A 144,179-nucleotide genomic window follows, 5' to 3' on the forward strand; every position below is an offset into this window, starting at 1 on the left:
AATGGCACACCATATATTACCTCCTTTAGTTCAGTCAAATACTTTGGCTATTGGCAACTTATATTAACTTCCCCAAGCATTTTAGTTTTTAGGACTTCATCAGCTTTTTCCTTGTTTTTACATTCACTAAAAGATCAGTATCTTGCAGCCTCCTGCCTCTTATAGTATTCCCTATGGGTTTATTAATCTACTCAACTACTTGAACAGGGTTAAGATTACCTAATCTTATTTCTTTAGCTAGGGATTTTACAATTACAACATTTTGGTTTATTTCCTTTCCTCAGCTTTGCTTTTTTGCTGATAACATCATTACCTGATTCTGTTTCTACTCTTTTCTTTTTTCCCTACTTTATATCCACTCTCCCTTTCTAATAGACTCTTCTTCAGTTTCTAGAGTGACTTCATTTGGGATAAAAAAAAATCCTCCATCTTGCACCAGCTTGGCCAGTCTCATTGCATGGTATGGAGTGTCTTTCTGCTCCAAACTTCCTCTGATTAAACTAATGGTTCAGCTCATTCCCAGCTGAGTTTCATCATTAATTAAGCCAGGCCTACCCTTCAGGAGCAGCCTTAATTGAGCTCTCCTGCTCCAGTTTACCCTTTTGTCACTGTTTGGGGAATACACCCAATCACAGGAACATAAATCCCACCAAAGAAGAACTGAAGGAGTGAAAAAACAGTTAAGAAGAGAACCAGGAGAAGACAGAGCCACAAAAGCCTAGGGGTGATAGGATTTCAAGAAGAGTATGTCTGACAGTGTCAAAAGCAGCCAATAGGCCAAGAAAGATGGATTTGGTTGCACTAGACCTTGGGTTAACCTAGAGTTTTGAAAAAGTAAAATTCAGTTAATCAGGACTGATTTGTATTCATTATACTTGAACTCAAGTAGTTTGTACTTACAAGCTCCAAGCTTCCATGGTTCTTAAATTCTGAATCAGTGCCTTTAATAACCCCCCATCCCCCCAAAACAGAATAAAACAAACCAGATTCAGATTCTCTAGCTGGAGCATTTATACTTGTATCCAGTGTTTAATTTGAAATGAAAGAGGTGCTAGGCTCAAACAATTTTTTTAATTTCATAACTGATGCAGCAGAGGTGCCAGGGCTATGAATTGCCAAGCCCAGAGGTGCCAGGGCTCAGTCCTGGCAAGCCCTGGCACAAATTAAGCACTGATTGTATCACAAACTTGTATTCAGTATAGAGGTATTGTCAACAGTTCACATTTGACTATAGTTCAACTCCTACAGGTGTAGTATCCCTACACTGGATATGATAGTCCTGTTGGGTGCTGGGAAGTGGAGCTGTATTCAGAAGACCATCAAAGGCTGTGTTTCTCAGAAGAAGGGATATTTAGAATTCACTGTGATGCTTTGTGGTCTTTAATTCCCCCAAAGGTTTCAAAGGTTAATGGATTGAATTTAGCAGATATTCAGGAGGCCATGTGCTCAGTTTTTCTGGATGGGGTTGTTTTGGTGAGGAATATCCAAGAGGATTAAAGTTGTTTGGAGTTTGTGTTTAGCTTGCTGCAGCAAGCTGGTTTGAATTTTAAATCATCCAAATGTAACTTGAAGTCCCAGGTGCAGTATTCAGACCATGTAATTTCTGCAGAGGGTGGGTCCACAAAGCCGAGATAGATGCCCCAACACAGATGGCCTAATCTCTGAAAATGGTAACAACAGGGAGAAACTTTTTGGTTTCTTGTCCCTTATCACAGGAGATTTATTTCTGGTTTTGCTTCAATAGCAGAGCCTATATGAGCCAGAAAGAAAAGGGAACATGGTATGAATTAATAGCAACTTGCCAGAAAGTTTTCAAATTATTTAAGACAAGGCTGTAATTTCACTTTTACTATCATAACCAGAGCTACAAAGTTTATGCAGAAATGTATTAGAAAAGAGATCCAAGGGTAGGTACAGAAGCACCTTTGGATGTTATGGGCCAGTTCACTGATAAACAGTTAGGTGTAATAGCCCAGGTATAGCTAACCTGCTATAAAGTTAATAAGAACATAATTATATAGTACCAAGTCTTAAGATCTGGAAGCTAGAAGGCAGAATTTGCCCCCTTCTCCAAGAGGAGTTAAAACCATAGCCTAATACAGATTCTATGGGGACGTAAGTTCAGGGAAAGCAGCCTGATCCAAGGTTCCCCCATGCAAATTAGTATCTGCTGCTTTACTGGGTGTAGATAATGTCCAACCACTGAGGAAAGTTAATCCTGTCCTTACACTCCCTCATTATTGCAGGCCATTGCTGTAGCCCTGTGACACAGTCACCTTACCCTTCTTAGCACCTGGTGTTCCATGCCTTATTTTCCTCTTGCTTGGTGCCAGCCCTTTCATCTGCTGCTCTCGGATGGGCAGATTCCTGTATGTTCAAATCATAAAGTCCAAACAAAACAAAAAGTTCCACAAAAATAAGTTTTTCCAGCAGCTTCAGGCTGGTCCTTGAGCCCAATTCCAAGATCAACAGTCCTCCTGCCTTTTGTGCTGGGGGTGTGTGTGGGTTTCATACCACCTTCCTCAGCACAGCAAGCTTGAAGGGGAACTCAGGCTCTCCATCTACTCCGGGTTCCAGTCTAGGGACCCTATCACAGCCTATTTCTCCAACAGTCCTTTCCTGACTGGTCTCCTTCCTGCTCCCTAAAGGTCTCTCTCTCCTCAGATTCAGCAGGCTACATCTTACAGTAAACCTGGCCCTCGAGCTTCTATCATGTAATTCTGGTACATGAGCCAACCACCACCCCAAACTCAAATCCATTGCCATGATAAGGCATTGGTGGGACTGAACCCAACTCCTTTAAAGAGTCATATAAAAAGCGCCTTTGTCTCCACTTTAGAAAATTGTATAGGAATGGAAAATTTGGGGATTGGAAAATCTAACTTGTTTGAAACAAAATAAAAATGATCAGTATTTTGCAGCTTGGCTGCTTTTTATCAGCCAGGCTGATTTGGATACCGAGACAGCTAAATCACCTAATAAAATGTTCCTTGTACCTTATTGTGAAAAATCAAATCTAACTTTGTTTTCCCTGGCTCTGCAACTTGCCTGTAACATTATTTCCATGGTTATATGATTGAAACAATACCTGGCTTATGTTCAGTGATTGTTTCTGTGCAGCTATACAATTTATTGCTTTACTTGTCTTTTTTTAAAGCTCTAAAATTTTTCTAAAGGATAATAATCTGACCTTTAGATTTCACTAAAATATACAGTATTCATTGCAAATTATGTGTAGGATCCAAAAGCTACAAGCCAAAATTCTGAGGCTAATTCGACCACCTGGAGAAACCTGTGCTGGTTCAAGGAGAGAATGTGAAAACGATTTTGGTTTCTCATTACCTTCTAAGGGAAGGAATTCACAACAGTAGATTGGTTTCAGAGTAGTAGCCGTGTTAGTCTATATCTGCAAAAAGAAAAGGAGTACTTGTGGCACCTTAGAGACTAACAAATTTATTATAGCATAAACTTTCGTGAGCTACAGCTCACTTCATCGGTATGCATCTGATGAAGTGAGCTGTAGCTCACGAAAGCTTATGCTATAATAAATTTGTTAGTCTCTAAGGTGCCACAAGTACTCCTTTTCTTTCAACAGTAGATTGTTTCCTATTCATGGAGAACAAGCATCACCCTCCTATCCTGTCAGTTCATGTTGTGAACTCAGCCTTTCCTCATATTTATACCTGCTACTTCTACTTCTCTTTGTTAGGGCTACCAGAATCCCAGGTCAGCCTCTCAAGATGCTGGATGATGAGCTGGAAATGAGATGGCTGATAAAGCAGCTAAACAGGCTCTAAGAAATGAGAAGGTGGATATTAAGATACTTGTAAGTATATAAGAATTTAAAAGTGTGGTCATGAAGGAGCTTGCAAGGTATGGCAAGAACTGTGTCCTAAGGAAACAAAAGGCAAAGGTTCTATGATGTATACCAGGGGTCGGCAACCTTTCAGAAGTGGTGTGCCGAGTCTTCATTTATTCACTCTAACTTAAGGTTTTGCGTGCCAGTAATACATTTTAATGTTTTTAAAAGGTCTCTTTCTAGAAGTCTATACTATATAACTAAACTATTGTTGTATGTAAAGTAAATAAGGTTTTTTAAATGTTTAAAATTAAATTAAAATGCAGATCTTATCAGTTTAGTGTGATCCTTGCCCTTGCTTTTCCTTGCTGAGTTTTCCAACGTCTGGCATGTATTTGGATATTTTAAGCTGCACACAAGCTTCTGAGTGATCAGTTGTTAACTGGCTCCAAGGGGGACAGAGGACAGATTTCATGTGTGAAAATACCTGTTCACACAGGTATGTGGATCTAAATGCTGAAAGCATTGCAAGCGCAATTTTCTTCAGACAGTTAAATTTCACTGGCAGGGACGTCCAGCAGGTCAGAATAGAGGCCCCATGATCTCTCTCGGTAGCTTCAAGTGCACTCCACAGATCTCCAAACTTTGATGCCCACAATTCTGAGCTTTTTAACTGAATGAGCTGTATTTCGAAATCTTCAACACCCATCCACTGAAATACAGACAAATTCAAGTCGGTTTCATTGAACTTTTCAGGTTTAATTAGAAAAGAAAGCATTGGGCCAAATCTCTGGAAATCTCGAAATCTGTCAGAAAATTCTGATTCCAGTTCTTGTATGTACAGTCTTTTCTCAACGTCAAATGCAGCGCGCTGTTCCACGTGGCGTGATAGTGATGTACGTAGCAAATCAGGACTTTAAAATATCCCAGTACAGTGGCGCTGGAACCATTTTTAAGGTGGGGGTGCTGAGCTGCACCCCCTCTTGCCCCTGTCTGCACCCCTCATTGCCCCAGGCAGGGGCCAGTGAGCCACAGCTTGGGGCAGCTGCAGAGCCCCGGGCCAGCAGCCAGGACCCCAGGCGAGGAGCAGAGCCCCCCCGACCAGTGGCCAGGACCTGGGCTGGCAGCGGGCTGAGTGGGGCTGGTGGACGGAACCCCAGCTGGCAGGGGGACGGTGGCCGGTACCCCAGACCAGCAGTGGAGCCCCTGGGACTGGTGGTCAGGACCCAGGCAGTGTGAGTATCACTGAAAATCCGCTTGCGTGCCGCCTTTGGCACGCGTGCCATCGGTTGCCTACCCCTGATGTATACTCACAGACTGAAGATAATACTGTATTATACTCCTTAGTCAGGATAGAAAAGTGAAGTAGTCATTGTTAGAGTGTTAACAGGTAATTGTGCCTTAAATTAAATTATTAAAAAGACATAAAGACAGGCTGTGTACAAAACCAGAGAAACCGCTGATCATGGTCAATGGCACTGTGGGCAATGTTCTATGGAAAGAAAGTTTCTTTGTGAAAAAACTGAGTCGACTTGGAATCAAAGATTTTTCCCTAAAGGGACTCATGAGAATGTCAAGAAAATGGAATAATGCAAAAAAAGCCTTGCTGTGTTTCCTAAAGGACAGTAGGCTGAGTGAAAGGATATATTTAAAAAAATGTAACTGAAAATGAATGAAGAAAGTGGCGGTCATAGCCTCATATGTTGAGGCTGCTGTGCCCAAAGACAAACGAGGGTAGTATATGCAGTCAGTGAAGGACTCTGTAGGCACTATCTGGCACTAGGGAGTGGAGACACCAGTAGGGTCAAGGAGGAAGCCCAGGGGAAGAGTTTGTCTTGGGATTCTCTTCTGAACAGAGAAGTCTGGGAGGAGGCCAAGAGAGAGGCAGCTACTGGAGTGGAGCAGGCTCTGGTGAGAATCTCTAACAAAAGGGCAGTAACTGAAACTCCAGGTAGAGACCCCTGAGCAGCATTCAATCAGGGAATAGAGTAGGGGAAAGTTGAGAGGGACGTAAAGTCAAGCCCAGGAAGGGTGGAAGTGGGTTTTTGTTTATATTTTATGGCTTGGGATACTGTCTGGAGACTCCACGGGAGCATCTGGAGAGTCCTGGCCCTGAAAGAAGGGTGAACCTAGAGAGGATGTTGGGGAGAAGGCCTGAGACAGGCTGGGTAGAAAGAAGTCCAGAGAGGTAGCAGCAAGGAGTCTGGTGTACAGAACCTTGACTGCCTGTCTTAGGGTACCTGAACTGCAACTCAGGGGAGTAGGATGGCCAAGGTTTCCCTATTAGTCACTGGTAAGGTGTATAAGGCCCTGAGAAGCCCCTTAACATAACAGGGATAATGGCAATTTAGAGCCTCGAGAGAGGCATGGGAAGACCCCTGGGCCCAAAGTTGGGGCTAAAGAGTTTTGTGAGGACATTAGACTGTTGGACTTTGTCTCTCTGGAAGGGGAGAGACTTTAAAGTGACCTGCCCTGGGGGGCTGAGTCATGAGAGGAGACAGACCACTGTCGGACTGGAGTGTTGTCATCAGGAGAGGAGAGAGAAGAGCCTGTTATATAACACCCAGCCATGAGAATACACTCTAGTGGTGAGTCCTCACCTCCCCTTCCCTCTTTCAGTGGGGGTCCCTCAAGGTGCCCTCTGGGGCAGAGGTGAGGGAACTCCTTTTCTGCCTCTACAGCCTGTCTCTGGGTGATGTCATCAGCATACATGGCTTTGACTACTATCTTAGCTGATATCTTGCAAATCTACTTCTCCTCCCAGGGCAGGTCCCATGCTGCCCATCACAAGCAGGAGCCGCCCCTCCCCACAGTCAAAATCAATGTAGCCATCACTTTATCCTCCTAGACCCACCCCAAAGTCTCACCTATCCAATGATTCATACAGGAAACCCCCACAACAGCTAGGCAGGTGGCAAGCTGAGATCAGTGCTACTAACTGGCTAAGAATTGTGCACAACTCACTATATCTTTGGCCCTGTCTCTTCATCCCACAGCCAGACCCACTTGTTTGTCTCATTCACCATGTCTTATCTTTTAGTCTGTTAGCTCTTTGGAGCAGGGACTTTGGATGTTGCAGTACAAATATTAAATAACTGTGTAATGTCTCCAACAGTGGCTCTGTAGTTCAGATTCAGGGAAAGTTGCTGGAAAGGAAGGGATCACAATGTGTATGTGGCTCAAGGGGTTAGAGCAGTGTCTGGTCACAGGTTGAAATCTCGTGTGTTCCGTGGTAGCTGTCTCAGATTCCGAATGTCCTCACTGGTGGCTGGTCTATCTTCCTCAGTGGCTCATCTCTCCTCAGTGTTAACCTACATCCTCCCTCTGCCAAGTAGACCTAGGCCCCACCTCCATAGCTCAGGGTGTTAGAGCAGTGGTGTATGGGTGGGGATAGACTGGGGCTCCTCCCACTTCTCGCCCTTATCTGCCCACAGGAAGAGAGCTGGTGAGTAATTGCTGCTTTCCTCATCACAGCCTGAATCACAAGCTGAGCAGGGGGAAATCCCCCTTACTCCCCTGTGTGGCTGAGAAAGAGCTGTGACAATCTAGTCCTTGGATAACATTGCCATGAATTAGTGCAAGTAGCACCTGGATGCTGGTTGGGTCTAGGGTAGGAACATAAAACAGAGTGATTGGAAGGTAATGGGTTCCGTCACATAGCTGCAGAAGTTCTTTCCCTAGCAGCAAAGACACATTTAAACAAGAAAACTAAAAACTTCAACATTTCTTGAAGAGTTTCAAGTCATAAGCTTTACAAAGTCACTACCTAAGGCCCTGAAACTTCCTTTGACTGCTGAAGGATATGATAGCTTTGCTGAGGCATATCACCTGCGTTTTTAAACTCAATGGCTGTTTCTGCTTTAGCTTATTTATCCCTAAAATATCCTACTGTTGCGAACACCAGTCCAGCAGTGGTAGCAGCCGTGGGAGTGTTAGGTCTAGATGACATAGTGGCTAGGGACATAGGAATTACCATACTGGATCAGACCAGTGGTCCATCTACTCTAGCATCTTTTATCTGACCACAGCCAACACCAGATGTTTCAGAGGAAAAGATTCTGCAATACGAAGGTTTCTATTGAAACCTCCCCCTGCCTCCTGGTGGTTAGAAGTTGGCTTATGACCCAAATCTTGGGGGTTTATATCTCTTCCAGAGTTCTTGGTTTTTTGTTTTATATTTACTATGATAAAGTGGATTTCCTTATCTATATAAATGTCCAATCCTTTCTGACTCCTGCTAAGCCCTTGTCAGTAGCTGCTGGCACTGCATCTGCACTGCTATGATAGCAACACTGCAAAATCTTAGGAAAATGAATCTAGTGTAGACAAGGCCAGAGAACTTGCTGCATTGCTCACTGCACCTCAGAGATCGGATTGGTCTAGTTTGTGGTGGCTCAGTGAGCCAGTTCTTTTGTGTGGTGACTCCAGAATCGGAACTGTCATTTAAAGAAAAAAAAAAGTTCTAGCTAGGACCAGATCCCTGGATCTGAATGAGCTGTGATCCATGCAGGGTAGGGAGAAAGGCGACTCTCAGATTAGGGACCTTTCTGGTAGCTGCAGATTGTTGGGACACTGAATTCCAGGTCTATCTCCTCCTGCCTTCAGTCCATTCAGAAATGTCAACTACACCTGGAGGGGGAAGCAGGACATGCCGAGGGCCTGTGTTAGCTTTATGCTACCTAAGATTTCCCTTTGTCAGAACAGCCCTCCAACCCTGAAAGTTTCTGTGATTAGAAATTTATTAGAATCGTAAAGTGAATGTCCTTTGGCTGCATTTGCATCATTTCTGCATTCACTTTCTGCACGAGTTCACTGCCAGCAATGTCACCCAAAATCAGCATGTCTGAAATGAATATAATTGAAGGATGTTTATGCAGAGTGAATTCTGAGCTCATAATCATGAGTGTTTATAGTGGAAGTTTGTTTCTATGAATTCTGTTAATCTACGCAGGGAACAGAAGCATACCACATGAGCTGTGTGTCCAAGCAAAACAGCTCGGATTTAGAATAAAGAACCCGGGCACCAAATTGCTTGCAAAAGATCTGATGGAAAGCCCAATGAAGTCAGAGAGTGTCTGTTTCAAAGACCACTGAGGTCAATGGAAAGATACAGGCAAGCTAAAAAGCAAAAACTACTCACAAACTATTTTTGCAAATAATTGTGATTAATGAATACATTTGAGGAAATTACAATAATCATTGTTTTATTATGGAGCCTAGAGACCCCAACATAGATTGGGTTCCCATTTTGCTAGGTGCTATACAAATACATGGCAAGAGACTCTCCCTGCCTTAACGATCTTAAAATCTAACTTTTCAGGACAAACAAAAGGTGGCAAGTGTTACGGAGTGTTAACTGCTCTTTGGAAGCACTAGACCTGAGAGCACTAAAAAATACATTTGCAGTACATGTTGGTGGGTGGACAACTTAATGAGCATTCACGTTTGGGCCTGGGAACTGGACATCTGCTTCTGACACCTTTATTTATGCCTATTCCCATCTATCTGGCTTCAATAAAAGCTGTTTGGCAGGTGTATATGTGAGTGTGGTGTGTGTGTGTGAGAGAGAGAGTGAACTTTTGACATGGATTATTTATTTATATAGCTCATCAAAGACTTAGTGCTTTTATTCAGAATGAGAGAGACTCATCATTAATCTTCTTTGAGACAGCCAGTGATTATCTTCTTCTTAACTTTTCCTTTTTTTTAATGGTCTTTTAGATAAAACTGAATGCTCAGATATTTCTAAAGTTTCCAATGAAAAGAAATTAAATGGAAAGCCCTAGTGCATTCTGGAAGGAATACCTACATTAGGATGCATAACTAAGATCCTTGTCAACTGTTTGCAACATTGCTATTCAACACTGAAATTCTTTGTTTGTCAAGTACTACAGTATTTTTTGCACTGCAAGGGCTTGGTCCTCCTCTTCAAGACCATTAACAGGCCAGGACACAGCTACATCAGTGAACCTATGTCCATCCTCCTTTGGAACAAGGTCTCACCAAGCTTTGGACCAGAGCTGGAAAATAAATGTTCCTCATTCCAGGGACTTGGCTGTGGAACAAAGGGAAATAAGAGTAATCCAGTCTGCCCACTTTCAGGGTGCAGGTAACCCTCCTTTTTAGCAGTCTTCATATAATAACCAGGTCAATGAAGTAGTATAAAAGGAAGGGGATTATATGTACAGACACACAAACAATTCATAGTCTTACCAGAGAAGGGAAGGAGCCTCAGGAAGTATACTAGGGACCTCACAATTCAGATCTAATTTACATGGGAAAATGCTTGCACAGCATGGTGACCGGATTTTCTATCACACCCAACATACCCAAGGGATTTTCAAAAGTAAAGCATACATTTGATTATTCACATTGGGCTGAAGCATGGGTCTGACCCAGTGCATCTTTTTCAGATAAGAGTGAGTTAATCACATATGCCAGTTCCATGTCTGCATCCAACCCTGTGTTCAACTGGTGGGAATGTTGGCTGCTTTGAGAATGTTTGTGCCTGCTCCTGGGTTGGTTGCTTCATTAGAGATGGTCCAGAAGGAGATGGCATATGGGAGCATATTGCCTTCCTCTTAAAGGCCCTTACAGCATGGTTTTACCAGATTTAAGTGCCAGCGGTCTTGGTCCCAGCCAAGCCTAGTTACTAGGGAGGCACACTATAGCAGGGATCAGCTGATTCCCTATAAAGAGCAGCAGGAAGAAGAAAAAGGGTACAAGAGGATACCTATTTGTTGGTCAGAATTCTTCCTCTATCCCAATGCTGAGTGCTCTTAGTGCCTCGTTAGTAGAACTGGTCGAGAATTGGAACTTCAATTCCATGGGAAATTCTGACATTTCCAATAAAAACCCCAAACAAAATAAAAATAAAAACCTAGTCCAAATCTGGAAAACCCCCCAAATTTTCCATGAAAAGAAAATTCTGTAAAATTTTGCTTTGGAACTGTTGAAATATTTTGTTTAGACTTTAATTCTTAATATTTAAATCAAATATGAAATATATACACAATTTAAAAATATAATATAAATGTTTAAATGAATCAACACAATAAAGTCAAAATGAAATGTTTCAACTTTTTCCCATAAGAAAGTTTTGCTGAAATTCACAAGCTTCCACAAAGTGTTTCTAGTTTGACAAAATTGCATTTTTTTGGACAGAAAACTGTTTTGTCAATTTTTTTTGACAAGCTCTACTCAGTCAGCAAGAGACAGCGCTCTAGCATGCTCTTCTGCAAATACACCAAACGAACTTGTAATGCTATCCACGCTGACACATTTCCATAGACTACAGAATGCAGTATTATCATTGAGATAAGATTATGTCCCCCCTGTAGGATGGAACAAAACATTTCACTCCATGTGCTTTGAACAAGAAGGTAACACTTGCAAATGGAATAAAGAGAGATTAATATCCTTAAACACACAATGGCTGATCCTCAGCTTGCAAAACTGTCAGAGCTCCAAAACAGTAATGAAAGATAAGATAGTTGTACGAATGCATACTATATATAGGCATTCATCTTTGAAAATCTTGGCATAAGTAAAATTCAGAAGTGACAACATGATAAAATACCACAGACATCACTTTTGAAATTTTCTTAGTCCTAGATTTTAAAAAATGAGTGCCTAAAGTGAGGTTCCTAAATAACTGACCTGGCATTCAATAGCACAGAGCATCCAAGTCCTCATTGACTTTTGAAAAAGAAAGAAAGAAATGGGGGTGGGGGGAAGAGACACACCTTTCAGTAGATTAGTAACATGAATTCTTTGAAAACCTTTTCTCGTCAGGGACACCTGTTGGGGTTGTTTGCTAATAAAGCTGGTTGCATTATTCTTTTTCCCTGTTCCTGAATTGCTCACAGATAATTTTTGATTTTTTTAAAAAAGTATTTATTTATAAATATTTGCTGAATGCTTTATGCAAACACATTTCAGGCTAGTTTTTTGTGTGTGAACTGTTCACTTCAACAATTCATTATTTGCTATTCATAATAGGTGATGACTGGTCACCTAAGTAACATGGTATTGTTTCTGTTTCCTGATTAGACGATTGAAATTTTTTAAATAGAAGAATAGTAATGATGATAGCAAAGAACTAAGAAGCCATTTTTATTGTGAATTTTCAGACAATAACTTCTGCTAAAAATCCAGATGCTCCTGCAGTTAATGAATACTTTCACGAGTAAACTGATGATCATTTGAATGCTTCTGAACAAGTAAATAGTAAGGCCCTATGATGAAGCAGAGAAACTGCCAGCCAGCACAGGAAGAGTTAAAGAGAGCCGTTGGACCCAGTTAACCCCATCTCTTTATATGTGCATCCAATGCCAGGCCTGGAGGGGGCAGACAAAGGAGGGAGCCTGGCTCCGGTCAGGGCTGAATGTTAGGGAGACAGCTAGCTCCTGTCTCTTCATCTGGTAGGAAGGGTCACTAGCCTGCCAGCTAAGGCAGCCACCAAGGAGTAAGTATTGTCTCCTCAGCCAAGAGAGACTAGGGAAGAGACTGGCAACAGGTAACTGGATGACTGAAGCACAGAGACATTGTGGGGTTCAGCCTCACCAAACTTACAGCTGTCCTGTCTGAAGGAGCCTGGGACTGTGGCAGGGTGCCACCCAAGTTCCAAGAGGGGGTGCTACTGGAGGCAAGCCATCCCAGTGAATTGGATTATGGGGCCATGTCCAAAACTGAAGAGAGAGTGGTAGGAAGTAGCACTGGGAAGTGGATTTAGATTCCCCGCTTGGAGGGCCCCCTGTTCAGGGGTTGACTCACACGGGTCCCTAGGCTGGGACTTAGTGGAGAGGGAAGCCCTGGGTTCCCATACTCCACCACCTAAAAGACTGAGGCACCTCAATCAGGGACGCAAAGGGCTGGAGATCGGGTGAGCCTACCACTGGCTGCCTGGCCCTACAAGCATTCTGTTAGACCATCTAAATAGTGGTGCAATTAATTTGCCACATTTGCAAACTATTAGTGGATCACTTTTGGAATTATTTGGGAAACTATTTGTCAATCTAACGCATTCCCTTTTGTGCTTGTATCTGTGCTAGAACAGAGCTCTGAAGCTGGACAATTGTGTTAAATGATTGCCATGTTCAAATGAGATTTTTCTCCCAAGGGAAATTAACTTCTGTTCATTTGCTTTCTATTCATAGCTTTTTCCAAATGTGAAATATAATTCAACTAAAATGTTGCTTTGATACACAGTGCTTCATTTTTATGCTGTTTGTTCAAAGGGAAATGAACAATAGGTGTCGATTGTTCTCCTTTTGTAATTAAAAAGAGTGCTGCTGATCACAAATTAGTGTACTGCATTGTAATTCAGCTTTCGTGACCTTGAATATCAATGACTCAGTTTTCCACAGACGCACACAAAAAAAAGTGTAAATCTTGTTTAGTCTTTTAGGGCTAGACATTCAAAAGGCAGTGCCACTTTTATGTAACTTTTGCCCCATATTTGCATACCTATATGTATTTGTAAGTTGTTGCACAAGGATGCTATTGAATGCTAATCAATTGCACAACATGGTCAAGATACTTCAAAACTGGACAGGGAGCTATAAATCTAAGCTTGCAAATAACATCTTTAAAGAGTGCATAGCTTCCTCTCAATCTTTCCATATGTACCCTACCTAACAGGTCTCTTTCTCTCTTCTGTCCTATCTGATTTTATGAGGAGAGTCAAAAAGAAGTCATGGAAAATCATATAAGTTATTTTTGCAGAAAGTGTGACTGACAGTTAAGTAGACCAGTAAAACAAATAAAATAAATAAATTCAATATTTAAAAGTGTGTATCAGTAAGACACAAGCACAAAAGTAACCATTTTATTACTCTTAAAAAAAAGTTTTTCAATTCCTATTTCGTGTGTCATCATGTCCTTTCTTTGTGCACACTGCACACCCAAACGCAATGGAAGCGAATTCGGGCCTGGAACATGCAGACCTTGCATGGCATAGATCCTAAAGATGTCAACATGATCTTTTCCCTGTGCAAGGACTAAAGTAATGAAATTTAAAGCTGGTGAATTCTTTTGGTGAAACCATTTTGCAGATTTGGTATCACCAGGGCTGGCTCTAGGATTTTTGCCCCCACTTTTTTTTGTGGCCCCCAACTCTGCTCCTTCCCAACCCCTTCCCCAAATCCCCGGCCCCACGTCCTCCCCAGGCATGCCGCATTTCCCCCCACATTGCTTTCTGCAACAGCTCACCTCCGCTCCGCCTGCTCCCCTGAACACACTGCTGCTTCGCTTCTCCCCCCTCCCTCTCAGGCGAGGGAGAGGCAGCGCGTTCAGGGGAGCAGGCGAAGGCGGAGCGGAGGCGAGCTGGGGCGGCGGGGGCACATTTCTAGAGGCACCATGGCCGGCGCCAGAATGCCACCCGTAGAAATGTGCTGCCCCGAGCACCTGCTTGTTTTGCTGGTGCCTAGAGCCGGCCCTGGGTATCACCAAAATGTTTCACAAATTTGTTTTGGTTTTGCCAGATTATTTGTGCGTGTGTGTTTTTGGGGGGAGGTCCAGAATCCAGAAAAGTCAATGTTTTGTTTTGATGTTTTCAGAATGAACCATTTTGATTTTTCAGTTTAAAATTACTTTTCAATTTGAAACGTCCTTAAATTTTATTTTTAAATATTCGTAAACATTAAGTGCTCCATCTAAACAAAACACTTTGTTCAACCCAAAACTACTCTTTTAAAATACATTTTGATACACAAAAAATTTGGAAAAAACCTGTTTTTGGTTCAACCCAAAACATTTTTTTAGAATTACCAGAGGAACAAAAAAGCTATTTGCACAACTCTAAAGGTGATGCATTGAGCAGTATAAGCAATCTTTCCCCAGATTTTTAAATCTTATTTCAAATTATTTTTTTTTTAAAATATGGGCATTGATTATTTCTCAACAAGCTTATCCTCTCTTCTGTTTGTTTATTATTCTATCAAATAATTGCACTTAATTAGAGTACTTTAGTTTTTGTTGTATGCCTATTAGCCCCTCAGAAAACAAGCGTAATAATAATATCTATAAATAGGACAAATGTTCTTCAGTTACATGTCATATATTTATCAGGCAGCTAAACTGCAGTCTATGGCTTTTAAGTAGAGGTGAAAGTAAGCCGGTCCAGTCCGGGCTGGCATACCGGCAAGAGCCAGGACTCCGTGCCAGACTGGACCGGCTTCCCTGGCTGTGATTTAAATGGCCCAGTGCTCCTGCCACTGCACGGAGCCCCAGGCCCTTTAAATCACCTCCGGAGCTCTGGCAGCGCATCTTGGGCAGTGCTTTAAAGGGCCCGGGGCTCCCCGCAGTGGCAGGACCCCCGGGCCTACTAAAGCACCACCGGAGCCCGGCTGCCGGAGCCGGGCTCAGGCTGGGATTTAAAGGTCCAGAGCCCCGGGGCCTTTAAATCGCCTCTTCTGGTTGAGGCCATGCTCCCACTCAAGACTCCGGCGTACCAGTAAATCCTTTAAGTTACTTTCACCCCTGCTTTTAAGCCGTGTAACACTTTAAGGAAAAAGTAAACCAATGAGGTTAAAGCTACTAATGGCTTAGCTGAGAGAGCAGCACTTTATCATCCATAGAATCCTTGAAGGGGGAAAAAAGCAGAAGTTAATCATCTTAAAAGTGTAAAATTATATCCATGGAAACTAATTACTTTTATTATCCCAGGAAGGGGAATTAATGATGAGGTGGAAATCAGATTTCTATAGCTTAAAGGGCAAAACAGAGACAAAAATGACCTTTATAGTTTTGAAAACTGAAGGTGAACAGTAATTTGCAGGTGAATGGTATTGCTGAGTCATACTGGGAACTTCTGCTCCAAATACTTGTTTGAATTTGAAATGCAATGGTGTCAGTGGGAGTTTTGCTTGAGTAAAGACTGAAGAAAGGTGGCAGGATTTTGCTGTAACTGAATGTGTGCCTTTACGATTATTTATATCTGATGCTAGAGAGCTTTTTAATCTAGCAGACAAAGGCATAACAAGATCCAATGGCTGGATGTTGAATTTAGGCTATGTCTACACTATAACCTTAAATTGACCTATGTTAGGTCGACTTACAGCCACCACATTAATTACTGTGGTGGCTGATGTCCACACTACCCTCCGTCTATTGGTGGTGCGGGTCCTCACCAGGAGCACTTCCACTGACTGAAGACGGGCAGTGTGGGGGACTGAGAGCCATAGCTCTCAGCTCTGCACACTCCTCACTGGGAGCCCAGCTGCTCCACAGGGCTTCTTGCCTTCATGCTCCCAGCTGAGACCAGGGGAGGGAAGCTGCCGCGGGCTTCTCGCCTCTGGCAGGGAGATCCATGCCCCGGAGTCCAATTGGCTGCTGTGCTCCCAGCAGGGAGCTGGGACCCCAGGCAGCAGCCCAAGCCAGGAGCCTGGGTGCCAGCCTGGCTTGGAGCAGAGACCTGGCAACAGCCTGGCTGGGGAGCCTGTAACTGGCTTTCTTGTTGGCAAGAATGACCACCAATAGCCAATGTAAGAAACACAGTGTCTACACAGACATAAGTCCTAGCACCTCTCATCGAGGTGGTTTTATTATGTCGGCGGGAGGAGCATTGCAGTGTGAATACCTCCACTGTTTTGTCAACAAAAGCTGCCTTTTGTTGACAAAACTGTGCAGTGTAGGCAAGGCCTTAGAAAAATTCAAAGTAGAAATAAGAGATGTATTTTCAAAAGTGACTATAGTTAACCATTAAACAGCATATGAAGAGATGTGCTAAATTCTCTGTGCCTTGGAGTTTTTAAAGCAAGATTGGGTATCTTTCTAAAAGATGTAGTCTAGTTCAAAGCAAGATATTGGGCTCAGTGTTGAAATCAGTTGGGTGAAATTCTATGGCCTGTGTTATACAGGAGGTCAGGCTAGATTATCAGCATGGTCCCTTTGGCTTTAAAGACCGATAAATGTATAAATATTACTGTGATGGGGTGTCTGCCCCACACTGGCCCATACAGAGAGTCAACAGTGTGCCCTTGTTGCCAAGAAGACCAATGGCATTTTGGGATGTATAAGTAGGGGCATTGCCAGCAGATCGAGGGACGTGATCGTTTCCCTCTATTCGACACTGGTGAGGCCTCATCTGGAGTACTGTGTCCAGTTTTGGGCCCCACACTACAAGAAGGATGTGGAAAAATTGGAAAACGTCCAGCGGAGGGCAACAAAAATGATGAGGGGACTGGAACACATGACTTATGAGGAGAGGCTGAGGGAACTGGGGATGTTTAGTCTTCAGAAGAGAAGAATGAGGGGGGATTTGATAGCTGCTTTCAACTACCTGAAAGGGGGTTCCAAAGAGGATGGCTCTAGACTGTTCTCAGTGGTAGCAGATGACAGAACGAGGAGTAATGGTCTCAAGTAAGTGGGGGAGATTTTGGTTGGATATTAGGAAAAACTTTTTCACTATGAGGGTGGTGAAACACTGGAATGCGTTACCTAGGGAGGTGGTGAAATGTCCTTCCCTAGAAGTTTTTAAGGTCAGGCTTGACAAAGCCCTGGCTGGGATGATTTAGTCGGGGATCGGCCCTGCTTTGAGCAGGGGGTTGGACTAGATGACCTCCTGAGGTCCCTTCCAACCCTGATATTCTGTGATTCTATACAGGGTAATAGAGCCCTACGGAGGTTGCACAGGAGGCAGCCAATTAGAGAGGGGCTGTCAGGAGCAGCCACTCAGGTCCGGGGAGACCCATATAAGAAGGACTGTAGGGCAGAGCAACTTCAGTTGCTCCCTGGAGCTTGAGGATGGAGGACTGGCTGCCTTGCAGGAGGAAGAAAGCTAGCACCTTGGACAGAGCAGTGCTGGGCAGGATCAGGGGAGTGAGGGTGTGCTCCTGGCTGGCTGCTAAGACCAGCATGCTGAGGCCCAGAGATAAGGGTGGAGAAGGAGCTGGTGCTGTGGGGAAGTGGCCGAGGGAAGTAGACTGAGAGGTTGGAGGGGATGAAGCATGTGGATGCCATTTGCAGGGTCCCTGGGCTGGGACCCGGAGTAGTGAGTGGGTCTGGGTTCCCTCCCTTCCCCCCACTCACTACTGAGGAAGTGGCTGGACCATCAGACCGCAGTACTGTGCTAGTGATGGCAGGTGAGACACCACCGGGAGTTGGTGTACTGACCTGTGGAGCTGATTCGCAAGAGGACCAGCAGGAGGTGCTAGCATGGTGAGTTGCACCCTGTCACAATTACAAATGCATATATTTTAAAAAACAAACTGAAGTTTCTTTTTTTACCTGCCAAAACCTGAGGTCAGAGTTCTTTTTTTCAGTCCTTGGACTCAGGCCCTGGCAGCTAAGAATGAAGAAACAAATCTCTAGTATTTAGTGTGCAAATGTATGTGTTGCGTCCTAGATCTTCAGCCATGGCTCTGTCCTCCCTCTCCCCTCCATTTGCTTATGGGTAGAGAGGGGAGCATCAGGCATAGAAGTCCTGTTCTCTCCAGCATGCTCAGAGGTGATGTCTGGAAGCCTGAATGCTGCCATTGATTGCGATGGGGCTGGCCCTTACTCCTTTCTACTCCATTTGGGCAAGGGACAAGCTATCCTAGTTACTTTATCAGAGGGATACTGGGACAGATTGTGACTATTAGGCACTGGCCTGTGCTGGGGTTGGTGCAGGGCAGCGCCTCCCCATGGTGTACCAAGGGATTACACCCACAGTTACACCCCTTAGGACTGAACATCATGCTACTTCCCTTGCATTCAGCCAATTATGTTGCCTGGTGCAGAGTGGGGAAAGGACATGGCCCCTACCTCCTTGCCCCATTTGGGGTGGCTAGTGCCTATGAGGATGTTGTCAGGGAGCAGTCTCTATCTTCAGTACCTGCAGCTGGATGCAACCCCTATGCCTAGAGGATGTGCAGGAGGAGGGATAATGATACTTCATTTCCCATGCACATTTGTGATGGCTGGTCTCTTGATTGACACACAAGGGACCTCCAGACATAAAATCACAAATTGTTACAGCTTAAGCTAAAGAGTCAAGGTGTGATGGGGCACCTGCCCCACTCTGTGCTCTAAAGGGTTATTAGAGCCCTAGGGAGGCTGCAGGAGGCAGCCAATCAGAGAATGGCTGAAGGGAGCAGCCAATCAGGGCCAAGCAGGCCCATATTAAAAAAGGAGCTGCAAGGCAGAAGAAGACAGTTTTCTGCTGGAAACCCAGGGAGGAAGGACTGTGTATCTGGAGGGCTGAGAGAACTGCCAGAACCCTGAGACGGAGCAGTGCTTCTAGCAGGGATGGGGGGAGCAATAGAAAGTTCCTGGCTGGCTGCTGGGGTTTGCAGGCTGAAGCCCTTAGGCAAGGGTAAAGAGGATGCTGGGGCCACGAGAAAGTGGCCAGACAATTTGCTGCAGTAACCACTAAAGGAAGTGACTGAACAGCGGATTGCAGGTCCCCCAGAAGGGAGGAGCACAGTGTGTGTCACGGCCAGTGGGCTGTGTCGCTGAAGAGGACGCCACGGTCCTTGGAGAGTTGTGGGTCCTAGAGCAGTAGTGACGGTGGCGAGGCACCACCCAAAGAGTGCACACTAACATGCAGAGCTAATTCCCATGACAACCGGCAGGAGGTGCCAGAGTGGTGAGTGAACCCCTTACACAAGGCTTTGTAGCTAGGGTCCGTAACAACTCATATCCTCTGTGGATCATCAGACATTCACCAGCGGGTTACACGTTCACTTGGGGCCTGGTCTGACCCAGAGTTAATAGATTTGAGCATTATTAGCAACTAATTAAGTCAGGGTAACTCCAAAAAGACACAGTGTAGGCAGATGCAACACAGCTCTGAGGGTGTGGCCTTAATCTTGACAATAGCACAAAGTGGAGTGGGAAAGTAGCCATCAAGGGATTACCTGTCAGCAGGTTACAATTTACTAAATATATCCTATAACAATTCAGTTTCTTGTTAGTGTAACCATCCCTTCATCTTAACAAGGAATTCTGGTTAGTTAGTTCTGAGTTAAAATGATTTTTTTCTTCTTAAAGCTGTTACTTCCTTTACTCCATTAATTAGCTTTTAATATGCAGAAACCCCAGCTTCTCACACTTGTTCAATTTATTACAGAGAAGATAGAGATCTTTATTAACTCAGGGTTGAGCATCAGTTAGGCTTATCTTCTTGTTATACTGGTTCCTTTGCCGTCAAAGACTGCCACCAGCATGGCTTGGGAAGCTGATGTTCAGGAAGTTTGGTTGTCCCAATGGATATGAAAGCTAAAGTCACCTTAACTACACTGAAATAATCTGTCCACAGAAAGATTGGTGCCTAAATTCAACTAAGGGTTTCAACAAAGACTCTTCACTAATGGTTAGGTTGAGCTTTTAGATTCAGCCCTGAATACAGGGCGATCTGTAGCTACACTACCCCAGTCGGAGCTCTGAGAAGGAAATATGCCCCTGAGAACCAGGATTCCTCCCCTCTTTCCTTTGTGCTGTAGGGGAAGGTAAGAGATTACACCACTTTTCATTATGTGGCTACTTTGTCTTCCAGTGCAGGCCAGCTCTGCCTTTCCCTGTCCCCTCTCCACCCACTCGGTTATGGGGGAAAGAGAGTATTTGGAACACAGGCTGAAAACAGAATCTGAGATGGTCCTACATGGCTGCACAAGTGGTGGGAGGCAGGGGCCTTATGTGTGTATTTGTACTGGGAAAAGCTGTGTATAAACGTCCAGGGAGAGGAGTTGGGTAACAGTTGGCATATAACTTAGTGGAGATGTTATTTCATTGTTGTCGAAAATATTTGTTCAAAAACTGCTAATGAAAACTCAGGCCAGTGCCAACCAGAGCTTTTGTTTTGCTACAAGTGTAGCTGTGTAATCTGTCACTTCCTCTGGAGTTTGACAGAGTCAAGGGACTTCATTTCAAAGCATGTGTCACACAACTATTATTGTGACATTTCACCTAATCAATGATTGCTTCTAGTTACTGCGTGGGCTGACTTACATCAACCCCCAAAAAATAGCCTTGAAAATGTGCTAAATTAAAGAAACATCATTTGTAACAGGAACCTCGGGGGGTGGGGAGACGGGGGAACCTTCAGGAATGATGCAACGCTCCTCCCTGACCCCCTCTTCTTAATATACCCTCTCACTATTCTGATTAAATTTAAGTACAGGTTACTTTCCATCAGATCATGTCCAAAAATACTTTACTACGTACTTTCCTTTGAGTTATTGGTTTTAACTCTCTTTCCTTGTAAAACATCATCTTAGAAGAAAGAGACACTTTACCGCATTACTAAAAAACCACTTGCTAGGATTTTAATGTTTCAGCCAGTCAGACAAGACAATCTATGGAGGTGATAGCTTTTTATGACTCCATTGAGACAATGAGGCAAATGCTTCAGCTGAATTACACCGGCGATTTTTGTCACACAGTGTTACACATATCAAGCAAGTCAACACAATCAGTTCCAGGTGCTGGTTCTCTCCTTCACTCTCTGAAGGGAGATGTAATGGGTAGGGTAAATGGCTCATTGTCCGGATCCTTGAGACGCGGGCCCCACCTTTGGTTCAGACTCAGTAGTGAGGCAGAGCATCAAGCAGATATTTGATCCCTGCCAGTTCTGTTTGAGGGTTGGCTGGGCGATAACATGCAGCCAAATCTTGAGTCCAGCACCCTTGCAAAGTAGCCAGGTCAAGTGCTAGGTATATGTGTACTGGGGACATAGAGAGGAATCCTCCATGTTATGTGACAATGGCAAAGCATCACAGATATTCTTGTTTGTTTGTTGAAAAAGGGGTCTTGTGAAAAATTTTCAAATACATTTAAAAAAAATATCAAAACCTTTTGAGGAGAAACACAGCAATGTTTGGTATTTTTGAAATTTTTAATTTTGAAATTGTGGCAAAATGCTCACCCCAGGGCCAGATTAAGACCTTCAGAGGCCCTAAGCACTGAAAAGATTATGGTGGTTCCCCCCCCCATATGTAATTCAAAATAAAAACAATACTATATTGTAAAATTTTTATTTTTTGAAATGACACAAAACTTACATGTATGCTGAAATTAAAATAGCTTCTTTCTAGATTTTCTGATTGCAAAATCTTATCGCAAAATTCGGGATAAGTTCATCGAAGGTGACTCGACGAAGCACGTCCGCTTCCATACACAATAGGGAATGTGAATCAAGTCTGTCCTGACACACTGTTGTTCTCTGAGGGTTTTTTATTCTTTTCAGCTGAGAAAAAGAGTGTTCTGCGGAGCAGTTAGTAATCATCAATGTTAGAAAAATACGTAGGGCCTTGTGAATATTGTTCGTCAGATAAGTCCATATCGTTTAGAAAAGAAAATCTACTTGATACTTCTTTGTACACTTCCTCTCCTTTTCATATGAGCTTCAAGTGTATAAATTATAGTGTAGTAAGTAGATACATGAAATTTGTCTCTAGGATTCAATGCTGTTTCTGTTGCACTGCTATCATTTGCTTGTTTTTTCCTGATTCGCTTGCAGGACTGGGCTGCTTTGTAGTTAGTATCAGGCAAGATATCTTTTGATATGTCTTCAGATCTTTCAAAATCATTCCTCAAAGTGTGTAAGTGGTCTGCCAATGACTGACATTGGTCTGCACATGTTTTCAAATCCAATCCTTTTTCTTGGAGAGCTTGACTTGTGTGGTAAAAGTGTTGTAAAATTTCGTTCCACATCGTCAACATGAATACAAACTCTAGTTCTTGCATCTTGTTTGCAGTGTTTCTGCCTCTTGTATAGTTTCTCCCTTTTCTGATTGGTCTTCAGCTATACTTTCTAATGCATCCACAATCTTTGAGTAGGACTCCAGAATTGCACTTGTTGCCACTGCATGTGCCTCCCAGTGAGTATTAGAAAGAGATTTCAACACATGATCATTGCCCAAATATGTTTTAAGAACTGCCCATCAGTGTGTTGAGGCAGAGAAAAAGGTATAAAGTAACTGGACTCTTGAGAAAAAAACTTACTGCCACCAGACAACAAACAGCACTGCGGCCAACAAGATTAAGAGTGTGCAGCACATGATATGAATATGGCATATTTGTTCTGTTCTAAAAGCTTCTTCTGAATTCCTTAATAATGCCCTGACATGATGGCAGCATTGTCATAAGATTGACCTCTGCACTTTGAGAAATCTATTTTGCAAACTTGGCACAGATAACACAGTACTTGATTTGCCATTTCTTCACTAATGTGGCTTTTCAAATTGAGGAATGTTATAAATTGCTCAACTGGTTTTCCATCTGTGGGAGACACATATCTTAGTACAATACTCAACTGATCAATATGTGAAAGATCAGGTTTAGAGTCGACAGATAAACTGAAGTCCCCAGCAGTATTTATTTCATCCACAATAGCTTAACGAACTTTGTCACTCTTTAGACCAATGAGTTCATCACATATTGTCTTGGATAAGTATGATGGGTTACCTTTGCCAGCATTCCCATATTTTGAGATATGGCCTGCTAAAAATGGGTCAAACTGAGCCACAAGCTCTAACAATCCCAAGAAATTTCCATTCTGCAATGATCCAAATGTGTCATTTGGTCCTTGGAAAGGCAGATCACATTCAGCTAATGTTTGAATAACAGCTATAACACACTGCAAGACATGTTGCCAGTATTCACGCTCCCCTTTAATTTGTTCTTCCAATTTTTGTGTCAATCCAAAGCCCTGTCTTTGATTTAAATATGTCAACATTGAATCTCTGTGAGTAGTGCTATTTTCATGTTGTTCAATTAAAACAGTATTCCACCAGTCATTAAATCCATCTGCAGCAAACTGGGAGGTTGAAGGTTTATATGCAAAAAGTTTGCAAACTAAACAGTACACAGACCCTGTTGATGGTGAATACAGTAGCCATTCTCGAGTGTATTTCTCACCATTCGCTTTCATGCCGAAAAATATTTTGTGGACAATATCTTGTTTGTTTTTTGTCATTGGTAAAAGTCTGACATGATTTCTCAAATGGCCCAGTGTGGTGTTGACCATCATTTGGTCCACGATCTATCCAGTAAGCTACATCATTGGTACTGAAATCAACCCACATACCAGGATCTTTTCTTCTATTATTTACAGCGTGAGCAGGTTCACTCTCTGACACATCCACACCTTCTAGAACAATGTCTGTTTTACTACCAGGAGTAGGATGATCAGTTACAGTCTCTGACACATCCACATGTTCTGGAATGGTGTTTGACCCTTCTTCTATTGGTGAAACAGTCTCTGAAACACCTACAGGTTTTGGAACTATGTCTGTGCTACTGAGAGAAGATGTTTCTGATGGATTCGCTTTGAAAAATTATGCCAGCTTTGGAAGATTTTGGAGAATTTCACTAGTTTTTTTGTTTCTTTTCTTCTGCCAGTTTACATTTCTGTGCTCCACTCAGTTGGTTACGTTTCATCCTGCCCCTTATCTCAGTTATCTGAACTTAAAAAAAAAAAAAAAATTACACAACGTATACTATTTTGTGTGTGTGTGTATATATATATGTCTGTGTGTGTGTGTGTGTGTGTATATATATATATATATATATATATATGAAAGGGGGAAAAAAACCGAATCAAGTATGTATAACTCAGAAGAATATATCAATAATAAAACAAATTTATTGCAATACATGACAGGATCTTATTTCCTTGCATTACTTCAATCTACGTTAGTAGGACGCCCCCCTGGTTTAGGTGGGGATAAGTAATAAAAAGAGAACAGAAAAACGGGGGAAGAGTGTGTCGTGGAGTGTAAGGAAGTCTAACAAAGTTCTGATTCATCCCATCCCTACTTTGATGCTTTTTTTTTTAAATATCAAATTTTTTCCAACCTCTCCCCCCCCTCTTTTTTTTTGTGTGCCCCCTGCTTTGCTGGTGCCCTAAGCAGGTGCTTAGTCTGCCTATTGGGTAATTCAGCCCTGCTCACCCCAGAAATGGATGGGAGCAACAATGTAGCAGCAGATCCTCCTACCACACCTGCATCCTGCTGCTGTGCAGGGTGTTCCCTATGGAACAGGGCATTGAATCCCCCCCCCTTAAATCCTGCTCTGCCCCCCATGCTTCTGTGTTTCTTTCTTCATTTCTTTCATGGTTCTTTCTCACTTGCTTCTTTCCCTGGACTCCCTTTTCCCCTTTTGATTTCTCCTTCTAGTCTCTCAGCCCCAGGCTCATTCTCCTTTACACTCATCCAAGATTACCTTGTTCTGTAGGATTTGGAATGCTCCTGTGCTCTTATTAATGCTACCTAGCTGGAGGGATCAGTCAGCAGCTCTTAGCACTTATACAGTGATGAATATTTTTCTATGAAAATTTTCATTTCCAAAAATGTAGTTTAGCCTCTCTTCCCTCCCCACCCCGCACTTTCTCTCACTTTTAATCCTTAATAATAACCCTCAATCTAGGGCTGGCAAGCCAGGGAGGAAGACATACCTTGGAAGCTCTCCGGGAGGACCAGAGCTAAACTTGCAGTGAGTTGGTGAGCCACAACACCAGTGGTTGGGACAAGGGCTTGAAGCCCAGAAGGTGACGTTCCCCAGAGATGCGCAGCGGCTGAACGGGATATGGACTGGAGTAGGAAGTGGCCCAGGGAAGCTGACTGGAGGCTGACACCATATGAAGACAGATGAACAGCCGAACCATCCTTACGAGGTCCTGAGTCAGAAGCTGGTGGAGTAGGGTGGGCCTAGGTTTCCCTACCCCAGCCAAACCGTAGCCACTGGGCAGGACAGGTGCCATATTGGACTGTGTCCACTAGACAGGAACCCCTGCACCGTCCTGATCACAAAGCTGTATTGTATGTTGGAGTTCTCAGAGGATGCAGGATGCATCCGCATATGAAATTTTCTGACTCTTGTAGTGTCACATCTACTGTGAATTCAGGATGGCTTGGCAAACCAACAGGGCAAGTTGTTCGTCTTGGATCAGGAGTGGTCTGTCAACACAACAATACTAAGGTCAATATTTCAATTAGGAGGAATCCCTTTTGTGGAATTATTTGCAACCTGTCAGAACAGGAAATGCTGCCTGCTCTGGGGCAGGCCACAGCCCCGAAAACATCTCACATGCATTTCTCTGTCCCAGGGACAAGGGCCTACTCTATGCTTCTCCTCTGGTTCTGCTGATTCCCAAGGTCATTTCCAAGCTGAAGCAAGAGCAAGGCAAAATGATATTCATTGTGTCAGCCTGAGCAAGGCAGCCAGACTTGCACAGATTGTCCATCAGGGAACTCTTACCTTGTCTTTAGGCAAGGGCTTGATATCCTAGAATCATGGGGCAGATGTTGCACCTGAATCTTCAGTTGTTACACCTCATGGTCTGGTTCTTCAGTGGCTAAACCTAGTGGAGGGACACTGTTTGTCCAGAAAGGCCTACTTAATAATAGGGAACTAATCCGCAAGGGCTACTTACCTTAGTGGAAGTATTTCTCTATCTGAGCAGCTAGCTATGGTATATTTCCTATGCAATCTATGATTCAAAAGATTTTGGACTATTACACTTAAGAGTCAGGTTTGGTGATCAGTTCTATCAAAGTGCACCTGGCTGCAATTTGTTTTGTTCTCATGTAATGGGTAGGATGGTATTCTCTAACCCTGTGTTCACCAGGTTTCTTAAAGGCCTAGAAAGACTGTTCACATCTATCAGAGGTCCTACTCCACAGTGGGATTTGAACTTCGTTTTGTCAGCCTTTATGGATCCCCCTTTCAAACCATTAGCCACCTGTTGGTTGCTTCACCTTTCAGGAAAGGTGGCCTTTCTAATAGCCATCTCTTCAGCAAGAGGAGTAGGGGAACTACATGCTCTAGTTACAGACCCTCCATACACTTTATATATATATAAAATTTTTTTTACAAGGACAAGGTGCAGCTTAGGCAGCATCCTAAGTTTCTCTTCAAAGTAGTATCTGACTTCCACCTCAGCCAATCTATCTGTATACTGGTCTTCTTTCCAAAATCACATGATCATAAAGATATCCAATAGCTCCATGCTTTGGATGTTCACTAAGCATTAGTTTTGTTTTTGTTTTTAATCTGGAAAGAACAAAGCCTTGTTGGATCTCTTCCCAGCTGTTGGTCTCCTGAATGGAACAAATGAGAGGACATTCTGTAACCACATACTTTCCAAGTAGATCACCAGCTGTATTGTCATGTACTACAAAATCACGGGTATTCAACAAGAGCACACTCAGCCTCTGTAGCATATGTGGGTCATGTCCCTATCATGGACATCCGAGGAGCAGCAACATGGTCTTCAGTCCACACCTATCATAGACATGAATGAGGATACTACAGTCTGTCCCTATATTAACTATTTACCTAACATTGTCTCCATTCATAGAATCACAAAAATGTAGGACTGGAAGGGACCTCAGTTGGTCATCTAGTCCAGTCCCCTGCACTGATGCAGGACTAAGTATTATCTAGACTAACCCTGACAGGTGTTTGTCTAATCTGCTCTTTAAAACCTCCAATGACAAAGATTCCATAACCTCCCTAGGTAATTTGTTCCAGTGTTTAACTACCCTGATAGTTAGGAAGTTTTCCTTAATGTCTAACCTCAAACTCCCTTGCTTCAATTTAAGCCTATTACTTCTTGTCCTGTCCTCAGGGGCTAGGGAGACAAATTTATTGCCCTACTCTTTATAACAAATGTTTATGTACTTAAAAGACTGTTATGTCCCCTCTCAGTGTTCTCTTCTCCAGACCAAAAAAAATGGGTTTGTTTACAACTTTTCCTGTAGGCCATGTTTTCTAGACCTATACTAATTTTTTGTTGCTCTCCTCTGGACTTTGTCCAATATGTCCACTTCTTTCCCAAAGTGTGGCGACCTGAACTGTACACAGTGCTCCAGTTGAGGCTTTATCAGTGCCGAGTAGAGTGGAAGAATTACTATTTGTATCTTGCTAATACATACCATAAAAGGAAAAATGCCAACATCATTTTGGGAACAGTTTTACATTGTTGACTCATTGAGTTTGTGATCCACTGTCACTCCCAAATTATTTTTCTGAAGTATTCCTTCCAAGGCAGTCATTTCCCATTTTGCACTTGTGCAACTGATTATTCCTTCCTAAGGGAGAACTTTGCATTTGTCCTTTATTGAATTTTATCCTGTTTATTTCAGACCATTTCTCTGGTTTGTCATGATCATTTTAAATTCTAATCCTGTCCTCCTAAGCACTTGCAACCCCTCCCAGCTTGGTATCACCCACAAAATTTATAAGTGTACACTCTATGCCATTATCCAACCCATTTATGAAAATATTGAATAGAACTAGACCCAGGACAGGTCCCTGTGGGACCCCACTTAATATGCTCTTCCAGCTTGATTGTGAACCATTGATAACTACTCGGAGTACGGTTTTCCAACTAGTTGTGCACCCCCCTTCTAGTTGGTTCATCTTGGCTATATTTCCCTAGTTTGTTTATGAGAAGATCATGTGAGACTGTATCAAAAACTTTACTAAAGTCAAGATATACCACATCTACTGCTTGTCCCAACCACAAGGCTTATTTACCACATTCTCTGTCTTCAGGATCATTTACATTGTTCTTGCTATCATCAGCATTTGAAAAGTGTATATAGAGTAGGAGGAAACCTGGCACATTTCTGACGTTGGATTGTCACAAGCCACTTCTAAAATTCTACATCCGTCTTTTTTAAGCTTAAAATAAGAGAGGGAAAAACAAAATAAGCTCACCCCAGTCACACAGTTTAAAGTATACAACATATATTCATATACTGATTTTTATTAATACAATGCCTATTTTTGTAAGAGCCACACTTTAAAAAAGACAGTTTATTCAACAACCATACATTTTCTATACATAACTTCCTTATAGACAGAAATTGTACATGAACAACGAGAAAGACTTTACAATACACACATATAATATACAAGCACAAAGTTACTATGCTCAGCTTTTTGTAGCCAGTCTGAACTCCCCCAGCTGAGTTGTGTTAGTATATCTTCATACTTGTGTGGATTTAGAACCTTAAATCAGGACATTTGAGGCAAAAAATGAAAATGGACATTTTGTGTGCATCACATTACATATACTGAACTAGGAGAAGGGTGGGGTTTTTTTTGTTTGTTTGTTTTTAAATTTTGCTGAAAAACAGGGCCTGTTCATAAATACAGGGACTTGGCATGTATGAGCAGTGACTTAAGGTCTGGTCCAGAAATCAGTGGGACTTTTTCCTTTGATGTCAATGGGCTTTGGATCCTGCCCTTGCTGAGAAGGGCATATGTGACACTGGAATTGCAAGTTACTATATTTTTATAATTTTCTAATATAAAAGAGTAATGGTTTCTTTAAATGACTTCTGCATTCACCTTTGGAGTGAAGTTCTTGAGGTTAATGCAAAAGATGTCTTAATAGGGGGTCACAATAATGCAAAATGTCTCCATCTTGTACACATTTCTGCCCCGCACACTACAGCTCTGAGTTGGCTTGTTTTGTGTGACCGAGTCAAGGCTCATTGTTGACTCATTTAGTTTGTGATCCACTATAACTCCCAAATTCTTTTTTCTGCAGTAGTCCTTCCAAGGCCATCATTTCCCATTTTGTATTCACGTTACCTAGTTTCTCGTCTGTCACAAAAGACTCTGGCTGGTGATGTGACAAAATGGGTCACAAATTCATGAAAGCAAACCTATATTGCAGTATGCACATTTTTATGCATCTTCAAATATGATTTCACTCAAACATTGTTGCCGCTCTGCCAAACAAAGCCATTTAAACATATTGAGATTTTTATAAAGTCAGCTCTCATATCCTAGACATTTTACAAAATTTTAATATTCATTGCACAAATTCTAACCATTGCCCTAAAATACCCCAAATCAATCTCCCATGTCCAGCTTTACCCACCCATAAGATCACCCTTTCCCCTAATGCCTGCAGAAAGAGAGAGGCATTGCAGTGTGCCTGGAAAGTTAATAAATGTCCAGAGCTGTGGCAATTCTAGGATTTGGTAAAAGATCTGTTTATAGAGCAACAGGAACTCTATCAGCAGGAATTGTTCATTTAAAGAGAGATTGTGAGAGAATTAGATGCATTTTAGAAATGAATTTTACTTTTTAAATCCTGAATTTCTAGTGTATATGAATACCTGGCAGAAGCTGAGCACATATCAAACATCTGTAGCATGTTTTGCTCCTAAAGAACCTCTGAGCCAGATTCTTATCTCAATTATTCCGGTTTAAATCCTGAATAACACCACTGCAATCAGTGTAGTTATCCTAGACCTCAGTGGAGTAACTGAGATCAGAATTTGGCCTTCTATTCTTAAGGGATAGTTTGGTGATGGGTTTTCTTCCGTTGCGGAAATTGTCACCTTTTTATCCTAGGAAAAATGGCACAAATATTTTTTTCATTGTTTTGTTTATCTGTTTTAGGTAACAGAAAACATTACAGCATGGCATAGTGACCTTTCTGCTTTGAATTTTTTCTTCTTTATTTGTGTATATTAGTTAAAAATCTCTAGGAGAAATCTTGACCCCACTGAAATCAATGCCAAAGCTTCCATTGACTTCCGTGGAGCCAGGACTTCTCCCTTAGCTAGCAGAACAGTGAGCTATAGTACATTCACCTAAGCTAATCCAAAAAATACACCTCAGAAAGATATTTGTTGTTACTGCCACATCTGAGATGACGATTCTGGTTAAACTCAGTAGCAATATTCTCATTTTAATGAAATATCATATAATGTATTCTATTAAGAAGCTGATGGTTCCATTATAATCTTTTTTAAAGACGTTTTCAGCTGTAGACTTTTCCTGACATTTACAATTTATCTTGTACAATTACACAATTGAAAACAAATAGTATTTTTTTAAAGTTACCAAACATACTTGTACAAATAAAAAATATATAAAGTACACCTATTCATGTTTATAAACAAACTCCAAAGTTTCCTGACGTGTAATATCCATTGTGTCCTTTCTCTGAATTATTGTATTCTGCTTCAGCATAAGATTTTATTTATTCTTAATCATACTTCTGTGTCACAAAACCCTTTAGTCTTTTATTAAAAAAACTTTTGGTCTTGCGTGATAGAAGTGCTGTATGATTAAAAATAGATACTATGTATATTATAGAAAAGATTCTGTATATTATAGAAAAGAACTGTATTTGTTCCAGTTCACCCCAGATGTGTATTAGGTGGATATGGATCTAAACTCTGTCACACACTAATACTTCTGGACTATACAACCATTCTTGTTAAAGAAAAATGGGAAAATTCTGATATTAAAACCATTAAGGGGTTATGTTGGTGGTTAAGTGTGTTGATAATGTGGCAGTTAGCCTGAACAGTGATAATACTGGATTCTCTAATGATTTCCTAACATGCTGTTGTCTCATTCACCTTGTCTAAGTATCAGAAGTTTTAGAAATTTCCCTTGCTGCCCAGTGACAATAGGAGTGCCACGTTAAAGATTCAGGATTGGCAAATTTATGGTCTGATCTCCAAGGTTCAGAGTGTCTCTTAAATGGTGCTGAGTGCCCTCAACCCCTGTTGGGCAAAATCCTGAAACTTTTACTCAGTTCTTATTCAAGCAATTAGACTTTGCAGTCTTCAGTGGCAGTTTGCCTGACTAAGGACAGGGTAAAAACTGGATACAGATTTCAAAATTTGGCCCAGTGACTTCAGTGGAAAATGAGGGTGAACAGAAGCTCTCAAGAGGTGCTCAGCTCCTTGGGCTTCTACCACAGTAGGTAATTATTAAAAAGAATACTTTTTAATCTAATATAAAATATAGGATGCTTAGATTTTTGTTTCATATTCACAAACAAGCTTCCAAAAATGTGATCACAAGATTTCTACATGCACCCATAAGAATGCACATTATTGAAGGAAATGTATATTTGGAAAACTATGGTCTATGAGGACAAATTTCAAAACACTGGGATCTTGTTTTTTGCCTCTACAATTTGCAGGTGCAAGTGGCTGGAGGCTCCCTGTACAAAATTTGTTAGTACAATCTAACTGGAGCTATCAGGTATTTAGACATTGAAATGATTTATTCTATTTTTTGGGTGCAGAAAGAGAGCCCCAATAAAGGCTGGATTCCAAAGTAAGCCCTTAGAGTTCAATGAACAGCACTGCAATTCTCTGAAGCACCATGGAGATCTTGATGATGGATATTTTTTTCATATGCCATAAACCTCACACACTCATCTCAAATGACTGTTGGAATCACGTTCCCAGTGTAAAGAGCCCTACCCAAATGGATTAGGATTAAGCTACCATTCATCCGTGACTCAGGCTTTAATCTGGAGTTCAAGTTTTGAGTTTGGAGTCAATTATGTCAAAATCCTGTGAACTGTTTTTAGGACAAAATGATGGAAAAAACTGGCAAGATGACATGATCTCAAAGGAGTTCTCTTTTATCTTGAATCAAAATATAATACGTTGGGTTAAAATCTTGCAAGAAAAAGCTGCTTGTGTGAGAGAATGGCCATATCTGAACCTGCACTGAAATACATCCTTTATAGTTTGGGATTCAACCCAAACCAAAACTGAGTTTGTATCTGGGGACAGAGCAAGCAAACTATTTATTACAATCACTGTTTTGCTTTTGCAGGAAAACAGATATCTGACCATAAGCTTCAGTTGTCTGAATTTAATTATGTATACTAGTTGGCCGACAGTCAAAATGAATACAAATGCAGTTATGTATTTTTATGTCTGTCTAGTAAGGCATTATTTTAGCAGTGCCTTACTGAGGAAGTGGCTCTTCCTACTTCAGCAGGTGAGCACTGATCCATGTTTAACAAAGATCTCTTGATACAGACTATGTTTTGTGACCTTCACTTTGAGGTTGCAGTCTGGTGTGGCTACTGAAAGACACTGCAACTGTGGGTCAAGTAAGTCCTACTTGCAGCACACAGGGTGGTTGGTATTCCTGCATGTGCAGGGGCCAGAACAAAGCCTATGAACCACTTAAGCCCTATTTGGGGTTTGAGTTAGTCTTAAGTGTATTTAAGTGGCGCACAGAGCTGAATCCCATCCACCTTGACTTCAATAGGATCACCCACATGAGTTTGTGTAACAGCAGACTGGATTTGGAACTTATCAGGACTTGATACAAAAGGAATTTTTAACCCAATCTTATGTAACTTTCCTCCTGTAGAATTCACAAATAATATAAAAATTCAGTACAGTTTGAACTATAGTTATTTTGAAGCTGCCTGGTTACATTTCAGTCAGTAAAACTTAAATATCAGCAAGTCAGCTATAGGTCTGCATTTGATCCTAATACAGGAGCAAGAGTTTTATGTTGTATTGTTTTAAATAATTCTTACAAACATTTCTATGTACAAGATGCCACTGTGTTTTTCCTACTCATGTAAACAGACGTCTTATAGTTCCTCTTTTTTTCCAAAGTACAAACGTAAGCAGGGCCAGTAAGTCGTATGGTATTTACAACCAGGTTCATCGACTGAATCTTGACTGCCATCCTGTAGCTTGGATATGGTTCTAAGATAGAATAGCATTGTCTCTTTCATGTACAATACTGCTCTTTTCACACTCATCACAAATTTACCCAGCGCCTTAAGAATACTCATCCACTGATGTATAGGGTGAGCTGATAAAACTCGAGGTTGTAGAGGTGGTTTTGGAATTCCTGCGTGAACAGCCATTAAAGCTTGTGTCCCGCGAAGCAGCTCTTTTCTTACGGGTGGACTTGGAATGATCTCCATCATTGGGGTCAAACACTACTGTTGTGCTAGACTCCATTCTGGATACCGTGTACAAGCTACTTTGTCTGGTGGGATGAAACCTGGCTGCCTTGAGCTCCAGCTCATCATAGCTGGACACCTCAATAAATGGGCACCAACGGAATGCTCTCTTGAAACCGGCTCGGAATCTGAAAGGAAAGATACTTCTTTGAAAGCATTCATAGGCAATGCGTAGGGGGTCATGCAGGGTGAAGTGCTCCTCCCCCACATATTTCTGCTCAGCCTTCCAGTGGAGAGGGAGAGGGGTTCTGTACTTCTACTGCACCTGCCCCCTGGCACCTGTTCCTGGCAGCCAGGTCTGGGCAGGGCGCAGAAGGGAAGGGACAGAGTCATGTCTCATGCTGGCTGAGTGTGGCCACTCCAGGTCACTGCCTCTGTGCAGCGCAGCAGCTGCCTGAGAGACAGCCTGGCTGGAAGGTGGCAGCTGCCTGCCTCCTCTGCTACCCACCCGGGTTTCTGGCTTGCTCAGCTCCTGTCCCTGGTAGCCTGACCTGGGCGGGAGTGGAGGGGGTAGGCTGCTGCCTCCCTAGCCAGGTTCTCTCTCAAGCTCTTGATGGCTTTAATTCAGTAATACTAATGGAATCACTGAAAAATTAGCAGGTATCAGCTGTGAAGAGGTGTAATGGCACATATTCTGAATAGTATTTATTTAGACCCTGATCCTGCAATCTGATCCAGGCAAGGTGACTCATGCCCATAAAGAGTCCCTTAAACAGTCGTGGCCTGATTTTTCAAAAGGGTAAGCACCCACAAATCCCAGGGAAGTCAACTGCAAATGCAGCCCCCTTGAAAATAATATCCTAGGAGTGTATGTGACTTTTTTCCCCCCAGTATCTCCAACTACATATGCTTCAGTACTGAGTAATAAGGCTATGAACATTCATTTTATCATCCGATTCAGACTGCAATGTATAATAAAAATATTGTGATGTGATCAATAATACTACAATAAAAGCTTTATTTTACATTGCATTCTGACCCCCACCTCGTAAAGTCATGCTATACATATCTTTGGAGTAATGATTAGTTAGTGGTGTATGCCGCAATCTATATGTTTGCTAACAGCAAAGCAACCTTAATTTACATTTGGTGTATTTTAAACAATTAGGGCCTGGTTCTGCAAGCCCTGACAAGTGCAACTTCCATTGATGTTCTTACGTGTTCTGCATGTGGAACGTGGCAGGCGGACTAAGCCCCCCCTCCACCTCAAGGCTAAATTTTGCTCTTACATTTGTCAATGCCACAAGTGTTTATTGGAAGAATAGTATTAGCATGGAACAGAAACCTGAAGGAGGCTTTTACCTCACATGAGATATATATATATTTTTTCTCTCATTGGGAATCTTTACTAATGAAGTGAAAATTACTCTGTCTCTTTCACATTCAAATCATTTATATTCTGGCTAAGCTCTCACACACCCAATAGTTTCATAATTCTCTCTTACCTCTTATTAAGGCAGCAGTAGATAATGGGATTGTACATTGTGGAGCTCATGGCTAGCCAAAAGCTGGCTAGGTAGATTTGCTGAATATATTTCCACCGATTTAAGTGTTGGTAGATCCCAGTAACTATGAAATAAATGTGGTAGGGCAACCAGCAGATTGCAAATGTCAGCACAACGACAATCATCATTTTTACCACCTGAAAGAAGGAAGCAATAAGGCCATTTTATAATATATGTTATCTTGCGTCGCACCTAGTACAAAGGTGTCCACATCACAAGCACCACTGTGGCTAGCACCAATTGGACCTCTTCTTGATCATCTCCCTATTAAAGTTAGTGAAGTTGTAGCAGGGATGAACATTTTTTAACACCATTTTTGTTTTTAATCTGAATTTCCTGTGTCTCCATTTTTCTCTGGAGAACAGCATCCTCCTCAATAATTGAACTTGGTACCAAAAATTGAAAAAAAATTAGTGACTGAAGCTTGGACTTGTTCAATATTATCATTTCCCTAGGTCATTAGCCATAGACTACGGTTATCCTATTTTCCATTTAGCTGCCCCTGCATGGCCTTTATTGCCCCAAAGTCCGTTGTAGAGAAGAGACTCCTCTCTAACTGCTAAACAACTATATCCCTAGGTCCTTGATGGGAGTTGAGTGATCAGTGACCCTCAGGGAATGCCCACCAGAAGCAATCTCCATTCTTAATTTAGTTTCAGATGGCGTACATCCAGAAGTATGACAGGCTGGTGATCTTCATCATCTTCCCTGGTTTTGTGTGGCATCACAGTCCCCAAATCACAATAAAAGACAAATGAAGAGAAGCTTTGGCCAGTGTGAAAGGCAAGGAGAGAAAGTCTTGCAAGACAGAGGAAGTAAGCATTAAACAAAAGTGTTTCTAGCTGCCATCTTGCCCGCTTCAGCTACAGATATTGCTAGACCAGTCATTCTCAACACACAATGTCAGAAATAAGCATGGTAGATTTTATTTTGTGTGTATAAAATGAAAACTAGCCTGATTAGACTTATACTGTACATCTGTTGGCCATGTATATGTATGCATGTTACAAGCAGAACTGGTATTACCACCTATATTTAGGGTTGCCTGTCACTTCCCATTATAAAAACCCTGTTTCCAGTTGCTTTCAACTTTTTGCCAAACTTTAAGCACAAGAGCTGAAATTTTCCATGTCAAGTATCTCTCTCATGCTGTTTTTTTTTTTTTTTTTTTTTTTAAAGCTTTAGCTAAACCTGTTCAACCTTAATCTGGCCCTGTGGTACATATGGATGATGGTACAGATTGTAATTACATGAATACATGCTCATGTTTTTCACACACAAATTACTTTTCATTAAATTTCTGCTACCAGATTCAGTGGGCTAATAGAAATACTGTGTTTGAAACAATCATAGTTCAGACTGGGTTATATTTCACTCTTTTTTTTTTTTGTGGACATACTTTCCAGCTGTTCATCGGTGATGAAACTACTCCTGCAACTATAAATTGTACTGCTAGAAGACTTGGTGCATACTTGCACCATATGTTAGCATTGAATCCCCTGATTTTCAGAAGGGCCTCCAGTTTTGCATCCACATTTTTGTGCAGGTTAGGAACTGTTATCATTTTGAACTTGCAGGCATATTTCATAGCACTTAAATGTTTAATTACTTGTAACCAAAATTAGTCAGCTGAAAACCGGATACAACAAATATTTTAATAAAATTACCCTGGAAAATACTTACCAGTGGAACAAAATAGGTGGAAAATAGGAGGCTGCTAATGAAAATCAGACCCCAATTCTTTATAGTCTAAAAAGTCAGTTTAGCATGTTATGCAAACAATCCATCTATACAGTGCTTGAGAAACTGAAGCAGCAGAGCCTTTCAGTAATGTATTTGGTTTAAACTGGCTGCACACTGATTCTCATACCCTGGAGCTGCAGGAATTGCTACAACAGTAACATTACAGGTTACCAATTCTGGCATCACTAAAATGTGTTAGCCCCACAATTTCCAGAGAAAGTAGCCTTTCTCTTTCTAACACCTAAGCTGTTACAAAAGCAGGTTAATGTGTAGACACTTAAAGGGCAAGTCAAGCCACTCTAGAGGAGTTGCTGATTTAAAAGATCGTCTGAAGGTCTCCCGAAGAAACACAAATAAGCCAGTGAATGCAGGGTCAGCTTAACCTGTTGCTGTCTCTGCCTTGAGTTTGGTATATGAAAATTTTGCACAAGCACTGTGGCAGGGGAGAAATTATTGAAGTGAATTGCTTAGATGGCTGTACTGGACTTGTACAAAATTGACTTGTTTAGATGGCTAACATTCTTTCTGTTTAGTCTGCTACAGTGAAGTTGCGCACCACAGGAAAGTCAGGCAATGAAGCACATCACAATGTGATTGTATGGAGCTTTCTTGGTGTAATGATTTCAGATGCACAAATTTGTTCTTAATGAAAAACAAAACTACTATGATAGAGGTCTATAAAATCATAACTGATGTGGAGAAAGTAAATAAGGAAGTGTTCTTTACTCCTTCTCATAACACAAGAACAAGGGGCCACCAAATGAAATTAATAGCAAGTTTAAAACAAACAAAAAAGGAAGTATTTTTTTTCGCACAGTCAACCTGTAGAACTCCTTGCCAGTGGATGTTGTGAAGGTCAAGACAATAACAGGATTAAAAAAAGAACTAGATAAATTCATGGAGGATAGGTCCATCAATAGCTATTAGCCAGGATGGGCAGGGATGGTGTTCTTAGCTTCTGTTTTCCAGAAGCTGGGAATGGGTGACAGGGGATGGATCACTTGATGATTACCTGTTCTGTTCATTCCCTCTGGGGCACCTGGCATTGGCCACTGTCAAAAGACAGGGTACTGGTCTAGATGGACCTTTGGTCTGACCCAGTAGGGCCATTCTTATGTTCTACTTGAATGTGATAAGGCATAGCTCAGTGGTTTGAAGCATTGGCCTGCTAAACCCAGGGTTTTGAGTTCAATCCTTGAGGGGGCCATTTAGGGATCTGGGGCAAAAATTGGGGATTGGTCCGGCTTTGGGCAAGGGGTGGGTTGGACTAGATGACCTTCTGAGGTCCCTTCCAACCCTGATATTCTATGATAAAAAAACAAATGTAATCCACTGTAACTCATTATGTGAATCCATTCAGTCCTCTTGCTCTATCCAAATACTATTAGATGTAAGTGTTTCTCTCCTTAACAGTAACTGGTAGCTAACAAATAGGATCTACATTCATTGTTTATAAATACAAAATTTTGTATCACTTTGACTCAGTTTAATGAAAAGTCCTGAAAAGAAGAAACTCTGGCACAAGCTCCAGCAAAGAGTTAAGCTACAGCACAAGAAGGAGATGAAACGGTACTTGTACCAAATTTCTCCCAATCTCCAGATTATACCTACACTAGAAATTTTAGCAAAAAAACCCCTTCTGGTGTTATTGCTCATTCAGCTCCGGAGAAGAAAGCATCTTAATAATTTTGTTATTTGAATTGTATAGAGTGCATCTAGCAATACAGAAATCAGTTTATTTTCTTTTTTTAATATGTATGTTTTGCTCTTTTTTCATATACTGCCATTTTCAGCTGCTTTTTTCCTTTGTTCCATGTTGTGTTACATTCATTAATGAACGATTGCCATTTGTGCAGATGGAAAAGATTTTTATGAAGCAAGCAAGCCAGGGAAGTACATGACTTTTCATTTCTACATAATCTCTTGACCAGACCCTCAACCCTATTCTAGCTGCTATGTGCTGTCCTGCCACCATAAATCACTAAGAAACCAGTGGGTCCAGCTACTGGTGGCTTCCACCACTGTAGACTCCTAGCTGTTGAAACAGTCCCTGGGCTGGAGGGCAGTCGGGTATGCTTTGAGCAATCATGAGGTTGTGAGTAGAGCTGGTAGGAAAATGTTTTTTGTTTTTTTTTTTCCTCATGAAAAATGTTGATTTTTTCCCCCCCATTTTTCTCAAAAATTTCTGCTGAAAAATTTCCACATTTTGGTGAAACATCAAAACCTGAAAACCTTTCAATTTTGGGGTGTTTGGTTGGTTTTTTTTTGGATGAAGTTTCCAATTTGTCTGCAGAAAGCAGACACTATCAGTGAAAAATTCTCTTTAGTTGAAAACCCAGTTTTACATTGAAAAACAGTTCAACCAGCCTTAGCTGCAAGCCATGTTTACTTTACCTCCCTCAGCTGCTCTGACTGTATCTCCACCACACCTGAGTATCTAACTCTTTAACTCTTGTGAGACATCTGCATAAAGACAATGTGAATAATGCAGGATTTCCTATAAAGAAATTTTCCACATTTGTTATATTATTTAGGGCTGATCTTGCAGATCCTCATGTAGGAACAGGATTTTATAATTGTACTATAAGAATAGAGGTACTACTGTATGTCTTGATTTCATTTTACCAGCCACCCCATTTGAATAGCAGAAAGGAATTACTCTCTGGGACATTGGTAGAAATGCATCTGACAGACTGCCAGTGTCTGTACTGATGTTAAGGCAGGGACAGACCAGAACAATCCTTATGACTGATTCTGGTCACCCTTTTGTTTTAGGATAAGTTATAATGTCTACTATGGTTTCCTATATGTATTATAAATTAAGCACTCTAATTAAATATACATTTCTTTGTTTTAAGGTTTAGTAAGTAAGAGACAGGATCTTGTATTGTGTCTATGTTAAGGAGATTCAAAATAAACTGACACTGTTTGTATTCTCAAAGGTCTCTGTAAAAGACTGTTTGTGTGAATGAGGAATATATGCATCAGGAAAAGATAAGGTGTGAAGGCCATTGTTATAGCCAGATGGTCAAGGAAGAAGGAGTGAAGAGACTTAAGGACACCAGAGAATCATCAACGCGCATCCATAATGAAGGAAGGGCAGATTGACAACCCTGAGGTGAAAGCTGGTACCCCTAAAGACAGGACAATTGATTAAATCAGAACCAGGACAGGATAACCCTCTTGGAGGTGTATTGGAATGCTTACGTCAAAAGATACACCAATTAAGAAGTAACTGGTCACAGACTGACACAGCAAAATCCATAGACTTCAACAGAGAAAAGACTATGAGAACAGGGTGCTTGGCTGTGGGACTTTGGGTTTGTCTTGCCACACTCCAGGAGTATCAGATCACAACCGACAGAGCCCTGCTCCCCTCTGCAACCAATCTGGCTGGCCACTAGATTGATCCAGACTCTGGACTGGTAACTATAAACATCAACTGGCAGGTGTGTGTGTGTGTGTGAGACTGAAAAGCATATGCTAACTGTTGTATTCTCAATAAATGCGGCGTGCTGCCTTCTCCTCTATAAAGATCCCGTGTGCTTCTTATAAGTATAACACTCAGTCAGGAGAGTAATCCTTACTCATGCAAGGAGTCCCGTTGGATTACTCTCATGAGTGCAGCCTTACAGGACCGTCCCTGTCTGATGAATCAAATAAAGATTTTATTTAAGGGCAATCCTCGACTATTTATACAGATTTCTCACTCAACATGGAGATTATATAAAAATGAGTTAGATTGTGTACTTTGCAGCCTTGCTTACTTCTTAAATCCTTTCCTCACACAAGTTGCAATTTCTCATTAATCAGCGGTGTGCAACACAGCAAAGGAAAGAGTCAGCTGAAATGTAGTATATCAAAAAGAACAAAATATGCTTATCTAGTGTGGGCAAGGGTACTTATGGGAGTGAGACTTTGCAGGATCCCCTGCCTTGTGAAATATTTGATGCTATTTTAAAAATGAATGGGAACTAAAGGATTCTGCTAAATTCACAAAGAACAGCAGCGATGTTTGGTTTGTTGTATTATTATTATTTATTATTTTTATTTTGCACACATGGGAAGGGTTAGCCCAGGATGGCTAGACAAATTAGTCTGGCTGATTCAGATGTAACATACGGCATGGCTACACTATAAACTTAAGTCGACCATATGTTAGGTCGACTTATAGCCAGTGCAGGAATTATGTGGTGGTTCATGTTCACACTGCCCTTCTGTCTGTGGTGCGCATCCTCACCAGGGAGAGCTTCCACCTATTTAAGAGAGACATTGTGAGGGGCTGAGAGCCAGGGCTGCTCTCAGTTCTTTTTTCAGCTCCCTGCTGGGAGCCCGGCTGGCCCCTGGCCTCCTCAGTTCTCCGTTGTGAATGGGGCAGCCACGTTTGGGCTTCTTGGTTCCCTGCTTCCCACCCAGAAAGGGACAGGTGCCTGGACACTGGGTGCGGATCTCCCTGCTGGGAACCCGGCTGCTACCCCAGGCTCTCGGCTCCCCATTCCCCACTGGGAGCTTGGCTACCACCCTGGGCTTCTCAGCTCTCTGCACTTTGCTGAGCTATTCAGTATACTTCGAACAAGATTCTTAGGCAGGTCAAAATCCTCCTCTCCAAACTGCACTGCATCATTTTATTGCCTTTTTGTTGCAAACCTGATCCTATTGTTTCTACGAGGTGAATGGGATGGGATTCTGATCTCATTTGCACCATACTGTGAAACTTCATCAGCTTCAGTGGAGTTACAAAGATGGAAGTAAGAATCAGGCCCAGTTATTAAAGACCATATCTCTGTAAGTATATCTTCATTTATCCATTCATGGATTGTTTAGCTAGAATAAAGTGATAAAATTGCAACATGCATCTTAAGGTTTGTAAGTAAGTGGATACTTTAAAGTAAAACTAAATCAAGTGTGGCTTTGCTTTTGATTTTTGCCTTGTTATAGCTATATATTAGAACCTTCTCATTGTTACTGATATTTTTCCCATGATGATTTTCTGAAAGATGAAACCTGTACCATTTAAGATATTAAGAGACTATAAATTTTGATGTCCTATCTCCCTATATAATAGACAGTTTTCGCTCTTGAAGTACTATAGTATACTTAGCAATCAACCTTTCTTTTGTTTCATCTTTACACTTAACAACCCAGAAGGAAAATTCTTTTGTAATCTGATAAAGTGTATTATTAATGAGATTTCTCATACCCAGAGAAGGTTAAAAAGAACCTCTGTTACAAAGTGATGAGACTTTTGTCTTTGGTTATGAAAACCAAAAGGTATGTGTCCTGCATGTTCCCTAAATCAAAGAATCATAGCACTTAGATGGAAAACACCTACTAGATCATCAAATCAATTCTCCTTGAAGGGAAGAAATTAATCCACTCTAGAAATGTTGCCACATTTTTAATTATGCTTGATTTTGCCATTTTAGTTTCTTTTACCATTGCAAACCCTACCCAAAGACAAATTGCTAACTGTACACAATAGCCTGCATTCTTTAATATTTCTCTCTCTCTCTCTCTCTCTCTCTCTCTCTCACACACACACACACACACACACACACACAGAGAGAGAGACAGGAGTACTTTTAGTGACAGCTGGTTGGTACCGATGACTATATTAAGTTCTTGGAGTATTATTAAGGCACCAGTAAGTATGTGTTTCTTCCCTTAACTATGTCTCGTTCCATCTTGCTGCCTATCTCTTTTTAGGGATAAGGAGAAGGGAAAATACAGCAGCAAATGCAGATTCTTTTCTCTGTCCTCCTACTGTTGTTCTCATTTCCTTTTTTCACTATCCCTTCCTCTCCTTCCACTTCCTTCCCCTGATTCCCAAGTCATTACCATCAGTGACTTACTCCCAGTGGTTGGTGCCTCTTCTCCCATTTCCCCATTGCTTGCTAACACTTGACTCTTCATACTCCGAACCCTTGGCTTGAACCTTCCATTCTCCTCACTAAGGCTAGATTGTGGCTTTGCCACAGCCCTCAGAAAGGGGCAGCAGTTAGTTGCATTGCTCCAGGGCAGACTGGAAGCCAGACGGTTACTCAGAGAGTCACAGTCTGGTTCCTGGTTCCTTCCTCCCTTCCCCCTCTTTAGGGGGAAATAATCTATCCGCCCTATACCAGGTTACTTCCACTCACATGCTGGCTGAGCTGCCTTGGCAGGCATGTTTGGGGAGTGAAGCCTAGGCTCTGCCCATTCCCCACCTGTGGCTACCATATGCTATGCTCTGGGTAGCAAGCCAAAGAAAAAAGGGGGTGTCATTACACCCCTTTCTGCCATGCACTTTGCAGGTAGGATGGACCACAATCTGACCCGTTTTAGATAATTAGCATTTGAGGCCATAATCATTACTGGTGTAACTCTACTGATGTCAATAGACTTATGCCACAGATGAGATGGTGCTTGAGAAGTCAAACACTGTTGGACATAATAAGGTTTACCATGACTTACTTTCAACACAATCATTCCTTTATTAGTCCACAGGCCACTTAGTGTCGGTTACATCCAAAATATCAATACAAGCCTATACATCCTTATATTCTGTACCCTAGCAACAATACAGTTATAAGTATTGGCTAAAATACCTACAACAGGTTCAGGCCTAGGTGACACCTTCCTATCATGGCGTACTCCAGAGTGGTAAGGAAAAGCTCTGCCGAAGAACCCCTAGAAAACTTTTCTTTTTATACTCTGTAACAAACAAGTGATAGCATTGCTGGTTATTGGGCCTACGCTAAAGTTAGCTGAAGCAGTTTAGGGCTGCATTCTGTTTTTCACCTTATTGAGCGTAGCCTATTTTTACCCAGCTACTGGACTAAGCATTTCTTTTCAAAACAAACTTATATACCTAATTATTTTACTGACCCTGGTACCTAATATACCATGTTTTCTGTATTTCTATTGCTCAGCGCAAACTTTAAATAACACTGGTATTTCCAGGACCACTACAAGTTTAACACAAACAATCCCTCTGTCTCATGATCGCATTCTTTTGGTCACATGGTTTGGGCTAATCAGTCATGCCAAAATCCAAACTCAGTTTAAAATGTATAATTCACTCAGTTAGTGTGGGCCTATATTCCTATAAACACTGAGACTTTTCACATAATTTTCACAAACCTAGTGATTTTGTTAACTTTTTAGTCTATATCAACAATGCTTTCAGGATAATAGTAATGTACTCAGGATGGGAACAGTAAAGAATCACAAGGTTTGAAAGCACAGATAGTCTTTCAATCAGATAAGACAGGTGCCAATTTCCGCACTTCATAAGTTGTTTTGTTCTTCTGATTTATAAGCCACTTTCTGCCAGTTTTTAAAATAGCTATCTCTACATTTTATTTGAATAACCCAAAAATAAAAGTTCGTGATCAATTTTTTTGTTATTTAAATAGGAAACTTAAAAAAGCTAGGATCTTCTTGTAGACTGGTTTCACCATCAGCTATGCAACACTTCTGTTACTTAGTTTCATAAATTTGCAATAATTCTTACAAACTGTGGTCTTTTTTACAAAATCAAAGCCATTTTGACATTTTTAGAAACAGATTTGGCTCCTGGCATTGTTATACTGCACTTCACTGATGTTGCTGGTCCTCTGGAATTAAAGCTGGTGATGTCTGAGTTTTGCCAAAAGAAAATTATCCAGTCTGACTCTTTATGAAATTCTGTTAAATAGAAAATGGACATAGAATTTCCTCCAGTCTTGATAATTTTCTGTTGGATTTAGCTTAAATGTCACAAACTTGGATTAATCCACAATATAAAGAGGGGGATGGGGGAACTCCAAATGGGCCTCCTGGAGTGGCATTGAGTAAGAAAAAAGCAGAAGGAATCATAGAATCATAGAATATCAGGGTTGGAAGGGACCTCAGGAGGTCATCTAGTTCACCCCCTGCTCAAAGCAGGACCAATCCCCAACTAAATCATCCCAGCCAGGGCTTTGTCAAGCAGGACCTTAAAAACTTCTAAGGAAGGAGATTCCACCACCTCCCTAGGTAACACATTCTAGTGTTTCACCACCCTCCTAGTGAAAGTTTTTCCTAATATCCAACCTAAATCTCCCCCACTGAAACTTGAGACCATTACTCCTTGTTCTGTCATCTGCTACCACTGAGAACAGTCTAGATCCATCCTCTTTCGAAGCCCCTTTCAGGTAGTTGAAAGCAGCTATCAAATCCCACCCCCAGCATTCTTCCCTTCCGCACACTAAACAATCCCAGTTCCCTCAGCCTCTCCTCATAAGTCATGTGTTCCAGTCCCCTAATCATTTTTGTTGCCCTCCGCTGGACGTTTTCCAATTTTTCCACATCCTTCTTATAGTGTGGGGCCCAAAACTGGATACAGTACTCCAGATGAGGCCTCACCAATGTCGAATAGAGGGGAATGATCACGTCCCTCGATCTGCTGGCAATGCCCCTACTTATACATCCCAAAATGCCATTGGCCTTCTTGGCAACAAGGGCACACTGTGGACTCATATCCAGCTTCTCATTCACTGTAACCCCTAAGTCCTTTTCTGCAGAACTGCTGCTGAGCCATTCGGTCCCTAGTCTGTAACGGTGCATGGGATTCTTCTGTCCTAAGTGCAGGACTCTGCACTTGTCCTTGTTGAACCTCATCAGAATTCTTTTGGCCCAATCCTCTAATTTGTCTAGGCCCCTCTGTATCCTAACCCTACCCTCCAGTGTATCTGCCTCTCCTCCCAGTTTAGTGTCATCTGCAAACTTGCTGAGGGTGCAATCCACACCATCCTCCAGATCATTTATGAAGATATTGAACAAAACCGGCCCAAGGACCGACCCTTGGGGCACTCCACTTGATACCGGCTGCCAATCAGATATGGAGCCATTGATCACTACCCATTGAGCCCAACAATCTAGCCAACTTTCTATGCACCTTATAGTCCATTCATCCAGCCCATACTTCTTTAACTTGCTGGCAAGAATACTGTGGGAGACCGTGTCAAAAGCTTTGCTAAAGTCAAGGAACAACATGTCCACTGCTTTCCCCTCATCCACAAAGCCAGTTATCTCATCATAGAAGGCAATTAGATTAGTCGGGCATGACTTGCCCTTGGTGAATCCATGCTGACTGTTCCTGATCACTTTCCCCTCCTCTAAGTGTTTCAGAATTGATTCCTTGAGGACCTGCTCCATGATTTTTGCAGGGACTGAGGTGAGGCTGACTGGCCTGTAGTTCCCAGGATCCTCCTCCTTCCCTTTTTTAAAGATGGGCACTACATTAGCCTTTTTCCAGTCGCCCAGGGCTTTCCCCGATCACCATGAGTTTTCAGAGATAATGGCCAATGGCTCTGCAATCACATCCACCAACTTCTTTAGCACTCTCGGATGCAGCGCATCTGGCCCCATGGACTTGTGCTCATCCAGCTTTTCTGAATAGTCCCGAACCACTTCTTTCTCCACAGAGGGCTGGTCACCTCCTCCCCATGCTATGCTGCTCAGTGCAGTAGTCTGGGAGCTGACCTTGTTCGTGAAGACAGAGGCAAAAAAAGCATTGAGTACATTAGCTTTTTCCACATTCTCTGTCACTAGGTTGCCTCCCTCATTCAGTAAGGGGCCCACTCTTTCCTTGACTTTCTTCTTGTTGCTAACATACCTGAAGAAACCCTTCTTGTTACTCTTAACATCTCTTGCTAGCTGCAACTCCAGGTGTGATTTGGCCTTCCTGATTTTACTCCTGCATGCCTAAGCAATATATTTATACTCTTCCCTGGTCATTTGTCCAATCTTCCACTTCTTGTAAGCTTGTAAGCTTCTTTTTTGTGTTTAAAATCAGCAAGGATTTCACTGTTAAGCCAAGCTGGTCGCCTGCCATATTTACTATTCTTTCTACACATCGGAATCAGAAGCTAGAGATGTGAAATATCTATTAGGAAATCTAGTCCATCCCCTGCCAATGCAGGATTGTAGTGTATTGAGGGCTTTTCCTGTTTTTAAATGACTTAAGTGGGAACTGTGCGATGCTCCGCTAAGGTGGCTGCTTCATGATTTAGATCCATTAGACTTGCCTGCCTTTTTACATTAAAAATTAAATAGTAATCTTCTACCACTAAACTTCATATTTAACCCCCGATTATGTGCCAAATGTGTGTCTCTGAGTCAATGAGGGTGCATGGTGTGAAAGTGAATGTAGGATTTGGCTTTGGATTATTATGTCCACCTTCAAGTACTTGAAATAGAAAGTTCAACAGATAAGTTAACTGGATGCAAGAGGCCAAAGCATTCTTCTGCATCACCAAAGAGGAAATCACTTTTACCCAGTTCACAGAATTTATACTTGCTATTTCACAGATGGCAAAAGGTTACTGTTCCTGAGGGGAAAAAGTTACACTTGAATAGGTGTTTCACTCCTTGGCTGAAATTAAATCAGAAATCATTAGAGCAGTGGAAGAAATGCAGAGGCTTTCAGTATAGCCATTTTGGAGGAAAGTGCAGGGTTCATGACCTGGAAGATGGACTTAATTCAACAAAATTGCTCAGATTAAGGAGACCAAGGAGCTCAAAGAGGAGGAATCAGCCTCCAGTTTTATGAGTTACCAGAGCAAATAGTGGGAGAAGACCTTATAGCATTTATCTAATCATACCTAAGTACTAAGTTTTGAATGGCTCAGCAGAGGTGTGCGGGGAGGGAAGAAGACACAAGTTAAGTCCATTTTTTCCCAGTGCACCCATCAAAGCATCATCCATAATTTTGCTACTAGGACAAGGGAGAACTGGAGGGTGAACTCTAGCATTGCTGATAGTGCTAATCAGGTCAGAGGGGTCATGTCTAAGAGTATGTCTACACTGCGATCACAGGCTGTGATCACAGTTTCTGTAGACATTCCCAAGCTAGATTTAATCTAGATCACTGAAGCTGTGACAGCACGGGCTTCAGCACAAGCTAGCCACTCAAGAGACTTGTACAGGCCACGCATAATTCTGTTCTGCCACAGCTTCACTACTTCAGTACCTGAGCCAGCTAGATTAAAGCTAGCTCGGGTGTGTCTAAGGTGTGTCTACACTACGAAATTAGGTCAATTTTATAGAAGTCGATTTTTAGAAACCAATTTTATACAGCTGATTGCGTATGTCCACACTAAGTGCATTAAGTTGGCGGAGTGCTTCCTCACAACCGTGGCTAGCCTCAACTTACAGAGTGGTGCACTGTGGGTAGCTATCCCACAGTTCCCACAGTCTCCACTGCCCATTGGAATTCTGGGTTAAGCTCCCAATGCCTGATGGGGCAAAAACATTGTCGCGGGTGGTTTTGAGTACATGTCATCAGGCCCGTTGCCTCCCACCCTCCGTGAAAGCAATGGCAGACAATGGTTTCATGCCTTCTTTCCCATGCAGACACCATACCACGGCAAGCATGGAGCCTGCTCAGCTCACCGTCACCGTACGTCTCCTGGGTGCTGCTGGGAGATACAGTACTGCATTGCTACACAGCAGCAGCTCCTTGCCTTCGCAGCAGACAGTGCAGTTTCTTGGGTGCTCCTGGCAGACCTCGGTGAGGTTGATCAGGGGCGCCTGGATAGACATGGCTATCCTCCTCTTAGAGCACCAAATGGGAGCCAGAGACTCCAGGTCATTCATAGAATATCAGGGTTGGAAGGGACCTCAGGAGGTCATCTAGTCCAACCCCCTGCTCAAAGCAGGACCAATCTCCAATTTTTCCCCCAGATCCCTAAATGGCCCTTCAGGGATTGAACTCACAACCCTGGGTTTAGCAGGCCAATGCTCAAACCACTGAGCTATCCCTCCCCCATTCTCTTCTTTAAGTTTTGTCTCATGGAGATTCAATCCTGCCTGGAATATCATGCGATCTGGAGGCTTCTGCCTCAGGCTGCTCTCCCAGCCAGCAGCACCATGCGGTCGCACCTACCTCAGCCTACCCCTAGCTCCCATGGCTCAAGAAGCCTGTACAGTAGTAAGGAGCAGTTCAACTATAGGCTGAGCAAATGCAGAATGGTGGTAGAATGTGCCTTTGGATGTTTAAAAGCTCGCTGGCGCTGTTTGCTGACTACATCAGACCTCAGCACAACCAACATTCTCATTGTTGCTGCTTGCTGTGTGCTCCATAATATCTGTGAGAGAAAGGGGGAGATGTTTATGGCAGGGTGGGAAGTTGAGGCAAATCACCTGGCATCCGATTTTGAGCAGCCAGATAGCAGGGTGATTAGAAGAGCACAGAAAGGCATGCTGCGCATCAGAGAGGCTTTGAAAACCAGTTTAATGACTGGCCTGGCTTCGGTGTGACTGTGTGTTTCTCCTTGATGCAAACCCACCCGCTTTGTTGATTTTAATTCCCTGTAAGCCAACCACCCTCCCCCCTTCGAAATAAAGTAACTATTGTTTTGAAACCATGCATTATTTCTTTATTAATTAAAAAAAAAGAGATAATGGACAAGGTAGCCCGGGTCGGGTGAGGGAGGAGGGAAGGACAAGGCCACATTGCTTATTATAGCCACACTAAAAATCAAACTCTTTGAATGACTGCCTTCTATTGCTTGGGCCATCCTCTGGAGTGGAGTGGCTGGGTGCCTGGAGCCTCCCACCCCCGCGTTCTCGGGCGTTTGGGTGAGAAGGCTATGGAATATGGGGAGGAGGGTAGGCAGTTATATAGTGGATGCAGCGGGGGTCTGTGCTCTTGTTGGTTATCCTGCAGCTCCAATAGATGCTTCATCATGTCCATTTGCTCCCCCATTAGCCTCGGCATCGTGTCCTGCCTCCGCTCTTCGTGCTCACTTTATTTTTTCCTGGCCTCTGCCACTGAATGCCTCCATGCATTAAGCTGTGCCCTATCAGTGCGGGAGGACTGCATGAGCTTGGAAAACATGTCATCATGAGAGTGTTTTTTTTCACCTTCTAATCTGCAATAACTTCAGGGACGGAGTTGATAGGGGGAGCATAGAAGCATTTTATGCTCTACGATTCTGGGGGGACTGCATGGTCACCTGTGCTGCTGAGTTCACCACGCTGTCCAAACAGGAAATGAAATTAAAAAGTTCCCAGGGCTTTTCCTGTGTACCTGGCTAGTGCATCGGAGTTCAAAGCGCTGTCCAGAGCGGTCACAGCGGAGCACTCTGGGATAGCTCCCGGAGGCCAATACCATTGATTTGCATCTGCACTAGCCCAAATTCGACCCAGCAAGGTCAATTTTAGCACTACTTCCCTCACCAGGGAGGAGTACAGAAGTCGATTTTAAGAGCCCTTTACATCAACGGAATGGGGTTGGTTGTGTGGACGCATTCATTTTAAAATTGACCTAATGCAGCTAAATTCGACCTAATCCTGTAATGGAGACCAGGGCTAAGTGACCTGCAATCCCATTGCCAAGCCCGGGCAAGAAAGCACAGCAAGAGGGGGAGAACAGCTTATTCACAGTTCAGTCAACTCCCAGTGTCCATTGTAGGCTCATAATAGCTCCTCCTATCATCCCGAGGGTGCATGAGGTGCTTTACTTCCTGCAATGATCCACCGCTATAAAAGCCATAATTTTGGTCTATACTGTTAAAATGACCTTGATCACACTGTTCTTTTCTTTTCTTTTTTTTACGTTTTTGATTTGTTGTTGTGATTCTAAATTTTGTACTCTACCTAGGTTGAAATTCATCCCTGTACAATGGGCTACCACAAGGCCTGTTCTCCACTTAAGCTCTCAGCATTGGACTTCAGTGGGACTTAAAAATGGTGCATGAGCCTTGGGCTGGCCCTTGGCACAGGCAGGCATTTTACCTCTAGAGAACTCTAATGGGCACAAATGGAAATTAAATATGAACGGATAGGTAAATCAATCAATCTAGGACATGCAGGTAAGCAGAAAGCACATTTCAGCTCTAGAAACAGGGCTCTCATCATGCGACCTCTAACAATGGGAAGTATTCCCTTAGAATGAAAAGTAGCCTGCATAGCTTGGTACTCCTGGAAACCTGCAGGCACCATGACTGGGGAGTGGTCATAAAGGCCTTCTTCATTTATTCACTAAATTGAATTAAGTGGCTGCTTTTATAAGAAAGCCCTTTTCCCAGTAAAGTTATACAGTAAGACACCACTTTAGATAATTACTGTGTTTCTTTATCATTTATTATATGAAAATGTCCAGGGGAAAAAAGTGCTAAACATTTAATAGAAGAGCTACTCTTTTTCTGTCCTGATGTGAACAAAACTGTGTTGCCTAGGATAAAGGCAGCACTTGTCTCTAACAGCACTTTTTCAGAATCCATGGCTTAATGCAGCTTGCAAAGTAGTTAGACCTCATCTTTTATTTCTCTCATAATTGTGCATTTGCAAAGGTAGTAACATCTTTTCTTCAAAAAGTTGAAGCAAAGGGGTTCATTACTGCAGAAACAAAACAAAAACACACCCATAAAGCATGTGTTCGGCGTTTCATTTAAATTGAGTTTGAAGTAAATTAATGTCAATGATGTTGGAGTTTTACTTATTGTATTTGAAGTGCTCGGCTTCTTATTCTGATTCAGTAAGGCAGTTGTCTTTTTGGCTCGCGCATCCCCAGGGTGAAGACCGGAAGACCTGCCGCAGGCGTGCTGCAGACAGAAGAAGACCGGAAGACTTACCACAGGTGGGCCCCCGGAGAGGAACACCAGCCGTGGATGTGCAGAGCTGCCGCCGAAGGAAAAAAATGGTGGAGTGCCATCTGACGGCACTCCTGGTGCCATGCACCGCCTGGGGTGTGCGCACCCCAGTTTGGAGACCAGCCAGGTGTCCCTATCTTAGTGGTAAGTAGAGTACTGCATCACACTGGTGCAAGAATCCCCAATGGAGTTGGCCCATCCACTAATGGCCAGATTTTGCCAACTTGCCAACATTAGTTTGAGTGATTAGTATTCCCATATGGTGACTTGTGGAGTATGGTACAACCCAACTTGAGGAAGGGTGGTAGGATCTAGCTCCAAGAGGGCCTGATCCAAAGCCTATAGAAGTCAGTGAGTCCTTTCATTGATTTCAGTGGGTATTGGATCTGTCCCAGAAAGCAAATACAACAGCATCTTGGATGGGTACAGAAAGTGCAACAAACTCAGTTGAGGGATCAGTCAAGGATTATGCCAGGACTGGAATTGTACTGGCTTCTGTGCCTGGCACATAGGAGAAAGTCTGCTTGTAATCTCTCCCTGCCTGTGCAGGGCCATGTTTGAGCACAATCTAGCTCAGAGATCGGCAACCTTTGGCATGCGGCATGCCAGGGTAAGCCCCCTGGTGGGCCAGGCTGGTTTGTTTACTGGCTGCGTCCGCAGGTTCAGCTGATCTCGGCTCCCACTGGCCGCGGTTCACTGCTCCAGGCCAATGGCGGCTGCAGGGAGCGGCGCGGGCTGAGGGATGTGCTGGCCGCAGCTTCCTGCAGCCCTGATTGGCCTGGAGCTGTGAACCGCGGTCAGTGGGAGCCGCGATCGACTGAACCTGTGGATGCAGCAGGTAAACAAACTGGCCCAGCCCGCCAGGGGGCTTACCCTGGTGGGCCACGTGCCAAAGGTTGTCGATCCCTGATCTAGCCCATACTGAGTTTCACTTCATATGGGATATGGGTTCCGTCTATAGCCCCACCACAGTTAGGGAATCCCATTGCAGCAAAGCCATCCACTATGACCTGCACATTTCCCAGGGTCACTACCCTTGATATCAGCAGATCTTTGATTGCGTGGGCTACTTGCATCACAGCAGCCCCCACAGTAGATTTGCCCACTCCAAATTGATTCCCAACTGACCGGTAGCTGTCTGGCGTTGCAAGCTTCCACAGGGCTATCGCCACTCACTTCTCAACTGTGAGGGCTGCTCTCATCTTGGTATTCATGCGCTTCAGGGCAGGGGAAAGCAAGTCACAAAGTTCCATGAAAGTGCCCTTACACATGCGAAAGTTTCGCAGCCACTGGGAATCGTCCCAGACCTGCAACACTATGCGGTCCCACCAGTCTGTGCTTGTTTCCCGAGCCCAGAATCGGCGTTCCACAGCATGAACCTGCCCCATTAGCACCATGATGCATGCATTGGCAGGGCCCATGCTTTCAGAGAAATCTGTGTCCATGTCCTGATCACTCACGGGACCGCGCTGATGTCGCCTCCTCGCCCGGTATCGCTTTGCCAGGTTCTGGTGCTGCATATACTGCTGGATAATGCGTGTGGTGGTTAATGTGCTCCTAATTGCCAAAATGAGCTCAGCGGCCTCCATGCTTGCCTTGGTATGGCGTCCGCACAGAAAAAAGGCGCGGAACGATTGTCTGCCGTTGCTCTGACGGAGGGAGGGGCGACTGACGACATGGCTTACAGGGTTGGCTTCAGGGAGCTAAAATCAACAAAGGGTGTGCCTGTACATCAAGGAGTATTTCAGGCAGGACTGCACGGAGGGTTCCAATAAGAAATGGTGCACCAAAGTTATCGTTGTTATTGGAACAAGGAGGTTAGCCTGGCCTCTGATTGATGCATGGCTAGATTTACCTCGCTGCACCTTCTCTGTGAGTGACTGCAGTGTGATCTAGACAGGGGAGGAGGCAAATGAGTACAAAACAAATCTGGTCTATTTCTTGTTCTGACCCACTCCATCTATCTTTTAGATATTTGGCTGGCAGCAGACGGTGCAGAAGGACTGCATGCCATCCACATCTCATGGCTGCTTGGCAGAAGATGGTACAGTACGACTGTTAGCCATCTTCATCTCTTGCCTGCCTGGCATAAGATGGTACAATACGACTGCTAGCAATCCTCATCTCTTGCCTGCCTGGCAGAAGATGGTACAGTACGACTGCTAGCAGTCCGTATCGCCTGCCCGCTCACCATAAGACGGTTCAATAGGACTGCAGGACTAAAGAGAATGACCTGGTCAAGTCACTCCAAATTTAGTCCCTGCGCCCATGTCTGCCCAGGCGCTCCCAGCCGACGTGGCCAGGAGCACCTCGGACACGACGAGGACGACTACCAATCGTATTGCACTGTCTGCTGCCAGAAGGCAATGGGTTGCTGTTACTGTGCAGCAAAGCCATACCGCGTCTGCCAGCACCCAGGAGACATAGGGTGACGGTTACCTGAGCTGGCTCCATGCTTGCTGTGGTATGGTGTCTGCACAGGTAACTCATGAAAAAAGGCGCGAAACGATTGTCTGCCCTTGCTTTCACGGAGGGAGGGAGGGAACGGGGGCCTGACGACACGTACCCAGAACCACCCGCGACAATGTTTTAGCCCCATCAGAGTGCTCCATTGTGAGTGCTCTGGACAGCACTCTCAGATGGCCGATTGTTTGCCATTGCTCTGACGCTGGGAGGGGCGCTTACAGGGTTGGCTTCAGGGAGCTAAAATCAACAAAGGGGGTGGCTTTACATCAAGGAGTATTTCAGGCAGGACTTCACGGAGGGTTGCAATAAGAAATGGTGCACCTAAGTTATTGTCCTTATTGGAACAAGGAGGTTAGCCTGGCCTCTGATTGATACATGGCTAGATTTACCTCGCTGCACCTTCTCTGTAAGTGACTGCAGTGTGATCTAGAAGAATGAGTCCCCTAGACAGGGGAGGGGGGGAAGCAAATGAGTACAAAACAAATCTGGTCTATTTCTTGTTTTGATCCACTCCATCTATCTTTTACATCTTTGGCTGGCAGCAGACGGTGCAGAAGGACTGCATGCCATCCACATCTCATGGCTGCTCGGCAGAAGATGGTACAGTACAACTGCTAGCAGTCTGTATCGCCTGCCCGCTCACCATAAGACGGTTCAATAGGACTGACTGCAGGACTAAAGAGAATGACCTGCTCAAGTCACTCCAAATTTAGTCCCTGCGCCCATGTCTGCCCAGGCGCTCCTGATCGACCTCACAGAGGCGACCAGGAGCACCTCAGACATGACGATGACGGCTACCAGTCGTACTGTACCGTCTGCTGCCACAAGGCAAGGGGTTGCTGCTACTGTGTAGCAATGCCGTACCGCGTCTGCCAGCACCCAGGAGACATAGGGTGACGGTTACCTGAGCGGGCTCCATGCTTGCCGTGGTATGGCGTCTGCACAGGTAACTCAGGAAAAAAGGCGCGAAATGATTGTCTGCCCTTGCTTTCACGGGGGGAGGGAGGGAACGGGGGCCTGACGATATGTACCCAGAACCACCCGCGACAATGTTTTAGCCCCATCAGGCATTGGGATCTCAACCCAGAATTCCAATGGGCAGCGGAGACTGCGGGAACTGTGGGATAGCTACCCACAGTGCAACGCTCCGGAAGTCGACGCTTGCCTCGGTACTGTGGAAGCGCTCTGCTGAGTTAATGCACTTAATGCACTTAGAGCATTTTCTGTGGGGACACACACACTCGAATATATAAAACCGATTTCTAAAAAACCGACTTCTATAAATTCGACCTAATTTTGTAGTGTAGACATACCCTTGGACTCTCTCTCTCTCTTTGTCCTACATCCAGGCTATGTTAAAATCTTACAGATTCTTTCTGTATTAACATATCTAAGATATCCTATCCATCCAAACAGTTAAACCTTGTCCAAGATCTCAGTTACTGCAGCATTCTTTTCTCTGGCCAGGTCACATGCAGTCTTGCCCTGCTTGTATCCATTCAGAATGCTGCTTGCAAATTTTCTTAGCCCATTGTTTTGATCATGTTGTCCCTCTCTTAGCATCCTCCTTCTTCTCTATTCATCAAACATAGGCTACTTGTCTTTACTTACAAGGCCCTTCAGGACCAGCACCATTCAATTTGTCATCTCTGATTCAGTAACAAGTGAGACTCCTGTCTCTAATAAGACCATGATGCCAGTCGCCATTGCTCACTTATTAAATCAAACAAGCACGTCTGTTTTTTCTCCCATGCTGCCCCTCAACATCTCCACAAGCTCCACCTAAACATCTACAAAACTAATACATTATCCTCCTTAAAACTCTCCAGTGCCATGATGTGTACAAAAAACTTGACAGTGGTTAGGCTGCTGCTGTGCTGAGACCCTTACTTGTCATGCTAATCAGTTTTGTTTCATAGGGTTTCCTTGTACTCCCCCATTTGTATGTGTCCATCTGTGTTGTCCCTCGTCTTGGACTGTAAGTGCTTTGGAGCAGGGACTACCACTTTGTTCTGTGTTTTTACAGCATCTAGCATGGTGGGATACTGGTCCATGGCAAGGGATCCTAAGTGCTACCATACTGGTGCTACTGCTAATTTAGCAGTCTCGACGGATAGGCTAAAGGCCCTGAAGAAAACCTGCAGCAGAGTTCTGTGCGGCTTGAAAGCATCTCTCTCTCTCACCAACAGAAATTGATCCAGTGAAAGAGATGACCTCACCCACCTTGTCTCTCTAATATCCTGAGGCCAGTATGGCTACAACAACACTGCACAGGCTAAAGGTGACAGTCACATCCTGCAGAGTTTGCTCAAAACTTCTGCAGCACAGGAGCACGTAGCTCCCCTCTTACTCATGGTGGTCCTTTCTGCTTAGGAAAACATAGAGGGCTATGTGGGGAAGCGTGTACTGCTGCTTACTATGCTGCACCTGTTCTGTGGATAAACAGCAGACTCCAGGTTTCCAGAAGTGTCAAGTGGTACATTTTAGGAGCAGAACATTCACACTGATATAGAAAGGATCAGCCAAGCCTGAGTTCATTTACTTCCTCTGCAGGAAGGCAATAGTTATGGATAAATTCTAAAATTCATTGCCAAAAAGGTCTGTCAGGTGCAAGGGACAGATATATTAGGAGAAGGCAAATGATGCCTGATAGCCTATGAAAACAAGAAAGGATTAATCCCATCCTTTGAAAAATCTAAACCTGTACAATCATCCTAAAATGTTTTGGTATGAGTATATTAATTTTGGTTTCTTTTAACAAATTCTAAGGAAATAATTTCCCATTCTCTCGTGTCTCATTTTTTTTCCTGGGCAATTACTGAGTACATGAAGAATGAAACAATAAAACCAACAGTATGATGCATAACAGTGAGCTGCCTTTACAGTGGGTATTAGGTCCATTTAAACTTTATATACAATATGATGGAAAGGATTTAATACGTTATTTTAAACACTTTAAAAGAACTTTCTCAGAGTAGGAACCATACAGCCTCATGTCATTTTAGGCTTGGGCCATTTTATCATTATGAGTAGTAAGGTTATTCATGGAACCTCAATAAAGTTCAAGTTAATGGTATTCAGGAACACCTGAATAGAGTTGTATATCTTGATACTGTATTTGTGTTTACAGTTCTCATGTTTTTAATGCCTTAAGGGAGCCAATTGTTGGGCAAAAATAACAGGATATCTGTTTTTATCATATCTTCACCATCTGGGAATTGTGCTCATGGTATTTTGGCCCTTAGTCATTAAAAAAGCTTGTGATGAACATAAAAAAAAATAAACACAAAGTTCCCTGGGCTGCAGTGTATACCACACACTGGTGCTGAAATGGTTAATTGGAGCTGGACCATTCAGTGAGGCCACCAGGTTGTACCTGGAGATTGGGCTCTGCTCAATGAAATATAAGTGCCAGCTGGTTGCTATAAAGAAAAGAAGCCCAGAGTAGAAGGAGGTGAAGTCAAGTGGGAGTTGCGGGGAGAGAGAGAGAGAGAGCACGGTGGAGGGAAAAAACTCTGAAGTCCCTCTCTTGGCAGTAGAGTCCTGCAGGGTTGAAAAGGAAGCCCAGGGGAAGAGTTAGCCTCGGGATCCTCTCCTGAGTGGAGATCTCTGGCAAGAGGCCAGGAGACAAACAGAGAAGGCATTGGGAGTCCCTGCCTTGAAAGGAGGGTAAACCCTGATTGGCTCTGGAGCATGAGGAGAATACAAGTACATAGTGGGCCTAGGATGGGGCTCTGTGAAAAGCCAATATACTGACTAAGGTAGGAAGAAGCCCAACGAAGAAGCAGGATTGGTCTGAATAGATGACATTGCTTGCTTATTATAGATTCCCTGGGCTGGAACCCAGTGGAGAGAGAGGGCCTGGGTTCTCCTACAGGCCCACTCAGAATGGTGGTGTGAAGACACCAGGGGCAAAAGGACTAGTAAGTTTGGAATTGGACTTGGTGTGAGGCTGTTGAACTCTATTACCTGGGGGAGTGACTATAAGTGACCTGGCTGGAAGGATGAGTCACAGAATCATAGAAATATAGGGCTGGAAGGGACCTCAAGAAGTCATTGAGACCAACCTTCTGTGCTGAGGCAGGACTAAGTAAACTTAGACCATCCCTGCCAGGTATTTGTCTAACCCATTCTTAAAGATCCTGCAATGATGGGGATTTCACAACCCCGCCTTTGGAAGCCTATTCCAGAACTTAAATACCCTTATAGTTTATGTATTAGGAAAAAGTTTCTAACTTAAATCTCCCTCTCTGTAGATGAAGCCCATTACTTCTGCTCCTTTCGATGGACATGGAAAACAATTGATCACCATCCTCTTTATAACAGCCATTACAATATTTGATGACTGATGAGGTCCCCCCTCAGTCATCTTTGCTCAAGATTAAACATGCCTCGTTGTTTAACCTTTCCTTATGCCAAGTTCTCTAAACTTTTTTTATAATTTTTGTTCTCTCTCTCCAACGTGTCCACATCTGTCCTAAAGTCTGGATCCTAAAATCGGATACAGTTCTCCAGCTGAGGCCTCACCAGTGGTGAGCAGAACAGGACAATTACCTCCCTGGTCCTACATATAACTGTCATTAATACATGCCAGACCTTTTTCACAAGGGCATTGTATTCACTCAAATTCAATTTGTCATCTGCTTTAAACCCCAACAGCTTTCCAGCAGTACTCCCACCTAGCCAGTTATTACCTATTTTGTAGTTGTGCATTTGACTTTTTCCTTCCTAAGTGAAATACTTTCACTTATCTTTGAATTTCATCTTGTAGAATTCAGACCAGTTCTCCAGATTGTAGAGGTTATTTTGAATTCTAAATCTGTCCTCCAAAGTGCTCACAAGCGCTCCCAGCGTGGTGTCACCTGCAAATTTTATAAGCATACTCTCCGTTCCATAATCCAAGTCACTAATGAAGATATTGAATAGTACTGGACCCATCACTGACCCCTGTGGAACCCCACTAGACATGCCCTCCCAGTTTGACAGTGAACCATTTACAATGCTCTTTGAGTATGGTCTTTCACTTAGTTATGCATCCACCTTACAGTAATTTCTTCTAGACCACATTTCTCTGGTTTGCTTATGAGACTGTCATGTGGGACTGTGTTAAAAGCCTTACCAAAATCCAGTTATATCACATCTATTTCTTCCCCCTTATCCACAGGCCAGTAACCCTTTGGCTCTGCACTAATTGTCTTCTTCTCTTTCAAAGTGTTTGTTGGCAGGGAGACCAAAATGCGGAGAGCCTGCTATGCCACAACGAGGCAAGCCAGCAGTGAGTATGCTCTTCAAAAATCCCTGTCCTGTAAACTTTTATTCATGTGAGCTTGCTAACCTGCATGAGAAATCCCATGGAAATTAATGGAGTGTTTGTAAGTCTGGACTGAACACTGGAAACACAGATGAGAAATACTTTATATTGGAAAGATTTTTTTGTTTTGTTTTAAATTTTGATAGAGTAGAACAGACTTACATGAAAGCCTGGGAAATAAGAGATTTGTGACAGGATTCCGAAGCATTCCCCTGTGCCTGAAAAATAAGGAGTTAAAAATTCCCCATGTGCTCCTGGGAGGGGCTGTAAAAGTAGCTGCTTTTCCAGACTCAACCCTCCTCACATCCCATTTGATACTTATAGATTCAGGATGTTTGTGGAAGCACTTTCATTGCTAGTCTAATCCCTATAAAGGATTTATGGATGTTGCACTGAACAGTAGAATTTTTATAGGCCTACAATAATCTAAAACATTTTTTCTACTTAAACTTCATGTGTTCATCCAAGTAACATTTTCTAATGTTAGACCAGAAATTGACAAAATGTTTGTAATTATTAATTATGGATCCAATAGAAGAAAATGTACAGTAGTTTGGCTGGGCTCTTTCATAGATCATGTACTGCAGTTAGTGAGGTGTAAATTATTTGAACCCATGGATTATAAAATTGCTTTAATCTAAAAAAGGCTGAAATTCATCCTTGGATGAAAAGAGTTTACTTACTAAATTGGTCCTGGAAGGAATATCCAGTTAGCATTGCCACTGCAGTGACATACCGAGACAGGGCAAAACTGAAACCAATCTGCACTTGAAAGAGCTTGGTTACTGTGAATATGTTATGTTATTGCCACCTACCATGGTGCTATCTCACCAATTTTATTACCTATGCCTCTCTAGTGTAGACAATGCTTTAAAAGGACAGTTCAAGAAGACTGAATTTGTTGACTTACTCCATGGCTTCTGTGTTCATCCATCCTTGGTACTAATTTCACATACCATAAGTCTGAAATTAATTTTCGTTAAGTCCAAAGTTCATTCATCTAGCTTCATTACCCAAGCCACCTGTTCTGCTTGTTCACATTTAGCAAACAAGGCATTGAAGTTTAATGGTCCAATTAATCCCATAATTAATTTTGATGGATGTAATAGGTGGCAGCATGAACTGCCATATAGCCTCAGGTTTTGAGGTATGGTCTCTGTCAACCCATCGGAACAAATTCTGTTGTCCACTTTATGCTATGTAGTAAAAATGTCCTTTTTGTAGTTTCTTGTCTTGTAGCTAGGTCTTCTGTTCTTACCAACTCTATTCTTAACAAGTTTTAATATATAGTCACTGACCCTGCTTTCCAGCATGTTGCCCATCTACCATTTAATACTCTTGCTTTATTTGACTGAGATGGTGAGAAGGTTTGAGAATAAGTCTGGCAAATCTTGATAAGGATAATAATACCATCTCATTAATTGCAGCTTTAACCCTTTGACTTTTTCCTTTTCACACCCTATAGGAAGCTGTTCACATAATGAATACTATTATCTTTCCCTGACACATTTTAATAGCAGGCACATCTATTTATCATCTTTTCTACAGATGGGAAGATTATCTTTTCATGTAAAGATTAGGTGTTACCTTACAGATGATGAAGCTTTTATTTAGAGAAAACATTTTTAATATATTTTTCAGAATAACAAAGGGCTTGTGTCAATGACATCTGTCTGAGATGCAGCATAGGAGGACAAAGCACCAAAAGTGATTTGACTTGAAGCATTGCTTTCCCAAGCAGTATGTTACTTTAGGATTAAAGAGATAGTGGAAAATGCGTAAGATCGTGGCATGTGTATGGCTTTGAAGCTTGTCTCTCTCACCAACAGGAGTTGGTCCAGTGAAAGATATAATCTCACCCACCTTCTGTCTCTAATATTCTGGGACCAACATGGCTACAACAACACTGCATACAACTTTTGAGGCTGAGAGTTCCGGAAATAACTTCTGGGTATGGTAGTAGCAGATAAAACAGGAATAGCACAGGTCAAGGCAGGTGACAATCACTTGGCTATAAAACTTTGTAATGATGTGCTAGAAATGCACAATTTAATGTACTTCCAAGAAGGAAATAATTTCTCTCCCCAGTCTACTTAGACAAACTTGAATGGCATATGGACTGGCTCTTAACTGGAGGCAGGATCTAAAGCTTTCAGAGGAAAAAAAATACTAAGAATGCCTGCCACCTAGTTTAAATAGTATGTAAATTATTCTGAAAACAGAAACAGTAGCTGAATGAAGGGAAAGGGTCCTCCTCTGATCAAAAATTGTGAGAGCATGAAAGAAAATGTTGTTTAAGGTTCCAGTGATGAGAATTCTAACCCTGAAGTAAAAAGTATGAGAATTCAAGCATGTGAAAACTCTTTAGACTGCTATCTAATGTCCGATAGTAGCACCCCTACTTCTCTTTACTATTTTGTGCAATTCATATAGGATAGAGTGAATGTGTATTACCAATGGATTCTCTGCAGTACTATACAATAGCATTGTATAATGTATATACACAAGCCTTGACACGGTGTCTGGACATGGCAACATGTCATTAGTCTGTGTGTGCTGATAACTTGGACAATCTGCTCTTCCTGTATGGGTTGTGTGGAATGCCAGAGAAAAGCCAAGAATATTTCCTGAGGATTCATTTGTTGAGCTACACTCATAAATACCTTCTCGTTTGTGAATTTGTTAAGGATCACTATCTTAATATTCTTGTTGTGATGGAGAGAGGGCTCAATTCTATACATAAGGTGAGGCTAACAGAATTCTGTCTGGTTACATGTGGAGAAGTGGCTATTTCTTGGTGTGCTTTATTGTCATTTTTAAAATTTATACTCAATATTGTTTTCAGCACATTACTGTAAAGTGTTTGCTTAGGGGTGTCTTAATCTGAGCTTCTAGAGGTTCACTTGAAAAAATATATATTTAAAATTTCTTGAACTTGTCACTCTTTTTTATTCTGGGTGAGTTTTCCAATTTTCACCTCAGTTATTTAACTCTGCCTCAGAAACAAGTAATTCTGTCTTCTTTTTATATTTGGCTTCCCCACAGCGTATGGCTTCTCAAATTCATGTCAAAGATAAGAATCTTGACTTTATTAAATCCAAACAATCAACAAACTATTTGGAGTATCTTTTTCTCTCTAGACAGCAATCTTAGATATCTATGTTCTTGTATTCTGGGCTTCCGTATCACACACACAGCATGTTAATTAATCAAATAGAGGGTTCTCATCTTAGTGGTTATGGCATCTTTCCTCTTGTAACCACTATTTCAATATCTACTTTCCAAATTTGTTCATGTAATTGACACTATTGCACCTGTGTGCTTACCGATTTACTTCCTGGGATACTATGACACAGTGGGAAATGTTATGTATACTTCCAGGCTCATAGGACCACAAACACTTAAACATTTTGGCACAGGCCAAGTCTGGCTTTTATTTATACTGCAACGAAGAAAGAAGTTGAGTTGAGGCTGCGTGTTGACAGCGTCAGGAGAAGAGAGAATGTGGACAGAGTCAAGTGTTGGGGTCATTAAAATTGTCAAAAAACACACGCACAGTGGCGTATCATTATCTTTACCTATTAATTTTATGCTAAAGTTAGAGAAAAGATGAAAAATGCAGAGGGTTGAAGAATAGAATTTCCTATTCTTGGTCTAATCATTGGCCCAAGACTCTTCATCTTATCAAAACAATTTTTGTCACAAAAATGTTGTACCAGAATTGTATTACTATCCTCTCTCACAGAATAGATAGAAGCAAGTTATTACTTTGACCTTTACAGTATATGTTGGCTATTCCCTTTTTATAGTCTCTGTAAAGTTAGAAGAGGAATTGGAATTGATGAACAAATAAAATAAAGAACACTGTAGTAGTTGAAAAGCTAGGGATGAATGTGCATTTTAATGCTCAGGTGATTTTGACACTAAACACTTAATAGTTCCCCATATTTATACACTTATTAAAAGTTTCTTATCTACAGATAATTGGGCCTGGAAATTATTTTCTCATGAAAATGATTATAGAATGAGAGCACAGCTGAGAAACATGAGTCATTCTCATGGCAAAGATTTTAATAAGAAGGAAAAATATCTCCCAAGTCTTGTTCTAAAGTTCAGATTGGGGTTGGGTAAACCTCAAAGGTTGGCCACTGAATTAGATTCAGGGAAGCATCCAAAAGTTCAAATGTGTATGTAGCGGTATCTTGTAGCCCTGTATGTGTTATTTAAAAAAAAACCATCTCACCCCATTTCCAGTAATTTCTGGTCTTGGCTTGGCCAGAAATAATGCGACAAAAGCCTCTGTTGAAATGTTTCTGTCCTTTCCTCCTAGCTCTGGCTGAAAGAGGAAGCTGAAAGATTCACAAATGGCGAGTGTGGGGAATCCAAGACAAAAGTCAATTCCTAATATCAGGGCAGGGCTTAGTTCAAGTTTTGAGCATAGACAGGACACGTGCTGCTGCAGCTGGTTGGGGGGGTGACGGTGGGGGCCAAGTCCACTGGTCTATAGGTTAATTTGGCCCTGGGATGGAGCATCATGTGGGTGGTGGGTCCTCTTCTGTCTCGGAAATGGATACTCTCTAAAATTCACCCATATTGTCCTGAACTTTTGAAATGCCGTAAAGCTGAGGCTCTCCAAAATACCAGGAATGGTTTTACTCATCTCTAGCTGTAAAGTGATCTTCCTTGATTTCCATGTAATTTGGAAGTTACTTTGAGAAGAATGTGGGTATGTGGTAGTGCTGCATAGAGTCAGACAATGGGAACATCTCCAAAGCTGTTGATAACACCTAAACAACGTATCAAGTTAACCATTTTCTTAGCAAACTTGTAATGACTTCTAAAGAAGTCTTGCAAGTGCTATTCATTAACTGCTAGCATTTTATATGCTTTGCCCACCATTCCCAATAATCAGTACCTCATTGCTTAATGTCAAACTCCCCTAGTGTTGTTGTAGATTTACTCTTCAAAATAAATTGCAATCAGCGCAAGCCCTCCATGTGTTTAGGTAACTAGCCAAGTTTCTCTTCATTTGAATAAAGGCAGAGCTGTAGCTTTTTTTTTAAATTGAGTTTTGCAGGAAGAACAAAAAAGAACCTACTTTGGAGCCTGATCTATTAATTTGCCTTTGAGTGACAATTACAAATTCATCTTTCCAAATACCAGTTGCCTCAGAAATCATACCTGACAACAGTGTAACTGAAGAGCTGTCTAAGGGCTCCACTGATAACACTGCCGATGCAGTTACTTTACGTCCCATACACTATTAATCCTCTCATTGTACATTTGCAAAGCATGAATTCCGGTACATGCCCATTGTAGGCAGAGAGATAATATGGAGAGGCATAATGAAAAGATGGGCTTGCCATCATGTTAAAAAGCCTTTAATTAATGAAAAAAGAAAAAGGAGTACTTGTGGCCCCTTAGAGACTAACAAATTTATTTAAGCATAAGCTTTTGTGAGCTACAGCTCACTTCATCGGATGCATTCAGTGGAAAATACAGTGGGGAGATTTATATACATAGAGAACATGAAACAATGGGTGTTACCATACACACTGTAACCAGAGTGATCACTTAAGGTGAGCTATTTCCAGCAGGAGAGTGGAAACCTTTTGTAGTGATAATCAAGGTGGGCCACATCCAGCAGTTGACAAGAACGTCTGAGGAACAGTGGGGGGTGGGGGGATAAACATGGGGAAATAGTTTTACTTTGTGTAATGACCCATCCACTCCCAGTCTCTATTCAAGACTAAGTTAATTGTATCCAGTTTGCAATTAATTCCAATTCAGCAGTCTCTCGTTGGAGTCTGTTTCTGAAGTTTTTTTGTTGAAGTATTGCCACTTTTAGGTCTGTAATCGAGTGACCAGAGAGATTGAAGTGTTCTCCAACTGGTTTTTGGATGTTATAATTCTTGACGTCTGATTTGTGTCCATTTATTCTTTCATGTAGAGACTGTCCAGTTTGACCAATGTACATGGCAGAGGGGCATTGCTGGCACATGATGGCATATATCACATTGGTAGATGTGCAGGTGAACGAGCCTCTGATGGTGTGGCTGATGTGATTAGGCCGTATGATGGTGTCCCCTGAATAGATATGTGGACACAGTTGGCCACGGGCTTTGTTGCAAGGATAGGTTCCTGGATTAGTGTTTTTGTTGTGTGGTGTGTGGCTGCTGGAGAGTATTTGCTTCAGGTTGGGGGGCTGTCTGTAAGCAAGGACTGGCCCATCTCCCAGGATCTGTGAGAGTGAGGGATCGTTCTTCAAGATAAGTTGTAGATCCTTGATCATGCACTGGAGAGGTTTTAGTTGGGTGAAGGTGATGGCTAGTGGCGTTCTGTTACTTTCTTTGTTGGGCCTGTCCTGTAGTACGTGACTTCTGGGAACTCTTCTGGCTCTGTCAATCTGTTTCTTCACTTCAGCAGGTGGGTATTGTAGTTGTAAGAATGCTTGATAGAGATCATGTAGGTGTTTGTCTCTGTCTGAGGGGTCGGAGCAAATGCGGTTGTATCATAGAGCTTGGCTGTAGACAATGGATCGTGTGGTGTGGTCAGGGTGAAAGCTGGAGGCATGTAGGTAGGAATAGCGGTCAGTAGGTTTCCGGTACAGGGTGGTGTTTGTGTGACCATTGCTTATTAGCACCGTAGTGTCCAGGAAGTGGATCTCTTGTGTGGACTGGTCCAGGCTGAGATTGATGGTGGGATGGAAATTGTTGAAATCATGGTGGAATTCCTCAAGGTCTTCTTTTCCATGGCTCCAGATGATGAAGATGTCATCAATATAGCCCACGTAGAGTAGGGGCATAAGGGGACGAGAGCTAGGAAGCGTTGTTCTAAGTCAGCCATAAAAATGTTGGCATACTGTGGGACCATGTGGGTACCCATAGCAGTGCCACTGATTTGAAGGTATACATTGTCCCCAAATGTGAAATAGTTATGAGTGAAGACAAAGTCACAAAGTTCAGCCACCAGGTTTGCCGTGACATTATTGGGGATACAGTTCCTGACTGCTTGTAATCCATCTTTGTGTAGAATGTTGGTGTAGAGGGCTTCTCCATCCATAGTGGCCAGGATGGTGTTTTTAGGAAGATCACCGATGGATTGTAGTTTCCTCAGAAAGTCAGTGGTGTCTCAAAGATAGCTGGGAGTGCTGGTAGCGTAGGGCCTGAGGAGGGAGTCTACATGCCAATGCCTCAGATGATGGGGCGTCCAGGATTACCAGGTTTATGGATCTTGGATAGCAGATAGAATACCTCAGGTCGGGGTTCCAGAGGTGTGTCTGTGTGGATTTGTTCTTGTGCTTTTTCAGGGAGTTTCTTGAGCAAATGCTGTAGTTTCTTTTGGTAACCCTCAGTGGGATCAGAGGGTAATGGCTTGTAGAAAGTGGTGTTGGAGAGCTGCCTAGCAGCCTCTTGTTCATATTCTGACCTATTCATGACGACGACAGCACCTCCTTTGTCAGCCTTTTAGATTATGATGTCCGAGTTGTTTCTGAGGCTGTGGATGGCATTGTGTTCTGCACGGCTGAGGTTGAGAGACCACACTACATGATCCATTGTCTACAAGTACTCCTTTTCTTTTTGCAAATACAGACTAGCACGGCTGCTACTCTGAAATCTTTAATTAATGAGGCATTTCATGTCTCTTGCATACTTTTAAAGTCCTAAATAGCCATAGTTTTAAAGGATCGAAGGGATGTAATTGGACTATTAGCAACACAAAGTAAATACCAGCTACTCTTTGTGATGAAAGCTAGAAGCTTTGAAAATTGTTCATTTCATTTAGCCACTACTATCAAATGTGCTGAATTTCTTTGATAAAGTGGGAAGGCTTGGCTCCCCGAGTTCAGGAGCTTGCCTTTAATATTTCCTTCCAAACTCCCTTTGGGAAACTCCATTTGTCACACACAGTCATCTCTCAGTTTATCTTCACTGTCAAACCCTTGGCACCGTTCATGGTTTCTTTTTATGACCTAATGAGGAGGTATAGGGAATAAGCCAGCTAATTGCCCAGTAGAGTTTCCACTGCTAGGGTTTTGTAATAAAGTTCATTTTGTAAACATACGAAACTTGTTTTTGGATGGGTGATATTGTGAATGGCAGATTCATTCCTGCTGCCATGGGAGATAAGGACCCTGTTAAAGATCTAAACAGAGCACTATGGAAATGCTTTTTATATTCCTTGAACTGAATCTAAAGCATTTAGCTTCAGGGGGATACAATTAAGTACATTTTCCAGATTTCCTTAATAATTATATTTCACTTGGTAATTTTAAACTATGCCCCCCCTACCCTCCTCCGTTCCCACAAGAATAGAGTTAAGGCAATAACTGGTAAGAGTCTGTTAAAAGATGGTTGCTTGAGCAGGGCCTAACAGTTGCTTCTTTAAGAGATGCTGGCACTTTGCCCTCCAAAAAGGAGCTGTTCAAAGTTCTTTTCAATATTTTCCACAGGGTGTTACTAGTTATTAAGGACATGGGTCCAACTTGCAGGTGGTAGCCTAAACTTCCTTAAGCATCCAGGACTTGGGTGAGTGAAACTGTTTGCAACATATACACAGAAGACATTGCATTCATCCCACTGTAGGGGGACCATATTTCCCAAAGGGAAAACAGGACACCACAGAGTTAGCCTGAGCCTTCCCCCATTCTCCCAGGTGGGACTAGCCCAAGCCACTTACCTGGGCCCTTCCCACTCCCAACCCTGAGTTGCATTGCTGCTTGTTCCCCCCTCACACCCCACTTTTTCACAAAAGTGGAAATTTGTTCTGTTTGCTCTTGCCAACTGATCAAGACTATATGATGTATTCTGGGCTCAGAAACACTCTTGGTAGCCCTGACATCTCCCTTTCTAGGCCCTCTATTCTAAGGGTGTGATCACTTGTACTGTCTGGGAGCACTTCCTTCTATGTTCCTTTGTATGTTTTTGAAAAAACTGAAGCACCCAAGAATCCATCCTATGGTTTAATGCATACTGCATCAGGACTTTGAGGGTCCCCCCCCATTATTGTGGAGTGGTAGCAAGCCAGAGTTTTATATGTAGATAGCCAGAAAGCCTGGATGGGTTTAATTAAGGCTAATAGTTATTTACATTAACATAATTTTTGTATTCCAAGGTCACAACTGTCTAAGACACAACACTAACACTAGTAGTGAGCAGAATTTGGTGGTGTCCTCCTATGTGAATTTTAATTGTGATGGAGAGCTTGTGGCAGAGTCGGAATAACTGATTCACGAGTATTTCACAAAGTGTTTTTTGTTCAGTTTGTTATGACTCATGGGATTATGTTCATTATTCACAAATGTTTGGATAACTTTGGGATGACCAGTCAGACTAATTGAGTATGTGCTCACCAAAGCAAGTTAGAGTTCCATCATTGGGCCCAATGTTTGCAAATCCATTTTAAAGAATTTTAGCACAAAAAATGAATAACAGAAGGGCTTATTTATTTGGTTACTATCCTACTTAGAATGTTCTGTCGTCCGCCTAAGAAGCGGAAACAATACAATCTGATCCATGTGACCAATTGCACAACTGAGTGAATTGTCAAAGTAAATGGTTCACTAACAACGTATAAACTGAAATATTGATTATACAAATAATTAAAACTAATGAAATACATTGAAAAAAATAATTGAAAGGATCAGTTGATTTTCACTGTAAAAGGTGCTAATTTCTAATGCATAGCATTCGTTACATGAATAGGTAAAGCAGCTCTTATCTGTGTACTGAAATAGGCCAGATCCAAAACCTATTAAGTCACAGAAAGATTCCCATTGACTTCTGCTGGATTTGGATCAGGTCAATAAACAGCTACTGTTCAGAGAATAAACAAAGCTGATCCCAAGAAGTTCCAGGATCATCACTTTAGTTCTGTTAATAAGGCAGGCCTTCTGTTTCTACATCTCAAGGACACAATTGTATGCTTGACTAAATGTTACTCAGAGCCTCCTAGAATTGGAGTAAAGAGTTAAAATCCAAACATTTACATCATTTGTTTGAACAGCCACCACATGGTGGTGGTGGTGGGGGGAACCCTGTCAAAATCAATTGCAATTTAAACAGAGTTCTTTTATAACAGTCTCAAATGCCATTCTGTTTGAAATAAAACACTTCCAATACTTTACAACGTAATTGCTAGTGATTTCAGCAGGAAAAAAAAAATCAATATAAATTTACTTAGCAAGGTTTAATGGAACAGTACCTTTCTCTTAGCTTTGAGCTGCTCGTGGTATTTGTCAGATGTGTCACCTGGAATCTCGCCTCCCCAAAGGGTAATTCCAACTATGGTATAAGTGATACCCATGACAAGCAGAGGAAAGCAATACACTAATACAATCACAATGACATGATACCTGCAATAAAAGAGCATTGAACTGATAAATGCTTTGAAAGGAACTATTCAGATAAAATTTTCTGAATGTTTGAGAAATAAGACATTTTCTCTACTACCTAAGGGGTCAGTCTCAGATGGAGTAAATGGTGACTGTTTACACCAGCTGGGGATTTGGCCCAGTATTTTGTTTTTTACTGTCCATCATGAAAGTCTTAAGTAAACTGCATTAAAAGCAGACGGAAAACTGTTTAAGATCTGAAGTCATTATTAAAACCTATAGTTCTGATTCTGAACGCATACTGGCTGCTATTTATCAGGAGTAACACAGTTACAACACTGTAAAATAGTGTCACTGAGACCAGTTTTCTGGGTAGACAAATATTGCACAATAAAGTACCCATAAACAACTTTTAAAATCCAAATATTTGAAAAACTGGCATCTTCAACTACTGAGATCAGTGTACAGACTTCCTCGTTTACCCTGCAATGCATGGGGTTGCCTCAAAAACCTATATAACATAAGTCCTAGTTTTGGTGGCAGTGTGGTGAACTGCTATTGAAGAGCAAACACAGAATTTTAACTTTGGTCCTGACAGGTAAATGAAAGAAGATCTCCTTCCATATAAATTTGTCACTCATAAGTAATGTACCATCCCAAACTCCTGCAGATTAAGGGCTAGATCCTTAGCTGGTGTAAATTGGTGTAGCTCCATTGTCTTCTGTAGAGCTACGTCAATTTACACCAGATGAGGATATGGCTGAAAATCTCTGTAACCCAGATTGTGAGCATGGGATAGGTATAGGGCTTGGTTTCTTGGCCTGCATGTTATTCTTGCGATTCCTCTGCAAAATTAAAATAAGCCTGCAGTTTAGATATAGCCATGCCCGAGTATAAAAGCCAAAAAGCTTACGTAAAGTGCTGTTTTGGACCACCTGGCCACGCTACATAGCAAAGAGTTCTTCCAGGCATCACTTTGGTTATGGAGTAGAGGCACTGGGGAAATGCAAGCAGGAAAGCCAAAATCCATATACTCCCAATGACCACCTTCGTTACAGTTGCAGACAGTCTGGGCTTCAGGGGATCGATAATGGCCATGTATCTGTACAAAAAACAAACAAAAATCCTTCATGTGAGAAATCGTCAGTGATTACTGTGTACCTATATCAAACCAGCCTGTCCAAAGGAGTGACAAGATGATAGTTATTTTCTTGTCTTGGGAAGGCCCAATGGTATTATATTCTTCAAATGATCAGTGAGGTGACCCAGCTCCCATTAAAATCAGTGGGAGGTGGGTTTTTTTTTTTCCTCTTTTCTTTTTTCATTTGCTTCAATGGAAGTTGATTCAGACTCTTACTGTACGTCTATACTGCAATTAAAAAATGCTGGCTGGTCTGTGCCAGCTGACTCAGGCTCACAGGGCTTGGGCTAAGGGGTTATTTAATTGCAGTGTAGACATTTGGGCTAGGGCTGGAGCCTGGGCTCTAGGACCCTGTGAGTTGGGAAGGTCCCAGATCTTGGGCTGTAGCCCAAGCCCCAAAGTCAACACAATTAAATAGCCCTGTAGCCCGAATCAGCAGGCATGGGCCAGTCATGTGTGTCTGATTGTGGTGTAGACATACTCTACAACACCACATGTTCTGTAACTAAGAATGAGGTTGGGGGAGAACCACAAACCTAAAACCATGGCAAAGAAGGTGTTTTTTTTTAATTTCCAGCTAAAGGGAATAAGGAATGTTTTTAAAATGAACATTTTATGTTCCAAGTACTTTAGCAGTTTCCCCTACTTTTCTGTGTCTAGTAAAAGGTTAAAAGGAGTTTTAACAGTGTGCCTGCCATGGTAATAAGGCTGAGGACTCTTGATGCCAAACCCTAAACCTTATTTTACACTGTTTAATGTTGGACAGTGATTGGGTTATGTTAAAACTTTGGCCTGTATATTCCATCTACGTTAATACAACAGTTGTCTCACAGAAATACCTGTAGTAATATAGCAAACCACATTTGGCTCGTGATCAAGATAGGATGCTTCAGTAATCTTTTGCTGCAGACAACAGATTTGTTGTTAAATTTAAAATTAACGACCAAATTCTAAAAGTCACAGTGGTGTCCAAGACAAGCATATGGCTAGAGTCTACTTTAAGAGCTGCGTTGTATCTAGAAAAACTGATACATACCCATGCATTTTATTAAGTAGGCATAAGTTTCCTTCAGTTTCACGCAATCAGCAATACAAACAAGGCCAGATTGTGACTGGCCCTGCAAGGTGGGAGGATGGTGAGAGAAACTTTATCTCCTTGTTGCACCCCTGCTGAAACACCACAAAAGATGAAGGCACGAGTAGAAATGTGGGTCTAAGATAGGGAAATTATTGCAACCTCTTGCAATTTTGTTAGTGATGTTTGAGACAGAATAGCATCTATCTGGCTCTCCTGTAACTGTGTTGGCTATACATTTAAGGTGGTACCTCATAGAAAACTATCAAATAGGAAAATACAGCCTTTCAGTCACTACAGTCTCTTCAGGAGGACACAGGATAAAGAACATTATGGAAGGAGCAGGGGGTCTGGGGAGAGGTGTACATTAAAAAGTGAAAATTAACGTAATCGTTCTGCCTTTTGATCTCTGAGTTGATGGAAAAAGCAAATCAGAACGAGACCACCAGTCCACACTTGTATATTTAATGTGCTTTTTACATATCTCTGCATAGCTCTGCTTTGATTTCTAAACTGAGTTCCAAATTAACACTTTCTCCACTAAATTCTCTGATCACCCTCCCCCCATTTCATTTACCAACACCTGATTAGAAGACTGATTCATGAAGGGTTGTCTTTCGTTACTAATTAGCATGTTGCAAGGCATGGGCCAACACCGTCTTTTAAAGAAGTATTTATTTTTTGTGAAAGGCAAAATAGCTCCCAGACTTACCGAGTACATTTATTTGATCTGATGCCCTAAAGTTTTCAAAGCCATGAAATGGGAAGCCTGGAACCATGGCGGCTCTCAGAGCTTCTGAACTCCCTGCCATGGAGCTGGGAGCCTGGAAGTCCTGGTGTGAGCATCGAGGTCTGTGGCTGTAGGGCAACCCTGCCCTGGTCCTGGAGACCCCAGGGCTATTAGGCTCCTGGGCCAGCTGGTTCCCTATGTTGTCTGACTCTTAAGCAGGCAGCCCTGGGATTTTGGAAGTCCTGGAGTCCCTGGCACAGGGCAGTCTGCATAGTAGGGCTGCCCCAGAGCTGGAGACCCTCAGAACCCCAGCAGCTGCTGCCTAAAATTGACATTCTTATCTATTTGAGTCAGCAGCTCCTATGATCCCAGGGAGCATATTTTGTTTTAGAAATACCATGTGTCAGTGTTCATGAAATGAAACTTTTTTGGGTTCATGGGAAATTTAAAATTTTTTTTGTTTCAGTCCAAATCAGAACAAAACCAAGTTTCCAAATTTCCCTGGAACTGAAAATCTGTAGTTTTGGCCAGCTCTGATCCCTAATTACTGATGATTTCTATTGGGTTTTGTAAACTATTGCTTTTTCCCCCACCAGCAACTGCAGTTGTTGTGTAAATTTCAAATCACAAGTAGACTAACAACATTAAAGGTGAAACTGTTACTCTCACTTCCACGTAGTATTGATCGGTTATGAAAATATTAACCATAGCCTCTAAAGGGGAAAAGAAAACCCAGGGGAATATGGCTCATTTATCATTAGCTGTTTTTGAACTCTTAAAAAGAAGATATGTCTTTTCAGGTTTCACTGGCTTATCAGTTGCAAAGTTAAATACTAAGTCAGCAGCAAATTTATGACTAGGGATTATTATGGTGTTCTCTTCTCTCTCCCCTCCAGTGAGCACACCTAGCATCTGCCAACTCATCAGTTTGTTCTTTCTTTCTCTTTCTACCCTCTGTATTATCCCAACCTAATTTTCAGATGTACTGATGTCAAGGTTCCTTCCCCACTCTGAACTCTAGAGTACAGATGTGGGGACCTGCATGAAAGACCCCCTAAGCTTATTCTTACCAGCTTAGGTTAAAACTTCCCCAAGGCACAAACTTTTACCTTTTGTCCTTGAACCTTTATGCTGCCCCCACCAAAGTGGGTAACAAAAATAACAGGGAAAGTGCCCACTTGAAAACATCTCCTCCCCAAAATATCCCCCCCAAGCACTACACCCCCTTTCCTGGGGAAGGCTTGATAAAAAGTCCTCACCAATTTGCATAGGTGAATACAGACCCAAACCCTTGGATCTTAAGAACAATGAAAAGCAATCAGGTTCTTAAAAGAAGAATTTTAATTAAAGAAAAAGTAAAATAATCACCTCCTGTAAAATCAGGATGGTAAATACCTTACAGGGTAATCTGATTCAAAACATAGAGAATCCCTCTAGGCAAAACCTTAAGTTACAAAAAAACAGGAATATACATTCCATTCAGCACAACTTATTTTGTCAGCCATTTAAACAAAACAGAATCTAATACATATCTAACTAGATTGCTTACTAACTCTTTATAGGAGTTCTGACCTGCATTCCTGCTCTGGTCCCGGCAAAAACATCACACAGACAGAGAGGATCCTTTGTCCCTCCCCTCCCCAGTTTTGAAAGTATCTTGTCTCCTCATTGGTCATTTTGGTCAGGTGCCAGCAAGGTTATCTTAGCTTCTTAACGCTTTACAGGTGAAAGGGTTTTTCCTCTGGCCAGGAGGGATTTAAAGGTGTTTACCCTTCCCTTTATATTATGACAACTGAGTACTAGCAAATCCCACTGAAGTCAGTGAGAGTAGCAGGTGCTCAGTACGTCTCAGAATGAGGTCACTAATAATTTTGCAGTAGTTTCTAGCACTACAAAATACATGAATTACACACCTGCAGAGCTGTAAAGAGCTCTGACATTTTGATTTAATGGAAAAGGTATGTTAGCTATCAGCAACAGAAGGATTCTTAGTGTATATCTAAGCTGCAGCCAGCCAACAGAGTGCATGTAGGCACGTAAGTAGTATAAGCCTTGATTCTTCAATTGGCTGTGCATGGATGGACTGCTGTGCCCATGCAGAGGTCAATTTACTTCAGCAGGGCTCCAAGCAACAGGCCTGTTGATATGCAGTGAATCGAGGATTAGAGCCAGAGAATGTCCAATCTTGCTCCTGCTAAAGTCAAGGGCAAAAAATTCTCACTGACGTCATTTGGTTCCAGATTGGACCTCAAAAGACTTTTGGCATCAGTGGGAACAAGCAGATATGCTGTGCTTCTGAAAAGTCATGCTGCAAATGACAAATTAAACAAAAATAAATGGGTGTGTGTGTGTGTGTTTGTGAATCAAAAATGCAAATCAACAGAAAAGATTTAGTGCAAAAAAATTAACTCGATGCTTGTTCATCATAACAGCCAGTTGAAAACTGTTGCTATCCCATCCAGCATAAACACCAAATCAACACTTGGAAAGTAATTACAAGATAAGATATACATATCTAGAAATGGATATATGTAAATACAGCTAAGAACTCATGACAAATAACCTAAAAAAAAAATTCAGTTAAGTCACCACCTGCAAGAATGACTTGTGAATTATTCATCCTCTGCAGTGAGTTCTGAATTTAGATTTCTGATTTTAAGAATCTTTCGGTGGCAGTTAATTCTTAACTTTCATCATTAAACTTTGCTATTTGGGTTGTTGTGACCATATTAGAGCAATCATATGCCTACTGAAAATTTTTCTAGGTATCAGTTTGGACTGACCGTACTCCTATTAAAGTTAATGGTAGTCTTTCCACTGATTTAATCAGAGTTGGAGCAGGCCCCAGAATACCAAAGCTGATGTGTAGTGGTTTTCAGAGACACTGGACTCCTCCTTCAGGACTGGTCTTATCTGCTGTGCTCAAAAGAGAGACAAATCTTGTTTCCTTCAGGTCCGCTCAGTTTGTCTGGCCAACCTCCAGGATTTACTGTATGGTACTTGCTTCTTAGTCTCCTAAATCAGGAAAATCTGTCTCACTCTCCAGGAATTATTAAAGGTCCAGTCCTCACTCAAATAACATTAATGAGAGGTTTTAGCCATTGAGTTCAGTGGGAGCAAAATCAGATATACTCTATATTTGTGAGAGAGTGTTGCACTCTGTTGGCTTGTTACTGCTCATCTATAACATAAAATCTTTCTATAGATGATCCATAATGTAAATTTTCTGTTGGTTCATGTGTTTAAAGGCCTGTATAGTATGTTTGAAACTATAGGACCAACAATTCAGTCCCAGCTCTGCAGGCATTATGTTCAGATAATAGGCTCTCACTAGCTCAGCCTTATTTAGATTTCATTTGGGTGAAAAGGAAAAACCAGTTTGCTTTCAAATGGTTAGTGCTAAGTCTCCTTAGCACATGTTTTTAAAATTGTGAAACTACTGAGTAAATACTTTTTTTCTCATATCCCACAACGTCAGGGAACCAGGAAATGTGTATGTCTAAAACAAGCTAAATGCCATCCCCCAATACAGAAGAAGCATCATTCAGTCCAGTGAAGAGTAATAGAACCTTCAGAGGATGGGGGGCAGGAAAAGGCAGCTAAGATGGATAGGGGACTGCAAACTGTGTGTTAGTAAATAGAGATCAATTTTCCTGCATTTAACGCATTATTTGGACAATTGCAGTAAAAATACATAGTCGTTTTAAAAACAATGCCAAGTTCCAAATTGAATTTTACAAACACCCATCTGCAGACACAGTTGGAATCCATTAAAAGTCCTAAATGATTTTTCTAGCTTATTTACAGTTTGCTTGTGAACTCATGCGGGAGCGAGGGGGAGAATTAACCTACTCGGCAGAAGTTGGAACAGGTGACTGGACGCTGATAGAGGAAAGCGATTAGAAGAAAATTATAAAGTTTGCATGAAAAGAGGTTCATCTGCAGCAGAGACCACTCCAGTTCTTCACAGTGCACAGACCCTTTCCCTCAAAGGTGTGATTGGTTACACAATATTGTCCCCTGCATTGGTATTTGGATTGACTGGTAATCAAGAAACTCAAGGATAGAGGGGCAAGAATCCTAACGGTGGATGGATCTAGTTAAAAACACTGCAGTAAAGAATCCTCCAGGAGATGCCTGGGAACAGCAATACAAGCTCGCAACCTGGAGGTATCTAAGACATTTTCTAAATGACCAAAATAACTCCTTAACCTTTGCATTGTTTTATGTCCACCTACAACAGACACATGCAACCCTCACCCTACAAACCCTTGCTCATGAGAATAATCCATACTCAAGCAATGTAGTGTGTTTGATTTCATGGGACTACTCTAGTGAGCAAGGGCTACCCACATGAGTAACAGTTTCCAGGACTGTGCCCTTGGATGTTGAACTAGTGTTGCTGCCTGGTTTTTATGGCCAAAATTATCAAAAGCATCTGATGATTTTGGGAGCCCAACTTGAAAGACTCTAAAATGGCTTCGAAATACACCTCAAAATCTTTCATCATATGAATGAGCTAGTATAAAAAGGGTCACACTTTATGTTAAGTGATCATTTATAAAGGGTTAATACATGATTAAAACATCATTGAATCATTTAACTGACAAATTACGTCAAGTCAATCAAAAGTATTTTATCTGGTTTTTAGCTATTTAGTGACTGGTTAGATTATAACTACTGAACAAACATCTATGAATTGCGATTAACCTTTCAAAATTATTTATAGATGTACCATTAGTATAAAGTGAGACCATAAAATGTAAACAAAAAACGAGCCTCCCTCCATGACAGTGGAATTCTCAGGATGATTCAAATTATTGTTAGTGTGTATAAGTGTACACATTTATGCAGTTGAGCTTGATGCCCTAGAGTAGGGTTAATGTATCAGACAAGTAACAAAGTACAAATTATAAGCAGCCTGGCTTTCAAAGATGATGAGCACCTGTAGTGGGAGGCCATAAACACAAAGAGTCAGCAACTAGAGGATGCCCTAGACTGGAATTTCTACATTTATTAAGCTCCCTGCCGCAACACATCCTGATCCTCTCTGGTAACTCTGGAGGACCAGAAACTTTATTAACACTCATGTCCCTTTATTTATAATAAATTCAAATATAATTATAAAGCCATGTATATACCCACAACAGTTCAAAATAAACTACAAATTCCTTAAAACTATTTCCACGATTATGTCCTCTTATCAATTGCATTTAAATAGTACTGAGCAGTATTCTAAAGATCAAGCCTTTGAGGAGGTTTGATCAGTCTTCCAGAGTGTGTTCTCACTTCTATTGAGTTTGTGCATGGTGTTCTCTGTGGAGGGGGCTCACTTCCTGACAAAATACTCACAAGACCCAGATCCTCTCTTTGTTGCATTGAAAAATGTTAAAGATGAACCTGATTTCACCAGAGAAGGCCTCTTTGGAGTCTCCACTAGGAAAGAATTATAACATTCAAAAACCAGTCAGAGAACACTTCAATCTCTTTGGTCACTCGATTACAGACCTAAAAGTGGCAATTCTTCAACAAAAAGACTTCAAAAACAGACTCCAATGAGAGACTGCTGAATTGGAATTAATTTGCAAACTGGATACAATTAACTTAGGCTTGAATAAAGACTGGGAGTGGATGTATCATTACACAAAGTAAAAAAAAAAAACTATTTCCCTGTGTTTATTTCCCCCCCTACTGTTCCTCAGACATTTTTGTCAACTGCTGGAAATAGCCCACCTTGATTATCCCCACAAAAAGTTTTTCCCCCTTCCCCCCCTGCTCTCCTGCTGGTAATAGCTCACCTTACCTGATCACTCTTGTTACAGTGTGTATGGTAACACCCATTGTTTCATGTTCTCTGTGTACATAAATCTCCCCACTGTATTTTCCACTGCATGCATCTGATGAAGCGAGCTGTAGCTCATGAAAGCTTATGTTCAAATAAATTTGTTAGTCTCTAAGGTGCCACAAGTCCTCCTTTTCTTTTTATTCAATATAATGTTACTAGCTGGTGACAGTTAGCAAGTGAGATTGCGCTCTGACACCAATTAGTTCTTCTGGAGAAGGCTGACTGGGGTAGTTGAAGTTAATTACCTAATTAATTGAGGAGGCTGGGTGAGTTAAAGAGCCAATTAGCCCATCAGCTCAAGACTGATAAAAAGGGCACGGAAGGAAGTGAGGGAGAAAAGACCTAGGCTTGCTGAGCCCAGTCTCACTGACATCTCGGGAAAGGGAGATCTCTGGTTCTCTCAGGCCCTGGGGCAAGGGCTGGAAACACAGGGGACGCTACACAGCATTACTGCACAGGACCATAAAGGTGTTAGTGGAGGAAACATAAATGAACAGCGTGGTGTGGGTACGCAGTCACCGGAGTTAGTCATTTATGTTGCTAGAAGACAAGAGCAGAGTGCACCTTACTACATAGCCCCACATAGAATCTTACTGGGCCTTTGCAGATATCCGTCCTGGAATCAATTATCTTTTTTGGAAATCCAGTTACTGCTGCCCCTGTATCAATTTTAAATTTACGGTTTCAACCATTTTTATTCATGCTTGTGCACCCAGGTGTTCTCTGTTCTATTAAGAATATAGTCCCTAGGAGTAAGCATTCACGGTTATCTGATAACACTCCCTCTTCTATCGTTTCCACTACTCTTGGTGATCTGCATGCTATTGCACAGTGTTCGATTTTGTGGCATCTCCTACCTTCTGCCTTGCTAGCTGGACGTAGTTGCAAGCTGTGTCTTGTCACATATTCTATAGCTTTTCTAAGCTTCCCTCCTATTAAGGTTCTTCGGTCTCCCACTCTCCAGTCGTGCATTGTTCTTATGGTGTACATTTGGGTCTTTCTCTCATTACTGTGTCAGTTTTGTCTGAAGCAGTTTCCCATATACTGTTAGTATGCAAGTCACAAAGCTGTTTCTTTACGGCTTCTTGGATTCTTACTTTTGCTAGTGTGAGATCTGAGTCTAACTGAAGCTGTACTGATCAACTGGTGTCTCTTATTAGTTCTGCTAGTTTATATTCGAATGTTCAGCAAGACTATGAACTGCAGTAATAAAAGTCTGAGACTTTTCCTTTGAGGCTGGCACCTCCTACTAAATTTGCCCTTTCATATGTAATATTCTGTCTGCCTATGAAATGGGTATCAAAAGCCTCTTTCACTTTGGAGTATTTTATCTTTTCCTCATAAAAAGATAACATCAGAATGGCCATACTGGGTCAGACCAATTGCCCATCTAGTCCAGAATCCTGTCTTCCGACAATGGCTGGTGCCAGATGCTTCTGAGGAAATGAACAGAACAGGGCAATTTATTGAGTGTCCAGTCCCAGTTTCTGGCAGTCAGAGGCTTAGGGACACCTAGAGCATGGGTTCATGAAGGATGGACCTATCCCCTGTCAACCCACTTATATTTTGACCTTTACAATGTGCCGTGGCAATGAGTTCCACAGGTTGATTGTGTATTGCCTGAAGAAATACTTTCTTATGTTTGTGTTAAAACCTGTTAATTTTATTGGATGACCAGTAGTTCTTGGGTTATGTGAATAGGGAAATAACACTTCCTATTTTATTTTCTCCAGGCCATTCATGATTTTATGGACATCTCTCATATCCCCCCCTTAGTTGTCTCTTTTCTAAGCTGAACAGTCCCAGTCTTTTTAAGCTCTCCTCAGATGGAAGTTGTTCCCTATTCCTAATGATTTTTGTTGCCCTTCTCTGTACCAGTTCCAACTCTAATATACCTTTTTTGAGATTGGGCAACCAGAACTGCATGCAGTTTTCTAGGTGTGGGCAAGCCATGGCTTTATATAGTGGCATTATGATCCTCCAATAGGGAGCAGCATGCACAGTATATCAGCAGCAGCATCACCCATGGCAAATATTACGGCATTACATGGAATTCTTGTGCTTTCTCTGTTAAAACAGAAGTCATCTAGAATTGCTCAAATCTATGGATCTCAGCTGTCTGAGTTGCCAAAATCAGACTTCTCTCACAGACCCATTTGTACTATGGGCTCCATTGCTGTGCTGAGACAAGGCTCTGCCTCCGTCCTGCTGTAGCTTTCACAAGTCTCTTCCCTGATTTTCCATTTTCACTGCTTTGGCAATGGAGTGTGTGGGGGGGTGTCTCATCTTTCCTTTACTCTGTCTTTAGAAAGAGGGATTCATTCACTTCTGACACCATGTAGTATAAGGACATAGACACAAAGATCCATGCTTTAAGCAGCACCTAGAGAACTCCCTAACCAGGAAGTTCCTATGTTTAAACTCCCTGATGCACCACATCTTGGTCCTCTCTGGTAACTGTGTAAGACCAGCAACTCTATTGCTACCCATAAATCCCACAGAGGTCCATGCCGGCTGTAGATGGTCAGCGCCTTTGAAATATAGGCTACTTCTCTTCTGGTGCTTAAATGTGGATTTAGGACCCACACTTTTGACACCAATTGGCTCAATCTCTGTCCAAAAGCAGAAGCGAGTTTAATACAAAACATCTACCATAAACTAGGAGATAAACACAGAGTGTTTGGCAGGTGAGTTACTTTACTTTTTCAGGAGGAGGACTGGAAACGTTCACATTTGAAATCATATTCTTTTCTTTAGGCAAAAATATTACACACATGTGCATTGTCAGTAGAAAATGGTATAGTGTCAGCTTCTAGCTGGCAGATCCTTGAGAAGCACATGGACCCCCCAAAATCATGAGCTTTTTTACAACAACAAAAATACATGTGATCTTTTGTGTTTTTTGCCTTTTGATATTTGGACTCACATTTGTTTTTCTCTGCAACTATTAGGGCTAGAAATTTTATTTTTAAATGAAACCTGAGATACTCATATAATCACAAGACGGGGCTATAAGAAAAGCACCAAATATCATGAGACTCATAATAAAATTGCTACACAGACAGGGAGAAGCTGTTTTTCATCTGAGCTCTCTGATCTAATTGGCAAATCAGGGAAAAAAGCCCACAAAGCCCCACAACATTTTATACCAGTGTCTGTCTCTGGCACGCAGTGACCTTGGCTAGCACAATATTATTAGTATTAATTCCATCAGTTAGTGCAAAGCAACAGTGTTTGTTTCATCAATGTAGAGATCAAGGCAATTATATATTTTTGTACAATTGTGTTACACTAGGGGCAAATAAAGTTAATTACCCATAAACTGCATCTTGAAAATAGCATGTTTTGGAAACAGCCGCTTCCCCCATCCATCTCTTTGGAATGTCACTTTAGAGGACTCTAAAAGAAAATGTCTTCTTGCAAAATCCCAGAAGAGATAAATCCACTATCATATTTCTTACAGTTTAACAACAAAATATCTCTGACTACAATGTCCCAGCCCCATAATGCCTCTACATACAACATATTTGAATAAAAGATATAATGGAAGTCACAGTACTGCTTCTATGTACTCATATATGAATGCAATTATGATGAAAGGTAACTAAAATTTGATTCCTAGCCCCTATCCACATTTATTGTTGCAAAAGATTTGTATATGGCTATTCTTTCTATACATAAACTTTGACTTCCCGTGGGCAGATGGGAGAAAGAGCATATGACATTTAGCTTAAAATAAACAAAAAGTGTGTTTTTACAATTTTTTGAACAGTGACAACATTTGCTACTTCCAAAACCTAGAGGGGACCTAGGCTCCCAATTTAATTTCTCTTCTCTGCTTTAGACATACATTTTGCATTGTTTAAAGCAGGGGTTCTCAAACTTCATTGCACTGTGCCCTCCTTCGGACAACAAAAATTACTACAGAAACCCAGGAGGAGGGACCGAAGCCTGAGCCCGCCCGAGCTCTGCCACCCCAGGCAGGCGGCGCAAAGCCTGAGCCCCACTGCTGCGGGTGGGAGGGCCAAAGCCCAAGGGCTTCAGGCCCAGGCTTCAGCCCCTTGGGCTTCAGCTTCAGCCCCGGGTGTTGGAGCGTGGGCTTGGGCCCCAGCAAGTCTAACGGCAGCCCTGGTGACTCCATTAAAACAGGGTCGCACTTTGGGGGTCCCAACTCACAGTATGAGAACTGCTGGTCTAAAGCAATAATAGGCAGTGCTATTTTGGCAGTGGGACGGGAACAGGTCCCAAGGATATATCTCTGTCCTCCTGAAAGAATGCTACAATAGGGTCAAATCCTATTTCCACATACCAAATCCAAATAAGTGGCACAGAGCACTAATGCCAGGGTGGACAGGAAAGAATCCTTCCTTCTCTTGTTGGTAGGCTGTGGAGCATCGGAACTGTTGCAACCTCCACGTTCACCCTACACAGGGATCTTGGCCAACAGATTTGTACAGTTGTAGACCTACTAGCCACATCTTGCTTTTTTCCCCTTGCTGCTCCTCAAACCTCCCTAGTTGCTATATAAAATGTTCTGTCTCTGATGCACACTGGTGCAAGTGGTGTGTTCTCTGTGCAATGGAACCATGATGGTTCTGCAACTTTGGAAGCCATCTGTGCTTGTGCAGAAAAAGCAACTCTGCCTCACATCTTTTATGGCCCTGACTTGCTACTCCACAGCCATCGCCTATTTCTTAAGCTCCCCCTACCAATGGCAGCAATGCTTAGACGATGTCATCATGTCCTGCACCAGCCTGACCCAATATCTTTCAGATCCAGCAGATGCAGTGGGTACATAGGTGACAAATACAAATGCATATCTTCACGGCACCTGCATACCACATCACTTCTGCAACCATGCAGGTGCCATGCAACCTTTGGCAACTCTACATGTCTGAGCATTTTTCGGTACATGCACATAGCTGTGATCCATAGACACTTCCATGGACCTCAGTTCACCGTATTGTGAAATAAAAGGACAAAGTGTCCATATGAAATAGGTGATGCTTTAGAATGTAGCTTCCAATTTCATGCAAAGTTATACTACTTGAAAGGTGCTGGAGGTGAGTTTGGCAGGAAGCAGCGATGGCTGGCAAGGGTTCATTGCACATACATGCCTCAAGTGGTTTGTCAGGAGTAGAATTCAAGCAGAGATAGATATCAACAGGGAGTCTATTAAAAATAAAAAGCTCTGTTCTATATGCAAAACTGCTTGTTTCAGAATTTCTAATGACTAATACCTTTTAAGGGGATTAAATGATAGTCTGTTATAACAACCGAAGTTTCAACACCATATGTTTAATAGCTTGATGGGTCGGATTTCAACCCATAAAATCAAGGTATAACTTAAGAGTTCAGGGACTGAGATTTAAAATGACAGCATCATAACTAGTACCACATGTCTGACATTTGCTTTGGTACTAAATCAACATGTAAGACGCGCCATATGTTCAGTACTTGGATGCAATGGGAGAAGTACAGGCTAATGTAAAACAGATCTTTAAGTGAAAATGGGTATTTGTGAGGTTTTGAAATGAGTGACTTTTTCTGTGAGCGGGACAAAGAAATCAGTAAGGGTGGGATTTTTGTGGATGGGATTTTCAAAAACACTTGCTAGGTTAGAGCTGGTCAAAATTTTTCAGTTGAAACTTTTTTTTTTGGAAAATGGCTTTTTGACAAAATCAGAAATTTGTGAATACATTTGTTTTGGTTTAAAAATTTGGGGTTTTGGGGTGGGAGGGTTTATCATAAACTAAAAACTGAATATTTTACACTTCTTGGCAACTGAAAAGTGAATATGTTCTGGATTATTTAATTTTATTTTATATAATTAGAAAAAATAGATTTTTTTTTCCTGGTGCAGGTAGGAAGAATCTTTTCCCAACCAGCTCTAAATTAAATCCCCAACTCCCATTGAAAGCCAGTGGGATTTGGGAATCCCTTTGATGCCTTTGAAAATCCCATCCTAAATGAACAATAACTTGTAAGTGAAGTGAAAACATTCCTAATTATATGGATGCAAACTTATAATTTGTCAGTTCGTATGGGCCATATGCCTTCTAGATTAGTGTGTGAATTCCCCTCTATGCACCGAACGCCTGGACACATGATAGGGATGTTTGTCACCTCTGTGAACAGCAAAGGAAGAGGCCAGAAGCTGGGCAGGACAGGGCCATCTTTCTTTATCACCAATGGTAAATTAGAAGAAAGGATAATGCTGTTTCAAACTGTGTGAACATTTCCATTGAGCCCCCACCACACTAGAGGCCACCCAATGCAAGAGAAGTTACAGTTGCAGCTTTGGGCAGACCCTGGTAACATGGATTCTGAATTTTCCAGCCCCAGGCCAAAGACTCTGGGCTGAATTCTCTGCGTATCTCCACTGACTTCAGTGGAGTTACACAAGGGATGAATTTTGTCCATGATTTCCCTTTTTAGAGAAACTCATCACTGGCTCCTTTAATTTCTCAATTGCATATTCTCTCCAGAAGTAGTTGGCTGGACAGTTCAATAACCAGTTACATTCACAAGGCAACCTGGTTCTTTGACTGTGAAAATGCGTGTCACAGTGTCAGTTTTTTATAGCAGCCCTTGTTTAGAGTTGTATTTGGGCACATGTGAGTGGCATTAATGAGCTCTCTAATACAAACATTTAATCTACTTAATATAACTCATAACTGTTACAAGGTATTTCATTGTAGGTCTGTAACATATGAAATTGATGTGTGAAAAACACTTTAAAGGAGAGTTTTTTCAATATTTCAGCTAAAAAGAGTGGGTCAGATCGTTAGCTGATGTACATGGGCACATGTCAACAGAGCTCTTCCATTTAAATCAGCTGAAAATCTGGCCCAATATTGTGAGGCTACTGCCCACTGGAGTCAACAGGAGTTCTTCCACTGCTTCAGTGGGATTTGGATCAGGCCCTTGGTCTCTTTGTCCAATTTAAAAATACAATCAAAAGTAAAGCCAGCAGCTACTCTCCATCCCCAAATCAAAAATAAACAAGCAAAATAAAAAGCCCAATAATATTCTCCTTCCTTACACACACACACCAGCCCCTATCATGTCTCTCCTTCCCCAAATGCCTGAGTAAATAGATGGGCCTGCCCTGAAGATCACTAAATCCTGGATATTCTGGACCAAGTGGGATAGCTAATGTTTAAGTTGAGGGCCCCTCATGGAACATTCTATTGGCAGCTCTTTCTTTTGTACTGAGGGGGCTCCCTCTGGAGTACCTCTGTGGGTTACAACAAATGTAATGCGGCATGGAGGGTAAGCCAGTTTCTAAAAGAGGCGGATCTTAAGCCTGGTTTAGACACATCACTTAATAAACAGGCTGCTGCAGTTCACCCCACCCACTCCTGGCTTCAGTTTCTGGGTTGTGTCTGTAAAGTTTCTAGAAATTTCCACAGTCCCCACCATGAAGGAAGGTTGGAATAATCAGACTATTCACTTCTTCAGACAAATCCATTGATCGAGACTTTGTGGATGTTACGGTGGAAGCAAAGAACTTATAAGGCCAGAAGAAATGAAGTAGGGAGGATGTCTAGTTCAAAGAATAACAAATGAGATAAGAGGAAGTTTCTAAAAGGAAGGCCTCTGCCTGAGAGGAAGAACTGCAGATGGTTTTAAATAAAACAAAGAGTATCTGTCTTAAAATGAGCCATCATAGCCCTTCCCAACACACACACGAGTGTTAAATCCTATGTGAATCCGGGTGCAATGGAAAAACTGTTGGCAATAAAAAGGAGGGGAAAAAAGGCCTTGGGAAGAAATGAGGTTTTAAATCTTGTCTGGATCAAGACTGGAAATAAGGGTGAACTATCTCAAGTTGGTTTTTAGTGAAAGTCAGTAATTGGCAATGACATCACTTGTTTATTAAAGAGTATAAAAAGGAAACTCTTAAAGGGTTCATTGCTAATACCTTTCTGATCACACCGGAGCGGACCAATATGGGTCTAAGCACTCCTGGGTTTAGCCTGTTGGTAAGTATCTTGGTCAAATGCTTATAAATGTTTTGTTACTGTATGGATGTAGTCAATTGCTTATTATTTAGGCTTTTTAGGCATGTTAGAGCAATTGTATAAGTACCATTTGGCCTTTGGATTTAATAAATAATTTTTTTAAATTAGTGTTTGGTTTCCATGTTAATATTAATAATTTTGAATATTATTAATAATTCCAAGGCAACCCAATTCCTGTTAAAGTTGATTGAATTTCCGTTGGCATCATTGGAAGTTGGACCAGAACCTTAAATATTGAATCCACATAAATCTTATTTAAATTATATAAAATTGTGAAAAATTTGATAGCTATAGGTGTTCATCAGCACCTCAGCCCTGCGGGGTCAAGGCTAGAACGTACAAAAATTATTTTGTGCGTATGTGAGAGAGACACAGAGCTAGAGTGTGTGTGTGTGTATGTATGTGTGAGAGACAGAGTGTGTGTGTGAAAGAGAGAGAGACAGACACAGAAACAGTGAGTGTGTGTGTTTGTGTGATACAGAGACAGTGTGTATGTGTGTGAGACAGAGACAGTGTGTGTGCGTGAGAAACTGTGTGTGTGTGTGTGAGAAAGAGACACAGAGACAGAATGTGTGTGTATGTGTGTGAGAGAGACAGTGTGTATGTGTGTTATGAGACAGAGTGGTGTGTGTATGTGTGAGAGAGAGTAACAGAGTGAGTGAGCGTGTGTGTGAGAGAGCTTGTGTGTGCTCTGGCTGCTATGTTGGCAGGAGAGCGTCTCCCGCTGACATAGTGCTGTCCACACTTCTGCTGGTGTCACCTATGTATTTTTTTCAAACCTCTTGTTGACAGAAGTTTTACCGACAAAAGTGCTAGTGTAGACATACTGTAAGACAACAATATGCCATGAAGTCAATTGGTGATGTAGAAGTACTGAAAATCAAACCCTGTGTGTCTCAGATTGGGCTCTCAAAAACTGACACAGTCAAAAGTAGAGGACATGTTTGAAAAAGAAGTCCTTGACTTCTCTATGCTTTACTGTCCCCATCTGGGAAATGGGGGAAAATGCTAATTGATCTCACTGGACGCTGGGAGGCCTAATCCATAAACTATTAATATTTGCAAAGTGGCTAGAGATATTCAGGTGGAATGGCACTATACAAGTAAATTTTTACAATGTGAATATTTTTGTTGCTGTGATAAAATCCGAGGAGGATAATATATTAAAATGATATTCAAAGCAAGAAACCTATCTTTGACCTAGCTGAAAGAATTAACTGTCTGGATACTCAGATATTCTCTGAATACAGACGTCAAAGTGCAGAGTATTTTAGCTCCTCAAAGGAATAAGTCCAACAGGCAGACATGACAGAAAGGGTAATTCACATGCACATGTAATGAGAGGAATGGGGCAAGGTATTGCTAACAGTCACAAAGAGAATTTGCATTCCAGATTTGTTAGCAGATCGCCTTCCTGAAAAAACCCCTCTGTACTGCAAATTTTGTTTTGGAGGATTGGTATGTTTCAGAATATATAACTATGTTGAGTAGATTCCATTTTGGGTCTGAACTTTTTGAAGCAGATGAAATGAAAAATAAAGATGGTTAGTAAAACATGGAAATATATGTGTGTGTAATATGCTATGATTAGACTTAAGATCAAACAAAGGTGAATCATGAACTGAATGCTTTGAAAATGCCAAAGTGGCAATGGGCTGGCCGTGTTACATATTGGGTCTATGGTATGAATCCAATGTTATCAATAAGGAAAAGGAAAATAAGGAATTGAGAGACCTTGAGAGACCCCCTTTACACATTACTGCTGTCTGTGCAGAGCGCACCTCACCACATACAAAACAGTCCTGATATGAAGAATTCCAATTTCAGTCGGGTAACTTGCTGAGGTAGGGATGTAGCTACCCCTTCATTTAAGTCTGGAGCCTGAGATGACTTTAGCATCTGCGGCTCCAGGATTAGGCGACTGATTTTTTTGATGCTGTTAGAGAGTCAATGACTCGGTTCAGCATGTGATGTGTTGGCCACGCTGGCCACGCTATGAGGATTATGATATCAGTATTTTTTAGCAAAAGAAATGAGGGTCCAAGTTATTGCACATAGGAAGAAGCATATTGAACCAAACTTCCATATAAAATCAATCATGTATTCACTTCCATCAAGACGATTAATCTTAAAGTATAAAAAACTATGAAATCAAGGATTTTTTGTGTGTGTTTTCCCCCAGAGCAACCAGTACTCTTGAATGCACTGTTTAGGAGGAAGATTTTTCAGCAACCAGGCCTGTTGGGATACCATCACACCACCAGGAAGAGCTCTGCATGGCTCGAAAACTAGTCTCTCTCAGCAACAGAAGCTGGTCCAATAGAAGTTATTACCTCACTCACCTTGTCTCTGTAACGAAGGCAATACTGGTTTTGCCTAAAAGAAGGCTGTGGGATGGGCCTGATTATGAAAGGAGTAGGGATTTATTGGAAAGAAACAAGCTTTCCAGTTTCCAAGAGAAACATCAAGCATAGACTATTTACATGGAGCAAACAAAGAGCTCGAACACTATGTAATTAGTTCACAAGCAAAGGCAGTGATGTATGGAACATTAATATGTTCAAATAGAGCGTTAGATAAATTTGCTCAGCAGGGGAAGGGTGACGCAATAGAGGAAAAAGAAAATATTGAGTAGAATACAAGAACACAAGACATGGGCACAGAGCTGCACTTTTAAGAGTTTCTTTTCTTAAAGTGAATGGAGTAGCTCACTGGTAGAACAAATTAGTCACTTTCTGTTTAAAACAGTAATTTTACATTGTAGAAAATGTATTGGATTAATTGTTTCCTCTTTGTTGAAGAAAGGAGTGGTAATTAGGGCAATGGGATCTTTACATATTTTGCTTTGCAAAGAGGTTCCTGGCATCTACTGAACCCTGCAGTTTGGTTCTTGTGGGTTGGAGACAAATCACTCTTGGAGGCTCATTTGAAGCTCTGACAAAATGCCCCTTCCTATTCTAGATTGAACCCTTGTGCCAAAAGGACCCCTTACTACTCCCCAACAAGCCCTATAATGCCTCATGAATGGCCTGAGCTAAACCTTTTGAAATCAGCCAAAAGATTCCCACTGTTTCTTTTTTTATTAAGCCCTAAGCCATCTAAAGGTCTAATGAAATACCTTATGGGAGTTGTAGGAGGGAGTGGTAGCTATGGAGCATAATTCAGGGAGGGAGGGTCACTGGCTTCTAACTTTTGTAGTTACAGGCTCTGGCTAGTTTGAGGATCAGTACAAGTATTTCACAGAGCTCAAGTCATAATTGCCTGCTTTCACATGAAATAGTATAGCCTTAGAGTGAGGGGATGTGCACCCCACACCAGCCCTGAGAGGCCAGTTAGGTTATCCTGCCTCACCTGAGAGGAGGGCCAGAGTTAACTGAGAATGAAGCCCAGCTGGAAAAAGGGGTGGACAATAGTATAAAAACAGGAAGCTGAAAAACAGAGGGGGCTGCAGTGGAGGGAGGCTCTAGTCACTTCCTGGGATGGGGGTGGCTCAGTGGCAAGAAGGAAGTCTAGAGGGAGTGTAAGGCCTGAGTGCCTATCCTCGAGTAAGCAGTCTGGTAAGAAGCTAGGAGGGGGTGAAATAGCCACTGGGAGCAGAGTAAGCTCCTGGGGCAAAATGAGGTAGGGAGGCTTGGCAGGAAGGAGCCTAGGGATGAGTACTGAGGACCTTGATTGCTAGTTATAGGTTCTCTAGGTTAGAACCCAGAGTAGTGGATGGGATGGGCTCCTTTGCTAGCTACTGATAGAGGCATTAACCCCTAAGCTAGGATTGAACACTATCCGGAGATGGCCAGACTCTTGTCCTATGGGATTTTGTAACTTGAAAAGGGGTGTATTAAATCATGTCTGGTCTGGAGGGCTGAATTTTGGGGAGAGAGACCACTGCGGTAATGGAACAACTGTCAGCAGGGGATGCCATATGGGGAGAGAGCTGCTATGCCACACCTGCCCATGAGGAAGTGCTCTTGTGGTGAGTGAACCTCTTCATATGTAGGCACGATGGTATGAGTTAAATACAAAATAGAAACCTGAATCTCCAGATGAGGAAATTCAGAATGTAAGTTAAGATACTTATGTCAAATTTTGTGCATTCATTTCTCTGGAGGTCTTGTTTTGCTTTATCAGAAATATGAATAAGGTAGGAAAAAAGTTTATATATATATATATATATATATATATACACACACACACACATACACCCTCTCTTTCCAATACCAGTGTCCTGCTTCTGATGCCAGTGTTGGCCCTCTGCTGAGTAGTAGCAAATTCTGGGACCTTGCATGTTGGTTTTCAAGTGAAGGAGAAATGAGTGATACAGAGTAAGTCTATATCCTAAATGTAACTTGCGGTGTGTGTGTATAGACACACACACACATATATATCCTGGAACAGAGGCATCACAAATAGCACACAAGCAAATCACTCTTCAGAAATCTTAGCCTATACTCCAGCACTTGGTTCCTGGAAAGCTACTCCAAATCCAGTGAGCACTCTCTATCTGCCACAGCTTCCTCCAAGGACTACTGCATATAAAAAGCTAATAACAATATGGCATTTCTTCAAAGAGCAAAAACTTCTTTGCAGACTAGGAAAAAGGACTTCTAATATGTGTAACATTGCTATCTGGTGACTCCTTACATACTAATGTGTTTATGAATCTTGGAAAAAGTGAGAGAATTATTATGGAAATGCTAACAGTATGTTAGTTGTGATTTTTTTTTTAGGGTGTGTTAATAGTATAAATACACACGAAAAGAAAGAAATTAAAACCGAGATGCTACCTTTCATTATGCACATAAAATACCCAAAGCTTTTTATCCTGGGAGTCTTCAACATCCATGCTGACAATGTCTGTGGTGCTATGTTCCAAAACCTACCCATTTTCACTAGTATTGTCACAGTTAATTTCAAGGCCTAAACACATAGTAGTTCATAGGGTAAGCCTGATTTTTCTAGACTGGAAATGAGTATAGGGAACACGCGTATTAAACTACCCAACCCTTCCAGCATGACCACACCACCATCTCCTCCTCTATGCTGAGATCAGTGTAGCTGGTGGAATGGGGCCATTGGTCATTAGACCCAAAGATTAGAATTATTATGATCATTCACTAGGCCTGGTACCAGAGCATCCCCTTACTGCTTTACTCTTGGAACCTCAGAGTTTTTCCTCCCCAACCGGAAAGAGGGCAAGTAGAAATGAAAACTGGTAGTAGGAAACAGCAAATAAAGTCAGATTTCAATACACAGCCTCCTTACAAGCCTACATGATGGCTGTGGGAGAAAACTAGATGTTTTACGTCTTCTCTGTTAGAGGCTGCTAAATTTACACTTTGGACTGTGAATAACTTCATTAACCCAAAATGTCTTCCTCCTCAACTTCTGAACTCGGCACCTCCTTGCTGCAATGAACTATCAGCTTCACTGAGGAGATCACCTTAGTCTGGGATGGCCTATGTGGGTTCCAGTGACTTCATACTGAACACAGTATTGATAAAGCACATCCATCCAAGAACTTGACTTAGTCACTCAACAGAGTCCTAGAAATACTGAAGGAAATCCACATCACTTGAGACTTTGATCAATGCCCTTCTTGGTAGTTAATGACACCTGGGACAGTGAAGAATATCCTGTGGATACTAATGCATACAATCAATAAAACTTAGTTACAGGTATGCATTTTTGAGTCTCAGAACCTTGATTTTAATAGCTTCTAGTCATATGGGACATATACACTTCTGCAAAAGAAGCTGTTGGTTTAATGTCAGTCCTTGGGTAGCATTTCCCCCCAGTGTTTTAAATTTGATGCATTGGCATATGGTTCTTAAATATTTTTTTAACATTGTTTTCTTGACATGCTAATTATATTGTATTTTATTTCAGTGCTGTTTCTTAAGTGCCCTGGCACACTACATGGAAGTGATTTATAAATAAAATAGCCATAAAGTAACATTTGCATTTCTATAGTGCCTTTCATGTGGCAAAATCAAGTATATAACATTCAGTAATGAACTAGCACAGCACCTCTGTGAGGTAGGCATGAGAAACAGATCACTTCACCCACTGCTGAAATGCATACGTGTCCAATGTGGAATGTGACACCTGTTTAACAGCACTTACACATCAATTTAAGACAGGAAGTGAAGAATATAACATATCCAATTGATGATGTTGGTGGTATTTAGATTGGCAGAATTTAATTGCTGGAGTTAAAACTTGACCAAGATACCAGAAGCAACATCCTGGCTCTGACAGTAAGTGTGAGATCTTTCATGAAAGCAAGCAGGAATCCAGCATTATATCTCTTCTCTAGGAAGTGACCTCTTTGAGAACAGTGTCCTGTGAAGGACATGCTACCTATCTGGGTTCTGTGAGGGGTTGGGTCTTGGATCCTCCTTGGGATTCCCAGCTAAACTGTTTCCTTATGAGTCTGCAGGGATGTGCTGTAGAAGCAGGTGGGGAAGGGTTAAAAGATATGAAGCATGTGCATTTGGGTGTCTGGCCCAGCTGTTTAGGTATAAAAGAAGGCAGCAGTGGCTGCGGCTCTCCTGCTTGAGCCTCAGAAGGAGGAGATTTTTGTCTTAAAAGACTTTTTTGATAAACCCTGCAGAGAGCTGAATATTTGTTTTTTACTGGGCAACAAAAGGACTCATTGAACAGTTGATTGCACGCCTCCTTCCACCAAGGGAAGACTGTGTGTTTTTTCTGGGTGCAGGTTCCTGTGGAGGAGGGAGATGTCTTCTGTTGACAGCCCCCATTCTGATCTCTGAGCCCAGTCACTTGTTCTCAGAAATAAGTTGGAGGAAAGAATGGCACCTAACGAATTTCTAACACTGTGTGCCTTTCAACCTGTTAAAACCAAGCCAAACATTTCAGATACGTTTTAGGTCCATCATGTATGCTTTAGGCAGTGTGGAGCAGGGAGCAGGACAGGTGTTTTTTTTCACTCATTCTAGAAATACACCTATCTCTCTTCCTTGGGGGCTTTGTAACACAGGACAACTTCATCTTTGATTCCAATCTCCTAGAATAATCAGCAATATTTGGTGTAATGCAATATCTCAATTTTTTTCTCACAAAAAATGCAGACAAGGCATCTGGATCAATATGAATAAAATCTTAGGGCCAGATCCTCAGTACCCACTAAAGACTCTTTGGAGTACTGAGGACATTAAATTAGCCCTAAATGGGCAGCTGGGGAATCCTCAGCCTTCATAAGGATGGCACACCTGGCTTTATTCCATCTGTTCTATGTCCCCTTCAGCAGAGGGGTGTGTGTTGGAGGTGAGGTAAAGTGAGTTGGTAGCAGGAGTGAAGTCAGAGCACAGTGTACTCTTACAATTTGGGGCTGGTAGAATGGCCCTCACTAGCCCCAGGAGCAGAGGAAGTGGAAAGGTGGCTTAGAATCACACTTCTGTCAGCCGTACCTAGCATGAGTTCTTGCAGCTGAGAATTCAGCCTTCAGACTTACAATTTAGTAGAACTCACAAAGAAGTATTATGATCTTCTGCTCTGTAGGAATGCTGCTGCTGTCTTTGCACTTGTTTTTAAAGCTTCATATGATTGAACCTTTTTAAAAATTCTCACCCCAAAGTTTCAGATTTTCTAGCAAGTTAAGTGAGCAAAACTACAGAACATGGTTTTAATAGCTTATGTACTCTCTTGCATTTAAAAAGTTATAAATGCACTGCAATAACAAACACGTAGTAAAGAGTCTTAGAAATAACTACACTACCTATTGCTGCAGATCTGCATCTTAAAGCTACCAATTTTTCTGAATGTAAACTAAATTGCTTAGGCTCATGAAGGAAGTGCTGAGTCTCCCTTTCAATATAGTGTATGTGAAAGTGATCAGGAAGAAGGGAGCACTTCCTAAGGGAGAGCCACAGACTGATCTTGCAAGAGTCAGGGAACAATCTAGTGAAACATTTTTGTGAGATTTGATGGTGTCGTCAATAGGAACCTCTGTATCATTCCTATCCCACTAGCATCAAGAACACCAGGATGAAGTTTTGTCCCTATTCTATTTTCTCTCATGATCACAGCCTTCCTTGCTCTGATTATTGAAAAGGAAATCATATACTTTATTAAAAACATAATACCTCCTGTAGCCACACGTACTGGCATACACAAATGACAATGTAAATATTTTCATTAGCTAAGATCAGGAGGGGCAAAGCTGAAAAAAGCTTCCTACTAGGGGAGTTACTGACAACAGTGTGAGGTTGCTGTCCCTCTGCTGAGGAAGTAAACTACAATTCATAGAATATCAGGGTTGGAAGGGACCTCAGAGGTAGATGCTTCTCTCGGATGTGTCCTCCTCAGTGGCTGCCAGCTGCAGAAATAAAGAGGGAAATTTGAAATGCTTCCTCTAATCACACCATTAGTATAGACTCTCCAGCAGCGGGGTGTAGCACAATGGCATGGACTGTATGGACGGAGCATCTTCCTTGGTCAAGAGCACACCCAGAGCAGGTGCTGGCATAGCACAATCATTATTGAAAGGATGGGAGCAAAGACAGCTGCTGAAGTCATCACACAGGAAAAGAATGTGAAAGAGACTAAGGGAGCAGAAATAAAAGATGACAAGGAGAGAGAGACTGAGAGGTAAATCAGACAGAGGGGAAAAAAAAGTTAAAATGAGCATTAGGGAAGGATCTTGAAAAGGCACAGTGGAGTGTCAGTGCTGATCTGTCTAACAGACACAAGGACTGCAGCAGGATTTCCACACAGAGCACTTTGGGTACAGTGTTCATCACTCAACCCCCTCACCTATTTGGCTTTCTCTCTCAGGGATTTTTCAGCAGAGAGATTCTGTCTCCACCCCATCATCTTCACCTGTCCCCACCCTTCTCTCACCTGTCCACGGCAATCGCCGTCATGGAGTAGATGCTGGCGAAGACCGCAGTGATGGGGAAGAAGTTGTGGAAGCGGCAGTAAGCCTCCCCAAAGTACCACTCGCTGTGCAGGGCATAGATAAAGTTGATGACGGTGTTGAAAGCAGCCATGGAGGCATCCGAGAAGGCCAGGTTCACCAGGAAATAGTTAGTCACTGTCCTCATACGCTTGTGAGCCAAGATGATCCAGATGACAATCAAGTTGCCAAAGACGGCCACGGCCACCACCCCACCATAAGCCAGAGACCACAGGGCAATGCGCCAGGAGGGCTGCACAAATTGATTGGAGAAGTTAGCTGTTGCAGGTGCTAACGGGGAGGAGATGTTACCAGCCTGAGCTCCCAGAGGCTGCCCCCAGTTGCCTCCTGATCCAGAGAAGCTTGTGTTCCAGCCGCTGCTCTCATTTGCACTCCAGCTGGATGCAGGTATAGAAGTCATCTTGAATGTCTCCCCTTGTCCCAGCAATATGAAAGTCTTCCCCCCACTTCCCCTCCCACCCCACCCAAAAATAAGACAGTTGATCAACAAAATGAGACTCACTCAGTGGAAGTGAGAGAGGGATCAGAGCAGGCTTGAGCAACACCACATGTGGTTATGCTGCTTGAACTATAGAAGGATGCTACACTCGCTGGACCAGGAGAGCTGCTGCTTGTGAGTAGTACACGCCGTCCCCTTCCCTCTCTGTGCAGCCAGCTCTCTCTCTCTGCTTTGCTGAAGGGGATCAGGAGCTGAGGCACCTTTTATAGGATTGTGTGTTCCCCGGCGTCCTAAAGGGAGTGGGGTGATGACACTTTTTTTTCTCTCTTCTCCCTCCTCCCCTCCCCAGCTTTCATTCACTCTGAGCAGCATCCACTTTCAGTAGCTGTGAAGGAAGGCACAAGGAGAATAAATCCTCTCTCTCCCCCGCCCCATTCCTTCCCTCTTCACTTCCCTCTTTACCTTTTCATGGTCATGCCTGGGTTTTTTTTTGTAATACTCCTTTCCCCAGCTTTGTAGGGATCTGTGTTATTGGAATCAGTTGAACATTCCAAGTCTCGGATGCTAATAAAAACCCACTGTATTGTCATTTCCATTCTGTGTTCTGTCAGAACATTCTCTGAGAAATGCTGGGCATTCTGCTAAGGGCAGCAGCTAGTCTGGCTGACAGTATTGGTGGACATCAGATACATCCCTGATTTGTATTAACACATTGTTTAGAACAATTTATTAGGATCCTCTTTTTATGCTCTTATCTCTTTCCCCTCCTCCCCCCTTCACCAAGTTTTCCTTTGATTGCATGCTACTTGTTCCTGCTGTTACAGATCTAAAGCAGGATTCAGAGTAGCAGCCGTGTTAGTCTGTATCCGCAAAAAGAAAAGGAGTACTTGTGGCCCCTTAGAGACTAACAAATTTATTTGAGCATAAGCTTTTGTGAGCTACAGCTCACTTCATTGGATGCATTCAGTGGAAAATACAGTGGAGAGATTTTATATACACAGAGAACATGAAACAATGGGTGTTACAAGAGTGATCAGGTAAGGTGACCTATTACCAGCGGGGGGGGGGACTTTTGTGGTGATTTTCAAGGTGGGCCATTTCCAGCAGTTGACAAGAACGTGTGAGGAACAGAGCGTGGGTGGGGGGGGGGTGGGAGGGGGAGGGGAAATAAACATGGGGAAATAGTTTTACTTTGTGTACTGACCCATCCACTCCCAGTCTTTATTCAAGCCTAATGTAATGCTGTCCAGTTTGTAAATTAATTCCAATTCAGCAGTCTCTCATTCAGACTCCAACTGCTGGAAATGGCCCATCTTGATTATCACTACAAAAGGTTTTTTTCTCTCCTGCTGGTAATAGCTCACCTTACCTGATCACTCTTGTTACAGTGTGTATGGTAATACCCATTGTTTCATGTTCTCTGTGTAGATAAAATCTCCCCACTATGTTTTCCATGGCATGCATCCGATGAAGTGAGCAGTAGCTCATGAAAGCTTATGCTCAAATAAATTGGTTAGTCTCTAAGGTGCCACAAGTACTCGTTTTCTTTTTGCAGATCTAAAGCAATGACATTTTTCATGAGATGAAATGAATGATAAATCTTGCTGCTTTCTACTGTCCTTTTTTACATGTAATAGCAATTCTGTCAGGAAACATTTATAAAGTTTAAACTAATAAATCTTTCCTCATAGAATAATCTTTGGATCTTATAAAGCTACCAGGTTATTCAGCAACTATTGACTTCAATTGATGACATGATATAGCCTTTTGTGTAGAATTGACAATCAGGTAAGATTTTCCTAAACATGGGGAAATCAGCAGGATTTATTTTCTTTGTACTGAAAAAAGATTCAGTAGTCCAAGTTTATTATTGTTTATATTGTAGAAACCCTACCTGCTCTGAATTCAGTGGGCAATTGTAAACATTTTTCATTTATCTGAACTTCTTGCACCTTTTATTATTTTGAGCAATCAGTATAGCTATCTTCATTGATTGACGTCAATTTCTAAACTGGATGAGGTGAAGCGGCTGGGTTTGTAACCTGGTGTAATGCCTAAACCCACGTATTTCTTAGCTCTTTAACTGCCGTTGGCATAGCGATTATGCTTCGTGCAGATGTTGATTAGAAGGCACTGTCAAATTGGTCAAACACCGACTATCTGAGGCATTGCACTCTGCAGGCAGTGAGTGCATTTCAGTGCCATTCTACTTAGGGTGACCAGATGTTCCAATTTTGTAGGGACAGAGCTGATATTTGGGACTTTATTTTATATAGGTGCCTATTACCCGCCACCCCCTGTCCCAAATTTTCACACTTGCTGTCTGGTCACTCTAATTCTACTCCATACTTCAACAATTTAGAACTAATACTTGGCATCAGAATATATTTTCTTTGGGATGTCAGAGATGAAGTATTACTTTGTGCTGTCTCTTGGCTGATGTATTTACTCAATGAATGAGGTATGTGTACTTGACTGTGGCCATGCCTTCACTGCAGAGTTAATCTGGGGGACTGGCATTTAGGTGCGAGCAGCCACACTTTAAAGCCATACTGGAGTTGTAGCATCCACACTGATACAGAACTCACTTGTGGGGTCATATCCAGTGGTTCTTAGCACTGCAGTTATTTGAGCAGTTCTGATTCATTGCCAGTGAATTAGGGGAGAACTTGTTTGATCTTCTGGGCACATGATGGGAATTGTGGGAAGGCATTGGAGGACAATCGACACTGGAGCAATTCAGCCTGAGTCCTCATTATAAGTGTGTGGGTTGCCTGTGTGTGACTATTAGTCAGGCTTAAGTCTCTACCCCAAGATGGATGGGCTACCTCAGGTTGCACTGATGGGTGAGAGTTATGTTTGTGGATGGGAGCCAGGCTAGTCCAAGTTAATGTTGCAGTGAAGACAAGCCCTATGAGAGTCTGAGTCTGTTGCAGGAGTGTTGAAATGCTGAGTTCAGTGAGTAAGGAGTGCAGGATTGGCCAGCCGTAACAATTATTGCAGTCTTCGCTGTATTGACAGATAATGGTGCAAATCCTTGGTAGAAAGACCTAATTCAAGTGCGCTGACTTTATTTTTTTAAGTCTGTTTTTGTGATTCTGTAGTATATCTGTAATTTGGACACCCTCATATTCTCTCCTTTTCAAGGCCTCTTGCACGCCACTTATTTATAACCGAATGATGTCACTCTTACACATGTTAATAATACTCTATAATGGACTCAGTGCTGGCTTTGCCACAAGCCCCAAATAAGGGGCAGCGGCACTGTTCCAGAAGCAAATCCAGAACCAGATTATGACTCAGAGCACCAATCTGGTTCCTGATTCCCTCTTTGCTCTCATAGGGAAGTAATCAACTCCATCCCTATACTGAGCAGATTACTTCCCCCCTCCACACTGGGTCAACTCTACAAGCTGGTGGTTGGGGAGGGGCGGAGCCAGACTCCATTAATTCCTGCCTGCTTGCTGCCTGGCCACCAGTGTGGAAGGGAGTGTAGTGGCCCTATGGATATTACTCTCCTCAACATGCTGCTACCCACAGACTTTCCTCTTACCCCACATCCCAGAACTGATATATTTGCTGTGTGTCAGCAGATGCCTGAAAGGGGAGATGAGTGTGAGAATGCCTGTCCAGTGAGGGAATTGGACCACTCTAAATCTGGACAACAGGGGTATGAGATTGGGGAGCCAGATCAAGTGTGCATGGATATGGGATTTAGGATCCCTTTGGGGATTTACTGAGAGAGTCTGGTTGAGATATTAGGGTACTATTTTGCATCTTTCTCTGCTTGGAGTTTCCCACACCCAGAGATTTAGAACCCTATGGGACTAGCAATGGAGTGGAGCAGAACCTAATGCTGTTACTTTCAATGGACTGAAGCAGACAGGTGAGTAAAGCTGTCTCCTAATAGCCACTTGGCCACCACGGGATCTAATCAGATTAATGAATAAGGACTGGGTTCTTGGCCCTTGACTAAGAGTTTGGGGTTAGCTGTATTCCTCATACACTCTTTATTTGTTACTTTTATTTTATGCAAACATTTGGTTATTGTGTCTTCCCCAAATTAAAAGCATTTGTGCTTTCATATTCCCAAGGATTCCTATGTATTTGTGAATGGTAAAGAAACACCAAGTGAATCAAGATTAAATTCTCTGCATATGCTGCTGGAACATCCTTCAGGGCTTCATTATAGCTGCCCTACACCCCTTGTAGCTACTTTTTAAAAGCTCCAGCCAGAAACCTTTCATAATGAGCATGCAGTGGAAACTTAAGTATTCATCCTGACTTCCATTTTGTGATAAAGTCTTATAAGTTATGCTGGTTCTTTGGGAGTTTGATTTCATCTTCCACAATTCCCTAGGCACCAAACGTCTTCAAATCTCTCACAAGTCACTGCTTCAGGGAGCTGCACCAGGAAAAGTGGGTTTATATACCTAGACTGCAACAGTATGGATGTATAGCGAAACTGCACCCAACACAGCATCGCTACATACTGTGGATAAACTGCACCATTGGTATTTACATTGGTGCTGTCCCACCTGATCAGTTGTCTGTGATTCCATTCTCTAATCTAGACACAGCCTTACAATCTCACTCCCTTCTTTCATCTAACTCCCTGGGTGGGGTGGAGTGGAGGGGGGTGGTGCTTCAAGGAATTAACCTTTCAGAAGATACTTTGATACTTCAAAAGTCTTCCTCAGTTGGGTTGCTTCTTGACTGTTTTGAAATTCACTGTCTTTCATTCAGATTTTTACAGTGGAAGAATTGCCATCACTCAGAAATGCTTAGCGCTGTCCTACTTGTCATGGCAGCTTGTTTGCACTACACTATTATCATGAGCCTGTCAGCCTACCTGGGTTATGAACAAATAGTTTTATTGCTTTTATTTATGGAGCTGTTCTTATCAAACAGCTGGAAATCTGTTGGGATGCCGATTCTTGGATGTTGTTCACGTATGTGAAAATCCTGTTCTCTGTGCCAAGCCTGAGTAAGTCCGCAGGATGCGGGGGGATCTCCACAAGGGAGTGTGTGGCAATGTGTACATGTGGGGATGCGGGGAGGGGAAGGTTCCAGGAATCATTCTGTCTAAGCCACAGAGCAACAGCGGAGCTTCTCTGCAGATGATACTTTACCTAATGGCTAGAATAGCCTCACCAGCCCCAGTACCCACGCTCCACAGTAGAGAGTGGACTAGGGGACTATGTAGTGACCAATCATCTGGTTCCTGCCCTGCCTTATCCCTAGCACCACTTCTTTGTCTCTCAGGGGTACAAGTTCCCTGTGTGCTCCCTCTCTCCCCCTCCCCTACTATTTCGCTCCTAGGTTATGCAGCAGCCCCCTAACTTCTCTGGAAGGGTTCCCACACACCGGTACAGGAGGAGGCAGGATTTGTGCCTCACTGCAGAATCAGAGAAACTACTGACTGTCAGACACCAGTTATGTTTGCTCAGTGCCCAGTAAGGAAGGGTATAGTGCTGTAAAGATGATTAGAAACCACACCCATTTCTGTTGGTTTTATAATATTTCTAAACAAATGAGATCAAAACTGTTAATTTTTGGATATGGCTAAAGTGGACAGTCTTAATATGATGCAGGAAATCCTAACATAGTGGGGTTTTCATATGAAAATATAAGATACTTTTGTATACTCTATAAATTTTTGTACTTGCCTTGTCTACAGCATTCTTCTGCCCTAACTCTTCATCATATATATATATATATATATATATTTAGACTGGTTCCAGATAAAGGAACAAATCCAACAAATAGTTTGAGAGAGCCGTTCCTTCTGTACGTCACAGTGCTATGTTTTGCTAAATCCACAGTGATAAAGGTGGACTTGAACAATGCTTTTGTTTTCTAGTTTAAGTATTTATTGAATGTAATACATTTCAAATGACTAGGATGTTCATTCAGAGTTCTCAAAAATAGATCAGCATGATGAGCTTAATCCAAAGCCAGTTGAAGTCTTTCCCTGTGGGAATCTTTCCCCTGACTTCAATGGACTTTGGATCAGGCCTTAAAAAAAGAGGGTATGTCTACACAGCAAATGGCAGCCCAGGGCTGTGAGTTTTGATGTTTCTAAACACTTTTTCCCCCCTATATTTTTTTGGCTGAAACTATTAACCAAATTTGACCTGAATTTGCAGAAAAAAATTATCCCAGTCTCCCCAGGAGCATTTGGCATTACAAGGAGTTTCTCAAAAGAAGCTTTCCCTGAAGACATTTCACTTCCCTTGCAAGGGTTTTGTCTGGAGAGAAACATTTACCAAAACCTTTCCTCTCTTTCCGTGTCTAGAGAGAGAGAGGTTTCCCCAGGCTTTGTTCCCTAGTACAGAGACTTATTTATGGGATAATATTTTTAATGGGTGACTTTTTTTTTGCATGAAATAATCTTCAGCACAGAATAGTCACAGCCTCGGGATTGTCTAATTTAACACGTGCCACAAGCTCATTGATTTCAATGTGATTTCCCAGAGTGTAATTGAGAGCAGCGATTGTCCCAGCATTTTTAATCTGCTCCAGTGTTTTTGATTTGACAAATAAAACCACAATAGCAAGAAGCTGCCACTGTCTGCTCCCCAAAACACAGAATATTAATACTTTTGATAAAAATAATGCAGAGAAATAAGACTTAATCTGGCAGTTGGCTGTATCTGCTTCAGAAGCTTAAGTTTTCTGCATGTCCTTATCAATGTAAAATATGTTATTTAATTCTGGGACCCTTGGTGTGGAGAGTTCAGGGGGATACCAGAAGAGGCTCTGTACAGAAAGATTCCTTTGTTCTTGGCACAATGAGGTCATTTTGGGGGCTTGATATCAGCTTTAATATATAATCTCATTTCAACAAATTCACCACTGTTCAATTTTCTGCTGCAGAGCTGTTTATTTTCAAAGCCTTTTCTCTATTTCAAAAGGTTCCCTTTTGGAAGCAGCATAAGGTGGAATGTATTTGAAGTGATTTCCTCACCACCATTTCCTTTGAGGGAGGTCTGGGTAAATGCCATTGTTGGAACTAGTTTCTTTAATATTGTGCAAAGAAATCATTTACCTACTGTTATGACCTTATCCTTCTTAATTGCTCTTTTAACTATATGGTCATCCAGCAGATCTCATGACTCTTTTGCAGGTTAAAGGGGCTCCACAAACTGATTGATCTCTGCTTCAAATCCTAGGATGTATAAGAACATGATTGTGATGGCTAAAAACCAAATAGCATGAAGTCTGCAAGCATTCACCTGGGATGTGCTTGTCCCAACACAGGTGGAGTTGTGCCCTAAGTTCATTCTTAAGGTGTGTGCATAAGCAGAGTTGCAACAGGTTGACAGAATTCAGAATCAACCTAGGTAGCTATTGTACGATTAAATAATTGTTGTTATCTGTATAGCATCAATCACAGCCACTGGCTGGTCAGCACTGATTTAGAATAACTCCATTCCTCCTTTAACATGTGTTTGCACCAGTGTGTGTAAGCTTCCTACAAGACAATTGGATTTACAAAACTGAAGAGTTGGCACAAATGCCAGATTTTAAAAAGGCATTTTGGCAGCTAAAGACACAGATGAGTGCTTAGTGAGGTGCCTGAAGCCAATGGGAGATACGCACATAGCTGCCTAGAGTGATTTTTAAAAAGCACCTATCTGCTTGTTGAGGTACATAAATACCTTTGAAAATCTTGCCTTAGGGCCTAATCCAATCCCTGCTGAAATCAGAAACCTTTTTAATTGACTTTCATTGGTCAACATATTCACTGACTACAGCTCTCATTGACTTCCTTATACCTGTTGCTGACTGCAGGATTGGTTATCTAATGCAAGAGTAATTACATGACTAAGACATGAGAGGAAGGAGGAATATGAACTCAGACACACTGTCCCAGAGAGGACATACTGTAAGGCTGAATATTTGCAATTAGAGCTGACCAGGAAATATCAAGTGCATTTTATGTCAATTTTTGGTCTTGTTCCAATGCAGAACAAAAACAACACTTTGAACACTTTTGTGAAAACCTAATGGTGTTTAAATCTGCACTAATGCATTTTAGTTCCTGCACACAGGACATAACTAAAGCAGCTTTCTTCCACTGTGCTAGTGGAATGCAGACCTAAAGCTGGTTTAAGCAGCTCCTTGAGGATTTCTCCTCCCTAGGTGGCCTTGGGGCTTTTCATGGAACTTTATACCATCCATACTGAGAAGCCCATCTGATGCAGATAATCTCAGTGAAGAAAGATACTAGTTCCTCACAGAGCATGATGCTGGACTCTGCTGCAGAGTGCAAGCATGTGGTGTAGTTAGTCATCCTAAATACCTCCTGGTGGGCATGATTTGGATTGTTCCTATGAAGGTGGAAAGGAATGATCCTTTGGCCTTTGTATAGGCCTATTGATATTTTTTGTGTGTTTCAGCCTTAGTTTCTGCCATCACCACTTGATTTTCTGTTCTGTTCTCTTCATCTGGTGTAGAGTTTCTAAGAACCAGTGGAATCTGTGTGAGAGATGAAGCAGAAGGGAATATTTTGGGTGCGGGTCAAAATGCTGATTGTCCAGTCTTGTGTATGATGATAATGCCTCACTAAGTCCAGAGCTTCTCATTCCGTTGGTGGGCCAGAGTTGTCCCTCATTGCTTGGAGTTGTGCTCTGTGTCAAAATATAGCCCTAAGACCTGGACTGAATAGCGGCTAGCTACATACATGGGTTGGTCCAGAAATTGCCTGCAAGAGTTCTAAAAAGGAGAGAAAGGAAATGAGGTTTTGTGGTTTTGTAGAACTTTTGTGAACATGGACGCTGACGTTCTCTTTGCCATTTCATAAAAGTGTTGATTACCCAGCAGCTTACTACCTTACCTTCTCTAATGTAAATACAGAGCCATGTGTATGTTTATGTGCACATATTGCAGAGAACCTGGTCCCAAATACTTAAATAATTTATGTATTGAAAATTAAAAGGGGATTTGCATGTTATGAAATATGGTATTATGTGCATATAGTAGTGATCTAATCCTGTCAGTTATAAGTCAATATAGTTTAGTAACCATTAAGAAAATAGTGCTTCCTCCTTAATGTTCCAGTACTTTTATGTTAAATAAAATACTGAGCCTGATTCTCTGCTACCTTGCACCTGGTGTAGTTATTTACATCTGGTTGTAGTGAGAGCAAAATGAGTGTAAATATGACCATTCTGTCTTGGGTAAAAAGAAGGCAGTGGAGAATCTGGCCTAATAGCTTTGAGTATTGCATTTTGTTTTGTTGCAAAATTGGTATAAATCATGGCCAAAAGGGACCATTGTGATCTGACTTTCTGTACAACACAGGCCATGGAACTTCTTCAAAAGTCTACCCGTAAAAGATGCTTGTCATTGTTTCTGCGTGCACTGATTGCTGTTACGATTCCTGCTAAGGAGCCTCATTTTACTGCCTCTTCATTTATATAACCGCTGATTCCTGTTGGAAGCCCCTGTGTGGAGCACTACAAACAGGTTCTTGGTAAAATTACTGGTCTTGCTCCAGCATTTTTAAGGACATTTCCCCACAAACAATGGTTTAAGTGAGGCCCCTCACTGTCCTTCTGTCTGTGGTGACAGCATTATCCACTGAATACATCCGATGAAGTGAGCTGTAGCTCACGAAAGCTTATGCTCAAATAAATTTGTTAGTCTCTAAGGTGCCACAAGTACTCCTTTTCCATTTGTAACTGATGTCCTTCCCTTCCCTTGTTTCTCATTTTGTGCTGTGTTTACATTTCTTGGTGCACTCTGCATTCATTTTTCTCTGATACAAAATAGTCTTCTGTTACTCAAGCTCAGATGTTTTCCTGCTCCCTCCAGAGCTCTCTTTACAGTCTAAAGAGGAGTCATCTGAAGCCATGTCTTTGTGGCTTATTTCCAGGCATCTTTTGCTTTTCCTTTTTCTCTGTTTGCATATCTATCTCCCTCTCTCTCCCCCCCCCCCATAATAAATAAGAGGAATTTTCTGTCCCATCCTCACCCCTTTTCTGTCAACTGCTTGTGCTAAGTCATCATTCTCGTAACATGCTTACAAAAATCCTGGAATTATAGAAGCCTAGAAATTAGAGATGAAAAAAAATAGGGCCTGGTCCTGCAGCACTGAAATCAATGGGAATTTTGCCACTGACTTAAGTAGGAGCATTCTTGCTCCCATAGGCCCTGATTCAAAGTCCAGTGAAGTCAATGGATAAGGCCCATAGTCAGTGCAGATTGTTTGCTGTGGAACTTTATCTTATTTTAAATCCCCTCTGATGGGGATTTCAATGGCAGTATATAATAAACAATGAGTCATCCAGTTGTATTGCACAATGGGATGAGAGAGTATTGTGGAGGTACCATGCCCTATCGAGGGAGATGGTTACATCACACACTGGTGATCTTATCCACTGGTCAGTGTACATAATACCATTGGCAGGATCTCGAGGGATTTGTCCAACATCTCCGATTCACCAGCGCTTGGTTGCCAGTGAGTGTTGTGAATCTGAACTTTGATCCTTGCTGTTAGAGTAATAGGTTCTAGGATGTTATTGTTATTTTTAAATGCCCATGGCACTTTGTTGTAGAACCTGATCCTGTAAATAATCTCAAACCCTTGCTATTTGCCTTAGAGCTATATACAATTCCATATTATATTTTGGGCCCCCTTTCTCTCCAGTGGGCTTGGTTGCCTGGAAAAATACATCTTCTATAATACAATTCTGATTCCCCCTAACCAAGTTCTTTGTGGTGCTTCATGGGAGATGTAGTTTGGCCTGGAAGCTCAGCACATATGAGAGAATGGGATATCAGGTTCCTGAACTAGAACTCCCATGAGGCAATATGCCACTGTAGGAAAAATTCAAAATTAACTGACTTGAAACAGGTCAGTTCCACAAACTGAAATGAAACATTTTGACTTAGGAGGGTTAAATGACTGACAGTAATTGAAAGTGTCAAAATGAAATGTGACATTTCCAGGAACAGCCAGCATGGATTCACCAAGGGAAGGTCATGCCTGACTAATCTAATCGCCTTTTATGATGAGATTACTGGTTCTGTGGATGAAGGGAAAGCAGTGGATGTATTGTTTCTTGACTTTAGCAAAGCTTTTGACACGGTCTCCCATAGTATTCTTGTCAGCAAGTTAAGGAAGTATGGGCTGGATGAATGCACTATAAGGTGGGTAGAAAGCTGGCTAAATTGTCGGGCTCAACGGGTAGTGATCAATGGCTCCATGTCTAGTTGGCAGCCGGTATCAAGTGGAGTGCCCCAAGGGTCGGTCCTGGGGCCGGTTTTATTCAATATCTTCATAAATGATCTGGAGGATGGTGTGGATTGCACTCTCAGCAAATTTGCGGACGATACTAAACTGGGAGAAGTGGTAGATACGCTGGAGGGGAGGGATAGGATACAGAAGGACCTAGACCAATTGGAAGATTGGGCCAAAAGGAATCTGATGAGGTTCAATAAGGATAAGTGCAGGGTCCTGCACTTAGGACGGAAGAACCCAATGCACAGCTACAGACTAGGGACCGAATGGCTAGGCAGCAGTTCTGCAGAAAAGGACCTAGGGGTGACAGTGGACGAGAAGCTGGATATGAGTCAGCAGTGTGCCCTTGTTGCCAAGAAGGCCAATGGCATTTTGGGATGTATAAGTAGGGGCATAGCGAGCAGATCGAGGGACGTGATCGTTCCCCTCTATTCGACATTGGTGAGGCCTCATCTGGAGTACTGTGTCCAGTTTTGGGCCCCACACTTCAAGAAGGATGTGGATAAATTGGAGAGAGTCCAGCGAAGGGCAACAAAAATGATTAGGGGACTGGAACACATGAGTTATGAGGAGAGGCTGAGGGAGCTGGGATTGTTTAGCCTGCAGAAGAGAAGAATGAGGGGGGATTTGATAGCTGCTTTCAACTACCTGAAAGGGGGTTCCAAAGAGGATGGCTCTAGACTGTTCTCAATGGTAGCAGATGACGGAACGAGGAGTAATGGTCTCAAGTTGCAGTGGGGGAGGTTTAGATTGGATATTAGGAAAAACTTTTTCACTAAGAGGGTGGTGAAACACTGGAATGCGTTACCTAGGGAGGTGGTAGAATCTCCTTCCTTAGAGGTTTTTAAGGTCAGGCTTGACAAAGCCCTGGCTGGGATGATTTAACTGGGAATTGGTCCTGCTTTGAGCAGGGGGTTGGACTAGATGACCTTCTGGGGTCCCTTCCAACCCTGATATTCTATGATTCTATGATTTTAAATGAGATTTTTTTCAGAATTTCCAATCTGATTATTTTATTTTAATTTCAGCTTCTTGCCCCGATTTGGAATGAAAACACTGAAATGTCAGAATTTATTATGGGATGGAAATTCTAAATTTCATTTGGCTCTGCTGTTTTCCTTCTAGGAGTATAGGAGCCAATGGTTCTTACCTCTGAGCATTCATCTCCAACTGCTACATGTGCTGATTTGCACAAAATCTGTATCGGAAAAGTGTTCTTTTATTAAGCCTTGAACACCAGTGAATAAAAATGGCAGCCAGCCACTTTCCTCATCCTGAATACAGCTGGCACTTCATTAAAATTGAATGTAGCACACTTTCAAGCAGTTGTAACATGCATCTTGGAGAAAGTGCATAAATGTTTTGACATTCTAAAAACTCCAAATCCATAGATTTTATTGAGAAGAAACTGGAATGGAATTCCCCAAGAATGAAAAGTGAATGGCAGAATATCAGATTGGAAAGTGCAGTGTCTGGGGTCTAATCCTAGAGATGAAAAGGAAAAATGAAATAAAATAGAGGCTTGTAGTTTTGACTCAGTATCGGAAGGTGCTCCAATATTATGGTTATGGAGCCATATAATTATTCAGATTGACAGAGAAACTCACTTGGAAAACATGCTACTAGAATAAGAAATTTAAGTATCATTAGTGAACCTGAGCAGTAGAGCTTGGTAAGCTGGCTAAATTATCCCTTAACTGGCTTTCAGATAACCTTCTTCTGATTAATTCTACCATAAGGATCCCTCTTATAAAGATACTTGTACCTTGAATCCCAGGACTGTCTTAGTCATGGGTAAACCAGGGACTGTGTTAAATGATAAAGAGAAACTGGAATTTAATAGACTGTGTATTGGCAGTTTTCCATAATACACTTCCAGCCCGACCACAAAAGACGTTTGTTCTGTTCAAAAAACAACTTGATGAACTTTATCTATCCGTCTCCCTTCAGGTCTTCTTTAAGGGCTAGGGCTAAGAATGGATACAAGTTACAGGTACATATTTTGAACACCTGAAGATGCAAAGGATTTTATTTTAGCAAAATAGGAGGAAGGGTCCTTCCAATAAGGAAGATTGTGGGGAAACCTGAAATGGAATGTAAGTGGCAGATGTTACTTTAATAGAGGCTTTCTAGCTATCTGTAGAGACCCTTGTGCTATGGGGCACTTGAGCTTGGCTCATTTGATTTGGTGGTTCTGAATACGTTTTATGAAAAAATAACTCACCAACGTTTTGTTGTGTAATAACAATATTAAGCATTGAATGAGTTTGTCTTGAATGAGTTTGTCTTGATTTAGGGGTTGTTTCTTGCTCTTAGCATTACAAAGCGTATAAGGAATAGCCAGATGATATCACATCTAGACGTAATGTTCCCATTATTGTCTTAATTCAACACTGGCAGCTGTTTCCTTTATTTAAAACATTTTCTATAATTTTTTTCTTCAGGTGGTTCCTGAAGTATCACGACAGATTAAATGTTTGCAGCAAAACAGGCATTTCATATAAAAAAGTATTTCTTAGAACATCCCATCTATAATCAAAATCATTTAGAGGCTAATACTCCTTATATTATGATACCTTGGCATTATAGCCATAGCCTGTCTTTGTCTACTTTATGTAAGAGTAAGTTTTCTGAAAAAACCACATTATTTTATATCCTGTTGTGAACTGAATTATTCCTGTATTCCTTATTATGCCTGCCTTCCTGACTTATGGGCATAATAAATCTGATACTATAATTAAACTTTTTTAAATATTTGGATGCTTACATAAAACTGATATAATTTGAAAATGAAAAAATGAAAGTTTGTTTTGGTACCAACTGTCTGACTGTAAGTGAGATTTCTACTCTACTCTCCTGGTTTCTGTCCATAGCATGAAGACGAAGCAATAGTACTAATTTTCCTACGAACTTCCAACAAACCCATAGTCCCTTTGATATAATTTAAAGTGGGGGATGAGCAAACTTTTCCTAGCGTGGACCTCTTCTTAATAGGAAACTTCCAACCTAGACTATGTGCCCTCCCATTCACACTTGCACAACATCATTGTATCAACTATAGTAGAGCAGACCAGAGGATGACTATTCAATTTCAGAACAACTTACAGAATTATTTATTTTCATTTCATTACAAAACCACATATTTCAGCTTTGAAACAGTATATTTTGTTGAAATTTCATATTGTCAAAAATGGTCCTACCACTTCTAAACTGTAGCAATTTCTTAGAGGTATGCTAAGAGATTTTATGTAGTTATTTTAACTATCTTCAGAATAATGTGACTTGTTAGTTTTGAAATAGACTGACAGATTAAACTAATCTACATATGTAGGTTCTTTTCTGCAAACAATTGGAAAACTGGGTTCTGTTTCCATGAATGTTGTTCATTTGATTTCCTATATTGATTGCCTAGACTGCATTTTAGGTACTTTCTCTCCAGAATGATGAGAATGTTAATATTGCTGCTCAGTTCAATGCCACTTTGGGGGAAGATTTCCCTATGTAATTGAGTGTGTAATTGCGCTACTTCCAGTTTGATATAACATCTGACACCATGTCATATTTGCCTTCAGAGGGCAAGTTGGTTGAAGAGAAGTTCAATGCTTGAAATGCATGAGCCCCCAGCTGTGACTGAGGCTGGGCCTTAACTAGAAATTTTCTTGTATTGCGGTGTCAGAGGTTACTTTTTTTTTTTTTTTTTTTGGCCACTATAAACTGTCTACTATAGGAAGCTTTTGGCAGTATAGGTATACTGACAAAACTTAAATGTAGACTAGGCCTGAGAATGCTTAGACTTCTGGAGACATAGTTTACATCAGGCATTCTCAGAGGCTTAGCAGAAGCTTCAGAATGCAAACAATACATGATCTAATTAGCATAATCACTTGGATTCTAGTAACGTTGCCTATTCTTACACTACTGTCTTTCTTTAATACAGAAGTATATAAAACAAAATGAAGCCAGGTATAAAGAGGCTATATCTATAACACACACACACACACACACACACACACACACACACACACACACACACACACACACACACACACACAACTCAGCAACTAGTATTAATTTTTCCAAACAGTATCATTTAAAGTTCAATCAGACACACTAAGGATCTACAAAGAGACCACGGGATACTTCCAAAATCAGATATCCCTGGGGAAAAACAGAAAATGAATCTCCTAGTGCCTCAAATCATCCTACCCCAGTGAGTCATGTCATAAAAAATGATGAAGCCAGAAATGGAAATATTACCAATATGGTGGACACCAAGCAATGGACAAATGAGGTAGAAGAACATTAATCAGTATTTGATTATCTTAACAATAACCTTTTTGAAAATGAGACTATAATTGTTGTTGTTGCTAATGAAAAGCTCGATACTATCATTAGTTGCAGCACATCTTGTTTTAGGTCTGTGGGTGAAGGAGGGGAAGAGCTGGCATAAGCCAAATAAGAGATCAAGAAGGCCGCAGATGTTCATAATGTGTTTTACATGAGTATTGTGTTTTGTGAAGGGAAATTTCAGTAAATAACTGAATTCATTTTTCCTTAAGGTAACTGCTCAGGATTTCTCAATGCGATGATAAATTTAACAAAATTGACAAAAGTGATACCATTATTGCTAATTCTTGCGCTATTAGTAGTTTGAAATACTATTTTCCTACAGTTTGTATTTGCTGGAGTTATGGTCCTGAGAAAAAGAGAATGAGAGAGGGATTTCAGTCAGGCATGCTGGGAGCTATAGAAGTAGGGAACAAAAAATATGTTGCCTTTATTTCCTTTGTGTAATGGCTGCCTGTTGTGGCCTAACAGTGCTTTCCCAGAGACAATGTATATTTTATTGGAAAATGCTGCAGTGGTACTCTCAGAAGAAATGCTTTCATGTGATCCAGAGTGATTTGAATTTGGGGTTCTTGGTGTGAAATTCTGGTCTCTTGATCACAGCCAAGTTTCCCCATAGGAAGCTGAAGAAGGAATAAAGTCAAACAGAATACATCCCATGGCATGGTGTAGGGCAACTGCACAGACTGGTGGAAGCTGCAAGTACCTTCCATACATCAGAGTAATGGCCATGATCCTTCTCCCCCAATACACACATTCACATAATTATGGCCAATGGTTCTGTCCATCATGCCCTATGGTAGGGAGAAGACCAGAAGCAAGTGGCAGAGTTGGGTAGGCTGGATTTAAATCACACAGGGATTCCCCTATGAAAAGGTATCCCCAGGTAACCAAAGCCTTTCAAAGATTAGGGGTGAGATTTTGGGCCACACTCCATCTGCTTTGTGCTGCTCTAGAGGCAGAAGGGTATGGAAAGCTGCCTTAAGAGGTCAGTTCCTGAAATTTTAATGTTACAAAAACCAGTTACAGTTCTGGGTACAATCTTGCCCTGGTATGCTAAGAAATTGATAAGTTTCTCAATTGTCTAAGGGCATAATTATGCAGATACTCTGTGGACCTGATCCAAAGACTGTGAAAAGATTCCCAGGGATCTGAATGGACATGAGATCAGGACCCACCTGTCTAACACTCACTGAACATGGAGTATTATGGAGTGTACTCTATTTGTGTAAACAATTAGGAAAATATCCATGCATTCTTCTTTTCTAAACTGTACTTGAATGAATAATTCCTCTGTCAATTCTGTTTGTATAAGAGATTACTTGGATTGGTTTAAAAAAATCCCTCTAAACTGTTTTTAATGAACAACTAGATTTTTGAGTAAATACAACTTTGTTTAAAAAAAAATCTGGAACATGTTGATTGACTGTCAAATCTCAAATCAAGAAGTTTCCAGTTTTTAAGCTAAAAATATTCTTGGCTTGTGGCTACCAACATTCAATTTTCAGTTTTTTCAATAAGAAATCAACTTTCCACAGAAGATATTAATGATTTTTTTCCCCTTGACTCTTTCCATGGTAAAACAAATTCTGATCAGTCTAACTGTTACTGCAAAAGTATTTTAAACAGGGTAAAACTACTGGAACTTGTTTGACCAAGTTATGCTCTCACCTATGCCACCGTCTTAAGTGAACATTTATCAGGCAAAATTTAGGAAAAAAGGGCCTTCTGTGTTGTAATTCATGATGGCCCCATCACTGTGCATGTTAGGGAGCTATTGGAGAATTTAATGGTGATTCAGTAAAATGATGATTACTGCTGTCCGTCTCAAATGAAAAGATGTTTCTCCATTCAGGAACACTTTAAAGGGGAAGCAATTTTATCACTAACTCGTGTCATGATTATTTTTTATCCATCGTTTTGAAGGTAGTAGAACATTAGTCGTCATATTCAAAAAACCTCTATTTCCTGTGTCGTCAAAGCAGTCTTTGTGAGCCTAAATTATTTTGAACTGAAATGCGATGAAGGAACATTTGTGGATTAATATTAAGAATAATTTTTTCCTACAGAACGCCTTCCATGTAGCTCCAAAATAATTTTCCAGATGTAGTTTCTTCTATATTAAGTGTCCTATATTTCTTTTCAAGCACAAGTACGGAAATATTCTTTCTTTGGCTCTGCTTTACTCTTTTCCCCCCACTTATTTGAAACAACAATCCACTGGCAAAATGGGTTGCCGGTGTTTCCTCTTGTCCCCACACTGCCTCTATATCAAGCTGAATTATTTGAGGGAAGTCAGATCACTAGCAGCAAATGCCTTTTCTGCCAAACAAGTCTCTCTGATATTTGGAAGGGGAGAAAAGAACATAGCTTTGCAATTAGGGATGCACATTCATAGAGAGAATGTGGTCTGAATTTTCAGTGTGTGTTACAAGGTGTGGCATAGATAGCATAGCTCATGCATGTATGTTACCTTATTGAAGCTGCTTAGATCCCACGATAATATCTCTCACAGGAAAATAACTTACAGAGGCGGAGAATATATCTGTGTCACTGTACCCCATATTCTTCTTAGTTGTATGACTATGATATAATTATGATGCATTTTGTACAAGATGTGGTACGTAAGATGTCATTGGAAAAGTTATGATTTGCTTGGGAATCATAGCTCCAGGGGCAGGGGCTGTTGCATTTCCTGTCCACATTGAGGGAGGGGTAAATTCTATGAGCTTACGCTGTACAGTTCCCTGTGCAGTGCAAGCTGGTATAATTTTGGGTTTATACTCAAGTGGTGGTGGGGGGTTCTGGGGGTTATCTGGCTGTGGGCTCTCTATTGTTGGTTCATACATGCAGGCTCTCTGACCAGCTGGGTGTGTCCCTGCCTGTGTGAATGCTGGAAGTGTAGGACCTGGAGTGGGTCCGAGGCTTGTCACTGTTGTACAGTGTGAGAGGGAGTCCAGGCTGGTGGTTCAGAGGACTCAGTGGTACTCCAGTTCCAGGTGGCACCCCGGGGGAACCTGTCACATATGTGATTGACCATTTTCTCTTTCTTGTCTGAGAAAAATGCTCTAATTTCTTAGAAAAGTTTCTCATGCAGCTGGAAACTTCTAGATTTTTGAGAAATCCCATGAACAAATATTTATTCTTGAGCGGAGAACATTTCAATATTTCCCATCTTTTGATCATATTGAAAATGTTTGCCCCAGTTAGTTTATTATCCAGATGAACAGCTAATATTGGGATCATCAGTGAAGACATTGGGTTGCAGCCTGTTGATTTCATAAAATAATCCAGTCTTGATTTACTTTTACACAATTATTTAATTCATTCAATAGTTAAGATACAAAATATCTGACAATCAGTAGCTGAAGTTTGTCGAAGGCAAATTGTGCTTCAAGGCTGAGATACCTCAGGCTCTCCTATTGGGGCAGATGTGTGCTAAGCAAACTGGAAGTCTGGCTAGTTCCCCTTGTTTGGGATGCTGAAACTACTAAGGGATGTCCCACAGCTGCTCCATTACTGTGAAGAGAGGGGACATGGGCGTAGGTAGGTAGAAGAGGTTGCAGGTGCCATTGGGTATTCATCTCTAGTGAGAAAGTGGGCTTAAAAGTTGGGCCAATAAAAGATACTACTTCACCCACCTTGTGTCTCTAGTATCCTGAGACCAACACAGCTACAACACTCCATACATTCCTCTCTACTAATAGATTGAACACCACAAACCTGGGTAATTTTCTTCAGCTGCTTTTATGCAGATTACTAGCCAATTCTTCCATGCTCAGAGTTTGCCCAATTCTTCCTTTGCTCCTTTCTGGGAAGGCATCTTAGGTCTTGGCTCCACTTACCAGGGGATTGACGTGCAGCAATCGATCCACCAGGGGTCAATTTAGTGCAGGGGTCCCCAATGCGGTGCCCAGGGGCACAATGGCGCCCGCTGGGGCAGTTGTGTGCGCCCGCAGGAATGCCACCACCGAGCACGGCTGCCGGAGAACCGCCCTCCAAAATGCCACCGAGTCATGTTGCCATTTCTCAGTGGCATTTCAGCGGTGGGGTGCCTGGCACCCACCAGTCTTCTGGGAATAGGAATATGCTATTTCCACAGAGAGGTTGGGGACCACTGATTTAGTGGGGTCTAGTGAAGACCTGCAAAATCGACTGCCGATCGCTCTCCCGTCAACTCCGGTACTCCACCTGAACAAGAAGCATACGGTAAGTCCACCCACCGTGATGTAGACACTGCAGTAGGTCGACCTACTATGTTATCATTTTCTAACATAGACACAAGGTACATTGACTCCAGCTACATTATTCATGTAGTTGGAGTTGCGTAACTTAGGTCGACTTAGCCCCATCATGTAGACCTGCCCTTAAATCACCACCGCTCCTTGGGATGCCTTCCTCTGGTTACCCACAGCTATACTGACTGCAAATCCCTTTGTCCTGCTTCTCTTGTCATTAATTAGTCTGGTGCCAAATATTTCCTCTGTGTGATCTTTTCCCAGGCACCCATTTTGTCTCTCTGCCTATCAGCAGTGCCCAGCTTAGAACCTCTTTTCTTCTCCTTCACACAGTACTGCAAGCTTCCCTTACTCTCACACCCATCCCCTCTCTACTCCAGCACCTCCTGTTATCTTTTCCTCCTAGTCCTCCTACCAAGCAGATACCTGCAGAACTCCCAGGCAGAAATGGTGCTGGGGTGGGGTGGTGGGGTAGGGGAAGCATGCAGAAAAACTTGCCATCACCTGTCTGTGGCTCTCCAAACTAGGTCAGCATGTGGAAACTGGGCTAAGAGCAGTTCTCTCTCTCAATCCTGGGTGTCTTAAAGAAGAAAGAGCCATGATGCCAACCTGCCCAGAGAGCAGCGCATGTCACAGGGTGATTGGGCCCTTTAAGAGGTAGTGAGTAGAGCCCCACCTGTGCTTCACTCAGCTTCCCTTCCTAGGTGGGGAAAGTTAGCACAATCCTATGACAGGTTGATCATCTGGCTAAAAGTCCCAAACATAGGGATAAAAGAGATGCTTCCAGAGATGCACAGGGAGAGAGACTGGTCAGCTAGAGAGGGACTGGCTCCAAGAAGCTGACCAAGGGGCACAGCCTTACTGAGTTGCTGACAGAGGCTCCAGAAGGAAGGTTGTGAGTCTCCCCGACACAAGGAGGGGAAAGTGATGCAAGTTACTGACAAAGGCCCCAAGAAGAAGGGTGGTGGGATTCCTGAACCAAGGAAGGGAGGACCTCTTCCTTATTCAGAGCACATCCCTCAAGAAAGGGGGTTATCAGACTCCTGGCTTAAAGGAGAACAAGGTCTGGAACTAAGGGGCTGCATTTTCATAGGACTTAATAAATAAGAACCCTCCCCCCCCCCAGGGAGGATCTTACTTAAGTGTTTTAATCTGTGAGCAAATCATTTCAAGAACCCTGCTGGAGCTGAGGGTGGGATACATGCAGAACCATGCCATGCTGCCAGGAGGTGTGATCTGGGATGGCTTCCAATCACAGGGGAATATGGGCCTTCAGTTAAAAAGTAGAAAGAACCAGAGGGGAGCACCTGCCCTACTTCTAGGATGTCAGGAGATGATCCTGTGGAAAGGGATCCCTTAGGGACTTTTATATACACTCCCATTTCCTATACTGTTACCATGCTGCTCTTCCAGTGGCTCCCTTTGTCTCCCTCATTCACCTTGTAACTTCATGTATTTCCTCATTCTTTACCTTGTGCTTGAAACAGCCAGTTAGATGCCAACCTCCCTTCTCTTCTTTCAGGAAAAAAATATCTGTAGATGCACCTCTAGCACAGAGCATTCCGGCTAGCAAGGCCATACACGACTTCATGCTTGTTTCCGATGACTTTGTCTTCATAGCAAAAAAGGGAGTTTTTACATCAAGTAACTATGCTGATGTAAAATCCTGCTGGAGTCATGTCACAGGCAATTTCTACCTCCATGTAGCTAGTCAAGGTACCCCCAGGTGAGGAAATGAGTGTAATTTAACCTCAGCTACTAATTGACATAAACCCTACTTGCGCCTTGTGTCCACTAGGATTTTACATTGAGCTAAGTTAGCTATCTGGAGGTAAAACTCACCTCTCCCTTCAGTAAGGACATATCCTAAATGCAATGTCTATGTTAGGCTTTTAGCCTCAAGTTAATTGATTGCCAGTTAACTTGAGACTATGTCTTGGTTTGCTTTTACACTGAGATAGATAACTTGACTATACTGGCAAAACTTTTCCGTGCAAACTAGGCCTTCGTACTTCAACAAGTATTTATATATGAATCCCATTCATCCTGTTCCTAATGGACACATAATTAAGAGACAGGAACCTGAATCTTTACTAATAAGAATAGTGTTTTTATTTTTCAGTAAAATATTCATCTCTTTACTTTTAAAAATCAGTACATGCATATAAAGCATAACAATAACACTATATCACTATGACCTATTACTGATAAGAATGCAAACTGTAATTACCAATATCCTTTCAATGGCCTTTTCTGTTCCAATCTGTTTTTTTTCTTTTTTACCTTGAACTTGTAACTGTTCCTGAATCCCAATCATGACACAATACAGCACTGTTTAAGGGAAGTTTCTAAAGGAAGAACTATGGTTATTATATCAATAGGCACAGTCTCGATCAGACTCTTTCTAGAGGGCAGAGGCCACTATATGTCATCATGCATTCCTATCTGAAAGCGTATCCCTCTCCCTGTCCCTTTATTTAGTTTTATCTAACAAGCTATTGCAAAACCTTTTCAGAAATAAATTCTACCAGGAGCCCAACTGTGGAGAAATGTATTTACCTTTGCAGCATTTCACTCGTTGACATACAAATTAGGAAATATATTTTATGCTTGCCCTTATTTTGCTATTATGACAGGCTTGTGGATTCAGTTAGATTTCCTGAAGCAGAAGTTAAATAATTTAAAAACAGCACAGGTAGAGCTAGGGTTGGGACCCAACAAATGATGCCCAAATGACCCACTGAAGTGGCTTGGCTTTGATGTGCTCCCCCATTTTTGGGAACGGGGGGGGGGGAGGACAGAAGCCTATTAACAGGCTCCTGACCCTGTGGTACCACCACTAGGGGTTGGAAAGCAGGAAGTCAGGACTGGGAGTTAGCACAACAATGTAGCTCTGGCCCAGTATGCTCCACTCTCACCCCAGGGTGAGCTACAGGGGTGAACACATTTAAAAGGAGCCCCACACCACTGATAGCCAGTAAAGGCAGGGCCAGCAACAGGATCAATCCCCAGTGAACGTATTAAAAGGAGTCTGCTGCTGGCAGCAACAGTAATTGGATCAGTACTGATGTGAGAGGAGAATGCTTATTTAAAATACGTTGGGTAACAATAAACTGGTTTCTCTCCAAATTGAATCTCTTCTTTTCCCGGCTGTTTGTTTTCTTTCCTCTGCAGAACACCCCCTTTCCCACAGGACGTTGCTCCCTTGCGGGGAGATGATAGCTATCATTCAAATCTAGACTCTTGTGGGAATAAAATCTTTTTTTCTAACATAGACACAAGCACTCCTGGCTCACTAGGGGATACCACACTAATGGTTATGTATGTCCAAAGTTGACTAAACACAAATGCCTTATCTCCACTCCCATTTTAGTCACTGGAGTAGCTGCACATGTGCAAATTATTCTCCACTAATGTGAACCGTCTACACTAGGCGTTTGCATTGTTAGCTAAGGCCTTTTCTATATGGGTTTGAAGTCTTTAAATCATGATTTGAGGACTTCAGTAACTCAGCCAGAGTTTAGGGGTCTACTGCAGGAGTGTCTGGGCTAGGTTCTGTGCCCTGCATTGTGCAGCAGGTCAGACTAGATGATCTGGATGTCTCTTCTGGCCTTAAAGTCTATGAGGATTGGGTCTCAGCCCTTTCTTTATGTAAGCAGGGGAATAGTCCCGCTATTGTGGGGAACTTTCCTGGCTTCTGCACTACCCCAGTGAAGTGGGCTAGCGAAAGGATCTGAGTCCTTGCTTCCACTTCCTTTAACCCAGTGGCCTCTCTGCCCTTGAGGACGCCCCTTCCACTCTCCTGTCTGGCAGAGTCCTCGTAACCCCACCAAGGCTGGGCCCAGGATTTCTGGGAGGCTCGACCCCCCAACCCTGCTGTGGTCACCTAGGACAGGGGCTAGAGTGTCCCCACTCTGGGGTACTCTCTCTGCACTGGGCACTTCTCTGACCCACTGATTATTACATACAATTTGAAGCAAATGCAAGTTATTTAATCAACAATTAATTTTAAAATGAATAAGGGGAAATGGGAAAGGTTAAAGGAAACACATCAACCCGCTCTGTGGCAGGGAACATCACAAACAGCGTCTCTGGAACATCAGGGCAGTTCACAGTCTGTTCCTTGTAAGTCCCAGGCCTCCTGCTCAGGCCCTGTTGCAGGGATGCTGTGGGTTGGACACTTGCTCTGGTGGTGGCCACAGGCTCTAGGTGGCAGGGCCCTTCTTCCCAGCGTTGCCCCCGCCCTGTTGGGGTTACCAATCCCCCTTTGAGTCTGGCCTGCAGAGCCTCCTGGCTGAGGCGTCCCCCTGTGCTGGGCCCACTGCCCAGGGTCCCCCCTCGCTCTCCCCAGCTGCTCATGACACCCAGCTCCGGACTGCTCCAGCCCCAGCTCCACTCTGCCTCAGCGCTGCTGCTGCTGCCCTGCCTCCAGCTCCCTGGGCTGCTTCTCCGGCCCCTCTGCCTCTGGGTGCTGCAGCTCTGCTCCCAGGACAGGTCTGCTCTGCAGGCTGCTTCTGTGACTCTGCTCCCAGCACTGACCTGCTTCCTGGGCTGCTTTTCTGGCCCCTCTGGCTCTGGCTCCTGCAGCTCTCCTCCCAGGGCAAGTCTGCTCTCTCTGGGCTGTGCCTCTGGCTTTGGGGCTGCAGCTCTGCTCCAAGGACAGGGTCTGCTCTCTCTGGGCTGCTTTTCTGGTCCCTCGGGATCTGGCACAGCTCTGCTCCCCAGCTTAGCTTGGGCCCCTGCTTTCTCCTTAGCTCGGCCCCACTCCGTCTGACCCAGGCAATTCCAGCTCACACGGAGGACGGGAGCTCCCTGGCCTCCTGACTCCCTGATTAGCTTGCCCGCCCTGTCATTCAGGCTGACCTTGAGCATTGGCCTCCCCATTGTTCCTGGGGGCTGTCAGTCTCAGGGTCCTGATTCCCCATCGACCCTTCCCCTTTGAGTACTGGGAGCCAGCAGCTAAACCGCCCCCACTGAATGTTAATAAGAGAACAACAGTCCCCCTACATTTACTTCGTCAGTAGTGGATATTCCCCATTTGAGGGAATCCACTTTGTGGGAGAGTTCTAATCCCCACCTTGGAGGAAGCCAGCAATATTTCCTCTCCTCCACGGTAGGCCAGTAAGTCCTTCCTGCCCTTACTGGGAGTCTGGGTATATGCACCCCATCACAGTACCAATTAGTGGACAAGTTACTTCTCTCTCCCTTCCTGGGTGCATTATTAACGGTAGTAAATATCTTTTATTATTGTTAGTGCCCAAAATCTGTATAGGGGTTGGGGCTCCTTTATGCTTGGTGCTGTAAGAACATAGAATAGGCAATCTCTGCTCCAGAGGGCTACACTTTGATATATTTTCACAACACAATGGTAGTTCTTATTCAACTGCCTATGGTCTATTCTCCCTTTTGGTTTTGAAACAGGTGAAAAAGGACAATCTCAAATCCATACTTATAGGTCTCCCTTACTGCTCTTAAAAGATCATTCTACCAACCAAATCTTAGAGTATTTGGTATTTCCTGAACAGACATGCAAGAGTCCCGTGGCATTCAGCAGTGCTGTACGAATGCAGATTTCTCTTTAGTCTCCACAAAACCAAGTCGAACAGTTCCAATATAGTAGCATATTTGGCAAAGGACACTTTAAAAGCAAAAGGGATTCTCAATAATGCTTGTAACATACATTCTTAAATATGAGTTGTAACATTCATTCTGATAGTAAACCAATCAGTAAACCTCGGTTTCAAGAACTATTGAGTCATCACTTTTACTGCCCTTTTTTTTTGAAGTGTCAGGGGTGACATTGCTGATAGTTTTAGCATATCATGCCAAACTGTCATCTATTTCTCTTTTAATTATCTCCTTTAACCAAAGAAGATAACCATCTTCTACTATGTACTGTCAAGTCTGATCACTTTCAAATGACCAGAGTAAATGAATAGAAATCAACCTGCTAGGAATATTTTGACACTTGTGTATAATTAACCACCTAAATTATGCCCCCTGGCAATTTTCCAAGAGTAGGAATAGCCGTAATATCTTAATGTGTTAGGCAGATTTGTTCAGTTAGAACACCCAACGGAATGTTAGCGACAGTGGGACTGCTTCTGGAGACGAATTTCAAAATGATACAGTTGATTATCAGTACTTCCCAGAAAGGAGGTTGTACAGTTTTTTAAACCTATGTCTACAAATGCTTTACTTACTCAAAAGAGAGCAAGTGTATAAATGACTTCCTATAATATTTGGATATTAATTTTGACAGCAAAATCAGTCACACTTCCTTGGCACAGTTTGTGTCATTTTATTAATTATGTGGCATGCCCATGGTGCAGATTGTCCTTAAACTACAGATGAGGGAGTGTGTTGAGTGGTTACAAGATCACTGCTGAGTAAATACTATAGAATGTTGTAAATCAAAGTGCAGTGGCATCTATTAATTGGACAGTGTCATCCAGTGCAGAGTAAAACATCTAAGATCAGAATTTCAGAACTGGTTAAGCCCTTTTATTTGGCGTAAAGTGGCAATAGTAGGGGTATGATCTCGATATTTGTATATAAAATATTTGAGGCGGAACACTTACTAACTCAGCAATGAGAGTGTGCTTCCAACCCACTAACTAAAGGCTTGGCACAGATGTAATTTATCAAGTGAGGTGTAAGGGGCTATAAGACCATGCCCATTTCACAAATAGAACTGCAAACAAGCATAATTACTCTGGGTGAATATGACCAGAGATAAGTGAATGTAAGTTTATAAATCTTGTTTTATAGTGGTATGACATATGAACCATGTTCGGGAACTCTTTGGCCTACGTATCTGCCAGGGTTAAAACTTGATCCTTTAACAATGTTATAACTCGCTCAATCTTCAGCTGCACACAGTAGGGAGAAAGGGGAGCTGTAAAGGAGTCATCTGGGGGTCCCTAGTCTTGTGCTGGTTCTATGCTATCCCTGACATAGTTTATGGCAGCTTCAGTGCTGTAAATTACGTACACTAGCAATGGTCCCAAGGTGGGATAGCCACTACTGCTACTGGCAGTATTAGCAGGTCTAGAGGGTGTGACTTGGGAGGGTGCTTTGTCCAGTCTAGTTTTAAATGTTGAAAGCAATGGCGCATCCACCGCTTTTTCTGCGGTTGTACTAATTTACCTGGCAGTCTCTAGTCTTCCTTCTGTGCTTTATTTTGCACTTGAAAGAGTGTTATACCAAGAAAATAAAAACCAGCAGGATCTTATTAAAGGGGATAAGGCAATATGCCGCATTTATTGTGAATACAGAAAGAATCATAGTAAGCAGTCAGTTATATCTATAACATTCCATTCAATTTCACATCCATTCACACATTCATTCATACACGCACAGGTTCTGCAAGGTTGTTATCATAGTTACCAGCCTTAGAGTTGCTCGTGCCAAGCCACTGGCCAGGTGGCCTGGACACGAGGAGGGAGCAGGGCCTTGTCAGATGCGTATCTGATGCTCCTGGAGGTTGGTTTGCAGAATCAGACCAAAAGTCCTCAGTCTTCAGGGTCTGTTCTTATAGGGATCAATCCTCATGTATTTGCCTCGTCATGCTGTTCTCAGGTTTGAAGTGATAATCAATGACTGTTCTCATGTTTGAAGTGATAGTCAATCATACAGATGGAACAGCAATGACGGAATGACAGTATGTTGTTATCTTGCTCTTCGGTTCTTTGGCCCTCCTGTCATTGGGGCAAGTATGCCCAAAGGGTTACTGGGCTATCTCGTCCTCTGTATTCTTCAGCCAAACAGTCTTATTTTAAGGCTGGCACATCAATCTTTAATTTTTCATTCTTTATTCATTCATACATACAATCACACTCCAATGTATATCCTGTCACATCTGCATTTTATCACCTACTCATCCTTTAACATAACCATTCTAAAATCAGTTGGACATGGCAGACTTCAATAAGTCTATTCATCCCACTCGTTACATCTAAAAGTAAACAAACAAGATAAGCATGCAAGAGTGCGGGGGTTCACAAATCTTATTCTGGAGTTCAAGAAAACAAAGTTGTATCAGCCATAAAGGACAGTTGTTATCTTGTTACTTTTAGAACAAACTCTTTTTTTCTGGATTTTTTTTTACAATTAGCACAGACCTTGCAAACTGGCAGGCCTGTTTCAATTAGCACAAACTCAACAGGTTGAGAGAGCACACTGAGAGACATATTTCTTTCTAATGGTCCTTCCCCAGATATACAGTGCTAGGCTTTGCCCTCAGTTACAGTCATGGAAACCTGCGGATTTCAGTGAATACAACTGGATGCAGAATCTGGCCCAACTCTTGGTAGTCTCTCTAACAGTGATTGACAAAGAGGAATAATCCTCATAAGAACTGTGAGCAAGGAATTCTGACACCTCTTTGGTATAGACTGCATGGTTAATTGAACTAACAAATAGCAAGAGATAACATACAACCCACACCAGCAAGGTGCAAAGTGCGTGAAGATGAGGCCACTCAATGCATTGTAGTATTGGGCCCAGACAGCAAGATTAACTGGTATGCTCCAGATATATTGTGCCACTCTGGTGGCGCACAGAAGCCATAAAGCTGGCTTTAGTGGCTGGCTAAAGCAGGTTTACAGCTGCTTTTCTCACCAGAGTGGCACAAAAAAGCCAAATCATACCAGTAAACCTGGTTCATAAGCTGCAGTATTGCTGTCAGAGTCTATACACACCATGTTGGCATGGCAACCAATGGGTTAACACAAAAACCAGTCTGTCTGTTCAGCCAGAGCTGATTGGCAGCCCTAGAGCAGGTGAGGATAAAAGTTCTGTAAGGCAGGTAGGTGGGGGTAGCTTCCAGAGAGATTGATGGACTTTGGAAAGAAGCTTCTGCTGAGAAACTGGTAAGAACCACTAGAGAAGCTAACATGAGAGACACAACAAGAGGTTGGAAAGCCCACAAAGGTAGGAAGTGGCTGAGGGAACAGCAAGGGACTTGAGAGAGGCTAATTCTGGCTGTACTGAACAAGGGCCTGAGCTGGAACCCAGTGGACAGATGAACCTGGGTTCTGCTACCTCTTCCCCAGATTAAGGAGGGAGAGGGAAAATAGTAAAGGACCGAGTGTTAGGCAGAGGCTGGAGGAGAGAGTCTGATGCTGTTGAAATGTGAGTTCCTTATTTTGGACTTTTCTGTGTACTATGAATGAGGATTTACTAAGAATGTAAGAATGGCCATACCTGATCAGACCAATCATCTGTCTGGCCCAGTATCCTGTTTTGTGATCGTGTCCTATGGCAGATGCTTCAAAGAGAATGAATAGAACAGGGCAAGTGATCCATCCCCAGTTGTCCATCTCAGCATCTAACAGTCAGGGCATAGGGTTGTATCCCTGATCATCTTGGCTAATAGCCATTGATGGACCTATCCAAGGACTTGTCTAATTCTTTTTTGAACCCAGTTATACTGTTGGCCTTCACAACATCCCCTAGCAATGAGTTCCACATATTGACTATGCATTGTGTGAAGAAGTACTTTCTCTTGTTTGTTTTAAGCCTACTGCCTATTAATTTCATTGGGTGACTGGTTGTTATGGTGTTATGCCAAGAGATAAATAACCTTTCATTATTTACTTTCTCCACAGCTTTCACAATTTTATAGACCTCTGTCATAGCCCCCCTTTGTCTCTTTTCCAAGCTGAACAGCCCAATTTTTTAAATCTCTGCTCAGATGGAAGTTGTTCCATACCCTTAATCATTTTTGTTGCCCTTCTCTGTACCTTTTCCAATTCTAAATATGTCTTTCTTTGAGATGGGGCAACCAGAACTGCATGAAGTATTCAAGTATTCATGGCATACCATGCATTTATATACTGGCATTATGATAATTACTGTCTTATTATCTATCCCTTTCCTAATGGCTCTTAAGAGCTTTTTTGACTGTTGCTGCACATTGAGTAGATGTTTTTGGAGAACTATCCACAACTCCCTGATCTCTTTCCTGAGTGATAATAGCTAAGTTTGACCCCATCATTCTGTATGTATATTTGGGATTATGTTTTCCAATGTACATTACTTTGCATTACTGAGCAGTGACTTAGCTGGAGAGTTAGCTCACGTAAGATGACAGATGGCCGTGAGGTCAGAAGAGCTGGAGGGGTTGTTAGAGTGAAAGGATATCTGTCATACTGTGTACATAGGGAGGCGCTCTAGAGGCAAGGGTGTGCTCTTACAATTGCCCAGTGTGTTTATATGGGAATTTCTTTCCATTAGAAAGCACCCTATAGCAGTCTAGGCAGCTGTCACCACATTGTGCATGTCTTAGGTCTTCTTCTTGAATTCTGTGCACACCCGCCAAGTATTAATTATTCCTTGGCTTCGTACAAGTATTTGTTTAAAAGGAATTAATAAAAAATAAATAAGCAAAAATGTCAGAGAAAGGTACAAAATAACTAGAGAAAGCAGCAAATATATGTAAGACCAGGGCAAAGAGAAGAAGAGGCAGACAAGCTAACGATGTAAGAGGACAAATAATACTTATAACACAGGATAGGAATTTAAAAAGAGCTCAAGGGAGTTAGGCATCCTGAAAATGAGTTGGATCCCTAACTCCCTTAAGTACTTTTGAAAATATTACTCACACTCTCTGGTATATTTTCAAAATAAAACAACAATATAAAAAACAGTTTAGCTCTCTGATATGTAGGGTGAAGTTTCCTTTGAACTGTAGATTATTTCTGCCTTTTGGTTGTTTGAGATATCTTAGAAATGGTGGTGTTGGGGGAAAATATGTACAAAATGCTCCAGTGAACAGAGATAGGAATTTTCCTGAATCACCCTTAAAAATAAATCTCTGCTATTCTTAGGACAAAGAGTTGCCGTTTGGAGTCCATTCACTTTTGAAGGAAAGTTTAATTTGCTTTGAGCTAAGACAAATCTTCCAACACTCCTCTACTCAGAAAGTACTTTTGAAATTTTCAAAATCTCTCCTTCCAAAGTTGGTCTTTTGTTCAATTTGCTGACACATTTGTTTGCTAATAAAAAAGCACAGCTAGACAGATCCATGCAGACTGTCTTTAAGTAACATTTCATCACTCAAGTGCAGTTTTATGGACTTGTTGGATTTATTAACTCTTAACCCTTTGCTTTGTAATAGATGAATAGAAGCTTACTGCCCCCCTTCAGCTCCACCCCTTTCCTCTCTTTTTAGGGAGCATGAGCTAACTTTTCCCCCTAATGTAGCTCCACTTTTTCTTATCTTTGGAGTTGTTGGTCCTCTCATCACAAGCGTGGCAATGAGGTCTGTGACAGAAAGAGCATAGGGTTGCATATAGCCAATGGCAACTGAAAAAACAAGCCTTTAAACATAACCAGTGTATTTAAAATAAAATAAATATTTTGGTTCATTTCCTTAGCTGGTATAAATTGGCCTAGCTCCATTTGCTTTCAGTGGAGATGCAACAGACAAGCTAGGTGAGACTGGACTTTTATTGGACTTACTTCTGTTGGTGGAAGGTGCATCCCTTAAAATTAGATATGAGCCTGAACCAAAACACAGCACCCGAACACCCCTAAACTTATCAAGTTTTGAATCAAGATCTGAATCTTTCATCCTGAGACAACTATTTAATATCTGGAGGACATTCTCCCAGAACTTCGTGAGGCTAAGTTAAATATGTAGCTTGAAGCGCTTAATACTGTCCCTTACTTTCCATGTGATTATACAGTGAGAATATGAATGCAATGCTTTTATTAACATACCTATTTTTATAGGTGGGACAGCAATTTAGAAACATCCAATGGGAGTTGGGTGCACCTATGTGGGTAGAATTTGTTTTAGAGTTAGTCATATAGTCATAGGACCTGACACAGCTACATCTGAGACCTTGAAATGTTTGAACCTTCAAAGCATTTTAGGCACGTTAGATCTGGATCCACAAGGAGACTTGTGTGAGAGAGGAAGGAAGGGAGAGCCTTCCTTAACTTTCAGCCCAGTGGTTAGGATACTCACACAGGATACGGGAGATATTAATTCACTTCCCCCCACTGCCTGTTAGGAGAAGGGATTTGAACAGGGGCTCTCCACCTCCTGGGTGAGTGCCTAACCTTGGACTAGAGTCACTTAAACTTACTCTGACCCAATTAATATTAATTATTCCATTATTTATAGTTGAACAACTTCAACAAGAGAGACAGACCCACATACGCCTATCCCACAGTCCAATTTTCAGATTTCTCTGGGAGTTCAGTACCTTTTGAGGCTCTGGACCCTAGGCACATCTGAAAATTCCACTAGGTGCCTATCTGCATCTTTAGGCATCTAATACCTTTAAAATCTGGTCTACTGAGATTGTGACTCTTGCTGAAGATCTGCTTTCTTCTCTTCACCTGTGTGATCAAGTTATTTTTAATTTTGTTTACTGAAATTGTCTGATCTGCATAGAAATGATGTAATTAAACTTTTAGAAAAGACATTTTCTTTTCTTAGGATACTCTTAAAATAACATAATATAACTTTAAAAATACAGACTAGCATTCTTAAAAAAACCCCAAAAAATCCAAAACAAAGCAAAACACCACCACCACCATAAAAAGAGCAATTCAGTGCACCTGAGAACAACAGGTTCTTCACCAAGGAGTCAAAGGAATTCAGAATGTTATCAAACATTACAGTGTGAACATATGCTAATATGAAAATTATTAGAGCTTCTAAAAGAACTATACTATTTTTTTAAGCTTGTAAAGTTATGCCATGCAGGCCGTCAGATGTTTTGTCTAGCTATGCCAAAAACAAAATCCAGGACAAGTGGGATATCAAAATGTCCCAGATCCTGCTATGCATAGTTTTATATGGCAATAAAATGAGGCTGCATTTCCTTCAAATGTGGTGATTTTGCCGCTATTAGTGTGTGCGCATTCTGTCATCTGATTGTTCAATCTTGAATAAAATATACAGCCAGTAGATGCATAAAAATACAATTTCTTTCATGGGAAAGATAATGCATTCCAGTTTATAGAATACAGTTTATATTATTTTACCGTTTTTATTTTTGCTGCCTCCCTTCTGTCAACTTTGGGGTGCAATCCAGACCAGTAAGGGGTTATCACCACCTGGGGTCTAGGAGCCATGTTAATTCTGTCTCTTGAGTTGAGACTCGAGACAACCCCCGCTTGTTTGCTTGATAGCTTTGTTTTTATGGCTAATATATAAATTGAGGTAAACCTACATTCCTTTGTCTAGTGAACAAACCTTCCTTTACCTAGGTTAAGCTGTCTTTGACTTAAATGTATTCTAGTAACATTATACAGAGGGAATTTATAACTTCACATATGAGGTTAGCACATCCATTTTACAATATTAGTGACCAGTGTGGTGTTAGTTTTTAAATACCTTACAAGGCATATTTTGTATGAACATCATTGCAGTGGTGAATACAGAGGTGCTTACCATCACAGCTTCCCTGGTTGAATTCAGGACTTCATTGGGTTTGACTATTGGCCTGACTCAGAAGCAGTCAGCCATTCGGTCAAAGCCAATGATATCATCACCAACTACTTCTTAAACTGGAAGAGCAGAGGACTTGGAAATCAGTAGTCAGAAGGACAGAGCTGGGGACAGGATTATCCCATTAAGAAATATGATCCAAGGATTTACATTTCTGTTGGTTTGAGACTAACTCTCAAACTTCTTGCTGCCTGCTCACCTGCCAGAGACTCTGTGTCTAGAGAGCTGTGTGTTTTTATGTCTTCACTTTAGGCTTGAGTCCCGCTCTGGAATTAATTCAGGCATATTGACCACTTAATGCAGATAATAATAATTATATTATTAGCTTCCTTTTATTAAGGGACTCAGAGATGGCTGAGTGGCAGTGCCTAGAGAGTGAATATGATGCCTTTGGGTGGAATAAAGTTAAAGTACGAGACAGATCTTCAGCAGGAGTAAAGCAGCATAACTATCTCCAGTTTACCCAACTTGAGAGTCTGGCCCCCTACTTACAGGCTGAGATCCTAGCTGCATTAAAGTCAAAGGGAGTTTTGCCATTGACCTGGGTTAAAGCCACACTTTCAGCCATATGAATATATTTGGTCAAAGAAAGATTCAGTTTTCAATAAGAGTACCTTGGCATTTACAAGGGCACTACTGTTTACTTGCACTGTGTGAACAGTTTTCTTTCATTTGAATGACAAGTTAGACAGGTGCTCTATTCATGATTTGTAAAATGATTTTTTTTACTTAATTTCCTTTTTCAAAAGCTATATTTTTGGGGTCAAATTACAGTGGAATTTTAAAAGGGGGTATGTTTCCATCTCATTACAAAATACTGCTGCTCTCTTATAGAGGAATCTCATTAATAAATAAAATATAAAATAAAGTAGAATGGTGTTATAACAAATGACTTTTGGGCAAACATCTGGTTGATCATTGCAGCTGGATCTTGACGTATCTGTCTTTTTTACAATCGAGACTTCTAACAAAACATTTCCTGAGAGAGAGAGAGAACAGTGCTCAGTTATGGCCAAGATTTAGAAAAGCAGACAGTGAACAGGAACAATTATAGAATATTAATCCATCTCTTAGTAGTGGAGAATGTCCTTTTTTCTTTTCTTTTCTTTTCTTTTCTTTTCTTTTCTTTTCTTTCCTCTAGGTGCACTAAACACAACAGATAGCCAGGCATACTTTGTTTCAAATGCTGGGTTGTGTATGCCATGTAAATTCTAAAGTTTTGTCAATTGGTAGTCACAGCAGCAGGTTACTTCTGTTCAACAGGCATGGAGAAACAAAACAGCTCAGGCTTTCGGGATTTCATGAGGTGACAGGTTGCTTAGGAGTTAAAAGTTGCAATGTCAATATCCCATTGTGGATCTAACCCCTAACTCCAACGCTTATGCACTTATAAAAGTTCCACTGGGCACCTAGATACCTTTGAATAACTGGCCCCTAAGGCCTTATCCAAGACCCACTGAAGCCTATAGGAATGTTTCCATTGACTTCAAAGGGCTTTTGATCAGGAATCTAAAGAGCTCTGGTTGAGCTCAGTTTTGGCGTGGGGGGAGTTTTCTCTGTCAAAATCATTGAGATCAGAAAGGGTGTGTGTGTGTGGGTGGTGGTGGTGGAGGAATAATATCCTCTCGACATGCTGAGGTCAAGCTTCTTATTGCATATCTTTCTGAACACAGTGTCGTTTTGGCTTTCCTGACTGTACAATCAAGTGCATGTGTTGCTGTTGCAAGATAGTTGGTCTCTGGTGAGTCACTTGGCTTGTAACAGTGTAAAACTCCATGCTGTGTCTAGAATAGGTCGCTTCATTTTCTTTAACTTTGAACAAAACTTTATTAGAATAAGGAAAATATTACGATCTCAAGCTCCCCTCCCATCACTGCATTATCTAGCTTCTGCCTGGAACTTTCCCTAGCTCCCTTCTTGCCTGGCTTACTGTGACAGAGTTGATGCAGCAGTACACATCCTCGCATCTTGTTCTTTTTTTCCTGTGTAAAGAATTTTGAACAGAAATAATATTTGTCAACCAATTACCGATCCAGGTACTGCACTGGTTTATCACTCATCCAGAACAGGCCATCTTCCATCCCTGAGAGAGACTGCCCTGGTGAATGTTCTTGGATTATCAAATTCTAAATGCATAGACTCCTGCAGAGCAGGGTAAAGACTCTTCCCAGCAGATTTATCTTTGCTAAGGCTGTGATGTGAGGACCAATGCAACTATGGTCACATGGCACTTCAGTTGGGATTGGAACCAACTGCTTACCTCTTCTGAACAGTATGACTTGAGCACTCTCAAACAGGTGCAAATGTATAGTGCAGCAATTTCCAGAGACAACAGCTACTGTTGTGCAATATTTTCCTTATCCATTTTTTTTAGGACTGGGGTTCATGTGGTAAACTTTGGGATGCAGTATGACGTTTAAAGAAGAAAGCCTGAGTCCTCTTAGATTTGGAATCTCTCAGCCTCACATCCGTTAAGCAGGGTCTGTTAGGGTGAAGACTTACATGTTCTGTTCTGATCTGATCCATAAGCAGTTGAGCTGATCTTACTCCAGGGGATGATGAAGTACAAGTTGCCCTAAAGCTAAGCATAGATAATTCTTCAACAGAGATCCCATATTATCTCAACAAACTTCACATATCATTCCAGCAGGCCACTTCCAAATGAGTGGTAGAGGTGGAAATAAGAAGGTTGAATTCATACTGTGTCTTCAAAAGCATAGAGTTCGGAGCTGACATACTGGCCCATTGTCATTACTGTGACACGGAGGCTTGTTGGTGCCAACTGGCAAAAGGTTCATTGTTCTTCACAAGCAACTCCTGTCTCAGACCTGGCAAACTCATTACACCCACTACACTACTTAAATAGTATTTATCCATAAAGGGTAGTATGTGAACTCTCTACTGAAAGTTTCTAATTTATTGATACTCATAATCATTGTGAGCTGTGTGCATGGGTAACATTTAAGGAATAATGTAACTATATTGAAAACTATGCCTCATGGTCTTGGAGTGAAAGCAAGTCACCAGTTTATGTAACATATTGCACTGTTGCAACAACCCAGAAAAGTCAATGGAAAATCACCAAACACAAACTATAAACATTGAAACCACACGGCAGTGAAAAGGAATGATAGGACTGCCATGGGATTACACTTTCTGTATATGAAGACCACTGATTTGGTATATCATAGGGTGGGGAAAGACACTCTGCAGCCATTCACTGAAAAAGCACCTTGAAGACTGGGGATGCTTCATGAAAGATTGGGTTCTGGATCCTAGGGGCCAGCAAGCACTGCAAAAGATTGAACTTTGGAGTGAGAATCTACTTTATTGGCTAGGAAAGGTAATTACTAAGTGTAGGCCCTAATTCATATCTTATGATTTTGTTTTATATGTCTGTCTCCATCGCTCACTTGTTTCTATTTCAGTTTCTAGTCTTAAGTAAACTTCCTTTTGTTTTACTATAACTGAACTCAGGTGCTGTGTGTGAAACAGAAGAAGTGGTCCAAGGTAAAACTGCTAAACTGTAATACGCTGTTCTTTTGGGAACAGAGGATCTGGGATTTCTGTGGGTATCCAGTGATCAGGGGCTGGATATCACATGGGACACTTTGAAGGGACCCGGGGGCTGGGGTTTATCTGCTGTCAACCAGGAGGGCTGGTATAACCCAGAGGAGAGTGCTTAAGTGGCTGATAGGCTGATTGTGTTGGGGAGCAACACCCAGCTGACACAGGCAAGATTCCCTCATGCTGGAGGCAGATGGGCGACAAAATGACTCTCGGCTTGCGGTACCCCAAAAACCGTCACAATTACAATTTCTTTTTTATTGATAAAATGAGATGAGATGCCTTTTAATTTTTTATGATCAGTTGACTTGAGAGGGGCAAAATTTCTACAAATCTAGAAAAACAATCAATGGCTGCAAGATACTTCTCTTTCAAAAGCCTTTCCTCTAGTTGCAGGTTGTATTAATTCAAGAACCCCCTGTCTGAATAATTTCAAATTTGGCAGAAAAATTCTAACTCAGTTTCATACCTAGTCCTGCCGTATGATGGCCAGGATCTCTTTGTCTAGTGAGTCTTAGGGTAGGAGGGAGGGGAATCAGCATTATAATGAAAACTCAATAGCAACCTTCATTATCAAGTGGCTACTTCAACTCCATAACTTACACTGTTAATTTAATGAAGCTCTGATCCCATGAGGCCAGCTCACATATGGAAAACAAACAAAGCACCATCACTTCTTTCCTGCTTCACAGATCCAGAGCCAGCACAGAGGAGTAAATTTATCTGAGTTTATAATCTAGTACTAGACTCAGATGGGTGACGGTTGGATTTCCTGGACAACTCACCAACCTGCAAAGACATATGGACTAAACAGCAACACCAACTTTATTTCCAAGGGACAAGTATTAATTTATAACTGGCTTCATTTAACACTTCCAAGAGCAGAAGCAGCCTTTACCTGCAGCTGAATTCCCCTTAATAGGGGACAAAATTATTTCATGTCTTTGAAAACCTCATCAGAAATGGCTTAGTCTGCTGATTCTTAAACTGAGAGCCTGCTGTAGATCATGATTTATGGGAAAACACACAAGTGGAAATGAAAACAGGGCTGTAGAAAGCAACTCAGAGTTGCATCATCACTATCACTAGTGACAAATAAAAATGAGTTACACAGCATTATGAACTTAACAAACCAAACCTTGCTGTAATATAGTAGAGGGAATGACTATGTTGTAGTATGGTTTACATAAAAGACATACCTTTAACCAAGTTTACAGAAGAGTGTTAGATGTTTGGGATTTTTTAATTGAAATGTGAGGCTTCCATAGGCTTTTTTCCTGCATCAGGTAATAGATCTTTTGATTAAATCTCTCAAATCCCCATTGTGTTGTTCTCTGAAAGTAAAGTCTTTATTTTCTTCTCGATGTAGCAAATACTTGCGATTAAAACTCTTATTAATCTTTGACTGTTGCCAAGTTGATCCAGATGTGATGTATTGATAAAATGTTTTTTGTCTACAAAATTGTTCTAACAATTTAATTTTGTCAAGGAGGACTCTGGGTGGCTATACCATACAGGGACATCACTTATGGACTGGAGAAACTCATTTCTTGTTCCATGTCTTCATGGATGTAGAATATTGTCTAAGAAGAAAAGGAGTACTTGTGGCACCTTAGAGACTAACCAATTTATTTGAGCATCAGCTTTCGTGAGCTACAGCTCACTTCATCGGATGCATCCGATGAAGTGAGCTGTAGCTCACGAAAGCTGATGCTCAAATAAATTGGTTAGTCTCTAAGGTACCACAAGTACTCCTTTTCTTTTTGCGAATACAGACTAACACGGCTGTTACTCTGAAACCTGTCAATATTGTCTAAGGAATTCTTTCCAAATTAATCTGGTGAAGAATGAGCCTTTTATCTCTCTGGCACAAGTATGCACACTTTCTTTTATTGGTGACAATGAGAAGGAAATCCTGAGCTGGCATATGTGCTTACCATGTATTCTAGCAATGCCCCTATGAATTATCACTATCTCAAGAAGACAAACTAGCATTCCTTAAGCAGTAGCTTTTCAAACTGCTCATTGGTTTACCATGCATATACACCCTAATATTGTTCATTTTGTTACAAGACTTCACACAGACCTTTTAAGGTAGTTAAAGGTGTAGGAAGTGGGTTGATGGCATTCTATAACTTCAGATGGAAGGGTGTTTTTAATAAAAAGTTGATATACCCTCTGACACAATACTAAGGATTAAGGAATCATGGTGGTGTTGGTTTTGTGTGTGTGTGTGTGTGTGTGTGTGTGTGCGCGTGTGCATGTGCAATAGGTTGTCTGTGGGCAGGCCTTTGGAAAATAAACCCATTCCCTCTAGTGATACCATGATATCTCTATGTGGTTTGTGGTCAAAGAGGGGCAGCTTTCAGCCACTATTGGTCAAATACTAATTGTTAAACAAGTTTTGTTTTCAAACACTTTCATGAGTAGAAGTGCCTGTGTGTGTGTGTGTGTGTGTGTGTAACAGCAGTAATAAAACTAAATTGGACTCATAAAGTTGTACTCTAATCTGTATAATCACGTTTTCATCGCTGTAATTCTAGTCCCCTCCCCTTTCACCCTCCCATTGTTTAAATCCACTCTTTATAACTTGACTTTTAAAATTACATTGTAAGCTTTCTGGGTCAGGGACAGTGTCATACAATGTACTTATACAGCACATGAAGAATTGAGCTCTGATCCTGTCTGGGGCCTGGGGGTGCTGCCATAATACAAACAATTTCATTATTGTTTAAGCTTATACTATTTGTGTCTATCATTAGTTTGTGGATACTGGAAAACAGGTGTATGTGTGGAAAAAGTACTTGAATTGTGATAGTTTCAAGAATTTTATCACAAATGAATATTCCTCCAAAGATTTGTATCAAGTGGATTATTCATTACACATTTATTTGTCATTATTTTTCTTTAATTTAAAAGATTTCAGTCTTCCAATTAGGAAGCCAAAGTAATACCATAAAATAGAGAGAACCATTCACACAACATGAATACCCAAAGTGGAGAGCTTGTAACTAGGGCTGTCAAGCGATTAAAAAAAAATTAATCGTGATTAATCACATGATTAAAAAATTAATCATAATTGCACTGTTAAACAATAATAGAATACCATTTATTTAAATATTTTTGGATGTTTTATACATTTTCAAATATACTGATTTCAATTACAAATCAGAATACAAAGTGTACTGTGCTCACTTTTACATTTATTTTTTGATGAAAAGTATTGGCACTGTAAAAAACCAGAAGAAATTGTATTTTTCAATTGCTACAAGTACTATAGTGCAATCTCTTGATCACAAAAGTTGAACTTACAAATGTAGAATTATGTACAAAAAAACTGCATTAAAAATTAAACAATGTAAAATTTTTGAGCCTGAAAGTCCACTCAGTCCTACCTCTTGTTCAGCCAATTGCTCAGACAAACAAGTTTGTTTACATTTTCAGGAGATAATGCTGCCCACTTCTTGTTTACAGTGTCACCTGAAAGTGAGAACAGGCGTTCTCATGGTACTGTTCTAGCTGGCGTTGCAAGATATTTATGTGCCAGATGCGTTAAAGATTCATGTCTCTTCATGCTTCAACCACCATTCCAGGGGACATGCATCCATGCTGATGATGGATTCTGCTCGATAACAATCCAAAGCAGTGCAGACTGACACATGTTTATTTTCATTACCTGAGTCAGATGCCACCAGCAGATGGTTGATTTTCCTTTTTGGTGGTTCAGGTTCTGTAGTTTCTGCATTGGAGTGTTGCTCTTTTAAGACTTCTGAAAGCATGCTCCACACCTCATCCCGCTCAGATTTTGGAAGGCACTCCAGATTCTTAAACCTTGGGTTGAGTGCTGTAGCTATCTTTAGAAATCTCACATTGATGCTTTCTCTGAGTTTTGTGAAATCTGCAGTGGAGTTCTTAAAATGAACAACGTGTGCTGAGTCATCATTCGAGACTGCTATAACATGAAATATATGGCGGAATGTGGGTAAAACAGATCAGGGGACATACAATTCTTGCCCAAGCTGTTCAGTCAGAAGTAACACGTCTTTACACGTTTTTAACGAGCATCATCAGCATGGAAGCATGTCCTCTGGAATGGTGGCCGAAGCATAAAGGGGCATACGAATGTTTAGCACATCTGGCACGTAAATACCTTGCAATGCCGGCTACAAAAGTGCCCTGCGAATGCCTGTTCTCACTTTCTGGTGACACTGTAAATAAGAAGAGGGCAGGATTATCTTCCATAAATGTAAACAAACTTATTTGTCTTAGCAATTGGCTGAACAAGAAGACTGAGTTGGACTTGTAGGCTCTGAAGTTTTACATTGTTTTGTTTTTGAGTTCAGTTATGTAGCAAAAAAAAATCTACATTTGTAAGTTGCACTTTCGCAACAAAGAGATTGCACGTTAGTGCTTGTTTGAGGTGAATTGAAAAATACTATTTATTTTATCAATTTTACAGTGCAAATATTTGTAATAAAAATAATATACACTTTGATTTCAGTTACAACACAGAATATAATTTATATGAAAATGTAGAAAACCAACCAAAATATTTAATACATTTCAATTGGTGTTCTGTTGTTTAACAGTGTGATTAAAATCGCGATTAATCACAGTTAACTCACACGATTAACTAAAAAAAATTAATAGTGATTAATCGACAACTCTACTTGTAACCCAATCATAATCTGAAAATTGTTCATCCAAGCTATTTAGCAAATGAATAATGAATACACTTGCAGAAATCAGGATCTGTTCGCAAACAAATATCAAAGAAAAAATTAAGTTTTATTTGAATATTATTGGCAATGAATAATTAGACCAACACTAATAGCAATCATGCAGAAGTGTATGGAACAGCTGGCAGCAGAATCCTTGTGTAATTCTCCTGCAAGATGTATGAGATGTGTACATTGTTGTATAGTCTTAATATTAGACATAGCAGAGAAAATATATAAAGTCTAATTTGAGTTGAACTAGATTGCTTGGGGGTGGCGGTAAGAGGGAATGCTGGCTAACTCTTTTGAGGAGAGTTATATTTGATCTTCCTATTAAGAGGCTAGTAATCCAGATAGACTGAAATACAGGTTGTGAATTTACCCAGAAGCCATACCAGAAAATTCCACTGTCTGTATAAAAGCCTATTAAACCTAAAACTACCAGGCACCGTCACACACATGTTCTGAATAGTTACATAGAGGACTTCTCCTGGACAGTTTGTAATACAGCACCAGCCTCCACAGGAAGCTGCTGTATGAGTGTTCACTCTTCTTGGATAAAGGGGGAATTATGGCAGTACAGGGGCTTAGGATCATAAATGTTGGAGATGAGATAAGAAAATCCTACTATACCATTGACTGCATCCCACTGCAAATGCAGGATGTAGGCTTGTCTCCCCCCACCCCCCAAACCCTGTCTTGGCAAAAGAGGGGACATAACAAACTTTAAAAGGACAGAACATCCCAGGCTACAGCTACACTGAGTGTTATTCCCAGCTTGCGTACACATACTCCTGAAGCTAGCATGAGCGTGCAGAGCGGTATAGTCACAGTAGCCCAGGCAGTGGCAGCAGAGGCATGGCTGAGCTGTGCCAAATACGGATCCCTCCGTTTCAGGTGGGTTTGTACTTTCTCTGGCTTAGCCATGCCTCCGCTGGTGTGACCTGTGTTACTGTGCCTACACTGCTGTTTATACTAGTAGTAGCATGAGTGTGCATACACAAGCTGGGAATAACACGCTTAGCTTGTAGCGTAGATGTAGCCTTAGGGGGAAATTCTGGCCCCACCGAAGTCAATGATAGAACTCCCCTGACTTCAAAGGTGAAATCGTGGCCCCATAGGTCTTAGGCAGTCTTCTCTTAGAAAAACTCCCCTCGGAACATATGGACAATTAGATGTTTGTTCCACTTAATAATTCTCAGCTGATAACTGTGACTGAATAGTTAAAATTCCTATGGACAGGAGTTACTGCGAATGCAGAGCGGCACCTTGAATTCTGCAGAGGAAAAAGCCATTGTCCCACTATTTAAAAATATAAAAGGGATCTGTCTATATTCTGAATTCCATTTTAAAGAACGAGGAAAAGTTACAATGATGCAAAAGTATACAAAATGGCTTTGTTGGTGCACCCTTTTTAGACACTTAAAATGTCCATATAGATATCTCTTAAATTTCCAGATAGTTTATCATCCATTTCCCCTCTAAATGTATTTCAACTGTCCCTGAGGACAATCCCTGTTTTTAAGCAAATAGATCAATTACACCATTCTCTAAAAATAATCTGACTCTAAGGCATTTCAAAGATGTTGACCTGACATTCCTATTTTTCTTTCCAACTCTGCCTATTTATACATTATCTTTCAAATTCTGACAAATATTCCTTTTCTCTTCAAAGATCCACCAGCCTTTATTGGCCTTTTCAGATAGTTATATAGGCCTTAAAGTCAATGGGACTACTCATGTGCTTCAAGTATCTAAGGCCTGGTCTACACTAGAAAATTGTCAACTGTGTTGCTCAGGGGTGTGAAAAATCCACACCTCTGAGCGGCATAGTTAAACTAACATAACTTCCAGGGTAAACAGCTGCTAGATTGAGAAGAATTCTTCTTTTGACCTAGCTACAGACTCTTAGGGAGGTGGATTACCTAGACAGATGGGACAAGGCCTCCCATTGGTACAAGTAGTATCTACAGTGAAGCTCTACAGCAGTGCAGCTGTGCCATTGTCGCATTTCAAGTGTAGACAAGCCCCAAGTTACTTATTTAGTCCCCAGTACCATAGTATTTGAGCATCTCACAATCTTAAATGTATGTGTTAGAGCGGATTGGGAACAAGAATTTCATTCCGTGGGAAAGTCCAACATTCTGGAAAAAAGTTTGTTCTGAAATGGAACAAAAAGCTGAAACTTTAAATTTCCCACGAAGTGAAAATTCCAAAAAAATCTGAATTGGGATGATCAAAACACATTGTTTAGATAACTTTAAATCATTCCATTTTGATAAAACCGTGTTGTTTTAATAAGGTAAGATGTTTCATTTTGGCTTTGTTGATTCATTTTGTTAATATTGTCATTATAAAAGCTAAAATGGAATTAACCAAAATGTTCCTCTTCCTGCGGTTTTTTTCTAGTTTGTATAAAAATGTGCAGTGAATCATTTAATGCTGGAATATTCTCTGCCCCTCTCCCCAATAAAATAGAAATGGTCTGTTTTAAAGTTTTGTCTGTGGCTTGCTTTCTCTGATCTACATCTTGTCTATGGAGGGTTTTCTCCCCTAAACTTAACAGTCCAACTCCCACTGAAAATCAATTAAACTGCCCTTTGTGCATTTGAAAATCTCCACTTAATCTATCACTGACTTTACTGAGAAATCAAGCCAATGGAAATGCTCAACAAAAAAAAAAAAAATCTACTGTGGTAACAACAACCTTTAAACCCATAGTTCCAAAAGTGTTAACTCAGAAGTATGCATAGGATATTTTCTGAGTAGCACAAGTATAATACAAAAGCTAGTGACGACATTCTTCAAAGTTGCAGAAGAATGTATGCTGTGAAGTTATGTGGAATAAATATTCTCCCCTCCCACAAACTTTACTAATGCCTCAATCATGTTTTTTTGTTGTTGTTGCAGTGAAATATTTTCTATTTAAGCATATGTTGTTTCATGCAAAGACAATGCTACATTTGGTCACAAGAATGAAACCATAATTGTTTCAGGTAAGAATGCAGATAGATTTTCAGTCTTTAGCAGCAGTAGATTGTTTTTAAGCTTCATTTTCAATGCCTATATTACAATACTAATGATCAGTGTTCCCCTACTTTTGTTTATCCTGTCCAATTGGATTTTCACCCTCTTTAAATGACTTTTAATGCTGTTTTTAGTTCCTTTCAGTCTTTATTTTTGAAGAGCATTTTTCTTTATAACAAAGAATAACCTGAAAACAGTATCTTCTCTGTGATAAATATCTGAAAACAGGTGGTGATTAGAGAACAAATCAGTCTCTCATTCTAGTACTGTAGTACTAGACCCATCATGGTGAGAGCCCCTGCTCTGTATGACATAATCTCTCCTGTGATGCTAAATTGTGGCAAGTACATTTTTCTCACTGCAGGGACACTACACTAGGAACTGGAGAGTCAATGGCAAAACTCCCATTGACTACAATAGGATCAGGACTGGACTGGATTCTGCAGGGGAGATTATCACCCCCACTTCAACTCCTTTACACTAGGGGGAGGGGGCAGAGCTGGAATGGTATAAGAGGGACCTAAGAGTATGTCTACATGGCAGCTTAGGGCATGCCACCCAGCCCAGGTACAAAAACTCATGCTGGCTCCACTCAAATTAGCATGCTAACATTAGTGGTGGATGGTGTGGCCCAGGTGGTGGTTCAGACTAGCTGCCCAATTCTGAGCTTGCCCAATCCCCCAGGTTGGAGCTTGGGTGACTAGCCTGTGCTGCTAGTTAGTGGTCTGAATATTGCAGCACAGCAATGCCTCGGGCTAGCCACCCAAGCTCCAACCCAATGGGCTGGTGGGCTTGGCCTCAGGTGGCTAGTTAGAACTGCCACAAGGTCCAGACATCTATAGGAGCTAGTGCAAATCTGTCCAGCTGTGCTGGGATGCATGTTCCCAGCTGCAGTGCAGACACCTTAAAAGTCCTGGGTCAGGCAGAGCAAATTTCCCAGCGCAGGAACTAAGTCAGACAGCAGTAGGCTGTCTTCAGAGGATCCACATGCAAGCCCTTGCCTAGGGAGCACACAAGGAGTGTGGGTGGGGCAGAAGTTGCCTGTTGGGGGTGGCTTATAGCATTGTGGAGTTCTGGGTTTTCCGGTTGCCATAGGAATACAGGAACAGGCTGTTGTAACTTAGTCCTTTGGTGCTGCATTAATTATACTGGGATGGCTCGGATCCCTCAAGCAGCCCAGAATTGTGGGGGTTGCAGAGGTAGCTTAAAGCCACCATATCCCTCACTCCCCTTGGACTTCTAATTCTGTGCCATGCATCTCACCCTGAATCCTTAATGCAACAGGGGTATATCCCATCTCCATATGGAAGGCCTCCGTTTGCAAAACTGATTATTCCACTGAGCAATGTGGAGTTCTTCGAAGATCTTATCTGGGGTCATTCAAGAGATGTGCATCACCTATTTCACTTGCTGAGTGTTAAAACTGTAATATCATAGTTATATGGCCTGCGCTGTACAGGAGCTCATAATAGATTATCATAATGGTCCACTTGAAATCTCTGAATATTTTAAAAATACTTATTTTTGGTTTTGATTGCCCTACTTTCAAGAGGTTTTTAAGGACTTCCAATTACATATATTTTGATAATCCATCATACACCTCAAAAGCAGTCTCTAATTATGTCTTCTGGTATTTAAAAAATAAAGCAGTTAATGAATGTTCCATATGAGCTCCCAGGCTCTTATAACTACTTTGAAAAACACCTTATTTATTCAATGCATTGACAATAGCAGAAGCTGGATTTCTTTTTAAAATATTGTAAACTACTCTTTTGTCACTAACGGCTTCTTGGTTTACTTAGAGTCTAACACATTATGATCTTACTTGTGACGCATTGTCAGTGATCCCATAACAGCTTGGAAGGTACCAATAGATTATATTGTATTGGATTGTATTGTAGCATTTCATTCCCCAGTGTTGTATGAATCAGGTCCTTTTGATCCAGGGGCTTATAAGTGCTCTCCATTTTTATTGCCCTACCTTGTCATCTCAGTGAGGCTCATATTTAGCCACTTTTAGAAGATTTTATTTCTCAAGTGATTTGGCACGCCACCATGGCTTTTGTTTAAATGTTAATATTTTCTGACTTCATTATTTGGAGTTCTAAGTTATGTGTATTTTATAGGAGACCAATAGAATGTCAGTGGTGGGTAGCTACCAGGGAAGGGGAGGAAGAAAAGAGCCAGAACTTTATTCCATTTGGAGTAAGGGCCAGGCTTGATCCCAGTGGAAAGGTTCTTCAGGGATATTCTGAATGCCAAGAACACCAACAGAGATGCCTCCCCACTGACTGCCAGACCTTCTGCTTTGGATCACAAGACTACCCATCCTTCTCTACCTACCACCTCCACCTGCTCCTGGAACCCTTTCCAGTGAGGGCATAGAGAAGTTTCTAAAGCATTTAGGCTGTGTGGTATTTTTAGCTGACTTATCATTGAAGAGGGGTGGGAGAAGGGATGATATGGATCCTTCTTACCCACTCTTTATCCTCAAATACAGACTCCTGTAGGGTCCTTTTCAGCTTGGGGTAGAAGGGGATGGCTCAGTGGAGGCAATAGCCCACCACGCCCTAGAACTAGAAAGTGGGAATCTGTGCATAATATTTCCCTTCTTGAGAAGATCGTGGGGAAATTATCTCATAATTTCAATGTCAATATTGCATCTATGTAGGTCCAATGGGATAAACATGTTAGCAGGGCTAGGGACAAGAGACCCAGTAGGTCTTTCATCTCCAAGGGACATGTTTTTTAGTGGAAAGATGGTCTGGTGGATAGGCCACTGGACTGGGTATCAAGAGGCTTGGGTGCAATTCCTGGCTCAGTCACAGTATGTAACCTTGGGTAAGTCCCTCAGTCTACTTTGTAGCTCAGTTTCTGATCCTGCAAAATAAGGCTAGTACTCCCTGCAGTCCCTGGGTAGATTGTTCAAAAATATTAACCCTGTTGCAAACTGAGTGAGAACAGATGATGTTTTCTCTTATAAAAACATCTATATTTATGTATTTGCATTCTGCTGTGCTTTGAACAGGAACTTAGACAGCTTCTTATTGTAAATTGATTCAACTTTACAATATGCAGATAGTTTTTCCTAGTAATGCAAGAGAAAGTTTATGAAAGGTAGGGGACACAGAAGAATTAGAGAGAGCTTCTGGAATTTTTTTCAATCACTTATGGAAAGATTTGGTGAACAGAAAGAGGAAAACATTTTTTCTATCACAGATGTTTTATTAAGTTGCTGGGAGACAACCAATAAGGCAAAAAGGAATCCAATACTATTTCATCCCACCTAGATTTTTCTCACTTTGAAAATTTATAATTGATTTTGATATTAAGGAAGGCACCTAACAATAAAAACTGAAGCTACAGTTGAATTATTTGAGACATCTTTTGATTTACAAATTTCCTGCACATCAAGTACAATTTCACCTACTTATAATCTTCCAACAAAATTATGTTTCTCTCAGCCAGGAAACATTGTTTGAATGAATAATGGCTTTCTTACTTTTAAATTAAATTTAGAATTACAATTATCTAGAAGTCAAGTGACACACTTATGTGGAAGTTTCAGACTGAAAAGATTCAAAAAGTCTATTGGTTCAAAAAGTCTTTAAAGTATATTTGTTTTTCAAAAGAAAGCAATGAATAATTTTTTTTACACTTTGCAGACTTTTAAGAAGTGTGCTTGTGGTTCTTAGAGGAGAACTAAACCTTGTTGCTTAGCAGAGTTAAAATACTTTGTAGGAGTTGTTTTTGGTCATTATTAAACACATATATAGTTCCACAAACAAGCTTGGCACTGTACAATCTGAGGCCAATACTAAACCAGTAATAACAGCTTTCCATGATGCAGGAATTCCACTGCAAGACCACAAGAGTGATCCTACGAATAGATCAGAGGTGGGCCTGCAGGACCGTC

At 41.7% G+C, this 144,179-nt stretch overlaps 1 protein-coding gene across 1 annotated transcript; it reads right to left on the reverse strand.

Moving 5' to 3' along the window:
- Window positions 1–33,103: 33,103 nt before the first annotated feature.
- On the reverse strand, window positions 33,104–95,605 carry TACR3 (tachykinin receptor 3; the record flags this gene model as incomplete). The annotated part of the gene is made up of 5 exons (XM_084627127.1): window positions 33,104–33,625; window positions 34,943–35,139; window positions 69,323–69,473; window positions 70,366–70,554; window positions 95,130–95,605. 5 exons carry the CDS (start codon window positions 95,603–95,605, stop codon window positions 33,310–33,312), a joined length of 1,329 nt encoding a protein of 442 aa, XP_084483253.1. The 3' UTR covers window positions 33,104–33,309.
- Between the last annotated feature and the right edge of the window lie 48,574 nt (window positions 95,606–144,179).

This window comes from Lepidochelys olivacea, assembly GCF_965140295.1.
Source record: "Lepidochelys olivacea isolate rLepOli2 genome assembly, chromosome: 4".
Lineage (NCBI taxonomy): Eukaryota > Metazoa > Chordata > Testudines > Cheloniidae > Lepidochelys > Lepidochelys olivacea.